General features: G+C 40.7%; 2 protein-coding genes across 2 annotated transcripts; both read left to right on the top strand.

Annotated features, from left to right (window-relative positions):
- The first annotated feature begins 70,373 nt into the window (after window positions 1–70,373).
- LOC122560646 (uncharacterized) lies at window positions 70,374–137,935 on the top strand. Its single transcript, XM_043711514.2, has 6 exons — window positions 70,374–70,824; window positions 129,102–129,155; window positions 133,914–133,977; window positions 134,201–134,300; window positions 135,232–135,291; window positions 136,488–137,935. Exons 1-5 carry the CDS (start codon window positions 70,444–70,446, stop codon window positions 135,272–135,274), a joined length of 642 nt encoding a protein of 213 aa, XP_043567449.1. The 5' UTR covers window positions 70,374–70,443; the 3' UTR covers window positions 135,275–135,291; window positions 136,488–137,935.
- On the top strand, window positions 101,902–123,052 carry LOC148146605 (uncharacterized). Its single transcript, XM_087998051.1, has 2 exons — window positions 101,902–103,114; window positions 122,784–123,052. Exons 1-2 carry the CDS (start codon window positions 101,902–101,904, stop codon window positions 123,050–123,052), a joined length of 1,482 nt encoding a protein of 493 aa, XP_087854177.1.
- Window positions 137,936–144,179: the final 6,244 nt, after the last annotated feature.

Genomic DNA, 144,179 nt, shown 5'->3' with positions numbered 1-144,179 from the left:
AATCTTTTCTGTAGCATTATAAAAATCCTACATTTCTTTAACAGTTAGGACTTCGACCTAGAGGGTCCATTGTATACTATTTGCAAAAAGTGTTTATTTGGTTTTGTTTGTATTTCTGTCCATTAGTTTATTTTATGATGATAATACATACCAAGCTATGAATTTCATCTAAAACAAAGCCATCTCAAAAATAGCTCATAAAGGATTTACTATGCTATTGCACTTTGCATATTCATTCTGTGAAGGTTGGCCTGTATATACACTGAGTTTGCTGCTAAGAGTGTTTATCACTCTATAACATCACCCTGAACTCCAGAACTGAATTCTGCATATTAAAAACATCAATCTGTAAAATAACAGTGTCCTGTTAGAATAACAGAAGTAAAAACTGCAGAGAATTACACGTTGATATGTTTTAGAGCTTTAGAAAGGTATACTTCAGTTGGAGATTGGAATATCTGAGGGATTGATATTGATGAGAGATATAAGGTACTGAAAGTATGGACTTTAATGGAAGATTATGTATCAGAAGGTCAAACTCTGATGAGCATTCGTATACTGTAATGCAGGAGCTAAAATAACTATATATGTTCATGCAATTTTCGAGAAGTACAGCTGGTTCACATTTTTGTGGCTTATTACAGGTTTTGTCTGCTCCTGAGTTAAATATATTGCCTCATTTATAACTGTCATACCACTTTTCTTTGCTACTGTCCCACAGAGGGTAATTTTTGATAGTTTCATAATTGCTACAATTCATAGGTATGGCGTCTTTGTGTTTTATTTCAAGGGATTGTCAGACTGATGTCTTTAGAGCTGGAATTGAGTTCAAAAGTCATTTAGAAAATTTAGATGAATAACAATGGATGCACCCAATCCCTACCTGCCAGCAGCTGATGCAGTGAAAGTTGCTGAGCTGCTCCCCATCATACCTAGCTGGATGGATGGAAAAAGCAGCTAACTCTGTACCTAATAGCTTCAATAAGCCTAAGGCAGATCCGGGATGAGGGGGGGCAATGTGATATCATATCTGTTCCTTGTGATATGGGGCAATAAGACAGAACTGGGTGGCTAGAGAATGATCTGGCCACCTAAATGTTTTGTTTACATAGCATACTATGCCTTCAACTCCACCAATGTGGGGAGAGACCATAAAATTGACCCCACTATTTCTTACTCAGTGTATGTTGCTTAGTGTCCTTGTAATGCAAAATGCCTAATGCAGCTTTTATTCATCTGTCTATCTTAATGTTTTCTCTGTTGCTCCAAGGAACATCTTCTCTTGAAATATAATTCACAGTTTTTGCTAAATGGTCCACTTGCAACTGCCTGCTTTCCTTCCTTGCCGTGCATCAATCTCACAGCAGTAAAATCCTACAGCCATTTTGGTCTGAATCAATAATTCTAAATGTGTTTACAGTCTGCCCTGTAGCACTTGGATTGAAAATGACTCTGAATAGATCCATTAGGAACCTTTTAGATTCTTTTAATCACTTTGGAATCATGGAACAGTAATGGAAAAAAGCAAACAATTGGGTTACAGATTCCATTACACTGGAATAATGAGCTAATCAGTGTCTCTGGCTTCTGATGTCTATCTGTAGCAATTACATCAGTATCCCATTAAGCCTGGATCTCATGCTGTGATTTGAAGGTGTGTAGGCAGCCAGAAACAGCTTGGATACTGAAAATATGTATCTTTTTGTGTGAGAAACTAGAATTACAGAACATCGTTTGAAAATATGGTGTCTTCCATTAAGATGAAGATGAGGAAGATTTTTTTTGGAACTTTCCTCCCCAAATAACATTATAGGTGGGGTCATGAAATACCTTTAAGGCAGATGTAGATACATTCATTACAAACAAGACAGCCAAAGCTTATCCAGAGTAGGTGGAAATGTAGTGTTGAGGCCACAATCAGATACCCATGGTTGTACTGAATAGTGGAGCAGACTAGGAAAGCTTGATGGCCTCACGCTGTTCCTAATTTGTACATTTGGTATCTGAATACTTATGGACAAGTTTTATTTCCTTCTCAAACCATTATACTTTATTCTCATTTATCAATTCCCAATTCTAATATACTCCCCTGCAGATCTCTAAAGTTTGGAACTCAATTATCTTTCAGTTTTCACTCCCTCCAGATTAAAAATCAGAGATGGCTTTCTAGTCATCGCTGCCATCAATGCCATCAAGTCTCTGCATGGAATCTTGTACACCATGTTTGTCCTGCACAAGATGGATATTGGGTCTTTTGTTCTGGTGAGTTGTTGTCTGAGCATGGCTGTCAGTTTATGTGCTGTCATAAATCCGAGTGGTCGGAGGAGTTTGGCTGTCAGTTCTGAGACGTGTTTTATATAACATAGGGTGGTAAGTGTGTTGGGTCTTGGAATTTCCTTGTTGCGTTGTTTGTCCGCCAGGCATCTGCAGATGAAGTCTGTTCTTGGCAAAGACTTGGTAGAGGTGTTCTTCTTTTCTTTGCAGTTCAGAAGTGCCACAGTGCGTTGAAACCCTTTTGAACAGGGTCCTAATGCAGTTTCTCTTTTGTGCATTTGGGTGGTTGCTGTTGTGATTCAGGATCTGGTCCATGTGAGTGGCTTTTCTGTACACTTTTGTTGTGCATTCTCAGTTTTGTGTTCTTTCTACCATCATATCCAGGAAAGGGAGTTGGTCGTTAATTTCCTCCTCTCTCATAAATTTGATCTCTGTGAGCATGGTGTTGATAATCTGGTCTATACTCTCGATCTCTGTTCTTTTAATTATTACAAAGTGTTGTCCCATATCTGATCCAAAGTCCAACTCATCAGAACAAAAGACCCAGTATCCATTATATGCAGGACAAACATGTTCAGATTCCATACAAAACACTATACAGAGGAAACAACCCCGTCCAACACCGTCCACCCATTTGCCCCGACCCCGCCCTCCTCACAAACTCGTCCACCACAGCACCCTTCCACCCCCTCCCCATCCAACACCATCCCTCCCCGGTCTGCCCCCTAACCCTGTTCCCCTGTCCGCCCCAAACCCCATCCAACATCACCCTCCTGCCTGCTTCCGTCCAACACCACCGCCCGCCCCAACCCCATCCAGTACCGCCACCCCGCCCGCCCCCAACCCCATCCAACACCACCCTCCTGCTTGCTCCCCAACCCTGTCCAATACCACTGCCCCCTCGCCTGCTCCCGAACCCCGTGCAACACCACCTCCCCCGCCCGCCCCAACCCCATCCAATACCGCCCCTCCCACCTGATCCCCAACCCCATCCAACACCACTGCCCCCTTGCCCGCTCCCGAACACCACCCCCCGCCTGCTCCTCAACCCCTTCCAACACCACCTCCCCCCCCACCCCCATCCAATATCGCTCCCCCGCCTGCTCCTCAACCCCATCCAACACCACTGCCCCCTTGCCCGCTCCCAAACAACACCACCCCCCACCTGCTCCTCAAAGCCTTCCAACACCACCTTCCCCCCACCTACCCTCAACCCCATCCAATATCGCTTCCCCCTCCTGCTCCTCAACCCCATCCAACACCACTGCCCCCTCGCCCGCTCCCAAACAACACCACCCCCCTGCCTGCTCCTCAACCCCTTCCAACACCACCTCCCCCCGCCCATCCAATATCGCTCCCTCGCCTGCGCCTCAATGCCTTCCAACACCACCCCCCCGCCTACCCCCAACCCCATCCAATATTGCTCCCTCGCCTGCTCCTCAACTCCTTCCAACACCACTGCCCCCTCACCCACTCCTGAACCCCGTCCAACACCACTGCCCCTTTGCCCGCTCCTGAACCCTGAACAACACCGCCTCCCCACCAACCCCTTCTAACACCACCTCCTCGCCCGCCCACTCCCTAAACCCGAACAACATTGACCTCCCCTTCCCCCCCCGCCCGCCCCAGGAAAAGTGTGTGGGTGGGTGGGAGTCAATCATTTGGAAATAGTGTCTGGGCACCCATCAGACCAGGACTGTTCTCGGCAGCATTTCAGTACGCTGAGTTCACTTTTAATCACAGTAAACAAAAAACGCGATCAGTGTTGGAAACACATCTTGATGCAATGTTTCTATTGGGACCTCGAGATCTCCTTCAGATAATCTGATATTCGGATAATTGTTATTTGGATAATCGAGGTTCCTCTGTAGAGGACAAACAGGCAGACAATTAGCGATCCGCATTCATGAATATCAACTAGCTACTAATCACCATGACTAGCTATCTGTAATATCTATACACACAGATGACAAGGACCACAAATTCAACTAGAACAACACAACAATAATAGGTCAAGCCAAACGGAGGATAGCCAGAGAATTCCTAGAAGCACGGCACTCATCCACAGACTCCATCAATAAACACATTGACCTAGACACAATATACCAACCACTGCAATGAACAAATGGAACTGGCAACCAGAAGCAGCTGGAACAAACCACATAAATCCCAACTGACACAGTCCAGCAGTGCTTCACAGGAGGCTCCACAGCACTGAAAATATCACCATGAAATGGACGAAACATCTGCAATCCAAATTCCCAGCTTGCCGAACATACCCATAACTGCAACTGACACCTGAACTACAAATATTTACACAAACCTTGTTCTTACCACCTCCTTGGAGGTAGATGAATGTACAGTGGTGACAGCAGCTGTCAGATTCAGCTGTAGATCTGTTTGAGAAAACAGAATGATCAGGCTCACCCAATCCTCCATACATTCGGTGTAACTCAAACAGAATGTCTGCTAACTGATGTTTCACCTGATGTTTCTTAATCTTTTTCTGATTGAATATTGGCTTCACCATCCTCAAATGAACAGGCGCTATCATATTGTGCCAGCTCTAGCACCTACACATCCAATGGAGTCTGGAAAATTTATCACCAGTTTTTACTCTCTGCCTGGCATTTTGCACTCTTTTCTGCTGCAGCATCTGCAGAGAATGATAGTGGGCATACTAGAACAAACACAATATATATTTACTTTGTATATGGCATCAGCATCTGTGGTCATGTATGTAGCATTGGGCCAGTCTGGACTGCTCTGTGCTGCACAGTAGTGTCAGGTTTGATTTCACTAGCAAAGCTGAAGCCAGTCCTTTCCAAGGAGATTCTGTAGACAGTGAAATGGTTCGGTCTCTCTTACTCCACACCATCACATTTGTCCATCTTGTTTAGATTAGATTAGATTACTTACAGTGTGGAAACAGGCCCTTCGGCCCAACGAATCTACACCGACCCTCCGAAGAGCAACCCACCCAGACCCATTCCCCTACATTTACCCCTTCCCCTAACACTATGGGCACTTTAGCATGGCCAATTCACCTAACCTGCACATCTTTGGACTGTGGGAGGAAAACAGAGCACCCGGAGGAAACCCACGCAGACATGGGGAGAATGTGCAAACTCCACACAGACAGTTGCCGGAGGTGGGAATTGATCCTGGGTCTTTGGCACTGTGAGGCAGCAGTGCTAACCACTTCTGGCCAATTAGAAAGGCTATTGAGCTGCTTGCAGCACTTGTCCCCAGACCACTTCAAAGATGTCCACATCTTCCTACACGTCCATCCAAGCTTGCTTGTGAATTCAGAAGGTCTCCACCTTCTGTCCCTGGGAAAGAAGATCTCCTACCTTGACGAGGTAGCCTGAGGAGAAAATGAAGGGATATTTGAATTCTGGCTTCCACCATATCCACAACTGGATTCAACTGCATCTTGACTGGCTGGAAACATGGCAGTTTCTGACAGGACGTTTATTGGGGTATCCTTGATATGTGTAAGAAGATCTCACGCAGAAGGTCTCAGGAATTTGGCTGGGTATTAGTGGGTGGGTTGGGGGGGGGGGGAAGGTCTCAAACTGAGACCATTGCTTTTCTGTCTAAGAGGCTATGTATCACACTGCATGTTTCTTGCTGGCCACAGCTTGCTTCAGGGTTTGATTGCTGGTAGATCTTTAAACAGGCCATCAACACCTCCTATTGTATAAAAGTGGCTGCTGATTCAACTTCCACTTCTAGAAGTAGGGTTGTCGTCAACTCTGCCTACTGTCAATTGTTACAATTTTGTTTTAAGAAACTGTCCTGAATAATCAAGAGATTTATCCTTCAGGCTACCTTTGACAATTTGAATTATCCAATTTATATGAGGATTAAAATTGACTAGGTTAAATACAGTTGCTTTCTTACAATCCCCCATTGTTTCTTGATTTATACTCTGCCCCATAGCTTAGTTACTGTTAGAGGGCATATAAGCCCAAGTAACAACTTATTTCCCTTGATATTTTTCATTTCCACCCAAACTGAGAACACTCAACAGACCTTTAAAAAATGGAAGGTAGGGCTTTGAGTTATTCCAGCCCATTTCCAAAAGATCCCATTTTTGCTGGTAGGGCAATTTGAACTCATTACTGAATGTAACCTACATTTCTTATTGTAGGAAAGGCTAAGTAGTGTGAGAGTTACTAAATGGTTTATATCATTAGCACTGCTAAAGGCCAAATATGATCCATAGAATTATGAAGCTGTTAAATTAGCTAAATCCCATTTAAAATATTAAAGACAAGGCTGTACCAGTCATGGTTAAAAATTCTGTTCTATCAATGACAAAGCAGTGTATTGACATTACCCTCAGGTAACATCATTATGTCTCTATTATTGTAACGTTTAGCTGCTTACGGTGGGCGGCATGGTGGCACAGTAGTTAGCACTGCTGCCTCACAGTGCTAGAGACCCAGGTTCAATTCCTGCCTTAGGCAACTGAATGTGTGGAGTGTGCACATTCTCTCCGTGTCTGCGTGGGTCTCCTCCAGGTGCTCCGGTTTCCTCCGACAGTCCAAAAATGTGCAGGTTAGGTGAATTGGCCATGCTAAATTGCCCGTAGAGTTAGATGTAGGGGTCTGGGTGGGTTGCGGGTTGGTGTGGACTTGTTGGGCCGAAGGGCCTGTTTCCACACTGTAAGTAATCTAATCTAATCAGACGATTATTGTTTTAATAACCTATTGGAGCGACCAGCTGTTTGTGATGTAGGACATGAATCCAATCTGTTTTAATATGGGATTAAGCTCTTAAGGAGATGTTTTGAATAGGCTTTTTGTGAAATGTTGTTTCTTTCACTACAGTAAAGGCTATAATAAATATTTCGGCATTTAATTCCATATCAACTTGGTTCCTGAGGTCTACTTATGATGGATACTGAGTAAGTTGGTATGTAGGATGTATGGCAAAAGGGTGATGGGTAGACTGGCAGAAATTTGCATTGCAGCAATAAGGAGCCACAGGGTGGAGATGGAACATTAGTTGGTTTGAAAAATATGAGCAGGCTTCAAAGTGAGTGGAAACTTTGAAGGACGTGAGGGCTACTGGGCATAAGTGGAAGCATAGGTTAGCATGGATGATGGGGCTTGGTGGGGCATTAATTGGCAGTGATGTGACACTGGGTGAGGGGGTCATGGGATGTGAAGGCTCGAGAGCCTAAAATCTTACAAGACAACTGGGATGAAGTCTGTAAGAACTGATGTGGGCCATGTTGACAACCCACCTCAGCACACATCAGTGTATGTCACCACTTCTGTTCTATGTCACCACTTCTCTTCTATGTCCAAGCGTGGCAGGCTCAACTGTATCCCACACTCAACCATCCCCACAAATGAGAGTTCTACTATGCAGGGGAATTACTGTTGAGATGGATGTGGAAAGCTGGGAGATTTCACAACTCATGTTACCCATCTCAGAAAAGATGGGATTTTCCAAGCCAGATTATTTTGCATAATATGATATGATCCAATCACATTCTTTTTACCAAAAGTACCCAACTCCCTCTCCTTTCTTACAACATTTTGTAACGTTAAATATCCTTTAATTTCAGTTGCTAATCACTGTCACCATGCCTCTGCATTGGCCAACATGTCAATTCATCGATCTTGTTTCACATGCTGGGTTCTCACTAATTCCAGGTCAAACAAAGTTCGGCTCCAAATATTCTTGCGACTCATAGAAACAGAAAATAGGAGCAGAAAGCCATTCAGCCATTGGAAACTGCTCTGCCATTCATTATGATCATGGTGGGTCAGACAACTCAATAGCCTGCTCCAGCTTTTCTCCATATCCTTTTATCCCTTTAGCCCCAAGTGCTTATTTAACTCCTTTCTGAAATCATATTATATTTTGGCCTTGACTACTTTCTGTGGTAGCAAATTCAACAGGCTCATCACTCCCTGGCAGAAGGAATTTCTCCTCATCTAAGTCCTAAATGGTTGACTCCATATCCTTGGACGGTGACGATGGTTCAGCTTCCCCAACAGCAGCAGAAATTTCCTTCCTGTAAACTTTACTAGGTTTCTGAGCTCTCCCCTCATTCTTCTGAATTCCAGCAAAAATAATCCAAACTGATTGAAGCTCTCCTCATACATCTGTCTTGCCATCCCAAGAATCAGTCTGATAAACATTTGCTGCACTCCCTCTATTGCAAGATTCTGAATAATTCCAGAAAGGCATCCCCACTCCTGAACTCAAATCCTCTTGCTATAAAGCCCAACATACCACTTGGTTTTCTGACTACCTGCTTTACCTGCATGCTTACCTTCAGCAATTGGTGTACGAGGACATCTAGACGTCACTACTCATTCCCCTCTCTCAATTTAGAGTCATAGAGATGTACAGCATGGAAACAGACCCTTTGGTCCAACCCATCTCTGCCGACCAGATATCCCAAACCAATCTAGTCCCACCTGCCAGCACCTGGCCCATATCCCTCCAAACCCATCATATACCCATCCATTAAATGTTGCAATCGTACCAGCCTCCACCACTTCCTCTGGCAGCTCATTCCATACACATACCACCCTCTGTGGGAAAAAGTTGCCCCTTAGGTCCCTTTTATATCTTTCCCCTCTCACTCTAGACCTCTGTCATCTAGATCTGGACTCCCCCATCCCAGGGAAAAGACTATGCCGATTTACCTTATCCATGCCCCTCATAATTTTGTAAATCTCTATAAGGTCACCCCCCAGCCTCTAACACTCCAGAGAAATCAGCCCCAGCCTGTTCAGCCACTCCCCATAGCTCAAGTCCTCCAACCCTGGCAACATTCTTGTAAGTCTTTTCTGAACGCTTTCAAGTTTCACAACATCTTTCCGATAGGAAGGAGACCAGATATATTCCAAAAGTGGCCTAACCAACGTCCTGTACAGCCGCAATGTGACCTCCCAACTCCTGTACTCAATACTCTGACCAGTAAAAGAAAGCATATTAAACGCTTTCTTCACTATCCTAACTACCTGCGACTCCACTTTCAAGGAGCTATGAACCTGCACTCCAAGGTCTCTTTGTTCAGCAACACTCTCTAGGACCTTACCATTAAGTGTATAAGTCCTGCTAAAATTTGCTTTCCCAAAATGCAGCACCTCGCATTTATCTGAATTAAATTCTATCTGCCACTTCTCAGCCCATTGGCCCATCTGGTTGTAATCTGAGGTAACCTTCTTCACTGTCCACTACACCTCCAACTTTGGTGTCATCTGCAAACTTACTAACTGTACCTCTTATGCTTGCATCAAATCATTTATGTAAATGATAAAAAATAGAGCTCCCAGCACCGATCCTTGTGGCACTCCACTGGTCACAGGCCTCCAGTCTGAAAAACAACCCTCCACCACCACCCTCTGTCTTCTACCTTTGAGCCTGTTCTGTATCCAGATGGCTAGTTCTCCCTGTATTCCATGAGATCTATCCTTGCCAACCAGTCTCCCATGGGGAAACTTGTCGAACGCCTTACTGAAGTCCAAGTAGAGCACGTCCACTGCTCTGCCCTCATCAATCCCTTTTGTTACTCGTTGAAAAAACACAATCAAGTTTGTGAGACATGATTTCTCACGCACAAAGCCATGTTGACTATCCCTAATCAGTCCTTGCCTTTCCAAATACATGTACATCCTTAATCTCAGGATTCCCTCCAACAACTTGCCCACCACCGACATCAGGCTCACTGGTCTATAGTACCCTGGCTTGTCCTTACCACCCTCCTTCAACAGTGGCACCATGTTAGCCAACCTCCAGTCTTCCGGCATCTCACCTGTGACTATCGATAATACAAATATCTCTCTAGCTTCCCACAGAGGTCTAGGGTACACCTGATCAGGTTCTGGGGATTTATCCACCTTTATGCATTTCAAGACATCTAGCACTTCCTCCTCTGTAATATGGACAATCTGCAAGGTGTCACCATCTATTTCACTACTTTCTATATCTTCCATGTCCTTTTCCACAGTAAATACTGATGCAAAATACTTGTTCAGTATCTCTCCCATCACCTGCGGCTCCACACAAAGGCCGCCTTGCTGATCTTTGAGGGGCCCTATTCTCTCCCTAGTTATCCTTTTGTCCTTAATGTATTTGTAAAAACCCTTTGGATTCTGCTTAACTCTATTTGCCAAAGCTATTTCCTGATTTCCCTCTTAAGTATACTCCTACTGCCTTTATACTCTTCTAAGGATTCACTCGATATCCTGTCTATACCTTACATATCATTCCTTCTTTTTCTTAACCAATATCTCAATTTCTCTAATCATTCAGCATTCCCTACACCTACCAGCTTTTCCTTTCACCCTAACAGGAATATACTTTCTCTGGATTCTTGTTATCTCATTTCTGAAGGCTTCACATTTTCCAGCCGTCCTTTACCTGGGAGCATTTGCCTCCAATCAGCTTTTGAAAGTTTTTGCCTAATACCGTCAAAATTGTACTTTCTCTAATTTAGAACTTCAACTTTTAGACCTGGTCTATCCTTTTCCATCACTATTTTAAGTCTAATAGAATTATGGTCGCTGGCCCCAAAGTGTTCCCCCACTGACACCTCAGTCACCTGCCCTGCCTTATTTCCCAAGAACAGAAATAAGTCAAGTTTTACACCTTCTCTCGTAGGTACATCCACATACTGAATCAGAAAATTGTCTTGTACGCACTTAAGAAATTCCTCTCCATCTAAACCCTGAACACTATGGCAGTCCCAGTCTATGTTCGGAAAGTTAAAATCCCCTATCATAACCACCCTATTATTGCTGCAGATAGCTGAGAGCTCCTTACAAATTTGTTTCTTAACTTCCCTCTGGCTATTAGGGGTCTATAATACAATCCCAATAAGGTTATCATCCCTTTCTTATTTCTCAGTTCCACCCAAATTATTTCCCTGGATGTATTTCTGGGAATATCCTCCCTCAGCACAGCTGTATTGCTATCCCTTATTAAATACGCCACTTCCTCTCCTCTCTTGCCTCCCTTTCTATTCTTCCTATAGCATTTCTATCCTGGAACATTAAGCTGCCAGTCCTGCCCATCCTTGAGCCATGTTTCTGTAATTGCTATGATATCCCAGTCCCATGTTCTTAACCATGCCCTGAGTTCATCAGCCTTCCCTGTTGGCCCCTTTGCATTGAAATAAATGCAGTTTAGTTTATTCATCCTACCTTGTCACTGCCTGCCCTGACTGTATGAGTCGCTTCCGTTCTCAACTGTACCAGTCTCTGATTGATCTCTTTCCTCACTATCTCCCTGGGTCCCACCCCCCAAACTTACTAGTTTAAATCCTCCCAAGCAGCTCTAGCAAATCTCCCTGAGAGTATATTAGTCCCCTTCCACTTTAAGTGCAAACTGTCCTTCTTGTGTAGGTCACTTCTACCCCAAAAGACATTCCAATGGTCCAAAAGTGTGAATCCTTCTCCCATACACCAGCTCCTCAGCCATGCATTCATCTGCTCTATCCTCCTATTTCTGCCCTCACTAACTAGCTCGTAGCACCGGGAATAATCCAGATATCACTACTCCCGAGGACCTCCGTTTAAAATTCCTGCCTAACCCTCTGTAATCTCCCATCAGAATCTCAACCTTTTCCCTTCCAGTGTCGTTGGTTCCAATGTGGACAATGACATCTTGCTGGCCCCTCTCTCCCTTGAGAACATTCTGCACCCTCTCTGAGACATTCTCGATCCTGGCACCAGGGAAGCAACACACCATTCTGCTTTTTTGCTGTTGATCACAGAAACATCTGTCTGTACCTCGGACTAAAGAGTCCCCTCAGACAATTGATTTCTTGGAACCTGACGTACCCCTCATTGCATTAGAGCCAGTCTCAATACCAGAAACTTGGCTGTTCGTGCTATGTTCCCTTGAGAATCCATCACCCCCTACATTTTCCAAAACAGCATACTTGTTTGAAATGGATATAGCCCCAGAAGGATCATGCACTAGCTACCTACCTCTCTTACCTTTCGTGGAGTTAACCCATCTATGTGACTGTATCTGAGACTTCCCCCCCCCCTTCCTATAACTGCCATCCATCACAACTGTTGCTGTTGCAAATTCCTCATTGCCTCTAACTGTCTCTCCAATCGATCTATTCGATCTGATAAGGTTCACAACCAATAACATTTATTGCAGATGTAATCTGCAGTAACCCTTAGACTCTCTTTAAACTCCAACATCTGACAAGAAGTGCATATCACTCTACTAAAGGCCATTTTTGCTTCTTCACAATCTACAGACCCAGAAAATAACACCGTCTTACTCCTCTACGAAACACTGCCCAAGGCTAAATTAATAGTTATGACTTATATTTTAAGTTTAAACAAGAGATATATCTCAATGAAACATATAATCAAGAAAGAATCCACTCTACTCACTACTGCAGACTTTCTGTAGGTCCCACTTAAAAACAATAAATTTATCTGCTTCTGTGCTATGAACTTCGCCCAAACAGTTCCTCCAATATCAGTTGTGAATTTCACTGTTTGTTAATTTTCCCAGATGCACTCCGATGACCAGCGATACATAAATTCAAATAGCGCAGGCAGTAACTGTGCAGATTCACTGCTGTGTCAGTTTTTTCTCTCTCTCTCTCCTGCATTGACCTCACCATGTGCTTGGGCAAAAGTGAGGACTGCAGATGCTGGAAACCAGAGTAGAGATCAAAGTGGTACTGGAAAAGCACAGCAGGTCAGGCAGCATCCGAGGAGCAGGAAAATCAACGTTTCGGGCAAAAGCCCTTCATCAGGAATGGAGGCAGGGAGCCTCCAGGGTGGAGAGATAAATGGCGGGGGGGGGGGGGGGGGAGCTGGAGAGAAGGTAGCAAAGGTGAATGGGGGTGGGGATGGAGGTGATAGGTCAGAGAGGAGGGTGGGGGAATCTTCCGCCTCGGAACACTTCAACCCCAGGGCATCAATGTTCACCAGTTTCCTCATTTCCTCTCCCCCCACCTTACCCCAGTTCCAACCTTTCAGCTCAGCACTGTCCTATCTGCCAATCTCTGTTCCCACCTATCCGCTCCACCCTCCTCTCTGACCTATCACCTCCATCCCCACCCCCATTCACCCATTGTACTCTTTGCTACCTTCTCCCAAGCCCCACCACCACCCCGCCATTTATCTCTCCACGCTGGAGGCTCCCTACTTCCATTCCTGAAGAAGGGCTTATGCCCGAAACGTCGATTCTCCTGTTCCCTGGATGCTGCCTGACCTGCTGCGCTTTTCCAGCAACACATTTTCAGCTCCATTCCTCCATTTTGCCTGAAATGTCGATTTTCCTGCTCCTCAGATGCTGCTTGACCTGCTGTGCTTTTTCACCACCACTCTGATCTCTACTTACCATGCGCTTCCTTTGTCTGTTCTTCTCCCTTTTAAAACTGCTGTTGTTTTGACTTTTTTTTCCCCAAAGTTCCAAAACAATGCAACCGCATATAAACATATAAACTGCTGCTCCTGGAATTCGAGGAAATCACCTCCAACACCTAAAATACCTCAATAAAGAAGCAGCTGTTACAGCCAGAGATTCTTCCTGTCCTCCATCTTGGATTATCCAGAATGCCTTATAGCGCTTGAAATAATAATATGTTCCTGTTTTTGCTACCAAATTGGATAACCTCATATTTATTGACATTATACTGACACTCACTCAGCTTGTCCAAAACACACTGATCATATTTAGGCAATTCTACAGTGATTTTTTTACCTTTGTGGTTCTGCTTCATAATTTTGTCCTTAGCTGCTAAGGGAAACGACACAACACTTAGATCATTCCTCGCTCACTCCAAATTCCTCTCATTCCCCCTGGAGATGTTCTTAACCCTGACACTGGACAGGTAATCCAGCCTTTTGGGCTCATTCTTTTGGCTACACAGGGCAACATCTATTCTCATAACTATGCTGTCTCCTACACTATTATAACACTCCATTTTACTCTCCAAATGAGAATGGCCTTTGGACTATTGTGATGTGACCAATTTATTCATCCTCCCCACAATCCTGTTCTAGATTGAAAGAAGTTTGTGGGTTAGTGGAAGGGCTGATACTCCTTTAGTTTATTTTCCGAATTTCATACGTTTCTCATCCATAGTTATACCCCCTCCAACCTTGATCATGCTGGAAATCTGAACCAAAAGCCTGTATCATACCGGACCTTCAACTATCACTAATTTGTATCACACTGCATTTTTAAGTGATACCACACCAATGTATCACATTATCTATTTTCCAGTCAATTTCCTAAACGTATCTACTCTCATCACATACAATTACAAAAAGGAAATAGCTTGTTTGGTCCAACCAGCTATCTTGGTGCATTTCCTCCTCACAATCACTAACTGTAATCCAATGAGTTAACCCCCTGTTTCAATAATCCAGACAGAGGTAAAATGGGATGTGCTGTTTGTTAGGCAGCTTCTTGAGTTTTTGTTTTGCTAAATGATGAGGGTTTGGCATTTGCCATTCAGATGTGTCAAGATTTCCTCTTGAAAAGTTGGCTTGATTTTAAAAAATGCTATCATTGTTGATGACAAGTAAATGAGAGACATAGGGAGGGAAGGACCATAATTGTTTGTCATGTTCACTTTAAAGCATCACCCCAAGGCTGTTGCATTGTGACTGACAACTCAAGTGAACCGTTATGCACTTGAAAAACATCAAGCACATCCCTTACACCAGCTGTGCAGCGCACAGAGGAGCACATGCTGGAGAGCACAGTGCTGTCACATGACACTAACTGGACTATTTTCCAAACCAACTCACATACAATCCTTCAACAGACAGCAGATTGGGAAGTCACTGCCATCACATTCACAATGATATTTCCAGCATTTGGAGGCAAATCATATCAGTTGGACTTTATACCAACTAACCATAGTTCATATCAACTTGGCTCAGGGTTAGCATTGTTGATTGTTGGTCAGCATATTATGATTTCAAGTTCCATTACAGAACATGAGTTAATCTACACAGATTCATTTATAGTGGGTACATGCCATGTGATTACAGTGGCAAAATTCCAATAAGATCCTAAACCAGGTCTCTGTTAATATACACAGGGGATGTAAAAGATCCTGCCACACCATTTAAAGGAGAGTAATTAAGTCTAACTGTGTCCAGGCCAACATTCATCCCTTAACCAACACTACTTATAAACACATTAACAGGTCATTAATTTATGCCCCATGTGTGGACTCTACAGTGCGTGAATTGACTGCTGTTTTTGTGAAAATACCAACAACTGCATAGACTATGAAGCTCTGCAGTTATGTGGACTGTGCTATTGAACCCAAGCTCCTTTTTTGTAAAAATAAAGCCATTCATGTAATCAACTCAACAACAAATTGACAAGCAATACCCAACAGGGACAGTTCAACAATAAAGCTAAGGGCAGGGTAGGGAAAGAGGAAGGAGTTCAATCAAAATGGTATTGGAGGGGGAGAAAATGCACTCCTAGCCCATGATTGAATGCAAGTTCTTTCATTCTCCTTGAATACCAAAAAATGTGGTCCTTGGATCTGTATTTCACTAGGACTGAACCTGTGAAAACAAATACTATATTTTATTATATAGTGACCTGTATTTGACTCTCTATTTCTTTTATATATATACACACGTTCAAGGCACATGGATGTTACTGCATAATGCAGCTATGTGAGGTTGGATCTCAGATGAGAATCAAGATGACACCAATATCACCAATAACAGCAACTTTCTAAAGAAAAATTACTAAGGAAACACATGGAATAAAAAGCTAACATGTTTCCTGTACCTCCTGGTTTGAATATGTCTTTTAAAAAATGGCTGCAGAGATAGTGAATGCATTGTGTGTAATCTTCCAAAATTCCCTAGATTCTGGAAAGGTGCTTGCAAAACAGAAAACTGCAAATTTAACAACTCTATTCAAGGAAGGTAACAGGTAACTATAGTTTCCTGTTTTCTAACATCTGTCATTGACAAAATGCTGGAGTCCATTATTATGGAACATTGTATTGAACATTTAGAAAGTCCGTATCCAATCAGGCAGAGTCAAAGTAGTTCAGGGTAAGGAATATAGCGTTTGATAAAGTTGTTAAAGTTCTTTGAGGATGGAACAAGCAGGATAAATAAAGGACAACCAGTACATTCAGTGTATTACAATTTCTCAAAGGCATTCAAGAAGATGCAACAGAAAAGGTAACAGCAACTCAGGATGTAAGGAAATATGTATTATTTTAGAAAGGAAGTTGGCTAACTAACAAGAAACAGACAGAATAAATTTCAACTTCGCAACCTGTAGTCAGAAGAGTACCACGGGTCAGTGCTGGGCCCTCAATTATTGCTTCTAACTGTATTGTAGCCAAACTTGATATTACTACAAAAATATGTAGGAAAGCAAACTATGACGTGGTTACAAATCGCAAAGAGATACGCACGGGCTACATTACTGCATTGAGTATTTTAAGGGAAAATATGAGACAGCTTATTTTGATAGGAAGAACACTAAAGTACAATAATATTTAAATGGAGAGAGCCTGCAGAAAGCTGAAGTACAGAAATGCTCTCATACGCTAATCACAAAAAGGTAGCATATAGGGTCACAATAAAGGAAAGCAAATGGTATGCCGTCCTTTGTCTTCTTGACTTTCCTCTTAGCTGAATGGACTAATTTTTTTTTTCTTTCCACGCCTTCATTTATATCCATTTTACATCTGTATTGCTTTTTTACCACCACTGTCTTTTGCTCTGGGCATCCATACAACCCCATTCTACTCATTCCTTCTCCGCCTCCGTCAAGGGCATAAAAACACTCATTTTCAGCTCCTTCCACTTCTGAAGACGTCATACCAGACTTGGAATGTTAACTTAATTTCTCTCCCTAGATGCTGCCAGAACTTGAGTTTCTCCAGCACTTCCTGTGTTTATTTCAGACTTTCAACATTCACATTATTTTGCTTTTATTTTTGAAAGGAGGGTTTTTTCCCATTGGGACTAGTTCAGAGAAGTTTCATTATACTGATTCCTGGAATGAAGGAACTGTTTTATAAGGAAAGCAGGTTGTGCCTATACTCATTGAAATTTAGAAGAATGAAAGGCTACCTTTCTGAAATATATAAGATTCTGATGGGGATTGACAGGATATACATTTGCCCTAAGGGGTGTCGAGAAATAGGGTCTTGTTTAAAAAGGAGGGAATATTCCACAGAAGACTAGGATGAGAAGGAAGCTCTTCTCTTAGACGGCCGTTAGTCTTTAAAAGATTCCAGAGACCAGTGGAAGTTGGGTTACTGAATATATTCAACAAGAAGTTAGACAGATTTTTAAATCAAGGAAGTCAAGTATATACGGTACAGCCAGGAAAGTAGAGTTGAGACCACAGTAAATCATCCACAGTCTTATTGAATTGATGGCAGGGTTGAGGGGTATTATTTATGATGGTTTTATGGCCAGGAGTTTGTAGCTACGAGTGAGTGGGCAGCTGCAGAGTTTTCAGGAGTTTTTGAACTTTTGATTCAGACACCATGTGCCAGCTCTGTTCCTGTACTTAATTTGTAGCAAAGGATGCACTATTTTGAGACTGACAGAAACTCTTTCAATCTGACACTTGGTGTGACTTTGGACTGGGACTTAATTATCAAACTGTCAGCCAGACTGCGCGAGGGTGAAATGGAAATAAAGTCTGTTCTTCCTGCTTGTTTCACATCAATTGGAAAGCGTATATGTCAAGATCTAAAACAGAAAAGCCAATTCATAATGACAGGCTATATAAAACCTTAATAAAACCTCAAATGGTTTTGCGTTAAATTAGGATTCACACAATAGAAAAGCTATTGTGTTTTCTCAAGGATACACTGCAAGTTGACTGGAATGACTGATTTGTGGAAATATAAACATTAAAAATCTGGAAAAATTTGGTCCTCTTTTATTAGAATAATATAGGAGTAATTATAGAGTAATTTGATAGAAATATTATGAATGGAACAAAATTGACAGACGAAAACAGTCATTGCTTTAGACAAAAGATCATCGATTTGAGTTTAAAAATATTTGGAAAAGAGGCTAGAGGCATTGTGGTTGTGTTGTTGAAGTAGTAATCCAGAGGTCTGGTCCACTGAACTGTAGACATGAATCCAAATCCCACCATAAGTGGAAAATTTGAAATAAGAAGTTACCATCAGTAATAGTTACCACAAACTATTTGATTATCGTTAAAACAATCTGATTTATTAATGACCTTTAGTAGATATGAATTCTGTCTTCCTTATCAGTCTGGCCAATATAAAAACGTTCCAATTATGTGCAGAAATAGGCTAGTTGGCATTTCAAGCCTGTCCACCATTTAATAAAATCATGGCTGATCGGATTACCCCACAGTCTGTCAAGCCTCCCTCAATCGCTTTTCACTCGTTTGTGCAACTACTTCTACTTTGAAAATATTCGAAGACATTGCTCCCACTGCCTTTAAAGGAAGAGAGTTCTAAAGATTCAAAAGTCTCCAAGAGAAAAAATTTCTATAATCGCTGTATTCAATGGGTGACTCCTTAAATTTAAAATGTCAACTGTGGAAGCCAAAGTTGGCAGTCTGGGGCCCTGTGGGTAGGCAGCTTAGTAAATATGGGTATAATAACTCCGTGATGGGAGTTTGGTGGAAGTGTGGAGAGTGGAGTAATGTAACGTAATTTAATTGTAATTTAATTCAATTTTACTTAATTTAATTTGAGTTAAGTATGTATTAGACAATTGCATCCTGTAGAATTGTAGGTAGTTTATTGCTTATATAAGAATGTTGTATTATCTCTGTTCTTCTGTATCTTTGTATTTTTATAACTTATTTTGTAAGAGTAAACATTTTTCCAATTAAAAATATATATATATTAAAATTTTTAAAATGTCAATACCAACTTTCAGGTTCTCCCTCAAGCAAAAACATTCTGTCCACATCTATCTGTAAAGACCCCTCAGGATCTTAGTTTTTCAATCAAGTTGCCTCTTACTAGAGATGAGGTGAGAGTCTCTGCCCTTTTTAAGATTCATTTATGGGATGTGGGCATTGCTGACTGTGCCATTCTTAGTTTCCTTAGAGGTTGTGGTGAGTTGATTTCTTGAAAAGTACATTTGTTGTATATCCAGGATTTTGACCCATTAACACTGAAAGAATGCCAATATCTTTCCAAGTTAGATGGTTTGAGGCTTGGAGGGAACCATACAACTGATGTACTCCCAAGTCTCTGTTTCCCTTATCCTTCTAGATGGAAAATAGTTGTTAGTGTGTAAGGTGCTGACCAAGAAGCCTTGGTAAATTTCCACAGCGCATCTCATGGATGGTACACACTACTGCTACCGTGCACTTGGGTGGTGGAAGGAGTTAATGTTTGTGGACACGGTGCTATTAGGTGGACTGCTTTGTCCTGGGTGGTGTCAAGCCTGATAAATATTATTACAGGTTTAATCATTCAGGGATCCTTGACTTCAATGCCGCATTTGACCAGAGTGTGGCAACAAGGACTCCTAGAAAACTTGGAGTCAATGGGAATTAGAGAAATATCTTCAGTAGTTGGAGTCATAGCTAACAACAGAGAGTGTGGTTGTTAGAGATCAGTCATCTCACTTCGAGGACATCATTGCTAGAGTTCCTCAAGGTAGTGGTCAAGATCCAGCTACTTCTTCAATCTTAAGGTCTGAAGTCAGGTGATCGGTGATGATTGTGCATGGTTCAGCACCATTTGCAACTTCTAAAATTGTTAGAGTGATTTAAAAGCCAATTTGAGTTTGGGTTCAGCAGTTACAGACTTTATTTTCAATATATGCTGAAGAGAGACTTGGTAGAAGTCCATTAAGCTCTTTTCCTGAAACATAGTGAACGTGGGAATTTATAGTCTTAAGTTTCAAATATCATTATATTTTTACAGCTCACTTGTCATTACATGTCCTTAAACAGGCTCAGCAGATGTCCATTTCATAACGTCTCCTGCCTATTTCTAACCATCCTGAGACTGTTAATTCAAGTTGTGAAGGTTGTTCAGTATTACAAGTTACTTTCTTAACTAAGTTCTTACAGAATTAGTTTCATATCCCATCACACCTACAATATTGGCTATATTTTCCTTCATGCTTAGCAAACAGAAACAGGAGTAGGCCATTCACCCCCTTCTAGCTATTTCCACCATTCATTGAGATCATGGCTGATATGAAGCCCAACTAACAAAACTGCCTTAGCCCATGTCGCTTAATACCTTCATTTAACAATCTTAAATTTAAAACTAACAACTAATTCAGCATCTACTACCATTATTCAAGATTAAATTAAGATATTGCTGAATTGTTACTAAAACAAGGCAAACAAATATGATTAGGATGGTTTATTCATGTGAAGGGTATAAGCTGCAATGTACTGGCTGAAACTAAATGGAAATTACTAGAGCTTATAATTATAGACAAAGCGAAGATCTTGAAGATTTCCAGCTGAGTAGAGAGAGCCAATATAAATCTGTAAATGATAGGTCATGTCTGAAAGATCAGGTTGAATTTTTTAAAGTGGCAAATGAAGAAATTAAGAGGTACATGCTTCTAGATGTGCTTTATATGGACATGCAGAAGGAATTTGATAAAATTCTTCATAAGAAGCTGTTGGCTAAAATTGAAGTTCATGGAATTGACCTGTTCCATAAGTTATGTCATAAAAGTAAAACATAATTCTGGATAAACACCAAAGCTTGTAGATACACTGTGATTTATTGCTACAGAGAGGAAATTCACAAAAAAACCTGAGGCCAGGTGGTAATTTTAATATATTTTCACAGTAATGCAGAGAAAATAAAGCCAACTGCTGCGTGAGATGCAGAGATATGTTGTGGTATATTTTGCTGCTAACTACTGTTATGAAGTTGAAGGCGTGTACTGTACCTTTGAGACTGAAAGCTGAAAAACTGGCAAGTACTGGTCATGTGACCAACTAGCAGGTACAAAGTGTGCTGGTTAATTGAAAGATGTAACAGGTCCGTGATTTGGACAGGTTTAGACAGATCCAGTCTGAAATTTGGACAGATTTGGGGTATGAAAGATCCCAGCAGATTGAAACACTTGCTGATTAGCGACCCAGATATTTAAATAAGACAATTTGTTTAATTTCAGTTGCTTATGGTTGGTCAAATTAAGTGAGAGAAATGGCTCTTAAAATGGCTAAGAGGTTGTGGGATTTGAAGATGATTCCCAAATTTTCTAAGAACATTTAGAAGAAAAGAAAAAGATCTTACTTTTAGAATTAGCAAAGAGATTAGAATCAGGTTTAACCAAGAACAAAAGTAAAGCTAAAATTGTAAGGCAGTTACTCAAACACTTAGGTGTGTCAGAGAAACAGACCAGTGCAGTCGAGTTAGAAAAACTTAAATTACAATTGAGGAAAATGGAGTTAGAAGATAAACAAAGAGAGAGAGAGAGAGAGGAATGAGAGAGAAGGTTCTTAGCTGAGCAAAGAGAGAAGGAAGAGAATAAGAGAAAGAAAGAAGAAAGAGAAAGAGATAGAGAATTTGAAGTTCAGAAGTCGTGACTTGGTCAACAAAGTTGTTAACAAAATGGAGATAAAAAGAGAAGATTGTGATATATTCAAATTTGTTAAAACACTGCCACATTTTGATGAGAAAGATGTCGAAGCCCTGTTTCTTTCATGTGAAAAGTTGGCTAGGCAGATGGAGTGGTCAGGGGACTTGTGTGTAATGCTAGTGGTAGACAGAGCCAGTCAGGTATTTGCCGCTCTGTTAGCTGAGGGGTCAAGAGATTATGAAGATGTCAAGCAGGCTATTTTGAGTACTTATGAATTGGTATCAGAAGCATATAGACAGCAGTTCAGAAACATGAAGAAGGTACCAAGTCAGACTTAAGTTGAGTTCCATATAATTAAACATAGTGATTTTGATAGATGGGTGTGGGCCTTAAAAATAGATAAGACCTATGAGGTTCTAAGATTATTCTGCTGGAGAAGTTCAAAAATTCACTTCCAGAGATGTTAAGAATTGACATGGATTAACAGAAAGTTCAAGAAGTGATAAGATCAGCACAGATGGCAATGAATATTGGTGCACAAAGCAAAGTTTAGCTTCCGGCAAGAATTTCATCCTGTGAGGGATAGGAATTGGGAGAAGGGGAGATCCTACACTATGTATCAAAAAATAGAGAACACTGGTAATTGTTTACCACAGGTTAAAAAAGAAGCTCAAGTGGGTGGAAAGGAAGTGAAAGGTCTCAGGTGTTTCAAGTGTGGTAAGGATTTTGGGTAATCCAAGAAGAAGGACAGAAAAAAATTCTGACTGTAACAGCTGCTCCTTTTTTGAGGTACTTTAGGTGCTGGAGGCGATTTCCTCGAATTCCAGGAGTAGAAATTACAGTTTCATATGCTGTTGCATTGTTTTGGAACTTTGGAAAAAAAAGTCAAAACAACAGCAGTTTTAAAAGGGAGAAGAACAGACAAAGGAAGGGCATGATGAGGTCATTGTAGATGAAGGAGAAAGAGAGAGTGAGGGAGAGAGAGAGAACCTGCACAGTTACTGCCTTTGCTGTTTGAATTCGTGTATTGCTGGACTTCAGAGTGTGTTGGGGAAAATTAAAAACAGTGAAATTCACAACTGATCTTGGAGGAACTGTTGGCCGAAGTTCACAGCAGATAAGTTAATCGTTGTTTTAAGTGTGGCCTACAGAGAATCTGCAGTAGTGAGTAGAGTGGGTTCTTTCTTGATTATATGTTTTTGGACAGGTCTCTTGATTAAACTTAAAATATAAGTCATAACTATTCATTTAACCTGGGGCAGTGTTTGTAGAGGAATAAGACAGTGTTATGTTCTGGGTCTGTAGATTGTGAAGGAGCAAAAATGGCCTTTAATAGAGTGATATGTACTTCTTGTCAGATGTGGGAGTTCAGAGAGAGTTTAAGGGTTACTGCAGATTATGTCTGCAATAAATGCTGTTGGATGCGAATCTTATCAGATCGAATGGTCTGGTTGGATAGACACTTAGAAGCAATGAGGAATTTGCAATAGCAACAGTGTGTGATGGATGGCAGTTATAGGAAGGGGGGAAAGTGTCAGATACAGTCACATAGATGGGTTAACTCGAGGAAAGGTAAGAGAGGTAGGTAGTTAGTGCAGGAGTCTTTTCTGATATACCCATTTCAAACAAGTATGCTGTTTTGGAAAATGTAGGGGGTGATGGATTCTCAGGGGAATGTAGCACGAACAGTTAAGTCTCTGGTATTGAGACTGGCTCTAATGCAACGAGGGGTATGTCAGGTTCCAAGAGATCAATTGTGTTAGAGGATTCTCTTGTCTGAGGTATAGACAGATGCTTCTGTGGCCAGCAGCAAAAAAGCAGAATGGTATGTTGCTTCCCTGGTGCCAGGATCAAGGATGTCTCAGAGAGGGTGCAGAATGTTCTCAAGGGGGAGAGGGGCCAGCAAGATGTCATTGTCCACATTGGAACCAACGACACTGGAAGGGAAAACGTTGAGATTCTGACGGGTGATTACAGGGAGTTAGGCAGAATTTTTAAAAGGAGGTCCTCGAGAGTAGTAGCATCTGGATTACTCCCGGTGCTACGAGCTAGTGAGGGCAGGAATAGGAGGATAGAGCAGATTGAATGCATGGCTGAGGAGCTGGTGTATGGGAGAAGGATTCACATTATTGGATCATTGGAATCTCTTTTGGGGTAGAAGTGACCTGTACAAGAAGGATGGATTGCACCTAAATTGGAAGGGGACTAATATGCTCACAGGGAAATTTGCTAGAGCTGCTCGGGAGGATTTAAACTAGTAAAGTGGGGGGAGAGGACCCAGGGAGATAGTGAGGAAAGAGATCAATCAGAGACTGGTACAGTTGAGAACAAAAGCGGCTCAAACAGACAGGGCAGGGAGGGACATGGTAGGATGAATAAATTAAACTGCATTTCTTTCAATGGAAGGGGCCTAACAGGGAAGGCAGATGAACTCAGGGCATGGTTAGGAACATGGGACTGGGATATCATAGCAATTACATAAACATGGCTCAGGGATGGGCCGAACTGGCAGTTTAATGTTCCAGGATACAAATGCTACAGGAAAGATAGAAAGGGAGGCAAGAGAGGAGGAGGTTTGGCATTTTTGATAAGGGATAGCATTACAGCTGTGCTGAGGGAGGATATTCCCGGAAATACATCCAGGGAAGTTATTTGGGTGAAACTGAGAAATAAGAAAGGGATGATAATCTTATTGGGATTGTATTATAGACCCCCTAATAGTCAGAGGGAAATTGAGAAACAAATTTGTAAGGAGATCTCAGCTGTCTGTAAGAATAATAAGGTGGTTATGGTAGGGGATTTTAACTTTCCAAACATCGATCGGGTCTGCCATAGTGTTCAGGGTTTAGATGGAGAGGAATTTGTAAAGTGTATACAAGAAAATTTTCTGATTCAGTATGTGGATGTACCTACTAGAGAAGGGGCAAAATTTGACCTACTCTTGGGAAATAAGGCAGGGCAGGTGACTGAGGTGTCAGTGGGAGAGCACTTTGGGGCCAGCGACCATAATTCTATTAGATTTAAAATAATGATGGAAAAGGATAGACAAGATCTAAAAGATGAAGTTCTAAATTGGAGAAAGGCCAATTTTGATGGTATTAGGCAAGAACTTTCGAAAGCTGATTGGGGGCAGATGTTCGCAGGTAAAGGGATGGCTGGAAAATGTGAAGCCTTCAGAAATGAGCAACGAGAATCCAGAGAAAGTATATTCCTGTTAGGGTGAAAGGAAAAGCTGGTAGGTATAGGGAATGCTGGGTGACTGAAGAAATTGAGGGTTTGGTTCAGAAAAAGAAGGAAGCATATGTAAGGTATAGTCAGGATAGATCGAGTGAATCCTCAGAAGAGTATAAAGGAAGTAGGAGTATACTTAAGAGGGGAATCAGGAGGGCAAAAAGGGGACAACAGATAGCTTTGGCAAATAGAATTAAGGAAAGTTCAAAGGGTTTTTACAAATACATTAAGGACAAAAGGATAACTAGGGAGAGAATAGGGCCCCACAAAGATCAGCAAGGTGGCCTTTGTGTGGTACTGCAGAAAATGGGGGAGATACTAAATGAGTATTTTGCATCAGTATTTACTGTGGAAAAGGATATGTAAGATATAGACTGGAGGGAAATAGATGGTGACATCTTGCAAAATGTCCAGGTTACAGAGGAGGAAGTACTGGATGTCTTGAAATGGGTAATGATGGATAAATCCCCAGGACCTGATCAGGTGTACTCTCGAACTCTGTGGGAAGCTAGAGAAGTGATTGCGGGGGACTCTTGCTGAATATATGTATCATCGATAGTCGCGGGTGAGGGGCCGGAAGATTGGAGGTTGGCTAACGTTGTGGCACTGTTTAAGAAGGGTGGTAAGGACAAGCCAGAGAACTATAGACCAGTGAGCCTGACGTTGGTGGTGGGCAAGTTGTTGGAGGGAATCCTGAGGGACAGGATGTACATGTATTTGGAAAGGCAAGGACTGATTAGGGATAGTCAACATGGCTTGGTGCATGGGAAATCATGCCTCATAAACTTGATTGTGTTTTTTTGAAGAGGTAACAAAGGATTGATGAAGGCAGAGTGGTAGACGTGACCTATATGGACTTGAGTAAGGCATTCAACAAGGTTCCTGATGGGAGGCTGATTAGCAAGGTTAGATCTTACGGATTACAGGGAGAACTAGCCATTTGGATACGGAACACGTACAAAGGTAGAAGACAGAGGGTGGTATTGGAGGGTTGTTTTTCAGACTGGAGGACTGTGACCAGTGGAGTGCCACAAGGTTCAGTGCTGGGTCCTCTACTTTTTGTAATTTACATAAATGATTTGGATGCAAGCATAAAAGGTATAGTTAGTAAGTTTGCAGATGACACCAAAATTGGGGGTGTAGTGGACAGCGAAGAGGGTACCTCAGACTACAACAGGAACTTGACCAGATGGGCCAATGGGCTGAGAAGTGGCAGATGGAGTTTAATTCAGATAAATGTGAGGTGCTGCATTTTGGGAAAGCAAATTTTAGCAGGACTTATACACTTAATGGTAAGGTCCTAGGGAGTGTTGCTGAACAAAGAGACCTTGGAGTGCAGGTTCATAGCTCCTTGAAAGTGGAGTCGCAGGGAGATGGGATAGTGAAGAAGGCGTTTGGTATGCTTTCCTTTATTGGTCAAAGTATTGAGTACAGGAGTTGGGACGTCATGTTGCGGCTGTACAGGACATTGGTTAGGCCACTGTTGGAATATTGCGTGCAATTCTAGTCTCTTTCCTATTGGAAAGATGTTGTGAAACTTGAAAGGGCTTAGAAAAGGTTTACAAGGATGTTGCTAGGGTTGCAGGATTTGAGCTATAGGGAGAGGCTGAACAGGCTGGGACTGTTTTCCCTGGAGCGTCGGAAGCTGAGGAGTGACCTTATAGAGGTTTCCAAAATTATGACGGGCATTGATAGGGTAAATAGGCAAAGTCTTTTCCCTGGAGTCGGGGAGTCCAGAACTAGAGGGCATACGTTTAGGGTGAGAGGGGAAAGATATAAAAGAGACCTAAGGGGAACTTTTTCACGCAGAGGGTGGTATGGGTATGGAATGAGCTGCCAGAGCAAGTGGTGAAGGCTGGTACAATTGCAACATTTAAGAGGCATTTGGATGGGTGTATGAATAGAAGGGATAAGGGCTGGGTGCTGGCAGCTGGGACTAGATTGGATTAGGATATCTGGTCGGCATGGACTGGTTGAATCGAAGGGTCTGTTTCGATGCTGTACATCTCTATGACTCTAAGTGGGACACGGAAAGTCATAGTGCTGGTCGTTAAAGAAGGGAACTGTGGGAAAAAGATGTGGTAAAAGGAGTCATGCTAGTGGCAGTAGTGAAAATAGTAAAGGAAACCCCAAAAAAAGTCAAGGAGCTGCAGGTGAGTGCACAGCCTAGTGTTATGACACAGAGTAAACCCCTCTGTTAATTTAAACCTGACACATAAAAGCTCACCTAGCGCCATAACCTGTAAAATTTCAAGAGGCAAAGAACTATCTCGGAGCTCACTATTCAAAGTAAAACTAAACAATTTTATTCTTTAAGTCCAACAGAACATTAAAACAAAAGCTATTTACAACTCCTTTCTCTTAAAGGTATCTTTTGCCTCCCACTCTACAATATTGTGTCCAATTATAAAAACAACCCTGATTAAGATTTACAAAAAAAAACACAGATCTTTGTAGAGAGAGGAGGAGAACCTCTTCAAGGTAGGCATCTTTGGAAGAGGTTTCGCAGTAATGTTAAAAATAACTAGGAGAAAGTGAGGACTGCAGATGCTGGAGATCAGTGTGTTGCTAGGAAAGCTCAGCAGGTCAGGCAGCATCTGAGGAGCAGGAGAATCTACATTTTGGGCCAAAAAAAAACTCATTTTTCAAAACTAGCCAGGTTTGCCAATTGTCCTTTGTAGATTCTAGTCTCTATTTTCCTGGGTCGTCTCTTCCTCTGTCTTCTGCTACACGTTTCTTATGGACAAGTACCTTTCAGAGTTATTCAGCTAGCAGTCTGCACTTGTTTGTACTCTTTGCAGTTCTCCCCCTAATTGTTCAAAATGTCCCCAAAACATCAGATCATTTCATTGGTTTGATGTAATCACAAACAGTAAAATTCAAATTCAATTGGATTTTGATATCTGGGGCATATTTTAAACTGATTGTTTTTGTTCCATGGCAACGCAACTCCAGCTATTTGTTTAAAACAAATGTTACATTTTTAAATTGCTCAGCACAATGTGCTTTCAGTCAGTCCTTGCTCGCTTCCTTTCTCTCTTAAAAGTATAGTACCCACCTACACCTTCATAATGCCACCCCGCCTTAAGAAAACAATGAGCCATCATAATGAAAAAGGCTTCTTTTTTCCTCTATTCCTTAACCACATTACCATGACATACATATGACTTTAATCTAAGTTCGTACTAACTTCTTCTCATATATATATATAACATTGAATAGATACCAATCTCATCGATATTTTATCAGTTAAATCCACGATAACGCATCTGCGATTACATTCTTACAACCCTCAACATGTATGATTGTAAATTTGAAGTCTTTAAAATAAGACTCCAATGAAATAGTTTCATATTCTTGTCTTTAAAGCATTCCAAGAATGTAAAAGGATTGTAATCCGTGTACACTACTGTCTCCAACACATTCGTGCCGTACACATTAAGATGTTGCAAGGCCAGTATCAAACTCAATAGTTCTTTTTCAATCGTGGAGAATTTCCTCTGGTGGATGTTGAGCTTCTTCGAAAAGTAACCAACTGCATTTCAATCCCATCATCTTCCTGTAGCAGTACCACTCCAACTCATGTCACTAGCATCGATGGCAACTTTGAAGGGTTTAAAAAGGTTTGGTGTAGCTAATTTGGTGCAGTAGTTAATACTGCTTTGAAATGGTCAAACGCCTCCTGGCATTGTTCTGTCCACCGAAACTTTATTCTTCTTCAGCAAATCAGTTAATGGTGCCACTACACTGCTGAAGTTTGGAACAAACTTCTGACAAAATCCACTGAGTCCCAACAATCAAAGCATCTCTTTCTTAGAGGTTGGTTGTGGAAATTTCTCAATGGCTTTTGTCTTTGCATTCTGTGGGGTCAACCTTCCATAACCGATATTATGTCCCAAGAACGCTATCTTTGCTTTTGCGAATTCAGTTTTGTTTACGTTTATTACCAGTTTTGCTTCTTGTAATCTTTCAAAGAGCTTTGTCAATTGTACCATGTGATCCTTCCAGGACTTAAAGATCACTATATCGTCCAAATAGACTGCACACTTTGTTAACCCAGCCACAACTCTGTTCATGAGTCTTTGGAATTTGGCAGGTGCATTCTTTGTTCTGAAGGGCGTCACTTTGGATTTATATAGCCCATTTGGATTACAAACCCAGAAATTTATTTTGCCATCTCTGATAAAGGTACTTGCCAGTAACCACGCAGTAAGTCCAACTTGGTATTGTAACTGGCTTGTCCGACTTTCTCTATACAGTCCTCCAATTCAGGTATTGAATAAGAGTCCGATTTTGTAATGGCGTTGACCTTCCAATAATCCATGCAAAATTGTTGCGTCCCGTCTCGTTTGGGAACTAAAGATGATCGGCGAACGTCACTCGCTCTGGCTCAGTTCGATGATATCCTCATTGAGCGTGGCCTCCACCCCTTAGTGGATCTGTCTGGCTTTGAAAGGATTAAGCGGATAGGGGTGCCATTTTATTGGAGCAGCTTTCCCCATGTCTACTTCATACACAATAGAATTAATCCTCCCCATCTGATTCCTACTTATGTACTCATATTACAGTATCAAACCTTTCAACAGTATTCTTTGCTCTTGAGACAGGTAGTTCACTAACCTATCCCACTCCTCAAGGACTTCTTCATTTTTTAACATATTTTGAGGCACATCAAAATCCGCAACATCTGGATTTGATTCCTCATTCTGTCGGGAAGTAACCAACACCTGTTTTTCCAGGTCTTTCTCTCTCATATACATACGATTTCAGCATGTTCACCTATCTACCTGCGACTCTATTTTCAAGGAGTAATGAATTTGCACTCCAAGGTCTCTTTGTTCAGCAACACTCTCTAGGATCTTACCATTAAGTGTATACTTCCTGCTAAGATTTGCTTTCCCAAAATGCAGCATCTCGCATTTATCTAAATTGAACTCCATTTACCATTCCTCAGCCCACTGGCCCATCTGATCAAGATCCCATTGTAATCTGAGGTAACCTTCTTTGCTGTCCACTACACCCCCAATTTTGGGGTCATCTGCAAACTTACTAACAATACCTCCTACGTTCACATCCCAATTATCTATATAAATGACAAAAAGTAGTGGACCCAGCAGCGATCCTTGTGACACTCCACTGGTCACAGGCCTCCAGTCTGAAAAGCATCCCTCCACCACCACCCTCTGTCTTCTACCTTTGAGCCAGTTCTGTATCCAAATGGCTAGTTCTCCCTTATTCCATAAGATCTAACCTTACTTACCAGTCTCCCATCGGGAACCTTGTTGAACGTCTTACTGAAGTCCATATAGATCACGTCTACTACTCTGCCTTCATCAATCCTTTGTTACTTCTTCAAAAAACTCAATTAAGTTTGTGAGATATGATTTCCCATGCACAAAGCCATCTTGACTATCCCTAATCAGTCCTTGCCTTTCCAAATACATGCACATCCTGCCCCCTCAGGATTCCCTCCTACAACTTGCCCACCACACACGTCAGGCTCACCGGTCTATAGTTCCCTGGCTTATCCTTACCTCCTTTAAGTAGTAGTACCACGTTAGTCAACCTCCAGTCTTCTAGCACCTCAGCTGTGACTATTGATGACACAAATATCTCAGTAAAAGGCCCAGCAATCACTTCCCTAGCTTCCCAGAGTTCTGGGTTACACCTGATCAGGTCCTGGGAATTTATCCACCTTTATGCATTTCAAGACATTCAGCACTTCCTCCTCTCTACTCTTCACATTTTTGAAGATGTCACCATCTATTTCCCTCCATTCTATATCTTCCATGTCCTTCTCTTACCACAGTGGAAACACCTGAGGCCTTTCACCTGCTTTCCACCTTCTTGGGCTTCTTTTTTTAAACTTTGGTAGAAACTTACCAGTGTTTTCTACACTTTATTTCATAGTGTAGGATCTCCCCTGCAACCAATTTCTATCCGTCACAGGATGAAATTCTGGCCAGAAGCTCATTTTATGTACCAACATGTATTCATCTGCTAACTCAGCTGCCCTTCTTACTTCCTGAACTTTCTGTTCATCCATGTGAATTCTTAACATCTCTGGAAGTGAGCTTTTGAACTCCTCCAGCAGAATAATCTCTCTTAGAGCCTCATAGGCCTTATCTATCTTTAAGGCCCATGCCCATCTATCAAAATAGATATGTTTAATTATTTCGAACTCAGTCGAGGCTAAGTCTGACCTGGTTCCTTCTTCATGTTTCTGAACTGGTACCAAACTATATGACTCTGGTACCAATTCATCAGCACTTAAAATAGCCTGTTAGACCTCTTCATAATCTCTTGAACCCTCATTTTGACAGAGCGGCAAATACTTGACTGGCTCTGCCTATCAGTTTAGTCTGAAGTAGCATTTCCCATAAATCCTTGGACCATCCCATTTGCCCAGCCAATTTTTCAAATGAAATAAAGAAGGCTTCGACATCTTTCTCATCAAAATGTGATGGAGTTTTGACATATTTTTATATATCACTACCTTCTCTTTTAATCTCTATCCTGCTAACTTGACTTTGCTGACCGTTGCAACTTCTCAAGTTCAAATTCTCTCTTTGCTCAGCACAGAACCTTTTCTGTCTTTCTCTCTCCCTTTGCTCAGCTAAGAACCTTCTCCCTCTCTTTGTTCATCTTCTAACTCCATTTTCCTCAATTGTAATTTACGTTTTTCTAACTCTACTGCACTGGCCTGTTTCTCTGATACACCTAGGTGTTTGAGTAACCCCCTTACAATTTCAGCTTTACTTTTGTCCTTGGTTAAATTCGATTCTAACCTCTTTGCTAATTCTAAAAGTAACGTCTTCTTCTTTCCTTCTAAACATTCTTGGAAAATTTGGGAATCATCTTTAAACCCCAAAACCTCTTTAGCAATTTTAAAAGCCATTTCTCTCACTTTTAATTTCACCAACCACAAGTAATCGAAATTAAACAAATTGTTTCACCTACGTTTTATTTAAAGATCTAGGACACTAACCAGCAAGTGTTTAAATCTACTGGGCTTTTGTCATACCACAAATCTATTCAAATCTTTCCAAATCTCTGACTAGATCTGTTTAAACCTGGCCAAATCATGGACTAGAGCCCCCAAACTGTTATGACACAGGGTAAACCCCTTTGCTAATTTAAACCAGACACAGAAATACTTACCCCGCGCCGTAACCTGTTCAATTTCGAGAGGCAAAGAACTATCCCAGAAGTCACTATTTAAAGTAAAATTTAATAATTTTATTATTTATGTCCAACAGAGAACATTAAAACAACAGCTATTTACAACTCCTTTCTCTTAAACCTATCTTTTACCTCCCACTCTGCAATAGTGGTCTGATGTAAAAAAAAAACACAATTAAGATTTACAAAAAGAAATCATGTTTCAAAACCAGCTAGCTTTGTCAATTCAACTTTGTAGATCCTCCTCTGTAGATTTTCCTGGGTCATCTCTTCTTCAGTCTTCTGCTTCACAACTTTTCTTATGGACAGGTACCTTTCAGAGAGTTATTCAGCTAGCAGTCTGTAATTGTTGGTGCTGTTTGCAGTTCTCCCCCAACTGTTCAAAACGTCTGGTTTTATACTCCAAAACATCGGACCATTTCATTGGTTTGATGTCATCCCAAACAGTAAAATTCAAATTCGATTGGATTTTGGTATCTGGGGCATAAATTTAAACTGATTGGCCGAATTTGAATTTGTTTTTGGCTCATGGCAACACATTTTTTCAATCAAATGTTACACTTAAATTGTTCAGCACACTCTGTGCTTTCAGTCAATCCTTGATACCTTCCTCTCTCAAAGGTACAGTACACACCCACACCTTTGTAACACTAAGCAGGGTCTGGGTCTTGAGTTACTGCCTGATCTCTATAAAGAAGTTGCCTCTATGAGTAAAGTTTACTCAGAAAGAATGGGGGAGAAGGGCAAGAAGGTATGATTTTGACAGATACAAGATCTAACCAGTCTCTAATAGTCAGAGATGAACGTATTTGCACACTTTCTGACCTGTTACCCAAGAGAGTGGTAATTTGTGGATAGATGGACAGACAATTAGCATTCCTCGATGTAAGGTCAGTTTGGAATGCCAACTCAGGACTGGGGAAGTAACAGTGGGAGTGATTGAGAGTGTCAGTTCCAGGAATACAGGTTGTTCTTAGGAATGATTTAGCAAGATCCAAGGTGGGAGTAATACCCCTTGTTGTGAGAAGCCCAAGGAAGACCAGGTAACTGAGGAGTTAAAAGAAACATACCCTGGTATTTTTCCAGACTGTGTCGGAACAGGTTCCATAGAACACAGAACATAGAACAATACAGCACAGAACAGGCCCTTCGGTCCACGATGTTGTGCCGAACATTTGTCCTAGCTTAAGCACCTATCCATGTACCTATCCAATTGCCGCTTAAAAGTCGCCAATGATTCTGACTCTGCCACTCCCACAGGCAGCCCATTCCATGCCCCCACCACTCTCTGGGTAAAGAACCTACCCCTGACATCCCCCCTATACCTTCCACCCTTCACCTTAAATTTATGTCCCCTTGTAACACTCTGTTGTACCCGGGGAAAAAGTTTCTGACTGTCTACTCTATCTATTCCTCTGATCATCTTATAAACCTCCAACCAGTCACCCCTCATCCTTCGCCGTTCCAATGAGAAAAGGCCTAGCACTCTCAACCTATCCTCGTACGACCTATTCTCCATTCCAGGCAACATCCTGGTAAATCTTCTCTGCACCCTCTCCAAAGCTTCCACATCTTTCCTAAAGTGAGGCGACCAGAACTGCACACAGTACTCCAAATGTGGCCTAACCAAGGTCCTGTACAGCTGCAACATCACTTCACGACTCTTGAATTCAATCCCTCTGCTAAAGAACGCTGATACACCATAGGCCTTCTTACAAGCTCTATCCACCTGAGTGACAACTTTCAAAGATCCCTCTGCTCCTCCACCTTACTAAGAACCCTATCGTTAACCCTGTATTCCACATTCTTATTTGTCCTTCCAAAGTGGACAACCTCACACTTGACAGGGTTGAACTCCATCTATCATAAGTCACAGAATGAAGCAAAAATTAAAGTGAAAGATGAAAGAGTTGAGGTTCAGTTAGCAGACGCCCTGTTTGATGTAACTGTGCAGAGAAAACATGAGTGGGCAGAGGGTGAGGCAAAATTCTTTAGTCCTGAAACACTAATACACTTAGAGCAGAAACACGAGACCATTTTAAAAAGATATAATGCTGATGCATACTCAGAAAAGGAGGCAGAGAATATCCTTGAGGGTTATTATCTCAAAGAGAGAATCCCAAGATGAAAATGGAAACTACGGCAGGTTAGTTCACAGGAGAAAATGCACCAGAGTGTGTGTTGCTGGTAGCATACAGATAGGAAGTGTTACGGGTGGCACATGAACTACCAGTAGGATGTCACTTAGGTGTACAGATAACCCAGGCTGAGGTACAAAAGCATTTCTATTGGCCTGGAATGCACAAGGATGTAGTTAAGTTTTGCAATATGTGTCATACATGCTAAACGATAGGTAAGCCACAGGCAGTAATAAAACCAGCACCTTTTGTTGTCAATTCCCGCATTCGAATAACTTTTCATGCAGATTATGATTGATTGTCTAGGTCCCCACCCGAGAACTAAATATGGGAACCAGTGCTTGTTAACCATAATGGATATGTCTACCAAATTTCCAGAGGCAATTCCATTACGGAGTATTAAGGCAAAAAGGTTGGTAGAGTTAATAGTTTTCTTTATTCAGTATGGGCTACCTAGAGAGATTTAATTAGGCCAAGGCTGTTTAAGGAAGTCATGGATAGCTTAGGTATACAGTACTGTAAATCAAGTGTATATCATCCTGAATCCAAAGGAGCTTTGGAAAAGTGGCATCAGATCCTGAAGACCATATTAAAAGCATACTGTCAGCATTACCCAAATGACTGGGATAAAGGTATTCCACTCGGATTGTTTGCCATTAGAGATACCCCAAACAAATCTACTCAATTTAATCCCTTTGAGTTAATATTCGGACATGAAATGAGAGGACCTTTGAAATTAATTAAAGAAAAGTTGGCAGGACTGAAATCAGATCTTACATTTGCTTGATGTATCGGAGGTGAGGGAGAGATTAAATTGGGTAGGTGAGTTGAGTTTGCTAAATAGCATCTGAAGAGGGCACAGCATAGAATGAAGCAGGTAGCAGATAAATACTCTGAAATTTGAACATTTTCCTGTGGAGATGACATATTAGTATAGTTATCAGTGATAGGAGATCCCTTCAAAGCCAGGTTCAGTGGTCCTTATCAAATTGAGAAAAAGTTGAGTCAAGTAAATTATCTGGTAAAGGTGCCGGATGGAAAAAAAACCTATATTGGGTGTGTCATGTGAATATGTTGAAACCTAATTCTCATGTAGAGAAAGAAATGGAGAAACAGGTATTTAGTTGCTGCCCCACAGAGTGAAGAATCAAATTCAGATGTTGTAGAGTTTGATATGCCTCAAAATACGTTGAACAATGAGTAAGTCCTTGAGGAGTGGATAGGTTAGTAAACTATCTGCCTCAAGAGCAAAGAACACAGTTGAAAAGTTTGTTGCAGGAATATGTTGGGGAAAACCAATGCTACTGTGCTTGATGTAGAAGTAGGGAATGCTGTTCTGATAAAACAGAATCCCTCCAAGCTTAATTCTTTCAAAGCCATACAGGTCCAGAAGGAAGTGGATACAATGCTCAACAAAGATATCATCGAACGGAGTCAGAGCGAGTGGATTTCACTGATCATGTTAGTTGCCAAACTTCACGGGACTGAACAATTCTGTGTGGACTATTGCAAGGTCAATGCCAAAACAAAATTGGATGCTTCCCCAATACCAAGATTGGAGAAAGTACGGAGAAAGTTGGACAAGCCAGTTACATCACAAAGTTGGACTTACTGCGTGGTTATTGGCAGGTACCTCCATCAAAGAAAGAGATAGAAATTTCTGTGTTTGGAACCCCAAATGGGCTATATCAATTCAAAGTGATGCCCATGGGAATGAAGAACACACCCGCCACATTCTAAAGACTCATGAACAGAGTTGTGACTGGGTTAACTGTGCAGTCTACCTGGATGACGTGGTGATCCTTGTTGAGTCTTGGAAAGATCACATAGTACAATTGGCAGAGCTCTTTGAAAGATTTAGAGAAGCAAAACTGGTAATAAAGTTAAAGAAAACATAATTCACCAAAGCAGAGATGACATTCTTGGGATATAACATCAGTCATGAAGGAATGCAAAGATGAAGATCATCAAGAAATTTCCACAACCGACCTCGAAGAAAGAGGTGCTTCGATTTTTGGGACTAAGTGGATTCTACCAGAAGTTTGTTCTAAACCTTAGCAGTGTAGTGTCACAGTTAACAGATTCGTTGAAGAACACAAAATGCCAGGAGGCATTTGACAATTTAAAAGCAGCGCTAACCACCCTACCAGTTTTAGATACACCAAATGTTTTGAAACCCTTTGAAGTTGCAATCGATGCTAGCGACAAAGAAGTAGTACTGCTACAGGAAGATAATGATGGAACTGAACTGCAAGTCGGTTACTTTGCAAAGAAACAACACGCACCAAAAAAAAACTCTCCGGTTGAAAAAGAATTATTGAGTTTGGTACTAGCCTTACAACATTTTGTGTCACACACAACGTGTCAGAGACAGTTGTATACATGGATCACAATCCTCTTACATTCTTGGAACGATTTGAAGACAAGAATTTGTAACTATTTTGTTGGAGTCTTATTTTACAGACTTTTAATTTACAAATTGTACATGTTGTGGATTGTAAGAATGTAATATCAGATGCATTATCATGGATTTAATGGATAAAGTATAGATAAGATTGAACAGCCATGTTTGTATGTGTGTGCGTATGCACACGCGCGTGCGCAGAAGTCAATGAACTGAGATTAATGTCCTATGTATTTCATAATAATGCAGTTAAGAAATAGAAAAAAAAATGAAGCCATCTTTTCATTATGTTGGTTCATTTTTCTCTTAAGGGGGAGGTGTCATGAAGTTGAAGGCATTTACTTTACCATTAAGAAAGAGTGAAAGCTGAAAAGCTGGCAAGCACTGGTCATGTGACTGACTAGCAGGCACAAAGTATACTGGACAATTTGAATATGTAACATAGATACATGAGTTGTTTTCATAAACAGTTCGAATTTAACCAGTTTAAAATATGCCTCAAGATACTAAAACCCAATGAAATTTAAATTTTACTGTTTTGACAAAATGAAACCAATGAGACAATCCAATGTTTGGGATATAAAAAAAGCAGGCATTTTGGACAATAAGCCAGAGAATCAGCACCTTTTGCCATTTAAATACTGCTATACAAAAGCACTCTAAAAAGGTACCTTTTTCATATGAAACACCTTTGCAGCGGAAGACTGAAGACGACCCAGGGAGATCTCAAACAGTGGAGGATCGACACCAGAGATGACAGCTGCTGTCTAGTTTTGAGAATTGTTTTGCTGTAAATTTAATAGGGGCTTTATTGGATCAATATATTGTTATAGAGTGGGAGGCAGATAACAACTCTTTAAGACAAAAGGAGGCTTAAGAGGTGTAAATAATTGTTGTTTAATGTTCACTTTTGGAGTTAAAAAATAAAATTGTTTTTTTGTCTTTAAATAGTGAAATTTAGGTTGTTCTCTGTCACTCATACTTTAACAGATTACGGGGCAAGGTGAGTTTTTCTGTGTGACTGGTTTAATTAGCAGAGGGGTTTATTGACATGCCGTAACACAACCAAGCAGGTTGCTAGAACATTTTGATTTGGAAGAGAATGAAACAGAATGAAATGTCTTAAGGATATAAGGAATTGAAAGTAGCCAAGTTGCACCTTACTGTTGTAATTATATCTGGTAAAACTCAGGCTGATGTTTGAAGGACACTGCAAGTTTCAAACTGATTAGATTAGATTAGATTACTTACAGTGTGGAAACAGGCCCTTCGGCCCAAAAAGTCCACACCAACCCGACAAAGCGCAACCCACCCATTCCCCTACATTTACCCCTTTACCTAACACTACGGGCAATTTAGCATGGCCAATTCACCTGACCTGCACATCTTTGGACTGTGGGAGGAACTAGAGCACCTGGAGGAAACCCACGCAGACACGGGGAGAATGTGCAAACTCCACACAGTCAGTCGCCTGAGTCGTGATGTGGTGGGGAGAAATGAATCTCTTTTGATAAGCAGAAAGTGACTGTGAGGACTGTTCCTTTAACATTACATATCAGTCAGGAAAACTTCTGTATAGTACAGGTCAAAATATTCAGTAAGGTGATGGGATAAGAAGATGCATAGAGATCAAAGGATATTTTGTTTAGCCTGCTGCCTAATTGGTCTCCATTTTGGTTTAGATTGTTTTGTTTAATACCATGAACAGTTTTTGTTTCCATTACATCCAAGATACACTAAATAATCAAGGAGCAAAAAAAACTGAATGGTGATTAATGCTACCTGATCTCTGCCAACTCAATGATTGTTCAATTCTTGCACCTAGGATATCCTGAACAATACTCCAGAAAAGCCCTGGAGAGATCCAAAATAACATTTTGATTTTGGTTACTAATAGTATTGCATTGCTATTAGGTCCTCAAAGCAACAGATCTTTTTCTGAGAGGCTGCAGAATCTAATTCTGGAAAGGGTGAAAATAGATAAGTCCCCTGGGCCTGATGGCATTTATCCTAGGATTCTCTGGGAAGCAAGGGAGGAGATTGCAGAGCCATTGGCCTTGATTTTTATGTCCTCGTTGTCTACAGGAGTAGTGCTAGCAAATGTGGTTCCCTTGTTCAAGAAGGGGAGTAGGGATAACCCTAGTAACTATAGGCCGGTGAGTCTCACTTCTGTTGTGGGCAAAGTCTTAGAGAGAATTGTAAGGGATAGGATTTATGAACATCTGGATAAGAATAATGTGATCAAGGATAGTCAGCATGGTTTTGTGAAGGGCAGGTCATGCCTCACAAACCTTATTGAATTCTTTGAGAAGGTGACTAAGGAGGTGGACGAGGGGAAAGCGGTAGATGTGGTGTATATGGATTTTAGTAAGGTGTTTGATAAGGTTCCCCATGGTAGGCTACTTCAAAAAAATACGGAGGTATGGCATTGAGGGTGAGTTGGAGGTTTGGATTAGGAATTGGCTGGCTGGAAGAAGACAGAGGGTAGTAGTTGATGGTAAAGGTTCATCTTGGAGTGCCGTTACTAGCGGTGTTCCGCAAGGATCTGTTTTGGGACTATTGCTGTTTGTCATTTTTATAAATGACCTGGAGGAGGGGCTAGAAGGTTGGGTGAGCAAGTTTGCGGATGATACGAAAGTCGGAGGAGTTGTTGACAGTGAGGAAGGATGTGGCAAGTTACAGCGGGATATAGATAAGCTGCAGAACTGGGCAGAAAGGTGGCAAATGGAGTTCAATGTAGCTAAGTGTGAGGTGATTCACTTTGGTAAGAGTAACAAAAAGATGGGGTACTGGGCTAATGGTCGGATACTTGGTAGTGTGGATGAGCAGAGGGATCTTGGTGTCCATGTACACAGATCTTTGAAAGTTGCCACCCAGGTAAATAGTGCGGTGAAGAAGGCATATGGCGTACTGGCTTTTATTGGTAGAGGAATTGAGTTCCGGAGTCCTGAGATCATGTTGCAGTTGTATAAGACTCTGGTGCGGCCGCATCTGGAGTATTGTGTGCAGTTTTGGTCACCATACTATAGGAAGGATGTGGAGGCACTGGAACGGGTGCAGAGGAGGTTTACCAGGATGTTGCCTGGTATGGTAGGAAGATCGTATGAGGAAAGGCTGAGGCACTTGAGGTTGTTTTCATTGGAGAAAAGAAGGTTTAGGGGTGACTTGATAGAGGTGTACAAGATGATTAGGGGTTTAGATAGGGTTGACCGTGAGAACCTTTTTCCACGTTTGGAGTCAGCTATTACGAGGGGGCATAGCTTTAAATTAAGGGGTGGTAGGTATAGGACAGATGTTAGGGGTAGGTTCTTTACTCAGCGAGTCGTGAATTCATGGAATATACTACCAGTAGCAGTGGTGGACTCTCCCTCTTTATGGGCATTTAAGCGGGCATTGGATAGGCATATGGAGGATAGTGGGCTAGTGTAGGTTAGGTGGGCTTGGATCGGCTCAACATCGAGGGCCAAAAGGCCTGTACTGCGCTGTATTCTTCTATGTTCTAAGTCTACCATGATCTTACATGACAACCTGAACCTCTTGGGACACAGCTTACTGGAAATGAAATGACACTCTGCCTGTCTGTGGACCCAATGATGCAGGTAATGCTTCCAACGAGTTCCACATCTCAGTTGAGACCTACATTTCTATCGAACCAGACATCTCTCAATAAAAAGACGTTGCTGGCTGTGCTGGCCAGTCAGTATTGGTCCTCCTGTATTGGTTCTTAAGGCATCCCATATGTCACCATTCTGATGCCGTAAGAAATCCCTCCAAAGTGTAGAAGATAAACTCCCAACAAAATCAATTTGAACAAACCTTCCCAGTAACAGGCAAGAAAGACACATCTGAGTATTTATTACAGTATTTCCAGGAGTTTAGAACAGTCCCATCAACTGCTTTGATGTTCTTATCTTGCTTTTGTTTACAAGTTTCAAGCAGTCCACTTTTCAGACAACTGTACTGCAGAAAGGAGACCAGCAAAAGGGAACAAAACAAGTGTAGAGCTTGTAGGGAACCCTACCTACAAACAGAAGCTGAGTTTCTTTGACAATTACAAGCAGCAGTGTCTCAGGAGTTTGAGGGTATGGGTCATCTACAGCTTCTTACAAGATTTGCTGCTTGCTGACCTTTGGCTGTCAAAATCATCACAGTCCTCAACTCTTATGTCTAGATTCTTCGAGGGCTCTGCCAAAGACATACTGAAGATCTCTCAGATACCAGCTAACAAATGCATAAGACTGCTGAGTCATTTATCATGGCCCAAAATTATTTATAACTCATGCAACCATATACATGAAAGTGATTTGAAATTTTGCTCCAAATGAACAATTACCTTAACATGGATTTACTGCACTCATAATGGAGATTAATAAGTAGTGGAGGTTCAATGTACTTGAAACAAAAATAGGTTTTGTTAATCCCCAAACAAACTGAACATGTATAGTTACAGAGCAACTTATGTACAAATCTTTATCGTTGCTACTCTGATTCCACATTACTGCTAGTCTTGTAGTCACATTCTGGTCCTTGTTTAATTAACAGACTCAGTAAAAGCAGTAACATAGCATTCCCGATGTGCTAGCATTTTTCTCAATTTTTACCTCATACCCACAAGTACACACAAGTCCACAGAAAAGTTCAAATTCCTCTCTTTAAGTCTGTATAATCAGACTTGGATTCAAGGATCACCGATATACTATGTTAGTACATTAATGGATGATGATGAACAATAATACCAATTTCAGCCTGGTGCGGTTCTGTTGGTGCCTCTCTTTATTGATCTGAAAGCTTTTATTCTATGTAATTAACAGACTCTTGACTTCTGTTGAGGTTCCCAGCACTTAACATGATTTTAATCAGATATAGTGGAGCGTAAACAAAAGTGTTCACCCCATCATGGAGAGCCTTGAATCATATTGGAGACTCCTTAAGGAGATGTATTGAGACCCAGGATTCACAGCAAGATTAATTTATTCCAATTCTCTGCCAGTATGAAAAGCTCAGGATATTGCATTTAAGACTGAATGGCCTTCTCTCTGCTGTATCATTCTTTAATGATGAATGATATTTGCGATATATTCAAATATCAACATTATTTGGAGCACAATCTCTATTTGATGACCTGATGTCTAGTAACTTTCAGGTTCTGCAACTTGAGGTTCAGCTCCTGTCACTTTTGACTTCTACACCTCTGGTTCCTACTACTTATATCACTGAACAACAGTTGAAAACCTTTAACAAGCACATTTAAATAATCTGGACCTTCGTTCCAGATCAGTCAGCAGAATTGAATTCTGTGCTGACAATGACTGATGACTTCAGATGAATTCTTGTGGTTGATGAGAAGTCAAAGTGGATGAAAATGTGTTTTTAACTCATGCAATCAACATATTGTATAGCTAGGAAGAGGTAATAAAAATACAAGAAGCTAAATCAGGATATCAGGGAGTGGAAGAGGAGGTGGGAAGGCAGGGAAAAGGTGGAACATGAGAGAAAGGGAGATGAATGCAGCTAAGAGGAGTGCACTGGGATGAGTTCACATTATTGGGTCACTATGGTGTACAGTATTTTGTTTCATATCAGGCATGGATTCAATGTACTGTATTGATCAACAGGTGTCTGGCAACGCTATTTCTCAGCCAGACAGTCAGATACATGATGAAAGTGATATAGGCAGTAAAGAACCCTAAAAAAAAGTCATGTCAACCAGCCTGGCCCTTATGAGGGTGTGAAAATTATTTTCTGGTCAATGCATTGTAATCATCAATCTCTATCTAATTATCTCAAATTCATTTACACTGGCTGCTTCAATGGTCTTGTCTGATATTGTATTCCAGAACATTACTATTTTTTAGAACACAAACTTCTGCCTGACTAAGTTGTTGATTATAACGTGAATTCAAAGACTAGGGAACTGGTCTTGTTACAAAAGGCTATGACAGGACTTTTCTTCTAAGTGGCAGGGAAAATAAGGGCACTGTCACTAGGAAGATAGCTAGTGCCTTCCTGCAATCTCAGATATTAAATTATGGATGGGAAGGCCCAGGGTCAATGTTCTCAACATGTCATCAATTAAAACTCTAAAGTGGAGAATTTGAGGACTGCAGACTGCAGAAAGTCAGAGTTAATAAAATGTGGAGCTGGAAAAAGCACAGCAGGTCAAGCAGCAGCAGAGAAGGAGGAGAGTCAGTGTTTCAGGCAGGACTCTTCATCAGGTCAATCAACAACCACTTCAGTGCATCATCCTAAATGCTTTCGGCAATTTGGAAAATAACCAACCTACCTGACTGGCAAACCAGAGTAGGTAAGTTGTCAAATTGGAAGGGGGTCTTTTGAACTGCACGAATTTCTGCAAGGTTGAAGGAATAGGGGTACTAGGCGTCGCCTCAGCTTTAGTCACGTGAGATTGCTTCCAAATGCCTTCCCACCTCTACCTTCGACTCCCACCGCGCCCCCAAAACAGCATTTGCTTTCCTGGTAGTGATTTTCAATTTGAAGTCCTGGTGATGCTGTCCTGACAGCAGCCTCTGCCACTGCCATGGCACTGCTGGCTTTTGGAGAGGTCTGCCTCTCATTGGTCAGCAGTCTCAAGCAGGCAAATATTCTCAGGTGAGGTTTGTAATTCAGACAAAATCAGATTGACATTCTATCCAGCAAGCTTTCACACAAATATAGGCTGGAGGTTTCTCTGCATAAAACGTTTTCCTTAGCCAAAAGATGATTTAAGTACAAACACAGAACCAAAAATTGCTGAATTAAGGCCAACTTCTTGTAAAACATTTCAATAAAATCACAGAGAGATCAGTAACTTTTAAAAAGAAATTCAAACTTCCAACTATTTCTGGGTTAGATCAGAAGATTTCGCATTTCAAACAAAACCTTTTAGGATAGAAAATTTCAACAAAGTATTACAATATTTTGCAATACTTTGATTTTTGACCTGAAAGTCTCAGCAGCACACTTTGTTCTTTTACTTCCAATCATGTGTTGTACGGTGTGGTACAAGACTATGAAAGTTCCATCATCTCTCCCAAGCCCAACCAACACGTGTCGGAACTTTAAAGAATTCATTTTGATTTTCTTTAGTGTTCTAGCTTTTATTTGAAGTATGAAATTTCTTGGGGTCCTTCCACTAACAGCTAGGTAGGAAAAACCATCTACTATCCTTCAACATTTATCAATCTACCACAACAGAGACGTGTGTTTCACAGGGGCATGAATGGTTGCTTCATGTTCCAGGGTTTAGAATGTTTAAAAAGAACAGGGAGGGTGGAAAAAGGGGAGGGGGTATAGCATTGCTAATCAGGGAGTGCATCACAACTCCAGAAATGAAGGTTGTTGAGGAAGATTCATCTACTGAGTCAGTATGGGTGGACGTTAGGAACAGCAAGGAAACAGCCACCTCATTGGGGGTTTTCTACCCACCCCCTAATAGCAATAGAGAGATTGAAGGACTCATTGAAAAAAATGCAGATGTAGCAGGGTTGTTGTTTTCGATGATTTCAACTTTCCCAATATCAACTGGAACCTCCTTAGTGCAGATGGTTTGGATGGAGCCATTTTTGTCAGGTTTGTTCAGGAGGGTTTCCTTACTCAGTATGTAGACAGACCGACGAGGGGAGAGGCCATTTTGGATTTGATGCTCAGCAATGAGTCAAGACTGGTGACGGATTTCGTGGTGGGAGAACACTTTGGTGACAGTGATCACAACTGCCTCACATTTACCATCCTTGGAGAGGGAAAGGAGCTGTTTGCCGAAGGAAGATATTTAATTGGGGAAAAGAAAATTATGACGCTATCAGACAGGAGTTGGGAAGTACAGGCTGAGAGCAATTGTTCCACAGAAGGGATACAGCTGACATGTGGAGACTGTTTAAGGAGCAGTTGTTGTGAGTGATGCACAAGTTTGTTCCTCTGAGACAGGTAAAAAGGGGTAAGATTAAGGAACCTTGAATGAAGAGAACAGAGGAGCTTCTCCATCAAAAGGAAGAAGGCAGCTTACGTAAGGTGGAGGAAGCAAGGATCTAGCACAGTTTTAGAGGATTACAGGCTTGCCTGAAAAGACCTCAGGAATGGACTGAGGAGAGTCAGGAGGGGCCACGAAAAAGGCTTGGGAAGAAGGATTAGGGAGAACCCAAAGGCATTTTACTCATACGTGAGGAATAAGAGAACGATCAGGGAGAAGGTAGGGCTGATCAGGGATAGCGTAGGGAACTTGTGCGTGGAGTCTAAGCAGATAGGGGAAGCCCTAAATGAGTTTTTTGCTTCAGTTTTCACTAAGGAAAGGGACCTTGTTGTGAATGATGACTTTGAGGAGCTGGGACACAGGCCTGATCAGATCAGGATTGATGAAGTTGATGTGCCGAAAATTTTGGCAAACATTAAGATTGATAAGTCCCCAGGTCCAGACCAGATTTATCCTAGGCTGCTCCGGGAAATGAGAAATGAGGTTGCTAAGCTGCTGGCGAAGATCTTTGCTTCCTCACTCTCCACGGGAGTCGTACCGGAGGACTGGAAGGAGGCAAATGTTGTTCCTCTTTTCAAGAAGGGTAATAGGGAAATCCCTGGCAATTACAGACCAGTCAGTCTTACGTCTGTTGTCAGCAAAGTTTTGGAAAGAATTCAGAGGGATAGGATTTATGACTATTTGGCAAAGCATAGTGTGATTAAAGGCAGTCAGCATGGCTTTGTAAGGGGCAGGTTGTGCCTCACAAATCTTATTGAGCTCTTTGAGGAAGTGACGAGACAGGTCGACGAAGGTCGAGCTGTGGATATGTTGTATATGGACTTCAGCAAGGCATTTGATAAGGTTCCCCATGGTAGGCTCATTCATAAAGTCAGGAAGTATGGGATACATGGAGATTTAGCTTTCTGAATTCAGAATTGGTTGGCTGACAGAAGGCAGAGAGTGGTTGTAGATGGAAAGTATTCTGCATGGAGATCAGTATTGAGTGGGGTCCCGCAGGGCTCTGTCCTTGGGCCTCTGCTCTTTGTAGATTTTATAAATGACTTGGATGAGGAGGTTGAGGAGTGGGTTGGTAAATTTATAGATGAGTCAAAGGTTGGAGGTGCCGTTGATAGTATCGAGGGCTATTGCAGGCTGCAGCGCGACATAGACAGGATGCAGAGCTGAGCTGAGAAATGGCAAATGGAGTTCAACCTGGATAAATGTGTGGTGATGCATTTTGGAAGGTCAAACTCAAATGTTGAGTATAAGATTAAAGAGAGGATTCTTGGCAGTGCGGAGGAACAGAGGGATCTCGGTGTTCAAATACATAGATCCCTAAAGTTGGCACCCAAGTGGATAGGGTTGTTAAGAAAGCATATGGTGTTTTGGCTTTCATTAACAGGGGTATAGAGTTTAAGAGCCGCGAGGTTTTGCTGCAACTCTACAAGTCCCTGGTGAGACCACACTTGGAATATCGTGTCCAGTTCTGGTCACCCTACTATAGGAAAGATATAGAGGCATTGGAGACGGTGCAAAGAAGGTTTACCAGAATGCTGCCTGGACTGGAGGGCTTGCCTTAGAAGATGTTGACTAAGCTCAGACGTTTCTCTCTGGAGAGAAGGCGGAAGAGAGGTGACCTCATAGAGGTATACAAGATTATGAGAGGAATGGATAGAGTCAATAGCCATAGACTTTTCCCCAGGGCAGGATTGACTGGCATGAGGGGTCATAGTTTTAAGATATTAGGAGAAAGGTATAGAGGGGATATCAGAGGAAGGTTCTTTATGCAGAGAGTTGTGAATTCATGGGATGCTTAAGCTATTGCTGTGCTGTGTATCATAGAGATACACAGCACAGAAACAGACCCTTTGGTCCAACTCGTCCATACCAATCAGGAATCCTATATAAATCTAGTTCCATTTGCCAGCATCTGGCCCATATCCCTCTAAACCTTTCTTATTCATATACTGTTATGACACGGCAGTGAATCCTCCAAATAGAGATGTATCCCTACAAAATTATCCCTACTTTCCGAACATTCCCTTTGTTCTAAGAATTATGTTAATAACTTAAACCTCTTCTTATTGGAACAATAACCACTCCTAAATATGAGGCATAAAATTAAATATTCATAACTTCTTTCTAATCAATTTTCCAATGTGGCCCCACTTTAATACTTAAAAATTAATATGACCCCAGATGCCAGCAGAAAAACAGTTATATTGTGTATATAAGTAAAGTTTCTCTTTAAACATCGATATATATTGATAGAAAATGTAAATATGAAATTCTAACTTTTTAAAAGTAAAAATGTTACTCCATATATTTACATAGGTTCGTGCAAGCTCATCATATTCCCTTGTGGCAGAAGAGTCTGTGAAGCCCATTGCTACAACCACACATACTGTAATGACAATCTCATCCTACTATACAATGTCAGAATCTCTCTGGACTCATACGCACTCACATACACACACACACACACAAACTACCCAGCTGAAAATCATACTGATTGCATTACATTATCAGTACAGAAATGAACCATTTAGCCCTACCAGTCCATTCCACCTCTACCCTACACTGTGCTTCCTCCCATCTTTCCTCATTTAAAGATGCTTATATGCATAATCAAGCATCCGTAACGGGTAAATTTCACATGCTTCCCGCTCTGGGTAAAAGTTTCTACTGAATTCTCTATTTGATTTTGTGGTGACTCTCTTACACTAATAGTTTCCAATTTGCTCTTCTCCACTAGAGGAAGCATTGGGCTGGATTTTTCAGGATGCCAGGATAAAATGTTAAGAGGGGAGCCACCTTGAGGAAGAACAGTGCTATACAATCATGTAAACCACAACTGGTCATTAATAAACTGATGACAGAATTGTGTCCTCAGGCACACAAAGACTTGAGTCATAGAGGTATACAGCACAGAAACAGACCTTTTGGTCCAATCCGTCCATACCAATCAGAAATCATACATAAATCTAGTCCCATTTGCCAGCATCTGTCCCATATCCTTCTAAACTTTTCCGATTCATATACTATTATGACACAGCAGTGAATCCTTCTGTTAATTAAACCAACACCCAGAAAAGCTTACCTCACCTTGTAATCTGTTAAAACATGAGTGACAGAACTCTCAAATTCCACTATTTAACTCTAAAGTAAACTTAAAAAGCAACTATTCACAACCCTAAGATCCTTTCTCTTAATTGCTCACTACCTGCCTCCAACTCCAAACCAATACACTGTTCCAATAAAACACTTTTTAAAAAAATACATCAATTTAATTTCAAAACCATACAGCAGCTGTCATCTTTGGTGTCTTTTTTCTTCCAGCTCAAGATCTCCCTGAGTCATCTTCTTTCTTTTTACTATGAAGATGTTTCATATGAAAAGGTACCTTTGATAGAGAGAGTGTTTCAATGTCTTGGGTCTCTCTCAATGGCAGTTGCTCTGTCTGATTTTCAAAATGCCTGCCTTTTTTATTTCCCCAATATCAGATCATCTCATTGGTTCAATATTGAAAAAACAATAAATTCCAACCCGATTGGATTTTAGTATCCTGGGACATAGTTTAAACTGATTGGCTGAATTTGAATTGTCGTCAAAACGGCACCTAACTCATATCTATTTCACAGCCAAATGCTACATATTTTCAATTTTCCAGTACACTCTGAGACTGCTCTTGTAAGCTCTCAGTGTACAATAGCATTCACTCTCTCTTAAAAGGTACAGTACACAGCTTCAACTTCATAACAACTCATTAAGAAAAAAAAGCTTCATTTTTTTCTTTGTAATTCTTAATTCCATTAATGAAATACATAGATCATTAATCTAAATTCATTAATTTCTGCACACAACATTGGAATCTGCTCAATCTTATCTAAACCTTTTTCCTTTAAATCCACAATAATGCATCTGCTCTCACATTTTTATGATTCACAACATATACAATTTGTAAATTAAAAGACTCCAACAAAATAGTCTCATATTTTTGTCTTTAAATCGTTCCAAGAATGTAAGACAATTGTGGTCCATGTACACAACTGTCTCTGACACATTGTTCATCAAATAAACACTGAAATGTTTTAAGACCAGTGCCAAACTCAATAATTCTTTTTCAATGGTATAGTATTTTCCCTGCTGGTTGTTGACTTTCTTTGAAAAGTAGCCAATTGGCCATTCAATTCCATCATTATCTTCGTGTAGCAGTACAGCTCCAACTCCTTTATGGCTAGCATCAATTGCAACTTTGAAGGCTTCGAGAAAATTTGGTGTAACCATATCCCTCTAAACCTTCCTATTCATATAGGATTATGACACGGCTTCTCGTAATCGTTCAAAGAGCTCTGCCAACTGTATCAAGTGATCTTTTCATGACTCACTAAAGATCACTACATCATCCAGATGAACTGCACAGTTTGTTCATCAGTCTTTGGAATGTGGCTAGTGCGTTCTTCATTCCAAAGGGCATCACTTTGAATTGGTATAGCCCATTTGGGATTATAAACACAGCAATTTATTTTGCTTTCTTTGATAAAGGCACCAGCCAATAACCACGCAATAAGTCCAACTTTGTGATATAACTGGCTTGTTCAACTTTCTCTATACAGACCTCCTATCTTGGTATTGGGGGTGTGTCCAATTTTATTACAGCGTTGACTTCCAATAATGCACACAAAATTGTTGAGTCCTGTCTGGTTTGGCAACTAACACGATCAGCAAACTCCACTGACTCGGTTCGATGATATCCTTGTTGTGCATTGCAACCACTTCTTTCTGGGCCCATGTGGCTTTGAAAGGATTAAATCTGTAAGGGTGTTATTTTATCGGAACAGCATTCCCTACTTGTACTTCATGCACAATAGTAATAGTCCTCCCTATCTCATTCCTGCATATGTCCTCATACTGCTGCATCAAACCTTTGAACTGGGTTCTTTGCTGCTGAGACAGAGACACTAACCTATCCCACTCCTCAGGACTTCCGCATTGTTTAATGTATTTTGAGGCACATTAACCTCCACAATATCTGGATTTGATTCCACAGTTTGCGGGGCAGTAACTAATATCTGTTTCTCCAGTTCTCTGTCTCTACTATTTCACCATATTCACATGACATACCCGACAGTTCTTTTTCCTATCTGGCATCTTTACTAGATAGTTTACCTAACTTAATTTTTTCTCAATTTGGTAGGGACCACTAAACCTGACTTTGAAGGGATCTCCTACCACTGGTACCAATACTAATATGTCATCCCCACGGATGACGAATTTCAGAGTGTTTATCTGCTACCTGCTTCATTCTATGCTGTTCCCTCTTCAGATGCTGTTTAGCTAACTCATCTACCTGGTTTAACTCTCCCTCACCTCAAATACATAATCCAAGTGTGAGATTTCAGACTTTGCTCCTGTCAATTTTTAATTTCAAAGGCCGTCTCACTTCACGTCTGAATATAAATTCAAAGGGAGTAAACTGAGTAGATTTGTTTGGGGCATCTCTCATGGCAAACAATAAAGTGCTGTAGATAAGATATCCATGACTTCCTTAAACAGCCGATAGTAAAATTAGACCCTAGGTCTGGCTGAATCCCTTTGGGTAGTCCATTCCACATGAAGAAAGCTATTAACTATTTTTGCATTAATACTCCGTAAGGGAATTGCCTCCAGAAATCTGGTAGACACATCCATAATGGTAAGCAGGTACTGGTTCCCACTTTTAGTTTCAGGAAGAAGACCTAAACAATCAATCATAACCCACACGAAAGGTTCTTCGAATGCGGAAACTGGCAAACAAAGGTGCTGGTTTTATTACTGGCTCACCTACCATTAGCTTGTATGACATATACAGCCAAATTTAACCACATTCTTGTGCGGTCCAGGCCAAAAGAAATGCTTTTGTACCTCAGCCTGGGTCTTCCTCACACCTAGGTGACCTACTGGTAGCTCATGTGCTACCCATATCACTTCCTGTTTGTATTCGACCAGCAACACAATCTGGTGCACTTCTGCCCATTTCTCCTCTACACTAACCTACCATGGTCTCAATTTTCATCTTAGGATTTTATCCTTAAGATAATAACTGTCAGGAATACATTCTGATTCGTTTTCTGAGTATGCATCTATATATATATCTTTAATTGTCTCGTTTTTCTGTTATAAGTCCATTAGCCTTTCAGGACTAAACACTTCTGCCAGACACTCTGCCTGTTCAAGTTTTTTCAGCACCATTACATCAAACATGGTGTCCGCTAATTGAATCTCAACTCCTTCATCTTTCTTTTTAGTTTTTGCTTCTTGCTATGATTTATGGTAGCGGGATCTTGTAACTACAGTCTGGAAAAAATCCAGGGTATTTTTCTTTTAACTCCTCAGTTCCCTGATCTTCCTTGAGCTTCTCCACAACAAGGGAGTGTCACTCCCACCGTGGACCCTGCTAAATCGTTCCCAAGAACAAACTGTATTCCTGGAGCTGAAACTCTGTCAATCACTCCCACTGTTACTGCCCCAGTTTTGAGTTGGCACTCCATCCTGATCTTACATATGGGAATGCTAAATTTCTGTCCATCCGTTCCACAAATTACCACTCTCTCGGGTAACATGTCAGAAAGAGTGCAAATATGTACACCTCTTACTATTAGAGACTGATTAGATCCCGTATCTCTCAAAATTATAACTTCTTTCCCTTCCCCCTCCTGTTCTTCCTGAGTAAACTTTACCCACAGAGGCAAAGTCTTTTCGAGATCAGGCAGTAACTCAAAAGCCAGCCTCTGCTGATGCTGTGCACTCTCCTGCAGCTCCTCAACTTTTCTTAGAGTTTCCTTTACTACTTTTATGAAGGCCACTAGCGTAGCCTCTTTTCCCATGGTACATGTACCTCACGAGCTCTGCCTACCAGTTTAGTCTCAACTAGCATTACCCAAAGGTTCTCTGACCACTCCATTTGCTTGGCCAATTTTTCAAATGAAATAAAGAAGGCTTTGAGATCTTTCTCATCAAAATGTGGCAATATTGTAATATATTTGTATACATCATTACCTTCTCTGTTCAGCTCCATTCTGTTAACTTGACTTTCCTGACTAATTCGCAACTTCTGACGTTCAAATTCTCTTTCCCTTTCTCTTGTTTCCTTTTCTCTCTTTGCTCAGCCTTCTCTCTCTTTTCCTTTTTGTATTTTCCCTCTTTCTCTTCTCTCTCCACTTTTTTCTCTCTCTTCTCTCATACCTCTTCTTTCCCTTTCTTTATCTTCTAACTCAATTTGCCTCAATTGCAATTTAAGTTTTTCTACTCTACTGCACTTATCTGTTTCTTTGATACACCTAAGTGCTTGACTAACTCCACTACAATTTTAACTTTCCTTTTGTCCCTGGTTAAACCCAATTCTAACCTCTTTGCTAATTCTAAAAGTATGCCCTTCCTCTGTCTTCCTAAATTTTCTTGTCAAATTTGAGAAGCACCTTGAAAACACCAGAGCCTCTTTAGCAATTTTAAGAGCAATTTCGCTCACTTTTAATTTAACCAATCACAAGTAACCTAAATTAAACAAATTGTCTCATCTACATTTTATTTGAATAAACGACAAGAGTTTAAATCTACCGGAATCCTTCATACCCCAAATCCGTTCAAATTTGTCCAAATCTCAGAATAGGTCTGTCTAAACCTGTCCAAATCCGGGACGAGCCCCCAAACAGTTACGACATGGCAGTGAACCCTTCTGTTAATTAAACCAACACCCAGAAAAGCTTACCTCACCTTGTAATCTGGTAAAATGAGTGACAGAAAACTCCCAAATTCCACAATTTAAGAAAATAATATTAATTTATTCTTTAACTCTAAAAGCGAACATTAAACAACTATTCACAACTCTAAGCCCCCCTTTCTCTTAACTGTTTATTACCTGCCTCCAACTCTATAACAATATACTATTCTAATAAGACTTATTAAAATTACATCTTAATCTCAAAACCATACAGTGGCTGTCGTCTACAGTGCTTTTCTTCCTCCGGCTGAAGATCTCCCTGAGTTGTCTTCTTAATTTTTTACTGTGAAGATGTTTCATATGATAAGGTACCTTTGATAGAGAGAGCGTTTCAATGTCTTGGGTCTCTCTCAATGGCAGTTGCTCTGTCTGATTTTCAAAATGCCTGCCTTTTTTATATCCCCAACATAGGATTGTCTCATTGGTTCAATGTTGGCAAAACAATAAATTCAGACTTGATTGGATTTTACTATCCAATTTAAACTGATTGGTTAAATTTGAATTGTTGTCAAAACAACACCTAACTCAGGTATCTATTTCACAACCAAATGTTACATATTTTCACTCTTCCAGTATACTCTGAGGCTGCTCTTGTAGGCTCTCAATGCAGAACAGCATTCACTCTCTCTTAAAAGGTACAGTACACGGCTTCAACTTCATAAGAATAGCCTTGGATGCCTTTTATGTATTGTGATTGTACCAGCCTCCACTACTTCATCGGGCAGCTCATCCGTGCCATCCTCTGTGTGAAGAAGTTACCCCTTAGGTCCCTTTTAAATCTTTCTCCTCTCACCTTAAAGCTATGCTCTCTAGTTTTGGACTGGCCATCCCAAAGAAATGACCTTGCCTATTTACCCTATTCATGCCCCTCATGATTTTATAAACCTCCATAAGATCACTCCTCAACCTTCGACGGTCCAGGGACAACAGCCCAGTCTATTCAGCCTCTCCCTATAGCTCAAACCCTCCAACCCTAGCAACATCCTCATAAATCTTTTTTGATCCCTTTCAAGTTTCTCAACACCCTTCCTATAGGAGAGATGAAAATTGCACACACTACTGCAAAAGTGGCTAAACCAATGTCCTGAACCTCTGCAACATGACCTCACAATTCCTATACTCAATGCACTGACCAATAAAGTTAAGCTTATCAAACACTGCCTTCGCTATCCTATCTACCTACATCTCCACTTTCAAGGAATTATGAACCTGTACCCCAAGGTTTCTTTGTTCAACACTCCCTGGGAGCTTACCATTAAGTGTACAAGTCCTGCTTTGATTTAACTTTCCAAAAATGCAGCACCACACATTTATCTAAATTAAACTCCATGTGCCACTCTTTGGCCCATCTAATCAGGATCCCATTGACTCTGAGGTAATCTTTTTCGCTGTCCACTACATTTCCAATTTTGGTGTCATGTGCTAACCATACATCCAAATCATTTATATAATAACAAAAAGCAGTGGACCCAGCACCTTGTCATGATAGTTACTGCCTGCACTGCCCAATGCCACGCCCTTTATCTGCAGCTCTGCCTACACCCATCCCTAGTCCTGAAGAAGGGTTACACCTGAGACATCGACTTCTTCATCTCCTGATGCTGCCTGGGTTGCTGTGTTCTTCCAGCCTCCTGCCTATCTACTTGAGTTTGTGAAGCCATTCAATACTGAGTCAGGACTTTGTAAGTGTTTGCATGTTTCATCGAAGTCTTTATGACTGGGGGTGATGATCATGACTTTATAATATGCCATATGAGCTGCATGCAATACTTATAAGTATTGTTTTACTGAAATATGACAAATTGAGTGTAACTCAATAATTACATTGGCTTCTTTAAAATAGAAGTCATTTGGTTTTATTCCCAGAGATATACAATTAAAGATTATGGATGTTATACAACATACAATTTTGAATTCTATATCTCTGGGAACAAAAGGAGCTAATGTTACCAGGCTTTCTTGAATAGATGGAAATAATGAGATGATGTTATGGCCGATATGGATAGCATTGGTAGCATTGGTTTTGGCAGTTCAGCAATCAATCTTGAGACTCTTGGTTTTGTAAATTGATTGAAATTCCTTTGGCCTAATTCCTTTTGAACAAGTTGGCAGCACTCAAAATTGAGAGTCCGTCACTGCCCTGTTTTACATGCAGTGCAAAGGTGTTTAAATGGCTGTTCTAAAAGCTGCAGCCCTCACACACTCCAGTCCACACATTACAACATCCAGAAAATTATATAAATAGATTAGTTACAGCGAGTTTTTAACCTTGTTTTTGTATAATACTGGTAAGTAAAACAGGTATGTCTGCAATGAGAGCAGAGTAATAGTAAGCCCCATTTCTTTCTCTTCCTGTTTGAAGCTTCCCTGACACTTTATTGGTGTGACATTCCTAACTTCTGACAGGATTTTGCCAGTCACTGAATTTACAACTGCAACTTCTTTTTTTCTGTAGCTGTTCTTATTTTAAAATAAAAACACACATTTTGGGATTTCAAGTAAAAAAATTCTGATCTGGTTCTGATGTCGTCATAAACCTTACTAATTTATGGCACAATATTTACTGATTCTTGTATTTATACTCCAATATTCCTTTATTCTTCTACTGACTTGGATTTGCATATTACAAATAATAAATGACTTCTTTATTTTCCCTGCTATAATGTACTTTCATAATTATCTATGTTCGACCTTATATGCAAATTATGAATTAGGAGAAGTCGGTCATTCAGCCCTCCTAGCCTGTTCTACCACGCATTAAGTTTATAGCTGTTGATACCCAATACCTCCAATTCCCATGCCTAATAAAAGTAGATACACATGTATGGCCCAAAGATCATGATGCAAAAATTTTTTATTCCATTGGATTCAGGACATTACCAACATAAAAGGAAGACACAGTATTTACATGGAACAAAGCCCATAGTTTACATTGGGTTAAGGAATCTTTTGTCTATCTGTCGCCCCTGCTTGCAATGAGCTTTCCCAAAAGCACTCTATATTCCAGAGATGGGCCAATCAACTGTTCCAACTGCACTCCCTCAGTATTGCCATCTACTGCTGGAGGTCCTAGCATAACTGCTTGTGCTCCTGTGCTAAGGGTTCTCCCTCATCGTTACCACCTGCAGCAGAAGGTTCTGTTATATTAACAAGATTCTATCTATATCTGCCATAAAAATATTAAATAATGCTGCTTCTACAGCCAGAGGTAGAAAGTTGCAAAGTTGCAAAGCCCTGAAAGAAAAAAAAATGTCTCCACACTTCTGTCCTATGAAGTGATCCCTAATATTAAAACTGTTCCCTTGTTCCAGATTCAATCATAACGGGAAATATCCTTTCCACATTCCACTTGTCAAGATCAGGATTTTAAAAACTTCAATCAAATTGCCCCTTGATCTTCTAAACTCCACTGAAACCAAGCCTAGCCCACAGTCCAATCGTTCCACACAAGACACAAGGCTTATTCCAGGTATCAATATAGCGAACCTCTTGTGAACGACATCCAAATTCCTCCGTTATTAACATATCCTGTAAATTTATTGATGTCCTGCTATAATTTATTACATTCCTCCTCAGTATTGACCATCATCAAAATTTGAAGTCATCTGCAAATTTAGAAACAGCAGACTTAATCTTACTTTTTTTTTGGCTAAGTTGCATCAGGTTTTCTGAAGAGTCTGTTGCTCAGAGTTCTTTTGCCACATCTTACCTAACTCGCCACACTTACTGCCTACCCAGTCCATGGTGTTTCTCAAATTTTGTTCCAGTTTTACCTTCCCATGCACTATTCCCCCAACAACTTGCCTCTCAGGAGATATCCCAGAATTTACTGACAGATCTTACATAGGTGTCATCTTTGAAATGTGCAGATCAAGAGAAGCACCATCAGTGCAGAGGTGCTTTGCATGCATGGACAGGGAAAAAAATCAGTATCCCGCAAAGTAACAACTAATGTTTAGAATCATAGCTTTAGGCAGCACGGAAATAGACCCTCTGGTCCAATTTGTCTGCATCAACCAGATATCGAAATCTGATCTAATCCCAACTGCCAGCATGTGGCCCAGATCCCTCTAAACTCTTCCTATTCGTGTACCCACCCAAATGCCTTTTGAATGGTGTAATTCCACCCACCTCCACTACCTCTGGCAGCTAATTTCACACACAAACTGCATGAAAAAGTTGCTCCCCAGGTCCCTTTTACATCTTTGTCCTCTCAACTTAAACCTATGCCCTCTAGTTTTTGACTCCCCCCATCCTAGAAAAAAGACCTTGGTTATTCACACTATCTATACTGCAAATGATTTTACAAACTTCTATAATGCCACCCCTCAGTCTCCAACTCTCCAGGAAAAAAAAATCCCCAGCTGATTCAGCCTCTCCCTATACCTTAAACCATCCAACATGCTCGGGAATTTTTTCTGAACCCTTTCAAATTGAACAACATTTTTCCTATAGCAGGGAAACTAGAATTGAAGGCAATATTCTAAAAGTGGCTTCACCAATGTACCATGACATCCCAACTCCTGTATTCAATGGAATAATCAATGAAAGAAAGTATGCCAAACATCTTGCTCACCTACGTGATGACATGTACATAATATCTGTCAGTAAATTCTGGGATATCTCCTGAGAGGCAAGTTGTTGTGGGAGTAGTGCATGTCTACTGGCAACTCCAATTTCAAGGAACTAAGCACCTGCACCCCTAGGTCTCTTGGTTCAGCAACACTCCCTAGGGCCCTACCATAAACTGTATAAATCCTGCCTGAAGTTGGCTTACCAAAATGCAACACCTCACATTTATCTAAATTAAACTCCATCTAGACTGTCACCCAGGTTAAAACACTTTCAGCTGACTGGAGGAAATCAGAGCACTGTAGGAAGAAGGCCAATATCCTTCTCCAGTCATCAGGCTAAGTTCCACCATTTTCTCTCTGATATCTCACACTTACCTTAGCTCTGATTTGGAGATGCCGGTGTTGGACTGGGGTATACAAAGTTAAAAATCACACAACACCAGGTTATAGCGATGCTCCTTCATCAGGTGATTGTCACCTGATGAAGGAGCATCGCTCCGAAAGCTAGTGTGCTTCCAATTAAACCTGTTGGACTATAACCTGGTGTTGTGTGATTTTTAACTTTTTACCTTAGCTCAGTTAATATACACACCTCCTACCAAGGCTCTATTATTTGCAACATCTTCCTCACTTGCTATATCCATCACAACCCCTATCAACAGCAAAATAAAATCCACTACAAACCCACTGATTCCCACAGTTACCTGAACTATATATCCTCACATCCTGCTTCCTGTAAAGACTTTATTCCATTCTTGCAGCTTCTGTCTCCATCAAATCTGTTCTGATGATGCCAGCTTCTGGAAGCGCGCATCCAAAATGTTCCCCTTCTTTCTCAATCGAGGACTGCTCCCTAATGTGGTTGACAGGGCCCTCAGTCATGTCCGAACCATCTCCTGCACTGCGGCTCTCACCCCTTCTCTTCCCTCCCACAATAGCGATAGGAACCCCCTGGTACTTACAGAATACGGAAAAACTGGGATAGAATGGACACAGAAGATGTTTACACTAGGAGCAACTAGAAGTCAAGGCTCAGCCTCAGAGTGAGGAGGCAACTCTTTACAACTGAGATGAGAAGGAATTTCTTCAGCTAGAGAGTGGTGAATCTGTGGAACTCATTGCTGCAGAGGGCTATGGAGAGTAAGTCATTGAATGTATTTAAGACAAAGATAAAAAGGTTCTTGATTGGCATGGGGACCAAACGTTACAGAGAGAAGACAGGAGAATTGGGTTGAGAAACACATCAGCCATGATCGAATGGCATTGCAGACTCGATGGGCCAAATGGATTGATTCTGCTCACAAGTCTTATGCTCAGAATGAAATCAGACTTGATAGATATATGTTTATTTTCTTCTTTAGTTGCTTAACAGTGGTTATTCGCTAAAATAGATTAGGTGGCAGATTTAACTAGATTTATTCTACAAAAGAACACTAAACCATACAAACCAATTTATCTAAATGTAGAAGACAGTCAGCAAGATCTAAAATATACAAAGTTTCAATTAATTGTCCAACACTAACCATTACAGAGACTCATGTCCACAGGATTTTACATCATATCTCAAGTCTTTAACTTAACTTACTCCTGACAGTTACTTTGCTGTGGTCTGTGGAGACAATTTTCTAAATCTGCCACTGAAGGTATACATTCAGTAACAACACAGTAGGAAGACATTTTGCTCTTGAGGTCCTTATCATTTCCAATTCTGCTGATGATTTTTTCCCACAAGTCTGAGAACCCAAACTTCATCAGTTCTTAAAAACCCACAGATTTCTAACCAAATTCCAATATCTTATACACCTTTCAACACAATCTCAATCAGATTGTGACCAATGTGCTTGTGAAGTGGTCACCAGTACAGTTGGAGACGGTTCAAAGTAAATTGACAGTGATTGGCACCCACCATGTGGAATTGGAAATGAAGGAAAATGTACATTAAGAAAGAGAATGTTGGACAGTACTACAAAAGGAAGTAATATGAATTAGTAGGATAGTTGATGAAGGAGGACTCCGATGTACATACATTAACACCAAGTAAGGTGAATCAGGTTAGTGAGCTGCAAATAGCAATCTGGAAATATTGTTTAATGACAGTAATGAAACATGTCACCTAAAAGTGGTGCAAACAAGCCATTCTGCTAAACGCATGTTTTGTTAACACAAATTTGCAATAATATAATTGATGAACTGGGGACACTGTTTCTAAAGTGAAGTTTTAAAGCGTTTATCGGTTATAACGCAATTCCAGCACCATTAGTTTAAATGGTGCTGCTATTATGCGATTTTCTTAGAACACAGAATTACCGCATTATAACAGAACTGACTGAACTAGGTATTTAATACACAAGGGCACAAAGTGTTCAGAAGAGGTCAAGAGGAGAAAAATATATATGATGGCAGTAATGATTAAAAAAAACTGTGGGGGATCCAAGATGGCGGCGACCCAGCAAGTCTGAGTCTACAGTACTCCTCCCAAGACTTGGGCAAAGTGGGCCACCCACCCCCACCACACTCACCAAATCATTTAAAATAGCTGTTTAATGTAATTAGTTGCTTAGTATTAAATTTAAACAATCTAATCTTTAGTAAAAATGACTAAAGGGAAGCCAGCCCGCAGCTCTCAGCAAGCAGGAACCCCTCCTCCACCCTATCCAGCTGCAGCAGAGGCATCCGCAGCCGCCCCGGGGGATTTACCTACAGTGGCAAGCCTTGTAGAAATTATCTCTAAACTGGATGCGATGATCGGCGCGTTTATTGAAGAATCCCGTAGCCGATGGGACTCACTCTCGGCCGCGCTGCAAAAGCACGACCGAGACATTAAGGAAATCGAGCTCCGAGTCGGAGGGGCGGAGCTAAAGGCCGCGACCTCTGAAACTACAGCACAATCGGCCGTGGATCGGGTCCGGACTCTCGAACAGCGAGTCCGGACTTAGAGAATCACATTGATGACCTCGATAAAAAATATTTGTCTAAAAAATATTTGTTTGCTGGGCCTTCCCAAATGGGAAGAGGAAGGCCAGCTTACAGCGTTTCTCGAGCAGTGGCTACCACAGCTGTTAAATCTGGAGGCTGGATCAGGCCAGGTAAGGGTGGAATGGGCCTACCGGGTCGCAATACACAGGCCCGGCTCGAACCAGCGCCCCCACCCGGTCCTGTTCCGGCTGCAGAGCTATAAGGAAAGGCAGATACTCCTAGAAGCCTCTAGAAATCTTGGAAAAGATTCCCAAGCCATGATCTGTAAAGGATCCAAGATCATGTTATTGCAGGACTTTTCCCCAGCTCTGGTCCGAAAGAGGAAGGCATTCGACGAGGCGAAGAAGTGTTTAAGTGACTTAAATATTCAGTACTCCTTACGCTACCCAGCGACGCTACGCATTAACCATGAAGGATCTGTGTATAACTTCGGATCGCCGGAAAAGGCTAAGGAATTTTTGGACTCTCTTAGATAAATTGTAAGAGATAATGGATGTTGGTTTATCTTCCCCCCACTCCGGTTTATATCCCCCCCTTTTTTCTTACCTTACTGTTTAATATTATCTTGGGGGGTGGGGAGAGGGATTTATTTATTTGTTCTCTATTTAACGATTTTCTCCCCCCCTTGGGTTTTTTTATTATTCTATGTATGTATGTGTGTATGTATATATATGTATATATATATATATATGTATGTATGTATGTATATATATATATATATATATATATAAGCCGGAGGGTTTAGTTAATGTTGGTGGGGGGAGGTGGTTACCTTATTCATTTTACCTCTGTCTCTAGGAGCAGGGTTGTTTTCCCTTGTTATTTTGTATTATTATATTTAATTATTATTTGTTGAGGTTGTAATTTTATAGTTATATATGTTTATACATGGTATTAACATTACCAAATATATCCAGCTGTTGGTGTGGGTGGAGGGGGGGGTGGGGTTAGGGTGCTCACTGTTAACTCTAGCTTTGTATTATATCTGAATTCTCCTCATCCTATTGAGGAGCGCCTGGGTCAAGGGTGGGGCATTGGTTGGGAGAGGATACGATGGACCTTTGGAAAGGAAGCGACACCCCCTGGAAGCAAGGGGGAAAATCTCCATTTAAATACGTTTTATATTTTTTTTATTATTTAGAAATAGTTTTTTATTGTATTGTTGTGAGTGTATTAGAGAGCCTTTATTTTTGTGAATTTTATATGCTCTATGCTTGGGATGTTCTGGATAGGGTTTCCCCTCCCGAGGGGTCTCGGATTTGTCCGGACGATTATGGTTGATCAGCTTTGGTTAAGTGGTGCACCTGGAATGTCAAGGGGAGTAATTTGCCAGTCAAAAGGGAGAAAATATTATCAAATCTCAAGAAAGAAAGAGTTGATCTAGCTCTCCTACAGGAGACACACCTGTTGGATAAAGAACACTTGAAATTACGACAGGGTGGATTTGATCAGGCCTTTTTTTCTTCTTTTAGCTCAAAATGTAGGGGAGTTGTTATTCTTACTCGGAAGAATTTACCATTCAAAATCCTAAATCAGATAAAAGAATCTGGACGATATATTCTGATTAAAGCCCTTATAAATGGAGAGGAACATGGGATTTTAAATTTGTACTGCCCCCTGGTACACCCCTTTAAATTTATAACGGAAGCCTTTTCAAAATTGATGGCTCTTGGTGCCCATCATACAATTATAGGGGGAGACTTTAATTGTATTATGGATCCGGAAATAGATAGGATTCCCAAGAGTACTGCAGGGGTATCTCCCAAATCTAGACAATTGGTGGATCTGAACAAAGAATTAGGATTAGTAGATGTATGGAGATGTCTTCATCCACAGGGCAGAGATTTTTCTTTTTACTCCAATCCACATAAATGTCATACCAGAATTGATATGTTTTTTGCCCCCTCGATTTTTTTAAATTCCATATCATCCTGTAAAATAAGTAGTATAGCAATTTCCGACCACGCTGCTGTACATATGGAAATCAAGGCGAGGAACAACGGGACATCGCCTCGGCATTGGCGTATGGATCCCTTCCTAATGAAAGACAGTAAATTTGTAAAGTACTTCTCTCAAGAATTTAAAACTTTTTTAGAAATTAATTCAGGTACGGCTAGCAACCCATCAATGATGTGGTTGACTATCAATGCTTACACGTGAGGTTTGATCATCTCCTACTCAGCGACCCAGAAAAAATTAAAGGGAGACCAACAGCGCCTGCTCGAAGCTCGCTTAAAAGCAGCTGAAACAGCATACACTGATAGACCTTCTATTATTAAATTGCAAAGGATTGCGGCCCTTAAGACAGCTCTAAACACTACGCTTACCCAAACGGCTAAGAGGGAAATATTATTTGCAAAACAAAGGTTATATGAATTTGGCGACAAACCAGGTAGATACTTAGCATTTCTTGCAAAGAAAAAAAAGGCCCCTCAAACTACCACGTCTATCAAGGAAAGTACGGGTATTTTGACTCATGATCATGAAAGGATTAATGCAATCTTTAGAAATTTTTATTCTGATTTATATAAATCGCAGGATTGTGAAGACAGGACGATGATGATGCAATCATTTTTTAAAAATTTGACCTTTCCGGGCCTAACTCCGGAACAGGTATCCATCTTAAATGCTCCCCTAACAGTCCAAGAAATACTTGACGCAATCAGGCAACTTCAGAGTGGTAAGGCACCTGGCCCAGATGGTTTTCAAGCTGAATTCTATAAAGAATTTACAGAAATATTGGCTGGTCCACTTATGGACATGTATAACTATGCATATAGTCAGGGCTGTCTCCTGCCTTCGTTGAAAGAGGCAAATATCTCTCTTGTCCTTAAAAAAGGAATGGATTCAGAAGATTGTGCATCATACAGACCAATATCCTTGCTAAATGTAGATTTAAAATCCTTTCTAAAACGTTAGCATTGAGACTAGAAAGTGTACTGCCACATATCATAAAGGAGGATCAGACGGGGTTTATTAAGGGCCGTAGAATATCCAATAATATTAGAAGGGTTTTGAATATGATTCAAGCCTGTCATCAGGGAAAGATACCAGGAGTAGTAGTTTCATTAGACGCGGAAAAGGCATTCGATAGGGCTGAATGGTCATATTTGTTTTACACATTGGAAAGGTTTGGTGTTGGAAAGGTGTTTACCAAATGGGTCTCAACATTGTATAGTGATCCCAAAGCAGTTGTGGTTACCAATGGATTAGGTTCGGATAGCTTCAGTGTGGGTAGGGGCTGCCGTCAGGGATGTCCTCTCTCGCCATTGTTATTTACGCTAATAATTGAACCATTAGCAGAAGCTATACGGGCTGATCCTAATATAACGGCCCCGAGGATTGGTACAGGTAAACATAAAATTACCCTTTATGCAGATGATGTTCTTCTATTCCTCAGTAATCCTCTGATGTCCGTACCTCGCTGAATCCAAGTTATTAATACATTTAGCGCATTCTCAGGCTATAAAATTAATTTCTCAAAATCGGAGGCTATGCCAATGGGTGGCTTTGCTATGACACCCCACTTAGTGGACGGATCTCTTTTTCCGTTTCGTTGGTCCCTGGAGGGCTTCTTATATTTAGGCATTTTTATTACCCCAGTATTTTGTCAGTTATACAAGGCTAACTTTGTGCATTTACTGGAAAGGATAAGGCAGGACCTCCAATTTCCTATACCTTATGAGAATGCTTCCGGTGATGCTGCCGAGGCTGGCACTACGTAAATTATATGGTTGGTTGGGTTCCTTTATCTGGAATCATAGACAGCCCCTCATTAAGCTGAAGAAGCTACAGTTGCCACAGGTAAGGGGAGCATTGGACTTCCCAGATTTTAGGAAATATCAGTTAAGTTCCCTATTAAGTTACATAGCTGATTGGGTCTTGTCTGATCCGCAATCAATCTGGTTGGACATCGATGCTTCTCAAGTAAAATGCCCACTTATTAACCTTTTATTTTCGGACAAGAGGAAAATCATTATGGATCACTGTAAAAACTCTATAATACTAAACACAATTAAAGCTTGGAATATAATGCGGCAAAATGAGGGCAACTCACATAAAACATCCCCCTATGCGCCGATAGTGGGAGCATGGGGATTCCAACCGGGGTTTACAGATGCCACTTTTAAACTCTGGAGATCCAGGGGTATCTCATGTTTAGGGGACCTATTTAAAGATGGGGTCCTGATGTCTTTTGAACAGCTGCGTCAGAAATTCGGATTACCTAATGGAGACCCCTATCGATACTTCCAAATTCAAGATTATATACAGAAGAAGTCTACGTTATTAGATAGTCTTTATAAATCAGATAGAGAATGTAGAGTACTACGACCAATGGGGGTATCCTCCATCTGTACTATTTATCATTTACTACATGATGAAGTATCGGGAGATATGGATAATCTGCTTAAAACATGGGGTCAGGAATTGGGACCAAAAATCTCTATAGAAACGTGATTGACATTTGGGAAAACGCTAGAAGAATCACCATCTGTAACAGAACTCAGGCTATCCAGCTGAAGATACTTCATAGGGCCCATATAGCACAGGATCGATTGGCAAAATTTAAGGCAGGAGCATCTCCAATGTGTCCCAAATGTAAAATAGAGGTGGGCACTCTTGTACATTGCCTATGAACCTGTCATAAGATCCGTAGACACTGGACTAAAGTAGCAAGTACCCTGACAGAAATTTTAGGAACAGAAATTAAAGTGGACCCTGTATCTCTCCTTTTGGACTTTTCGAACTTTCCCTCCCTGGATATGCACGGGAAGAGACTATTTTCTGTGCAAGGAAAAATATTTTGGTAAACTGGGTGGCTGAGGGCCCCCCTGGAGTTTCAAATTGGCACAGATTAATTATGGAATGTATTCCCCTTGACTTCCTTACAAATATGGTGCACCGAAAGACCGAATTATTTTATAAAATATGGCAGCCCTTCTTGAATTATATGAATACAGATATTTCGGCTATCCTAACAAGGGCTTTTATTTAATTGAGATTACGAACCTGGCTGGTCCAAGGCCTCTTGGGAGAGGAATCCCGCACGAATACGGGTTTGTTACATTTGATGTTAACACATTCCAAGCATGTATCTCACTACCCAATTTCTATGTTATCCGTTGTTTTTTTGTTCTCTTTCTCTTATTTGAATAATGTAAGAGACTTCAATATACACTCTGGTTAGTTGTAGGTTAGATTAGGAGTTAGTTGAGTTTTGTTTTTTTCTTTCTCGGTATTTTTCTTTTGTTATATTTTGGTTATTATATACTTAAGATTTAATTGTATATCAATGTTTGTACTTGAGAGTTTTGTTTATTTTTGTAAACTTGTAAAAATGTTAAATTTCTAATAAAAATATCTATTATAAAAAAAGAAGAAACCGTAGTATCAGAAAGAGGATCTTCCACTTGGAAACTCTGCAGCGTTCTGGACTTAAGAAAGAGTTCAACAATTTAGGGATAGAGGCCATGTCTTTATTCCTGGGGACTAAGCAGAGAAATGGAACACTGGAGTACTGATAGGGGAGCTGGCACAGATCCCAAAAGCGAAATGGCCTCCTATTATCGAATGTATGCCTCCAGTGGCAGCCTTGAAGCAAAAGAGTTCATGCAGTTGTGACCGTCAAAGCCACAGATATTATGAGGACGACAATGGAGTAAGGCTGCAATTCGCTTTTTTGTAGGATGGGTAATGCTGGTAATAGAATAGCAATTGAAAAAAAAGTAACAATAAGTATTTCCAGCCTCCTGAAAATTCTGCGTAAAATGGGTCTGGATACATCAACAGCTTGGTGTTTATTATTGACCGGGAACTGATCTGAATCAGCCATATAAATACTGTGTCTAAATGAGGGCCTGGGAGAAAGTGAGGACTGCAGATGCTGGAGATCAGTCAAAAAGTGTGGTGATGGAAAAACACAGCTGGTCAGGCAGAATCCAAGGAACAGCGGAGTCAATATTTTGAGTGTAAGCTTTTCATCAGGAATGTTGGCATGGGGGGGTAGGGTTTGCAAGGGGGCTGAGAGGTAAATGGTCGGGGGTGGGGCTGGGGGAAGGTAGCTGGTAATGCGATAGGTAGATAAAGGTGGGGGGATTGGCGATAGGTTGGAAGGAAGATGGGTAGGACAGTTCAAGAGGGCTTGAACCCTGAGTGGGGGTGGGAGGTTGGATCTGAAATAAGGTGGGGTGAGGGGAGATGAGGAAACTGGTGAATTTGACATTGATCCCATGCAGTTGGAGGGTCCCAAGTTGGAAGATGAGGCGTTCTTCCTCCAGGCGTCTGGTGGCTAGAATTTGGCTCTGGAAGAGGCCCAGGACTTACATGTTCTTGGCGGGGTGGAAAGGGGAATTCAAGTGTTCGGCCACAGGGCGGTGGGTTGTTTAGTGGGTATGTCCCAGAGATGTTCCCTGAAATGTTCTGCAAGTTGATGTCCTGTCTCCCCAATGTAGAACAGACCACATCAAGAGCGACAGACACAGTAGATGATGTCAAAAGAGAAAATGCTGGAAAATCTCAGCAGGTCTGAAAGGAGAGAAAAGAGCTGACGTTTCTAGTCTAACTGACCCTTTGTCAAAGCTAGATGATGTGTGTGGAGGTGCAAAAGAATCTCTGTCAGATGTGGAAGGATTCTTTGGGGCTCTGGGCACTTTCCTGGAAAAGTGTGGCTCTGATAACACTCAAGAAGCTCAACATTATCTGGAACAGAGCAGCCTCTTTGATTAGGACACCACGTGCAATCTTAAGCATTCATTACCTCCATCCAAAGCCCCAAAAGATCCTTCCACATCCAAATTCTAGCCACTCGATGCCTGGAGGAAGAACGTCTCATCTTCCGCTTTGGGACCCTTCAACTGCAAGGGATCAATGTCGATTTCACCAGTTTCCTCATCTCCCCTCTCTCACCTTATTTCAGATCCAACCCCCCCAACTCGGCACTGCCCTCTTGAACTGTCCATCTTCCTTCCCACCTATCTGCTCCACCCTCCATTCTGACCTATCACGATCACCCCCCACCTTAATCTACCTATCACATTCCCAGCTACCTTCCCTCCCTCCCTCCATGCCCCCCCCCCCCCCCCCCCCCCACACACACGTTCCTGATGAAGAGCTTATGCTCGAAACATTGACTATCCTGCTCCTCGGATGCTGCCTGACCGGCTGTGTTTTTCCAGCACCACACTTTTTGACTCTAAATGAAGGCAGGGCCATCTAAGACTATGATTCACTCGGAGATTGGTGGAACTTTGGAATTGTTGACCCGAAGCACTGTGGAGGTTCAATCATGGAGTATGTCAAGGAAGAAATTAAATGAAATAATTTCTGGGAAATAATGAAATCAATGGGCATGCAGATAATGGGGAAAAGTCGCAGAGAGGTTAATCATCGACCATGATGCTTGCATGGTGGAGCGGACACAACAGGGTGAATAACCTTTTCCTGCTCCTACTTTCTATGTTCCTAGGAGTGGGACAGAAGCTGGGAATTCTGTGACAAATAACTCACTCCTGACTCTCAAATCGCACCCACCTCAATAAGACACAAATCAGGAATGTGATGGAATACTCACTATTTTCCTGGAAAAATGTGGCTCTGACAACACTTAAGAAGCTCGACATTATCTGAAACAGAGCAGCCTCTTGGATTAGGACCCCATCTGCATTCTTAAACATTCATTACCTACACATCAATACACACTGGGAGAAGGTTATAGCATTTATAATATGCACTGCAGCAATTCAGCATTGCTCCTTCTGAACCCAGCCTCTACCACCAAGAAAAACAGGGCAGCATTTTCATAAGAACACCACCAACTGCAAGTTTGACTCAAAGTTATAAGATATCCTGACTTGGAACTTTAACGCCAATCCTTGCCTGTCTGCATCAAAATTCTGGAACTCTTTTTTCTAACAATACTATGTGTGCACCTGCAATAGATAGACTACTGTAGTTCAAGGTAGCTCACCATCACTTTGTTAAGAGCAATAAGGATTGGTAACAAATGCTAGCCTTTCCAACAGCACTCATAATCAATGAAAGAATATATAAAAAACAGAGTAGCTGGGATGAGCCAAATGGTCATCTTAATCTCATGCAAGTTCTTATTGCAGACACTGGACAACTGTGGATTAGTTTATGGAAATTTGGCTAACTAATTTAACTAGTTTTTCAACAAGGTAGCGTAAACAGATATGCTTAAAAGCAAAATAGTTCAGATGCTGCAAACCTGAAAAAAGAAATGCTGGAGAAACTAGCATGTCTGGTTGAATCTGTGGAGAGTGACATTATCGTCTCGATACGTTAATTGTTTTTCTCTTTACAAATGCAGCCGTTTTTCATTTTATAACAATGGAATCTAATGAGTGTAAGTAGTACGTTCGATGTGCTGTATGTAAATAGACTTTCAAACGACATTTTATACAGTGTAAGGGATACACTGAGTAGATTTAGAAAGGATGTTTACCCTGGCTGTGGGATCTATGACCAGAAGACACAGTCTGAGATTATTGCTGCAAGAAGTGATGTTCACTAACCTGGAAAGGCAAAAGTGCTCACACCCCCTTGCCTATTTACTACTGGTATATAGGTATCATTAGTCATGATTCTATCCATCAACTCATGACCGGCTTGTACGGCATGGGTTTCAAATGTGTGTCTCCTTATATGGTATGCATGCATTTATTGAGGTCATTTCCTTGGCACTGGGACAGGTCAAATCTCATGCCTTTACAGGTTAGTGCAGGCACAGATAGAAACCTGGTTAGCCAGTTGTTGATTTCCTCAGACAATGTCATATTGCCCTATAGTTCAGAACATTGGTGTTACTCAGGACTTGCAGCCTTGGCTTCATCTTTTGAGAAAACATTCCTTTCTTATGTATCATCAGAAGGTAAATGCAGCCAAATTATGGAAACTACTATTCTTGAACTATTTTTCTAATAATATTCTGTTACATTCCAAATTTAACTCCTGACTAATCATTGTAATGAGAAATTATCAACAACTCCCATAAAAGATCCAGATCAATAACCTTGAATATCCTTGAACATGGGTATCAGGTGATCCTGCCAGGTGTTGTTGTTGTTAAAACTCATATATAAAGACTAATTGTTGTTAGATACTTTAACTTTTGGGATAGGTGGGCTTATCAAAAAGATTTCTTGTGCCTTGATTGGTGGTAATATTGATGACATCAATGGCGGAATTATAGAGATATTGGAGCAGCAGTTGTTAGCCCCTCGAGTTGCTCCATCATTCTAGACCATGGCTTATCATCTACCTCAATACCATATTTATGTGCTATTCTTATATTCCTTGATGCCATCAGTAACTAGAAATATATAATGCCTGTCTTGAGATTACTTAATGACTGAATTTCCACAGCCTTCTGGGGAAGAATGTGCCAACGGTTCACTACCCTGAATCTTAAATGGCTTGCCTTTTAATCTCAGACTGTGTCTTCTGGTCATAGATCCCACAGCCAGGGTAAACATCCTTTCTAAATCTACTCAGTGTATCCCTTACACTGTATAAAATGTCGTTTGAAAGTCTATTTACATACAGTACATCGAACGTACTACTTACACTCATTAGATTCCATTGTTATAAAATGAAAAACGGCTGCATTTGTAAAGAGAAAAACAATTAACGTATCGAGACGATAATGTCACTCTCCACAGATTCAACCAGACATGCTAGTTTCTCCAGCATTTCTTTTTTCAGGTTTGCAGCATCTGAACTATTTTGCTTTTAAGCATATCTGTTTACGCTACCTCGTTGAAAAACTAGTTAAATTAGTTAGCCAAATTTCCATAAACTAATCCACAGTTGTCCAGTGTCTGCTAATTTTCTCTCCGATGATCGGGTCTGAAAGGTTTCCAACTTCGAGAGTAAATTGGTTGGTCTAAGGACACGTCGACGACGAATATACCAATGATCGGGGACAGTGATACTAAATCTATTAAGAAAAATGTACAATATCTATATGATATTTCCATTATTACCTGACATAACGATCAAATTAGCACGAATTTCTGGCGGGAAAGCAAGAATCAGAACAAAACAGCGCCTGCGCAATATTTGAACTAGCAGCTGCCCAGCAGCTCGCGACACCTTCGGTTACATGAGTGGATGGAGTCATTAAGATGTGCAATCCCATTGGTTAATAAAGCTTTAACTGACGTGTCTTTACCGCAATTCAGTTGGTTGCATCCTTCGAGTTAGCAGCTGTACTATTGGTGGAGAGCAGCTTTGGTATGTGATTGGTCAGGGGGCGGAATAGACGTTACTTCTTTCGTGTCTGATTGGATACAAACCAGAGGGGCGAAACTAACGAGAGACAAACGCGTGTGTCATCCCGCGCTGCCTTGGTGGTGGGAGGTTGAAGTGCGAAGGCTTAATGAGTGAATCCGGTGGTCACTCAGGGCAGACATGGATGAAGTGTGGATGGTATCTTTGTTTCTGACTTTTGTCGCCTTCGTGGTCGCCCTCCTGTCGTTGAGGAAGTCCGATGATACCTCCGCGAGCTCGGCTAAAGGCAGTGAGCAGAAGAGCCCCGAACCCATCCCCTCTTCGTCACAGCCGGCTGCCCGTTACATGGAGCTCACGCTGGAAGACATCGAGAAGTCGCTCGAACGACTTGGAGCGGTGCTGGGCATAGAGTCGCTAGGGGACAAGGAACCGGCTTCTGATTCCGACACTCAGCCTTCGCTGACTGACCCCAAAGAGCAGCCGTACCGGCGTGGGGGAAGAATATTCCGGGAATGGGCAGAACATGATAGCGCTGAAGCCTGGAGTCGCCCCGAGAGACAGGTGCTGAGTCTGGGACAGGAGAAGATTTCGGGGGGAGGGAGTTTCCATAAGTTGGTATTCCCAGTGCTTACTCCTTAGGAATGGGGATGGAATTCTCTGTGCCGCCTTTCTGTGGGGGCGTGTTATTTTTTCCGATTTGGGATGAAATTGCCTACAGTATCTTATTCCGTTCAGTTTGTAATGCAATTACTTGTTTGTTCGGCACTTTGGAATTAGAGAATCTTTCGGATTTTTCATAAAATTTGTAAACTTTTGGTTTACATCGACAAGTTGGGTCATTTCTGATCTCCGGAGTTATTATTTGTCCTATTATTTGCAGCGTTTATTGCTTTGAGTTTAAAAATAGAATTTGAGATCAGTGTGCAGTGGTAATGGAACACCAGTGCTAGTATTTCATATAAAACACATGAATGGTGCGTAAAATGTGTTCTCCATTACAATGTGATCCAAGTTGGCCTTCTGGTTTTTTTGGAAATTGTTGAGCTGTGGGGAACTGGTCATTGGGGAGTGATGTTGTCAAGATTATTTACTTAGTTAACCGGTTGCGCATCCATTGTAATTGGATATTAAACTTTTTGTTTCTGCATTTATAGAATAATTGATATTAACTGAACGTGAACATATATAATGATCCTAGCGTATTTATTGCCCATGCTGTGTTGAATCATCTAGGGTGCATGCCCAGTTTCAGATGAAAGTAAATGCGAATCAAAATAAACTAAAGATTTGTGAAAAATAATGGGAGAAAATCAAAAATTTCTCTACAGTTCCTCAATCCTTTTGTTTAGCCAATAAAATATCTAGTCAGTTATGAAAGTATTTTGTTAATTTATATCTCCTGTGTTTCCACTCTGCCCTTTTCTATTAAGCCACACTTGACATTTAAAAAAAATCACTGACTCACGCAGTAATCATATCCTATAAGCAATCACTGCAGAATACTTCAGGCCATGCAAAGACATCCAGGCTGGTTGTTCTATTTGAAGCGCTTTCAAGGGAGTGTTAAGGAGGACGAAGTTTGGAAGATCATAGCTATGTGGATGCTTTGTGTTTTAATTCGTGTCTTCTCTGAGGCTTTAATATTCCAACTCTCCTATTTGTATGGAAGTAGGATAAGTCCTGCTTAATGTCAGTGATGTTGCTGGTTTGCAGAATCTATGCAACGATAGAATCATCTTGGTACAATATGTAATAATTCAACATGAATTCAGAAAAACTAAGTCATTCTTAACTATCTTAAAGGATAGATGAGACTTTTCTGGTAAATGTAATATCCAGGTACTTGGGTTTCAAATGGGTCTATGATGTACCACCATGGAATCACAAGAAAGCCAGGACTAAAAAGCTGAAAATAGAATAATTGGGTTCGCAAGGTAGTGGTAGTCACAAGTAGTCCGTAGTTTACATCGATGACTTGGATTTTGAATTACTGTATACACTTGTATCAAATTTCTTATACTATGTTTTAATCTTAAAATAAAGGAATCGACTATTACATGGATGCTACTTTTGAGACGCTGAAATTCATGCCCATCAAAATTCGTACGAGATCATTAGAAGCCCACTTAATGTCCAAAAAAAAGACACAATGAATCACAGTAATTACCGGTTAAAGAGAATAGAAAATAAAATGAATTAGTAATTATTTCATCTGCCTTTTCATTTTCTTATTATTCTCTCTTTTATTAAAAAAAAACTTACCTTGGAGCAGCAATGACACTATCTGTGCAGCCGGGAGCTATATTGGAATCCAGGCATGAACCAGGAAGGCCAGTAGACTGGAATCCCGCTCTGGAGTGGGACGGGCAGCAAAACGGACCTGGACAGCCAGCAAACTGGAATCCTGGACCGGAGCTGGACGGCCATATTTTATAAAATAATTCGGTCTTTCGGTGCACCATATTTGTAAGGAGGTCAAGGGGAATACATTCCATAATTAGTCTGTGCCAATTTGAAAGTCCAGGGGGGCCCTCAGCAACCCAGTTCACCAAAATATTTTTTCTTGCACAGAAAGAGAGAATAGAAAATAGTCTCTTCCCGTACATGTCCAGGGAGGGAAAGTTCGAAAAGCCCAAAAGGAGAGATGCAGGGTCCACTTTAATTTCCGTTCCTAAAATTTCTGTCAGAGTACTTGCTACTTTAGTCCAATATCTACGGATCTTATGACAGGTGCATAGGCAATGTACAAGAGTGCCCACCTCTATTTTACATTTGGGACACATTGGAGATGCTCCTGCCTTAAATTTTGCCAGTTGAACCGGTGCTATATGGGCCCTATGAAGTATCTTCAGCTGGATAGCCTGGGTTCTGTTACAGATAGTAATTCTTCTAGCGTTTTCCCAAATATCATTCCATGTTTCTATAGAGATTTCTAGTCCCAAATCCTGATCCCATGTTTTAAGCAGATTATCCATATCTCCCGATACTTCATCATGTAGTAAATAATAAATAGTACTGACGGAAGATGCCTCCACTGGTCGTAGGACACTACATTCTCTATCTGATTTATAAAGACTATCTAATAACGTAGTCTTCTTCTGTATATAATCTCGAATTTGGAAGTATCGAAAGACGTCTCCATTAGGTAATCCGAATTTCTGACGCAGCTGTTCAAAAGACATCAGGACCCCATCCTTAAATAGGTCCCTTAGACATGAGATACTCCTGGATCTCCAGAGTTTAAAAGTGGCATCTGTAAACCCCGGTTGGAATCCCCATGCTCCCACTATCGGTGCATAGGGGGATGTTTTATGTGGGTTGCCCTCATTTTGTCGCATTATATTCCAAGCCTTAATTGTGTTTAGTATTATAGGGTTTTTACAGTGATCTGTAATGATTTTCCTCTTGTCTGAAAATAAAAGGTTAATAAGTGGGTATTTTACTTGAGAGGCCTCGATGTCCAACCAGATTGATTGCGGATCAGACAAGACCCAATCAGCTGTGTAACTTAATAGGGAACTTAACTGATATTTCCTAAAATCTGGGAAGTCCAATCCTCCCCTTACCTGTGGTAACTGTAGCTTCTTCAGCTTAATGAGGGGCCGTCTATGATTCCAGATAAAGGAACCCAGCCAGCCATATAATTTACGTCGAGCCGTCCTCGGCAGCATCACCGGAAGCATTCTCATAGGATATAGGAGACGGGGCAAGACATTCATTTTGATTAGTGCTATTCTACCCAACCAGGAAATTGGAAGGTCTCCCCATCGCTGGAGGTCCTGCCTTATCCTTTCCAGTAAATGCACAAAATTAGCCTTATACAACTGACCAAATACTGGAGTAATAAAAATGCCTAAATATAAGAAGCCCTCCAGGGACCAACGAAACAGAAAAAGGGATTCGTCCACTAAGTGGGGTGTCATAGCAAGGCCACCCATTGGCATAGCCTCCGATTTTGAAAAATTAATTTTATAGCCTGAGAATGCGCTAAATGTATTAATAACTTGGATTAGGTGAGGTACGGACATCAGAGGATTACTGAGGAATAGAAGAACATCATCTGCATAAAGGGTAATTTTATGTTTACCTGTACCAATCCTCGGGGCCGTTATATTAGGATCAGCCCGTATAGCTTCTGCTAGTGGTTCAGTTATTAGCGTAAATAACAATGGCGAGAGGGGACGGCAGCCCCTACCCACACTGAAGCTATCCAAACCTAATCCATTGGTAACCACAACTGCTTTGGGATCACTATACAATGTTGAGACCCATTTGGTAAACACCTGTCCAACGCCAAACCTTTCCAGTGTGTAAAACAAATATGACCATTCAAACCTATCAAATGCCTTTTCCGCGTCTAATGAAACTACTACTCCTGGTATCTTTCCCTGATGACAGGCCTGAATCATATTCAAAACCCTTCTAATATTATTGGATGATCTACGGCCCTTAATAAACCCTGTCTGATCCTCCTTTATAATATGTGGCAGTACCCTTTCTAGTCTCAATGCTAACGTTTTAGAAAGGATTTTAAAATCTACATTTAGCAAGGATATTGGTCTATATGATGTACAATCTTCTGGATCATTTCTTTTTTTAAGGATAAGAGAAATATTTGCCTCTTTCAGCGAAGGCGGGAGACAGCCCTGACTATATGCATAGTTATACATGTCCATAAGTGGACCAGCCAATATTTCTGTAAATTCTTTATAGAATTCATCTTGTAAACCATTTGGGCCAGGTGCCTTAGCACTCTGAAGTTGCCTAATTGCATCAAGTATTTCTTTTTCTGTTAGAGGAGCATTTAGGACCGATACCTGTTCCGGAGTTCGGCCTGGTAGGTCAAATTTTTTAAAAATGACTGCATCTTCCTCGTCCTATCTTCACAATCCTGCGATTTATATAAATCAGAATAAAATTCCCTAAAGATCGCATTAATCTTTTTATGATCATGAGTCAAAATACCCGTACTTTCCTTGATAGACGTAATAGTCTGAGGGGCCTTTTTTTTCTTTGCAAGAAATGCTAAGTATCTACCTGGTTTGTCTCCATATTCACATAACCTTTGTTTTGCAAATAATATTTCCCTCTTAGCCGTTTGAGTAAGCATAGTGTTTAGAGCTGTCCTAAGAGCCGTAATCCTTTGCAATTTAATAATAGAAGGTCTATCAGTGTATGCTGTTTCAGGTGCTTTTAAGCGAGCTTCAAGCAAACGCTGTTGTTCTCCCCTCAATTTCTTCTGGGTCGCTGAGTAGGAGATGATCAAACCTCGCGTGTAAGCTTTGATGGTCTCCCACATCATTGATGGGTTGCTAGCTGTACCTGAATTAATTTCTAAAAAAGTTTTAAATTCTTGAGAGAAGTACTTTACAAATTTACTGTCTTTCATTAGGAAGAGATCCATACGCCAATGCCGAGGGGATGTCCCGTTGTTCCTCGTCTTAGTTTCCATATATACAGCAGCGTGGTCGGAAATTGCTATACTACCTATTTTACAGGATGATATGGAATTTAAAAAAATTGAGGGGGCAAAAAACATATCAATTCTGGTATGACATTTATGTGGATTGGAGTAGAAAGAAAAATCTCTGCCCTGTGGATGAAGATATCTCCATACATCTACTAATCCTAATTCTTTGTTCAGATCTATCAATTGTCTAGATCTGGGAGATACTCCTGCAGTACTCTTGGGAATCCTATCTATTTCCGGATCCATAATACAATTAAAGTCTCCCCCTATAATTGTATGATGGGCACCAAAAGCCATCAATTTTGAAAAGGCTTCCGTTATAAATTTAAAGGGGTGTGCCGGGGGGGCAGTACAAATTTAAAATCCCATATTCCTCTCCATTTATGAGGGCTTTAATCAAAATATATCGTCCAGATTCGTCTTATCTGCTTTAGGATTTTGAAAGGGAAATTCTTCCGAACAAGAATAACAACTCCCCTGCTTTTTGAGCTAAAAGAAGAAAAAAAAGGCCTGATCAAATCCACCCTGTCGTAGTTTCAAGTGTTCTTTATCCAACAGGTGTGTCTCCTGTAGGAGAGCTATATCAACTCTTTCTTTCTGGAGATTTGATAATATTTTCTTCCTTTTGAGTGGCGAATTACTCCCCTTGACATTCCAGGTGCACTACTTAACCGACTGATCAACCATAATCATCTGGGCAAATCCGAGACCCCTCGGGAGGGGAAACCCTATCCAGAACATCCCGAGCATAGAGCATATAAAATTTACAAAAATAAAGGCTCTCTAATACACTCACAACAATACAATAAAAAACTATTTCTAAATTAAAAAAATATAAAACGTATCTAAGTGGAGATTTTCCCCCTTGTTCCCAGGGGGTGTCACTTCCTCTCCAAAAGTCCATCATATCCTCTCCCAACCAATGCCCCACCCTTGACCCAGGCGCTCCTCAATAAAATGAGGAGAATTCAGATATAATACAAAGCTAGAGTTAATAGTGAGCACCCTACCCTCACCCATACCAACACCTGGATATATTTGGTAATGTTAATACCATACATAAACATATTACTATAAAATTACAACCTCAACAAATAATAATTAAATATACTAATACAAAATAACAAGGGAAAAACAACCCCGCTCCTAAAGACAGAGGTAAAATGAATAAGGTAACCACCTTCCCCCACCAACATTAACCAAACCCCCCAGCTTGTGTGTGTATATATATATATATATATATACATACATACATATATAATATATATATATATACACACATATACGTACATTCCACATATATACATAAAATAATAAAAGAAAACAACCCCGGGGTGGGGGGGGGAATCAAATCCCTCTCCTCACCCCCCCATGATAATATTAAACAGTAAGGTAAGAGATAAAAAAGGGGGGTATAAACCAAAGCGGGGGGAAAGGCAAACCAACATCCATTATGTCTTACAGTTTATCTAAGAGAGTCCAAGAATTCCTTAGCCTTTTCTGGCGATCCAAAGTTATACACGGATCCTTCATGGTTAAAGCGTAGCGTCGCTGGGTAGCGTAAGGAGTACTGAATATTTAAGTCCCTTAAACGCTTCTTCACCTCGTCGAATGCCTTCCTCTTTCGGACCAGAGCTGGGGAAAAGTCCTGGAATAACATGATCTTGGATCCTTTATAGATCATAGCTTGGGGTTTTTTTCCAAGATTTCTAGAGGCTTCTAGGAGTATCTGCCTCTCCTTATAGCTCCGGGCAGGGGCGCTGGTTCAAGCCGGGCCCGCGTATTGCGACCCGGTAGGCCCATTCCACCCTTACCTGGCCTGATCCAGCTTCCAGATTTAAAAGCTGTGGCAGCCACTGCTCGAGAAACGCTGTAAGCTGGCCTTCCTCTTCCCGTTCGGGAAGGCCCAGCAAACGAATATTTTTTCGACGACCTCGATTATCGAGGTCGTCAATGTGATTCTCTAAGGTCCGGACTCGCTGTTCAAGAGTCCGGACCTGATCCATGGCCGATTGAGCTGTAGTTTCGGAGGTTGCGGTCTTTAACTCCGCCCCTCCGACTCTGCGCTCGATTTCCTGGATGTCTCGGTCGTGCTTCTGCAGCGCGGCCGAGAGTGAGTCCCATCGACTTCGGGATTCTTCGATGAAAGCGTCGATCTTCGCGTCCAGTTTGGAGATCATGTCTACAAGGCTTGTCACCGTAGGTAAGTCCCCCGGGGCGGCTGTGGACGCCTTAGCTGCAGCTGGAGAGGGTGGGGGAGGGATTCCTGCTTGTTGAGAGCTGCGGGCTCCCTTCCCTTTAGTCATTTTTACTAAAGATTAGATTGTTTAAATTTAATATTAAACAACTAATTAAATTAAACAGCTATTATAAATGATTTGGTGAGTGTGGTGGGGGTGGGTGACCCACTTTACCCAAGTCTTGGGAGGAGCACTGTAGACTCAGACTTGCTTGGACGCAGCCACCTTGGATCTCCCAAACCCTTGATCTTGATGTCACTCTTAGTCTTGCTGTCATTCTCTCTCTGTTATTACCTTCTAATGCCCCCAGTATCCAATGCTGGGGATTTATTTTCAGCCGTTCCTCCTCTTATTACTCCTGTTCCCACTCTGAACATGTACTGAAGTCCTGGCATTTCTGTTGCTACCAGCGCTGACCAGCTTCTGCAGCTCATTGAAACCTAGTCAATTCAAAAACAAATTAGTAATTTTTTTTGTTTGTATTATATTTTATGTTTAAAATGTATATTAAAAGTTATTTCACTTAAATATAGACACTTAATGTATAGCATTTCTGCATTTGGTGTTCCAATTTTTTTTGCTGAGAAAGATGCTAAACTAACTTTCTACAGAGTATTACTATTATAGATTCATTTCTTTTTTTGCATTATTTCATTTTAAGAATGCACAGTTCCGCACACATTTTTTTAACGCTCTGCATGGTTTCTCCAAGTAAGAATGTCCAAAGCAACTCAAATCAACATTGATTCTTTGAGAACCTGAAATTAATTTTGGTCTTTTCACAAAACTAGAGGTAATTATGAATAAATTTAACAAGAAATTAAAAAAAACTTGATGGTTAGAACTGGGAATTTAATACCACAAGAACTGGTTGAGGCAAATAGGTGACAAGAATAGAAACATAATTGTGGATTTTAGACATCAGAACAGATTACTTGATCTGATTTGTGATGTATATTCTGTCATTTAATATAATTAGTTTGAAGTCTTTGCATAGCCAAATTCTTGCAGACTAGTGCACTTGAGGATGGCCTGCATCACGCTGAAGGTGAACTTGCAGGACATCAGGCTTATTTTTTCTTAAATTACCTCTCTGTTAAATATCTTTCAGAAGTTGCTCATGCTTAACTTGCATATTGTATATACTTTAAAGAATACAACAATCTCTGCTGCACCTCCACATTCTGCTTCAGCCAAAAGGTTCATATTCATTTTTTCACGTGACAACTATTGTGTCTTTCTGTGTTCCTTTTTTTGTCCCCAGCTATCACTCATGATTGTGACCATTTCGTAGTTAAAAGAACCCCCAATTAAACCCACCTGTTATCTAATAAGAGAAAGAAAGGCTAAGAGTCAAGCTACTCCAGGTTTTGCATTTACACTGGTTTTGATGTAGTTGCAGATCTAGTCTTCTGGAAATTTCAAATGTTGTCTGTAAAACCTGCTAACCTTTCTGTTGCATCATGTTGCATCATTATCAATCCACCTTTTAATCATTGATGTAAACTGCATTTGCTGTGCCATATACAGTCATAATAAGCTGTTGCACATGCTCTTGCAGCTCCTACACTTTTTATTCTGTTGAAACCAACTTTGTATCATTCGTTCACTACTTCCTAATTTGCTTTGCATTTTGTTTTTGGCTTCAACCTTTATATGGTTTATTCCTTGTGTTGGTCCTTAGGTCTTGTGATGGGTGAGAAAAATGCTCTTGTGGGCTATTAGTAAGAATGGAAGTATAAAAATAGTAATGTCATTCAAAGCCTGTTTTTTTCTGGGAAGGTACACTTTCAATGATTAACAATTTCTATGAATATAGAGCTTTTAACACTATAACACTTCCAAGGCAGCTCATAGGAGTGCAACCAAATAGAAATTGTTATCAAGCCAATCATTGTGCAGTAATTTCTGAAGTCTTCTTCCAAAACTAGTTTTTTTTTCAAAAGTATGCATGAAAGAGTGAGTTGCATGGAGAATTTCGGAGTCTTGATTTGGCATAAGCTAAGTTCAAGGTCAGTTTTAACAAGGCTAAATTTATAACTGCAGTTGGCTAGGAGTTTTAAAAGACTGTAAACTAGTCATGGAGTTTTGATGCACTACAAGTTATAACATCAGAGTCGACCATTTTGCAATTGCTGTTATCTAATAATATATGCATATCAGTTCAATGGAAAAGCATTTGTCCCTTGTTCATTCATTTGTGAATATTTTGCTCTAAGTTATTCATAATTTCCAATCATAGCATTTTTCACTTTGGTGCAAGAATGTTTCATTGTCAATTTATTTTACACCACTTTGCAAGGTTTCTCTAGGTTCTATGGGTAGAAGCTGCACACTAGTGTGCTTTGTATAGAACTTGGAGCTGGAAATGCAATAACTTGAAATCTTTGCATCCACCTTTTTATTAAATGTGATCAAATTTTCACCTTTTGTACATTAATGCTTATTTTTACAATTTTGATTAATGTATTCTCGAAATAAATTCTATGAATTCATACTTCCAGTGTGGAGACTTACTGTCAGGATTGCAAATTGGCAATTTGAGCATAGTAGAGAATGGATCCAATTGGACTGTCAATCCAAAATGCAAATTATAAAATGTGGAATTAGAAGATTCCAGTGTTGTGTTGAATGTCTGTTTACTGCCTGTTCTGGGTAAGTGAAACATAATTTGCAAAGCTTGATGCACATATGATAGCATTTGATTAGAATGATAACATTTTTGGTACTGTTGTATCTGTTTTGTCACTACATCAAATTAGCTGTTTCCATTTCTCTGCTATCCAAACTGTTTTTATTTTTCCTCAAGTTGATTGTTTTTATGAAGTTTAACGCTGTACTCTACTAACTCATCCACTGGAAATAATCTAATCTTTGTTCAAAAGGTTCTGCAGATGGTTTCACTGGATAGTCACCTCCAGTTTTACATTTTTCCCACCAAATGTAAAGAGTTAACCTGTTTCATGGGAACAAGAGGAGGTCATTCAGCCCTCAACTATTCCACTATTCACTGATTATGTATGATGTGTGACCTCACTCCATATACCTGTCATTGTCCCATAAAACTTCCCCTTAAGTTAAGAAAAATCTATTAATCTCATACTTAAAACTAACAATTGACTAAGCATCCACTGCAGTATGCAGTTTATATCATGTTATGCATCTAAAAATATTTCCTAATGTCAATCTGTAATTGTGCCCCTAGTCCTAATCTCCTCAATTGGGGCAATCAGTCTACCATTTGTTCTTTTTAATGTCTTGAAAACGTTAATCAAATTGTCTCAATATTTAACCCTTTATATTCCAGGAAGTACAACTGTGGTGTGGGTAATTTTTCCTTGGAGTTAGCAGGGTTGAAAATACATACAGGCAAATCTTCCCACTCTGTCATCTTTGGCCTGCATAAAGGAAAATACGGGGCAAAAAAATTGAGGTTTCTCTGTGTAGTATTGCTTTGTTTCAAGTGATGTGTTTAGTGGTTGCCATGGATTGCAGATATTACAATTTGCTGTTGGAAATTACCCAATATAGTCACAAATAAAATTATAAGCAAAAGTATGTTAACTCTCGTCAGATCCACGTTTGCAATCTGCAGTGAATACATATTTTTTAAATACATGCACATTACCATTGGTTTCCTCTGGTATTTGTTTCTAGAATGATGTTCGTTCTCTAGGGAGTATCATTCCCATGATGGGTGCTGTAACTTGTGGTAACTGTAGTGATTGTTGATCTGGTTGTTCACATTCACCACATACAGTAGAGGTAACAAATACTGATTATAGACCATGTGAGTACCATGTGAGTTGACTTCTGTTGAGAGTATTGAACATTTGCATCTGATTACCTCTCCAGTACTCAGCGTTGGCAATGAATTGGAAGTTTTATATCTTGCTTTTGTCAATCACAATTTTTCAGCTTTTCTTTGCAGTTGGAAACATAGCTTGCATGTGGTTTTGCATTAGTCTTTGAATTGAACAACTTTCTATGCCTTCAGTGGGTGTATTTTGGCACTCAAGGATTGCCTTGTACAAGTTTGTGCTGGATTTGTTTGATTTTTTTTAAGAGCCTTGTGGCAGTTTTTACCTTTGTTACTGCTTCAGCCTTTCCATTTAGCTGGGGATCTTGTGGTAGCGATGTATGGTGTTGACTTCCCTAATCCTTTTATGAAACAGGCAAACTCATTGGCAGTTGTTAATGTCATGTGGTCAAATTTAATAGTAGTCAAGTGACAAGATAATCCATTCCTACAAGAATGAGGAGGTCTGTCTCAAACTTTATCCATAGTCTGCCTGCAATGTCGGCTATCCTTTAGTTACCTGAGGCTTGGTAATCATTACAAGCACAGCTATGATTGGTGTGGTCCTTAACCTCATTATTTGATTTTGGCCAGGAGAGCACTTCTCTTATCTTCTGCAGACACAGCTCAATTTTTATATCGCTTGCCTCGGTCCACTTTCAGCATCTCGCCTCATCTTGCAGATAATGACTCTTTATTTTCTTAGTCCGAGATAACATCATGTACAAACTTCATCTCTGTATACTCAATTCTCTCTCAAAGCAGCAGATGCGACCTTGATACTTTCAGGCCATCCTTTCATCATTACTATTTGGAACATTTGATGAGTTGCAATTTGAATCTGAAAAACAAAGTCTCTGCTTGGTTGACTGCCAGAGAACATTGAGCTGTTTGAATCTGGATGATTTCACACTGTGGGATCCTCCAAATTTGATTTGATTTATTGTTGTCACGTGTACCTAAGTACAGTGAAAAGCTTTGTTTTGCAAGCAATACAGACAAACCAAAGCAAACAAGAAGATACAGATCATAAGGTACTTAGACAGAGCAAGGCATACAAAGCACAGGAAGTACACAAAGCAAAATCAACATCAGGTTTGAAATTAGAGAGGTCCATTCAGCAGTCTAATAACAACAGGGAAGAAACTGTTCTTGAACCTCTTATGTCTGTTCAATCTTCTACATCTACCTGACAGAAGAGGTTGAAAAAGAGTATTACGGGGTGGGAGGGGTCTTTGATGTTGGCAGATTTTGCAGCAATGAGAAGTAAATTGAGTCCATGAATGGGAATTTGGCTTCCATGATGGTCTGAGAAGTGTACACAGTTTTCTGTAGATTCTTGTGGTCCTCGGCAGAGCAGGTGCCGTGCCAAGCCGTGGAAGGCAATGGCCTTAGTGGTATTATTGCCAGATTTTTAATCCAGAGACCCAAGTAATGTTCTGGGGACCTGGGTTTGAATCCCACCACAAAGATGGTGTGATTTGAACCCAATAAAATCTGGAATTAAGAATCTAATGATGACTGTGAATCCATTGTCAATTGTTGAAAAAAAAACATCTGGTTCACTAATGTCCTTTAGGGAAGGAAACGCCACCCTTACCCGGTCTGGCTTACAGACTTCAGACCCACAGCAATGTGGTTGACTCTTAACTGCTCTCTAAGCAATTAGGGATGGGCAATAAATGCTGGCCTGGTCAGTGCTGCCCTCATCCCATTAATTAATTTTTTTAAAAAGCTGTTATGCACCCAGATAGAATGCTTTCTATGGTGCATCTGTCAAAGTTAGTGAGGGTTCTAATGGACATGCCAAATTTCCTAAGCTGCCTGAGGAAGAAGTGTTGTTGTGCCTTCTTGACCATTGCATGACCAGGATAGATTGTTGCTTATCGTTACTCCTAGGAACTTAACACTCTCGACTCTCCATCTCAGCTCCATTGATGTTGATAGGGGCATTGACTTCAGAAAGAAAGAAATGATCAGTTCTTTTGCTTTGCTGACATTGAGAAAGAAATTGTTATCCATGAACCACAACACCAAGCACTATATCTCCTTCCTGTATTCTGACTATCTTTATTAATGGGGAGTGCTGCTGTCAATAGCATGTCAGTATTGTACGTCTGTTTCCCTTGTTTGTACATTATGGCCAGATATTTGTGGGTGGCACGGTGGCACAGTGGTTAGCACTGCTGCCTCACAGCGCCAGAGACCCGGGTTCAATTCCCGCCTCAGGCAACTGACTGTGTGGAGTTTGCACATTCTCCCCGTGTCTGCGTGGTTTCCTCCGGGTGCTCCGGTTTCCTCCCACAATCCAAAGATGTGCAGGTCAGGTGAATTGGCCATGCTAAATTGCCCGTAGTGTTAGGTAAGGGGTAAATGTAGGGGTATGGGTGGTTTGCACTTCAGCGGGGCGGTGTGGACTTGTTGGGCCGAAGGGCCTGTTTCCACACTGTAAAGTAATCTAATCTAATCTAATCTAATATCTAAAATAGTAATATTATTTGCATACACTTTGGAACAAATATAGCAGTTTGAGGAAGATGCTTTAAAGTGACCCGTGTTACTGTCATTTTGTCTTTCTCTTAAACATGGCTTGATTTTAAAGTTGTCAAGCTTTTTTTTTCAGTATGTGCATTACATTGTTCAGTTTGTTTTAAACATCCTTGATGCAATTGCAGCTATTTATCCTTGCTGCATTAGAGTTTCTCAAATCCCTATCTCACTGGCTTCAATACAGCACTGTGCCTACATCAGCACTGACATTGTCATCACTTGTTTAAATTTTGATAAATGGTTCATAAATCTGATACATTACTGCACTGCTTCCACATCTAGTCATTGCTGCATCTCTGCTACAGTTCTGGCTTTACCAGGATCTGGGTGAAATCCTGTTGCTCATAGTACATGACTTGTGCACTGTAATTTGGACATCTTAAATTTGCACTTAAGCAGTTGCTCCAGATTCTGATTGTGTTGAGTTCTTATATTGTCTGCACATCCATAGACTACCAGATCATCCATAATAGCTTTCAATCCAAGAAGGTCACTGATCATCATGTTTTGTCTACATTGATACACTTCTGGACTATATGTCTACTCTTCTGGAAATGGCATATGCAACTATCTGTATCTTTGGAATGGTGTCAAAAATATAGTTAGAAAATTGCTTTCATCCAGCTTCACTTGCCAGTAACCATCTTTTGCATCAAGGATAATAAATATCTTTGCACTGGCAAGTTGTGGCACAATTTCTTCAAAGGTTTGCACAAGGTAGTTAGATCTAAAGCAAAGCTTTATAGAGATCTTTTGGATTTAAGCATATTCTGTTTCCCGTCCTCCCCCATGCCCCCCCCCCCCCGCGCCACCACCACTGATAGTCCAATCTGTACAATTTGCAACATTATTAATTACTTCCTCCTTTGCTAGCTCTCTTATATTGTCTTTCAGCCTGAAGTTGAGAGCAAATGGAACTCTCCTCAGCAGATGCTAAGTTTGTCTCATACTTTTATCGACTTTGTTCACCAGAAAGACATCCAAGATCTCAATACGTCTTTGTTATCTTTTAGAATTTGTCAGTATTCAGTGGCCTAGAATCCTGTGAAATGTCGCAGATCTCTTCTGACACCTATCTGGTCACCAATTCAAGCTTTAAATTTGCTTCAGCTGAAATTAGTGAATTTTACTTAGTCTACTCTCTGGAACTTCACATCTTCATTCTATCCATTGTTTGAGCTCCTGGCTTTGTATGTCCTCTTATGGTGAGTATCATTCCATCATACAACCTTAACATATGACCTTCAAGAGCTTCATTTTTTGGATTACATCTTGAGCAACTTTGCACAGATTTGTGAAATTCATGATGTTACATACAGCACCAGTACCTATCTGACACTTCATGCTCACTTCTGCAGTCATCACTTTTAAGTCACAAACATTTATCACCTTTAAATGTAACAATGTCAATCTGTTGTTTGGTGTAAAGTGATTCCTGTGAATCATTGGCTGATTTCTCTTCAGCCATTTCTAAGATTGTTTCACTTCTTTAGACCTAAAACTTATTTACAAAATGATTCTGTTTCTTGCAGTTAGAGTTGGACAAGCTTCCTTTTGTTATGTGATGACCTCCACAATATTTAAATCCTGCCCAGTGACCTTGATCTTTGCAGGCTTCTCTGCAAATATTTCTTTCCAATCTGTTGTATTAATTCAACCTGGAATGTGTCTTATAATGTAAAGCCTAATTTTTCTCCAGTTATATTGTATTAGCTATTCTTCTCTGTCAACAGATGTGCTCTCAAGGCAGGGTGCCTTTATGCCTAAAACAGTAGTGACTCTGAGACCATCATTTAAGTTGTCCAAAATTCAGCTGGATTTGGCAGGGTGTCAACTACTCAAAATGGTCTCTCACCTTTGAGCTGTGATGTTGAACAGCTAACATTTATCTTGTTCAAAGTGCATCTTTAAAGCCAGAAAAGGATCCCCTCTCTGGCTTTTCTGCCTTTCCATAATGTCTGGGCTGCAATATTCTTTCTTCAGCATTAATTGCAGAACAATTGCTTAGGTTCTTAAAAATTCATTCTTTTGCCAGTTTATAGTTTTACCACTGAAGGTACAAAAAATTCCAATTCTGACTGGTTTTGTCTTTAATTTCCACAACAACAGGGACTCCATCAGTAATCAGAGTTACAGATTTTTTTTTTTCCACATGCCTTTTCAGCTGCATTATGTTTCAAGTGGAATACAGGCAGTCTTTGAGTTGTGAGTGGATTCTGTCCTTCAGACCATTAGCAAATTGATTGGTATGCAAGTCAAAACAAATACAGGACAATATAAAATAGCTGTTTATAAGTACAGCAAAGGGTCATAGGTCGGATTTTTAAAGTTACATCCTTGTATGGGATCATGTTTGTAAGTCAGACATTTGTAAATTAAGTACCCCCATGTGCTTAATGGCTGCCACAGGCTGTCTGCAGAAATAGTAAGATATTAATAGAGTTGGTTTGCTCTGCTCACCCACAAGAAATTGAATGCCCCAGGGGCAGGGTGGGCTGTCTCTGTTCTACAAGTTGAATGTAAGTGAGTTTACATTTCCGTCCCTTGCAATCAAAGCCATTTACATGGCAATCTCCTATTATTCAGAGTGAATTTACATTTGCATCATCATCCTATTCAAAATCAATAAGAACATTGCAGTTAGAAGTTTGACAACTCCCTGTAGTTAACACAAAAGATTCACAACAGATTTGGACATTAAGGGATGATTTACACTATATTTCTGGAAATGATGTCACTCATTGTGTCTTGAGGGACATGTAACTCTGCGGAAGTGACTGGGAGTTGTCTTGTGGGCATTACTGACTGTGATGTAAAGATTTTGTATAATAAAAGGGCTGTTCCTTTGTTCAGGAAGACCTCTCGACATGTTTCGCAAGCATGGCAAAGAGTATTAACTGTTTATCCACAGTTTGTACTGTGTTTGCTTAATAAAGTTTGGTTATTCAGAAGTTGGCATATTGCAGTTGCATCAAGTGTGTAAGAATCCCAGAAAAAAGAATCTAACAGTAGAGGTCACAATATTATTACAGACCTGTCAAAACACATGGGGCACAATTGCATTCCTCTAAACACCTTGCATTAGGGTGCATCTATTATCTGGGACCAGTCGATTGCAGTTGTTGAGAGGTGAAAATAATGCAGAAGTATGAAAAGGAGGAGCAGCAAATTTGGGCAAGATGGAATCTATGAGCAGCTGTTCCTCCAATCACAGATTCTGTCTCCCACATGCAGTCTGCTCCCTTGAATCCAAAACAGTCATTATTTTCTAATTTTTATATTTCCTTCAAAACCCCCTTATCCAACCTGACTTTCAGGTTTCATTGTACTGATGGAACAACAAAACCAACCAATAAAAGCAAGAAGTTATATCCTTTCAAATGGCTTTCTATTTTTATATTATACTTTTGGGCAATTAATTTTGGGAGTAAGGTTCAAAGTAAAGAGATGTGGGATAGAGGAAGGGCAAGTATAGTGGATGAAATGCAAATTTTTCTGTTCCCTTTAGATTTTTCGTTTTTGTTCCTGCTATAGAAGTGTACTTGCATATGACTGCTTTCATCTATCATTTTGTTTGGTGGAAAATTGGGAAGTAGCTGATATAGAGAGAATGAGTGTCTGAGTGATGGAGAAGAACCTTTTTTGAATTTTGAATATCCTTTTTTAATGGAGGCGTTTGCAAACAGATTGCTTTCGAACTAAAGTCTTTAGATCTAAATAGCCCTCAAATCAAAATGTATCTCCAAAAAAGCTGAGAAATTACCTTGAACCCTGCTGTTAAGTCATCAATCATTATGGTAAATTTACACTGCATTCCTTCTAAAGCCTTCTAAACATTGGTCAAAATATTGTCTAACCAGAGCTTTGTACCGCTGCAGTTAAACATTGGCATTCCATTCACTTTTTTTTAACATAAATTTAAAATGCATGTTGGGTTTGTTTTTAAAAAAAGATTCTGTGCCAAGCCCTGAAGTCTACTTCAAGCTTTTCACCATTTAGAAAGTTCTTGTTCTCTCTTCTCTTATTAGGTCTCAAGTTGATAACCTCACTTACCTATATTGAAATCTATTTGCCAAAATGTTGCCTGTTTATGCTCTCAGTATATGTGGATATGTGATTTTCCTTCCCACCTAGCAATAATAAATTGTTGAGGCCCAAACATTAGACCCCTGTGGGATGCCATTGGCTATATCCTGCTAATAGTTTCCATTATCAAAATGGTTTCCTGATCCTGCTGATGAATAAGAAATCTGAGTAGGACAAGACTTTGGAGCCCCTTAAGCCTGATCCATCTTCAATATGATTCTGGCTGATCATCAATCACTTTTCCCACCTGCCACTAGTATCCTTTAATCCCCTGTAAAGGTCAATAATCATTTATTTTAGTGTTAAATATTTAATGTGTGGAGCAGTCACAATGTTCTGAGAATGTTCACCACAGGAAATAACATCACCAACCCAAAGAAACCCAAACATATAGGAAGTTTCAGCATTGCTTTGCATAAAGTCCACTGAAGATGTTACCTAGTAAGGTAATGAAACGTCTGGAAATGAACCTTTCAGCTCAGCGAGCAAAACTACATCCAAAACCTCAACCTGAGCTACAAATCTTCTTAAAACTCGCTAATTGCAAAGATTCCCAAACCTTTGCCTCAGTCTTAAACAATTAGCCCTACATTCGGATACTTTGTCCAGTGTCTTTTCATGCACATCATCCACTGCAAATATATCATTTCTTAAGTAGAGTAAATAAGGGTCGTGTGAGGGAGCCGTGGTTTAATAAGGAATTGGAATCCCTTGTTAAAGGGAAGAGGGCGGCCTATGTAAAGATGAGGCGTGAAGGTTCAATTGGGGCGATTGAGAGTTATAAGGTAGCCAGTAAGGACCTGAAGAGAGAGCTAAGAGCAGCAAGGAGGGGACATGAAAGGTCCTTAGTTGGTAGGATTAGGGAAAACCCTAAGGCTTTCTATAGGTATGTCAGGAATAAAAGAATGACTAGGGTAGGAATAGGTCCAGTCAAGGATAGTAGTGGGAAGTCGCGTGTGGAGGCTGAAGAGATTGGGGAGACACTGAATGAATACTTTTCGTCAGTATTCAATCAGGAACAGGACATTGTTGTCAATGTGAGTACTGAGTCACAATTAAGTAGAATGGATAGCTTTGAGGTATGTAGAGAAGAGGTGTTGGAAATTCTGGAAAGGGTGAAAATAGATAAGTCCCCTGGGCCTGATGGCATTTATCCTAGGATTCTCTGGGAAGCAAGGGAGGAGATTGCAGAGCCATGGGCCTTGATTTTTATGTTCTCGTTGTCTACAGGAGTAGTGCTAGTAAATGTGGTTCCCTTGTTCAAGAAGGGGAGTAGGGATAACCCTAGTAACTATAGGCCGGTGAGTCTCACTTCTGTTGTGGGCAAAATCTTAGAGAGAATTGTAAGAGATAGGATTTATGAACATCTAGATAGGAATAATGTGATCAAGGATAGTCAGCATGGTTTTGTGAAGGGCAGGTCATGCCTCACAAACCTTATTGAATTCTTTGAGAAGGTGACTAAGGAGGTGGATGAGGGGAAAGCGGTAGATGTGGTGTATATGGATTTTAGTAAGGCATTTGATGAGGTTCCCCATGGTAGACTACTGCAAAAAATATGGAGGTATGGCATTGAGGGTGAGTTGGAGGTTTGGATTAGGAGTTGGCTGGCTGGAAGAAGACAGAGGGTAGTAGTTGATGGCAAAGGTTCATCTTGGAGTGCTGTCACTAGCGGTGTTCCGCAAGGATCTGTTTTGGGACCATTGCTGTTTGTCATTTTTATAAATGACCTGGAGGAAGGGTTAGAAGGTTGGGTGAGCAAGTTTGCGGATGATACGAAAGTCGGAGGAGTTGTAGACAGTGAGGAAGGATATGGCAGATTACAATGGGATATAGATAAGCTGCAGAACTGGGCAGAAAGGTGGCAAATGGAGTTCAATGTAGCTAAGTGTGAGGTGATTCACTTTGGTAAGAGTAATAAAAAGATGGGGTACTGGGCTAATGGTCGGATACTTGGTAGTGTGGATGAGCAGAGGGATCTTGGTGTCCATGTACACAGATCTTTGAAAGTTGCCACCCAGGTAAATAGTGCGGTGAAGAAGGCATATGGCGTACTGGCTTTTATTGGTAGAGGAATTGAGTTCCGGAGTATTGAGGTCATGTTGCAGTTGTATAAGACCCTGGTGCGGCCGCATCTGGAGTATTGTGTGCAGTTTTGGTCGCCATATTATAGGAAGAATGTGGAGGCACTGGAACGGGTGCAGAGGAGGTTTACCAGGATGTTGCCTGGTATGGTAGGAAGATCGTATGAGGAAAGGCTGAGGCACTTAGGGTTGTTTTCATTGGAGAAAAGAAGGCTTAGGGGTGACTTGATAGAGGTGTACAAGATGATTAGGGATTTAGATAGGGTCAACAGTGAGAATCTTTTTCCACGTATGGAGTCAGCTATTACAAGGGGGCATAGCTTTAAATTAAGGGGTGGTAGGTATAGGACAGATGTTAGGGGTAGGTTCTTTACTCAGCGAGTCATGAGTTCATGGAATGCCCTGCCAGTAGCAGTGGTGGACTCTCCCTCATTATGGGCATTTAAGCGGGCATTGGATAGGCATATGGAGGATAGTGGGCTAGTGTAGGTTAGGTGGGCTTGGATCGGCGCAACATCGAGGGCCAAAGGGCCTGTACTGCGCTGTATTCTTCTATGTTCTATGTACAGGACCATATCTAAATTACTATCAAAATCCTGCACAATTGTAAAAAAAAAAATTCCTTATTCTTGTATTCCTTTCCCTTTTGTTATTATTTACTGTGCCTAGATGCTAATTGTATGCTCTTTGTTTAGAATGAGTTGGGTTTAAGACAATGACTTGTAAGAATTTCACACTATTTTAGGAGCTATTTAGCTTTTCTGTTCTTAGAACGAAAGTGAATATCTGCTCAGTTCCTCACACTTCTCACTTGCCAAGTTGTTTCCCACTTGGGAAACCTGTATGTCTCTTTAGTCTCTTTGTGTCTTCCTCAAAACTTAATTCCCATTTCGTTTACATGCTATTACAAACGTGGATACATTATTCTCAGTGTCTTTGTCTAAGTCATTACTACAAACCTATAAATAGCTGAGTTCCCAGCCATGATCCTTCTGGCACTCCTCTTTTTGCAGTTTACTGAGACCTATGCTTCCTGTTAACCAATCATATAAACAAGCAAACATTACCACAATTCCATGAGCCAAAAGTACATTTTGAATACTTATTTAATGAAAGATTCCAGCATTTTCCCAACAACTAATGTAGGACAAACCTGTTTGTAAATTCTTGGTTTCCAGAGACAAAAACAGAAATTGTTGGAAAAGCTCAGCAGGTCAAGCAGCATCTGTAGAGAGAAATCAAAAGTAACATTTTGGGTCAGGTGATCCTTACTCAATGTTCTTTGGTGTCCTCTCTTTTTTAAATAGCAGAGAATCATAAATTTCCTGGCCAAATGGAATCATTCTTGTATCAAGAACCTTTTGGAAGATTGTAGTTTAAATATTTGTTATGTTCACATTATTTATTTTCCTTTTCTTCCCCCAAATTCTGTTGTAACAACGTTCCATAGGCTAATATAGCTGGATTAAGCAGAAAACAGAACATGGGCAATTTATTCAAGTTTGTATCTCCACCAGTGTACGTGCTGGTTAGAATAAACAACACTGCTAATCCCACGACACTTCAATATGACTTTGTATTTTAGATTTAAAGTCAGATACAGTATTATGTATAAGTATTGTATAGAGTATTAAATAGAACCAATGTTAAGGCATGGTTCTTTTTTACTAAATTTCCCCCTCCACCCCATTTTTCTGTAGCTCATTTTGGTTATACCCAACGTAGTGGCAGAGTTCACTGCTTCTTTTGGCTCTTGCTGTTTGTGGAAATGAAAACAAGAGGAATCTGGTGTTATCGGTATTTTTAATATCCCTTTAGAATATCTGAATGGAATTTGTTATTGTGATCATTATGGAATTTGTTTTGTCTTTAATCATGTTGATTTTGTATGGACATTTTTTGTCTTCCCAGGTCATTTGTGCAATGTCTTTTAGCAATTCAAATGAATGTAAAACATTAGGGATTTTCTGCTGCTCATGGTATGCTATCATGCTGGGTTATTCATTTTGTTTATGCTGACGATGTTATATGCTATATGCTACAGAATATTGAATTGTTTAGGAAAACATTTTTTAGAGTGGTTGTGAGGGTTTGTGTCAATATAGTCATATTTAAAGATACTGTGAATGTTGCTTGATTTTAAAAATGTAGCTTAATCTGATTACAGGACAGGGTCGCAGTTAAGTCTCTGCCATTGTCGAAACCTGAGCTGGCAAATCAGCTGTTTGCTACTGAAGACTGGGAATTTGAAGATGAGGAGGAAATTTGTACACTCCAATGTGAGGGAGCAGGCAAGCAGTATTACCAGCTCTACTGGGATGAAGAAAGTTTACCTGACAGGTCCAGCCAGTCATATGTAGAAAGAACAGATTTAAGTAGAAAGAAATTAAATCATGACCGAGTAAGTAATATAGTCACTGGAACAAACAACTTTTTGAGACATGTATTAGAACAGCAAACAAGAAATGAATGACATTCAATTTTACAGTCAGTAAGTTTTAAGTCTGTTCAGACTGGAATTGCATGCAAAAGGTTGACTCACCATCTTTTGCAAGTAGTCCTTGGTAATCTTATGGGAGAGAAACTGGTTTAGATCACCAGGAATCCAGTCTAGAGCAGCTGAGCTTATTTCATAAACATTTTGGTTGTGTTTTTGAAGAGTGGATAACTTTTTTTAAAACACACCAGAAATGTTACATCAGTGGAATTTGTAATGAGAAGGAAGTTAACATTTCTGCATCCAATGAATGCCATAGATTGTACACTTGAAGAATGGCATCATCCTTGACATATTTATGTAACAAAAGGTGGAAAGCAGTATTGAGGCAGATGATTTATGACCCTCAAAATATCTGAGTTTAGCATGCTCCAGCAAATGGCTAATTTCTATTTTTCACTGTACTAATGCAAGAAGTGTTGTTCCAATAAATGACACACAGCAGAACTTTGTTTACTTCTGTCTGTTTCAGCAAGTTATCCTGAATTGATTTATAACAGATATGAAGTATCCTGTATCTTTATCAAGCTTATACTATGTGAGCCTCACTTGTTGCATTCATTTGAAGTTTTATTTCAAGCACTGAGTTTCATTAGTCTTGAAGTTCAGGCTATGCTATTATATAATCCTAATTTTCTGACCTGGCACTCCTTGAAAGTAATGCATACCAGAAATGGAACTACAACAAACTGTTCCTACATACTATAGGTTTTAAAAACCACTTCATCCATCAGTTTTCATTTGGCAAGGTCAGTATTAAATACTGATCCCTAATTGCCTCTGAGAAGCTGCTGAGCCTCTCTACCTTGAGTCTTTGTAAATTGTGTGGCACTAGTAGTGTTTCACAGTTGTGACCCAGTGATGTTAAAAGGGCAGTAATACATTTGAAAATCAAGTCAGTGTGTGGATTGGAGGGGAACTTCCACCTGGCACTGTGTTCCCACTTCCATCTAAATGATAGAAATTATGGGTTTAGATAATACTATCAATAAAGCCTTTCTGTGTTGCTATAATGCATCTCATGAATGCTGGATTGAATAAATGTTTAATGTGGTTGCTGGATGTCATGCAGATTACACTCACTTGAATGGTGGTGATTGCCAGAATGTTGAAGAAGTTGTTAATTCAGTGATGTAGAAATACATTTGCAGTTTGGTTATTGTGTTTGCCAATTACTGAACATATTAATAAGAGCCAGCCAGGATACTTCAAACAAAAGAACATCAAAGTTTTATTACAGACAAAAGAAAAAAATCATTTGCAAAGATCTTATTGCAAATCGCAAAAGAAAGGATTAACCCTCATTCCCAGTGATATGCTTTGTAGACACTCAATCCCAGGTTAAGTATCACTCTTGTCTTCAGTCTTTAACTTCTTACTCAACTGATGAAATTTCAAGAATTTTTGGTGAATTTCTGCCCAACCACCAGGCACGGTGGCTCAGTGGTTAGATCTGCTGACTCACAGCACCAGGGTCCCAGGTTCAATCCCAGCCTCTGGCGTCTGTCTGTGTAGAGTTTGCACATTCTCCCCGTGTCTGTGTGGGTTTCCTTCCACAGTCCAAAGATGTGCAGGCCAGGTGAATTGGCCATGCTAAATTGCTCATGTGTTAGGTGCATTAGTCAGAGGGAAGTGGGTTACTCTTCGAAGGGTTGGTGTGGAATGGTTGGGCCGAAAAGCCTGTTTCCACACTGTAGGAAATCTAATCTAATTATTTTTTTGTTACTGTCTCTATCTGAGACGCAGACTCTGGCTAACTCACTGACTTTTCTCACTGAATTCTTATTGGGGGGATGTCCTGGAACTTTAGTATTTAGTATGGATCCTTTTTTTCTGGGTCATGAAAAAAAAACTCAATTTAGTAAACATCAGAATTTATCTCGCAAGGTAGCTTATTTAACCATTTAGCAGCTGATGTGATTTTTTTTTGGAAATGATATTTTGACCCATTGATTAGAGTTTCTGACCCTTAAAGAAAAAAATGTAATCTTCAGAGCTGAAAAGCAAAAACCCATCTACCTTACTTTAGAACCAAGTTCTCTAATAGTAATAACATCTTCACAGATTCCATGGCTTCCATTGTTCACCTTGTGATTAGGGCAATTTGTATATGAATGTTGATGGAACTCTTATAAGAAAGACAGCTGCCTACCATGTGGTTTGGAATGTGGTAAAAGGAAGGTGCTGGTGTGCGGGTTACTTGTCTATATTTTTACAGAATCCATGTAACGTCTGTAATACCCAAGTGGCAATGTAGGGTTAAATTGAAATTTGTACAGAACATGACTGTTTAAGTTTTATTAAATGTTATTTTATTTAACTAAAGGAGAGTTTTATTAACTGTATTTATAGCTTTAAAACTTAGCTTAATAACTAAATCATATATTGAGGTTTGAGTGGCATTCAGTTGAGGTATAGGGAGTTGTGGAGGTAGGAGAAGTTAGAAGACACTGACAAACTAAATATATGGCTCTGGCAGCTGAAATTCAATATGACGAAATGTGAGGTCACCCTCTTTGAAATTGTTCAAGACAATTGGAATATGCTTCATGTTGAAAAGCCAAATCTGTGAAGGAGCAAAAAAAGATTTATGTCCCTGCAAAACTTAATTGATGCAGAGCTACAAAAGTCAAAGGCTGAAGGAATTTGGCTTTAGTTTGAGAACAAATACTTCAATTTTAAAACCAGACATCATTTGGAATGCTGTATTTAGTTTTGGTAATTCAGGAATGAGATTGGGAAACACCTTTTTCATATAAAGGGTAACAGAAGTGTGGAACTCTGGGTCCTCCCAAACCCAGGATTTGGTACTAATTTAAATATTTAAAACTACAATCAATAGATATTTGTACCAAATGTAACTCTATAATCTGAGTGCCTGGGGTCTGCTGGATCATAGAAATTGCCAGACCACAGGAAGTGACCTGTTGGGGTCAGTGCAAGAACTTTTTAAAATTTGTTTTAAAAAGCACTGTTCAACATAAATTGAAATGGAAAGCAGATATCTTAATGCATATGAATGATCTCTTTACCTCCGAGAACAGGATTTGAGCTATAGGGAGAGGCTGAACAGGCTGGGGCTATTTTCCCTGGAGCGTCGGAGGCTGAGGGATGACCTTATAGAGGTTTACAAAATTATGAGGGGCATGGATCGGGTAAATAGACAAAGTCTTTTCCCTGGGATTGGGGAGTCCAGAACTAGAGGGCATAGGTTTAAGGTGAGAGGGGAAAGATATAAAAGAGACCTAAGGGACAACTTTTTCACGCAGAGGGTGGTACATGTATGGAATGAGCTGCCAGAGGATTTGGTGGAGGCTGGTACAATTCAACATTTAAGAGAGGTTTGGATGGGTATATGAATAAGAAGGATATGGGCCGGGTACTGGCAGGTGGGACGAGTTTGGGTTGGGATATCTGGTCGGCGTGGATAGGTTGGACCGAAGGGTCTGTTTCCATGCTGTACATCTCTATGACTCTATAACAATTCCAACTGCTTTGTTGCATTGCTGTTAATGATCCTTTATGCTTTGAGTGCAGATTAGAGGAAGTATTGTAAGTGCCAGAGCAGAGTATGCCAGATTAGGAAATACAGCTTATATTAGCTATTGGCAATGTGGAGCAAAAGATGGGTATGTAGATTTGAGATATATATCAGCCATGACCTAATTGAATGGTGAACCTTCAGGGGCAAACTAGTTAATTTCTATTTTACTTATATACTTGTATGGAAAAATGAATTTTTTTTTAAAAACCCAAAAAACTATGAACCCAACCAAACAGTGGAGACCAGGTACCCGTGGGAAATTCCACGTTTCCCTACATAAAGGATCAACCATTCATTCAGATTGCTCAGCACACTCAAGTGTCTTTGCAGCGAAAAATTTCACCAACAGTAGCTGTCGAAGATGTATAAGGGTCTCTTGTGGTGCAGTATTATGTTACTACCTCTGAACCAGGAGGCATGGGTTCAAGTCATACCTGCTGCAGGGATGTGTAGTAGTATCTTTGAGCAGGGTGATTAGAAAATATCTATAAGGAAAGATGTCAATGACTATTAATCTGGCAGGATGGTATTCCGTATTCGACAAATGATTAGAATCTCAACAATATCCCTCATTAGTTGAGTCTGGTTTACTCTCCAGAAATATCACAAGTTTTTTTTTTCTGTATTTACAAAGTCTTTTCATCATCTTCCAAAAGCGTGTGACCAACAAGTGATTTCTCTAGTGTGAAGCTGCTGAAAACAAAGGGAGAACATTGATGATAGAAAACAGAGAAAATGTACATCATAGGAGTTCCTTTGGCTCATGTTAATTGACAGACAATCAATTAACCCACCTTCCTGCATTAGGTCCATAGCTCTGCAAGTCTCAATTCTTCACATAGACATCAAGTATTTCTCATATGTGATGAGAGTTTCTACCTTTATCCCTCTTTAAGGCCATGGTTTCCAAGTTCTTATCACTTTTCAAACATAGACAGGGACAGCTATAATGTAAGGGGCTTGGACAGAGAGGAATTTATTAAGTGTGTACAAGAAAATGTTCTTATTCAGTATGTGGGTGAACCTACTAGAGAAGGAGCAAAATCTGACCTTCTCTTGAAAATAAAGCAGGGTAAGTGACTAACGTGTCATGGAGGAGCATTTTGGGGTCAGTGATTATAACTATTTTCAAACACATGTAAGTATGGAAAAGCTCAGACCTGATCTAAAAGTTCTAAATTGGAGTAGGCTAATTTTGACAATAAAAGACAAGAGCTTTCAAGTTGCTTGGGAGAGGCTATTCACAGGCAAAGGAACAGTTGGAAAGTGGAAAACGTTTCAAAAATAAGATAATGAGTGTCCAGAGGCAGTATGCCCTTGTTAGTCTGAAGGGCAAACCTGGTGGGTGTAGGAAATGCTAGGTGACTAGAGAAATTAAGGCCCTGGTCAAGAAAAGGGAGGAGGCATATGGCAGGAATCGACAGCTGGGATCAAGTGAATCCCTCTGAGTATAAGGGCAATAGAAGTATACTCGAGGGAAATCAGGAGGGCGTAAAGGGGACATAGAAAGCTCTGGCAAATATCATTAAGGAGAATCCAAAGATATTTTACAAATACATTAGGGGCAAAAGAGCAACTAGGGAGAGAATAGGGCCCCTTTAAAGATCAACAAGGCAACCTATGTGTGGAACTACAGGAGGTGGCTGAGGTACTAAATGAGTATTTCACACCAGTGTTTACTGTGAAGAAGGATATGGAAATAGAGAACTTAGAGAAGTAAACAATGGTATCTTGAAAAGTCAAGAGTTAAAGTGTGGCGCTGGAAAAGCACAGATCAGGTAGCATCCGAGAAGCAGGAGAGTTGATGTTTCAGGCATAACAAAGGAATGTAGGGGTTTGGGAAGGGTGCTGAGACATAAATACAAGGGTGGGGGGGAAGTAGTTGGGAAGGCAGTAGGTGGATGCAGTTGGGAGTGGTGATTGTGAAAGGCCGATGGGGATGGTGGAGCAGATATGTGGGAAGGAAGATGGGTTGGTGAAGAGGGCGGTACAGAGTTGGTGGGTTGGATCTGGGATGAGGTAAAAGGAGGGGAGATTTGAAAACTAGTGAAGTTGACATGCCATGTGGTTGAAGGGTGCCAAGGTAGAAGATGAGGCATTCTTTCTCCATTCATTGGGTGGCTTGGATTTGGCGGTAGAAGAGGTCCAGGACTTGCATGTCCTTGGCGGAGTGGAAGGGGAAGTTGAAGTGGTCGGCTGTATATTAGAGAGCAGAAGGCACTGGATGTCTTAAAACGCATAAAGGTGGATAGATCCCTGGGACCTGATCAGGTTATCCTAGAACTTGGTGAAAAGTGATTGAAAGTGGAAGTGATTGCTGGGTCCCTTGCTGAGATATTTGAATCATCGTAGCCATGGTTGATTTGCCAGAAGACTAGGGAATGCTAATGTGGTGCCATTATTTAAGAAAGGTGGTAGAGAAAAGCCAAGGAACTATAGACCAGTGAATCAGACATCAGTGGTGGGTACATTGTTGGAGAGGGCTCTCTGGGACAGGATCCATATGTATTTGGAAAAGCAAGGACTGATTAGGAATAGTCAACATGGCTTTGTGCATGGGAAATCATGTCTCGATCTTGATTGAATTTTTTGAAGCAGTGACTAAGAAGATTGAAGGCAGAACAGTGGGGATTTTCTATATTGACTTCAGCAAGGTGTTTGACAAGGTTCTGCACAGACCAATTAGCAAGGTAAATCACCTGGAACTCAGCGAGAGCTGACCACTTGGATGCAAAATTGGCTCAAAGCTGGAAGACTGAGGTCGGAGGTGGAGGGTTGTTTTTCAGATTAGAGGCCTGTGAGCAATGGTGTGCTACAAGGATCAATGCTGGTTCCGCTGCTTTTTATCATTGACGTAAATGATTTAGATGTGAATACAGGAAGAATGGAGTGACACCAAAATTGGCGATGTTGTGGACAGTGAAGAAGGTTACTTCCGGGTATAATGGGACCATGATTAGATCAGCCGAGAAGCGGAAGATAGAGTTTAAGTTAGATAAATGTGAGGTGTTGCATTTTGGTACGGCAAATCAAGGCGAGACTTCTACACTGAATGGTAAGGTCCTGGAGAGTGTTACCAAATAAAGAGACCTTGGAGTGCATGTTCATAGTTCCTTGAAGGTAGAGTCACAGGTAGACTGGGAAGTAACTAAAGTGTTTGGTATACTTGCCTTCATTGATCAGTATAGGAGTTGGGGGATGTCATGTTGTGGCTGTTTAGGACATTGGTTAGGCCACTTGGAATACTGTGTTCTGTCTAATTTCCCTGCTATAGGGAAGTTGTTGTGAAACTTGAAAAAATGCAGAAAATATTTTCAGGGATATTGCTGGGGGATTAGAAGGTTTGGAGCCAAGAGGGAGAGGTTGAATAGCCTGGGGCTAATTTCCCTGGAGCACGGAGGCTGAGGGGTGACTTTTACAGAGGTTTCTATAATCATGAGAGGCATAGATAGGAAGAATAGTCAAGGTCTTTTTCCCAGAGTAGAGGAGTCCAAAACTAGAGGGCATAAGTTTAAGGTGAGAGGGGAAAGGTATAAAAGGGATTTAAACGGGCAATATTTTCACGTAGAGGGTGCTGCATCTAAGGAATGAACTGCCAAAGGAAGTGGTGGACAAGTAGGAGGCTGCAAGAACACAGCAAGCCAGGCAGCATCAGGAGGTGAAAAAGTCAGCATTTCGGATGTAACCCTTCTTCAGGATTGGGGATGGGTGTAAGAGAAGCTGCAGATAAAGTGGTGGATGGGGTCTGGGGGAGGGATAGGTGAACATTGGTAGATGGTGCAACTTGGTTGATAGCTGGAAGGAAGGGTTGATCAGGAATAAAGGGGTGGAGAGGGCCTGGGAGGAGTCGCGAGATGGAAAGGGAGGTTATTTGAAATTGGAGAACTTGACGTTGAGTCCTCAGGTCTGTACATCGGGGACAACAAACATACTTGGCACATTTTGTCAAGTGTTTCTGCTGGGCCCACAGGGGCCGACCTGACCTCCCAGTTACCGCCCATTTTAATTTCCCTTCCCACTCCTTTTTCAACATGACCATTCTTGGCCATCTCCATTGCCACAACAAATCAGACCTCAAATTGGAGGAACAACACCTCATCTTTGCCTGGGCAGCCTACAGTCCTGAGGACTCAACATTGAGTTCTCCAATTTCAAATACCTTCCCTTCCCAACCCCTCCTCTTCCTTTCCATTCCTCTGATTGACCCTTCCTTCCAGATATCAAATGGATTCATTCCTCCCATCGACCAACCAGGTACCATCTACCTATGTTCACCTATCCCTATCTTAGCACTCTGCCCCCACCCCCAGTTCTGAAGAAGGGTTACATCTGAAATGTTGACTTCTCCACCTTCTGATGTTGCCTGGTTTGCTGTGTTTTTTCAGCCTCCTGCTTGATCTACCTTGGATTCCAACATGTTTTTCTCTAACCCAAAGGAAGTCATAGAGGCTAGTACAATTACAACATTTAAAAGGCATCCAGATGGGAATATGAATAGGAAAGGTTTAGAGGGATATGGGTCAAATGCTGGCAAAATTAGATTAATCTAGTTATCCTAATTAATTTAGGATATCTGGTCAGCATGGGCAAGGTGGACCAAAGAATCTGTTTCCGTGCTGTACAACTGTGAGTTTATTGCTTGGCTGGAATAAAATGATTCCCTCACTAACCCCCTACCCACCTCACCACATTAGTCCTGCTACAGTCACTTCAAATCTATACCCCTTGTTTTTGACCTCATTTAAAGCAAATAGATTGTCCATAATCAGATCTATCATGATTTTATACACCTAAGTTAAATCACCCAGTTTTGTTTTTTTTTGTTTCAAGATAAAAAGCCACATTCTGTTCAATGTTTGCTCATAGCTACAATTCTCCAGTCCCCTTGCACCTCTCCAGTCAATCACATTTTTTGCTATATTGACCAGGACTGCATGCAGTAGTCAAGCTGTGGTCTAACTAGTATTGTATACAGTTCTAGCATATCATGCCTATTGTTGAAGTCTAAATATCAGCTAATAAGGAAAGGCATGACATATACTTCATGAACCATTTTATCAACTTTGTCCTCCTATCTTTTAAGAATCTGTATAGATGACCTTCCAAGGTTCCTGTGTCCTCCATATCACTCAGTCACCTCCTATTTCTTTGTATTCCCTTGTCTTGTTGCAATTCCCAAATGTGCTATGTACCTTATAGGAATGCTTTATATCTAGAGGTATGGAGGGAAAAGTTTAATTTAAGGAACAAACCTTATGATGTTTAAGAATTTAGCTGTTTTCAGGACAGACATGATGGCTGGCTTTTAAACTTTAGTAGAAAATAATACTTAAACAAATTTGACTCATTTTTACAGCAGACATACAGCATGGATACCAGAATGGGAGACGGAATGTGTTCAGCACTACTGCAGTCAGACAGCAATTCCCTGTACTTGGAGAATTCTGATAAACTGTCTACGAGTGACCAGTTAGGTACAAACCTGGTCAGATTTCAGATAAGTGAGTCAATGGACAATGATAGTTTGGAGGCCTGCATTGTAGAGGAAGTTGATTCTCCTACACCTCAGATGCTTAATGAACTGACACTGTCACTTCAGACAGCCAATGGAGACAAATGTAGTGAGACTGACACAGAACTAAATTTGAATTTGTGCACAGAAAAGAGCCACATTGGTGAAAACCAGATTCGCTCCTGGGCTAACCCAGAGACAGATGGAGATGGAAGATTGGGTTTTGAAGAATTCAGTTTATTGCATTTTAAGTTTCAGACCCAACACAAACTCAGTGATCCAGAAAATTCAAGCATGGATAGCTGCAAACCACCATCCCCAAGACTTGATAAACAGTCAGTTCCTTTGTCTCTCAGCCATTATATGGAAAGAGATGATGTGTCCAGTACGGATGATGTGAGTTCATCACCTACCAATAGCAGAGAAAGTAGGTTTACATCATATGACGAAAGTTCAAGCAGTGATGGCAGTCTCTTTTCTTTTTTGAATGACTCCAACTTGAGTGAAGCCAATTCTAAAAATGCAGACAGTAGAGACTCTAGGAACTTGATGCATATTGCAAAAATGAGAACAGATTTGATGAATAAACTCACAGAAACTGATAAAGCACTGTGTCTGCTTCCAGCCAGTGAGCCCTTAGTAGCTAATATAGATACCAGCCGTGAAGTAGTTGTAAAAGATGTATTCCCAAATTCATTTCCTGAGGCTTTCAAAAGTAATCATACTCCAAGTTGTAGAAAGTCTGAAATCAGTTCCTGTACACACAATTCAGAGAGGCAGTTACCAGTTGGTTTGTGCACATTGCAGTCAGCGGCATTTTACAGCAAAGAGCCTAAAACTACACACAAGGTACTTAATGTAGAAAATGCTGGCTATCAGATGAATACAGACAACAGTGGAGAACCTGTAAAATGGAGACTGGAGAAACAATGTGAATGGAAACAGATGAAAAGTGATGTTAATTGCATTCATAACATGTCTCATTTTGACAGTCCTCACAAGTGGCAGGACGATTTATGGGATACAAGATCACTTCAGCCAGAATTTGAGCAGGTAAATTTTATTATAGGTATTTTAGTGTATGCAATAAAACAATCCTAACTGTTTGAGTGCAAATAGATTGAGTAGAAATTTCTCGCTAAGTTTTTGTAACATTTGGTTAATATTCCAAAAGCAACTATTGTGTTTGTTACTTATGACAGCATAAACAGAAACTGATATGAATGAGAAGCTTTTTTGATTATCACCAATATTGATAGTAGACTTTTTTCAACCAGTTGAAAGAAAAAAAACACAAGATGGATTTGGATCCTTTCAAACTTCCTAATTTCACACTTCTACTATACTATTTTCTATGGTGGCATCAAACCGTTTTATAAATAAGGTCCATGTCCTAACCTTAGTCGTCTTCTCTAATATCTTGCTATAATCATTGATTTCAACATGTATCTTTCTGAGGTTAAGTAAGTTGGTCAATGAGGCCGAAAAAAGAATTATTTCAGTCGAGGTTTAATTTTCTGACTAAACCTTGACTGAAATTATTCTTTTTTCGGCCCCATAAACTTATGGGAGTCCTCACCCGGAGAAGATTTGCAGATAAAAGAGATGATTTTCCAGTCAGTTTTTTAAAAATTGCAGTTAGACTTGGAATTATGATACTCTGTAGGGGAGGTTTTCTGCTGCCAACCAAAGTCGTCTGCAGGACTTTTAGTGTTAACTTACTATTGTTGGTATTTTTGGTGTAGAATGGTAACTATACACATGGTACTTTGAAACATTCCAGTTACTTATTAATTTATTTTTATTTACTATCATTAGAACTATTTGCTCATGGAATGTGTGCATCATTGGCAAGGCCAGCATTCATTGATCATTCTTAATTGCCCTTGAAGGTATTGGTGAAATATTCCTACCTGCTGGGGTTCTTCATTTATACATTCATGGGATGTTGACGGTCAATTTGCTGTGCCAACATTTATTACTCCTGATTCCTTTGAAGAAGGTAGTGGTGTTAAGCTGCCTTATGTGAACATCTGCAGCTCTTGGGGTGTAATCACACACACACACACACTGCTAATGGAAAAAGAATTCCAGGACTTTGACCCAGTGACAGTGAAGAAATGGCGATGTAATGCCAAATTAGGATGGTGCATGATTTGGAGGGGAAATTTAAGGTGATGGTTTTCTCATGTTGCTGCTGTCCTTCTCCTTCTAGGTGTTAAAGGTCACAGATTTGGAAGATGCCTTATTAATGTCTTATACAGGTCCATTATATTGCTCTTCTATTCAGTCCCTCAACCATTTAGAGGTAATTATTCCATGTGCCTTCTAATTCACCTGCTCTATTGCTTTCAGGGAACTGCTGATATGCACATCAAGATGCCGTCTGATCCTGTGTATGTCCTACAGCACTATTATTCATTCTGCGCTCTTTGTCTTGTTAGTTCTCCCAAAATACATTTGCTCACACTTTTTTAGGATTAAATTCCATTGTCAGTGTGTCTATATCATCCTAATCTAAGATTTCTTCCTTGCTATTTGTCACACCACCACTTTGTGACATCTGTAATCCAATTGATGAATCCTCTTAACTTTAGTATCCAGATCATTAATGTACATGGTAAACAGCAAGGGACAAAGCACCGAACCTTCTGGTATGCCCCTAGATACAGACTTCCAGTCAAACTTCGTCCTTCACCTTCAGCCGCTAAGCGAATTTTGGATCTAACTTGGCAAATTGTCCAGGATCTCACCAGAGACCTTGTCAAAAGCCTTAAAGTCGATGTAGACTACATTCATTGCACTACTTTCAACTATGCAACTAGTCACCTTCTGCCAGACATGGTCTCCTCCTTGACAAAGGCTGACAATCCGCGATTAATTATTGCTTCTTCAAGTAACAATTAATTCTGTCCCTCAGAAATGTTTTCCAATAGTTTCCCACCACAGATGTGAGACTCATTGGCCTGTAGTTCCTGGTTTTCCCCTGCCACCCTTCATGATTAGTTGTACCAAGTTAGTTGTCCTCTGGCATCCTGAAGAAGGGCCTGTGCCCGAAACGTCGAATCTCCTGTTCCCTGGATGCTGCCTGACCTGCTGTGCTGTTCCAGCAATAAAGTTTCAACTTTGATCTCCAGCATCTGCAGACCTCACTTTGTCCTCTGGCATCTCTCCTTTGTCCAGAGTGGACTTGAAAATTAATGTTGGGGCTCCAGCAATCTTTTCCCTTACCTCCTGCATCTCATCTGAACCTTTGGAATTTATTTACTTTTTGACTGCTAATACCTCCTCCTTGAACTTAATTTGCTTAAATATCTCACAATCCACTTCCCTGATCTCTCTACCTCGTTCTTCCCTATCGTGAATACGGATGTAAAATACTCATTTAAAACCCTACCTGTCTTCTAGTTCCAACCACAGTTTGCCACTTTGTTCCCTCATGGGTCCTACTCAGTTTCCTCTCAAATATCCTCTGGCCCTCTCACATACTTTATACAATGTCTTTGGATTTGTCTTATTTACCCACCAGTTTTCTTTTCTGCCCCCTCTTCACTTCCTTAATTTCTTTAAGTAACCCTCTACACTTTCTAAATGGCTCAAATGTTTCTGGTGTTCTGAACCCTTAGTAATTGCCGTAAGACACTCTCTGCTTTGAATTTCCTATAAATAGCTGCTTCCAATCCACTTTGGCCAAATGTTGTCTAATCAAATTAAAATTGGTCTGAGACCAATTCAAAGCATTTATTTCTAATCCAGATTTGTCCTTTTTACATGGCTATCTCCGATCTTACTGAGTAAGGTCACTGTCACTGAAATGATCTCCCAGTGACACTTGCCTGACTTTGTTTCCTAAAATTAGATCCAGCACTGACCCATCTCCTGTAAGATTTTCTACGTGCTGGCTCAAAGTGAAGGAAAAGTTCCCATCGTGCCAGGGGGCCACAGGACTACTTTCTCATTAAAGAGCAATGACTAGTGGTGCATTTAACTTAAGGGTCTCCACTCCTCAGGCAAGGTTGAAAAGTGACTTGAGAATTGAACTTGAGCTATTGGTGTCACTGCATCATAAATCAGCATTCAACCAACTGAACTCATGCCAAATGAATAGCTGGTTTGCAATGCAAAGTGACACCATCAGCACATGTTCAATTCCTGCAACAGCTGAGGTTACAATGAAGGTACCTCCTTCTCAACCTTGCCCTTGTGATTCTCCAGTTAAACTCTGCACCAATCATCTCTTTGAGAGTGGTCCTAAGGTACTCTGGCTTGGTTGCTGGTTAAAAAAATCTCTCCTCGGATACATTTTAAGAATTCCATCTCTTTAACCCTTTCACACTTTATCTATCCCAGTTAATATTGAGGAAGGTGAAATCCCCTTCTATTACGAGTTATTTTTACACTCCTAAAATTTGCATACAGGTCGTAGAGATATACAGCATGGAAACAGACCCTTCAGTCCAACTCGTCCACGCCAATCAGTTATCCTAACCTATTCTAGTCCCATTTGCCAGCACTTGGCCCATATCTCTCTAAAACTTTCCTATTCATATACCCATCCAGATGCCTTTTAAATGCTGTAATTGTACCAGCCTCCACAACTTCCTCTGGCAGATCATTCCATACGCACTACCCTCTGTGTGAAAAAGTTGCCCCGTCTCTTTTATATCTTCCTCTGTCACCCTAAACCTCTAGTTCTGGACTCTCCCACCTCACAGAAAAGACCTTTTCTATTTACCCTCTATTTACCCTATCTATGCCCCTCATGATCCTCGAAACCTCTGACGCTCCAGGGAAAACAGCCCCAGCCTATTCAGCCTCTCCCTATTGGTCAAATCTTCCAACCCTGGCAACATCCTTGTAAATATTTTCTGAACCCTTTCAAGGTCTGGCCTTCTATATATTTCTGACTTTTGGGAGGTCTAAAATACACTCTCAACAAGTGATTGCTTTTTTTAAAAAAAGCAATGTGGCCTCCATTGAGGAGCAGTCTAAGATGTCATCCCTCCTTATTAGAGACAGTGATTCATTGATCACTATTGCAACACCACCTCCACCTGCCTATCTCATCTAAAGATTCTATATTCTACAATATTGAGCAGCTAGTCATGCCCCTGCCTCAACCATATCTCCATAACAGCTTTGATCATATCTCATGTGTGAATAAGCACCCGCCAATTATCTGCCTTATTTGAAAGACTCCTTGCTTTAAAATAAATGCCATCCAACTTTGCTGAGCTCTCTTAACATGTCTACATATGTTCTGCCAGCCACATTGACTTTTCTTCTGCATTTGTGAATCCCCACCCATTGTACCTCCTCAACTAAATTAGTTTAAAACCCACTAGCAGCACCTTCACTCAATCTTGCAGATTATTCCACTGCCATCAAACCAGAATGTCACCAACCAGGTCCGAACAATTAATAAGCTGTTTGTGTTGTTGGAGCTGCACTCAATCCGGAGAAATGGAGAGTAATCCATCACACATCTGACTTGTTCCTTGGAGATGGTGGGCAGGTTTTGGGGAGACACAAAGTATTCACGATAGAATTCTTAGCCTCTGACCTCTGTTGCCACAAGAGGTACAGTTAGTAAGTTTGCAGATGACACCAAAATTGAAGGTGTAGTGGACAGCGAAGAGGGTTACCTCAGATTACAACAGGATCTTGACCAGGTGGGCCAATGGGCTGAGAAGTGGCAGATGGAGTTTAATTCAGATAAATGCGAGGTGCTGTATTTTGGGAAAGCAAATCTTACCATTAAGTGTATAAGTCCTGTTAAGGTCCTAGGGAGTGTTGCTGAACAGAGAGACCTTGGAATGCAGGTTCATAGCTCCTTGAAAGTGGAGTCGCAGGTAGATAGGATAGTGAAGAAGGCGTCTGGTATGCTTTCCTTTATTGATCAGAGTATTGAGTACAGGAGTTGGGAGGTCATGACAGCTGTACAAGACATTGGTTAGGCCACTGTTGGAATATTGCATGCAATTCTGGTCTCCTTCCTTTCGGAAAGATATTGTGAAACTTGAAAGGGTCCAGAAAAGATTTACAAGGATATTGCCAGGGTTGGAGGATTTGAGCTACAGGAAGCTGAGGGGTGACCTTATAGAGGTTTTCAAAATTGAAGGGCATTGATAGGATAAATAGACAAAGTCTTTTCCCTGGGATCGGAGAGTCCAGAACAAGAGGGCATAGGTTTAGGATGAGGGGGAAAGATATAAAAGAGACCTAAGGGGCAACTTTTTCACGCAGAGGGTGGTACATGAATGGAATGAGCTGCCAGAGGATGTGGTGAAGGCTGGTACAATTGCAACATTTAGGAGGCATTTGGGTGGGTATATGAATAGGAAGGGTTTGGAGGGATATAGGCCGGGTGCTGGCAGGTGGGACGAGATTGGGTTGGGATATCTGGTCAGCATGGACAGGTTGGACCGGAGGGTCTGTTTCCATGCTGTACATCTCTATGACTCTAATATTTTTATGGCTAGTCCAGTTAAGTTTCCGGTCATTGGTACAACCATAATATTGATAATGGGTAATGCTATTGAATGTCCGGGAGTGATGGTTAGATTTTCTCATATTAGGGATTGTGGCAGGGCAGGTGACTGAGGTGTCAGTGGGGGAGCACTTTGGGGCCAGCAACCAGAATTCTGAGTTTTAAAATAGTGATGGAAAAGGATAGACTGGATCTAAAAGTTGAAGTTATATGCTGTTTGGAAGGGAATTCCAGATTTTTGACCTGGAAATAATTGAGAATAGTTTCAGTTTAGGTTGGTGTGCCTGACTTTGAAATCCTAGGTGCAAAAGGTCCTCCGTTTGGAAGCAGTGGGGTCTAATATACTGGCAGGGAGATTTGCTAGAGCTGCTCGGGATGACTTAAACTAGTAAGTGGTGGGAGGGAATAGTGAGGAAAGAGATCAGGCTGAGACAGTACAGTTGGGGAAAAGGAGTGAGTCAAACAGTCAGCGCAGGCAGGAACAACGCAGAGAACAGGGTAGGACTGATCAGTTAAACTGCATTTGCTTCAATGCAAAAGGCCTCACGGAACAACAAACAAAGAAAATTACGGCATAGGGACAGGCCCTTTAGTCCTGTAAGCCTGCGTTGGTCCAGATCGTCTATCTAAACCTGTTGCCTATTTTCGAAGGACCTGTGGCCCTTTGCTGCCTGCCCATTCATGTATCTTAAATGAAAAGGCAGATGAACTCAGGGCATGGTTAGGAACATGGGACTGGAATATCATAGCAATTACAGAAACATGGCTCAGGGATGGGCAGGACTGGCAGTTTAATGTTCCAGAATACAAATGCTATAAGGAGGATAGGAAGGGGGGGCAAGAGAGGAGGGGGAGCGGCATTTTGATAAGGGATAGCAATACTGTTGTACTTAAGGAGGCTATTCCTGGGAAAAAATTCAGGGAAGTTATTTGGGTTGAACTGAGAAATAAGAAAGGGCTAATCATGTTATTCGGATTGTATTATAGACCCTTCAATAGTCATGGGGAAATTGAGAAACAAATATGTAAGGAGATTTCCGTTATCGGTAAGAATAATAGGATGGTTATGGTAGGGGATTTTAACTTTCCAAGACTGGGACTGCCATAGTGTTAAGGGTTTAGATGGAGAGGAATTTGTTAAATGTGTACAAGAAAAGTTGCTGATTCAGTATGTGGATGTACCTACTAGAGAAGATGCAAAACTTGACCTACTCTTGGGAAATAAGGCAGGGCAGGTGACTGAGGTGTCAGTGGCGGAGCACTTTGGAGCCAGTGACCTAATTCCATTAGATTTAGAATAGTGATGGAAAAGGATAGCCCAGATCTAAGAGTTGAAGTTCTAAATTGGAGAAAATCCAATTTTGATGGTATTAGGCAAGAACTTTTAAAAGCTAATTGCGGGCAGATGTTCACAGGTAAAGGGACGGCTGGAAAATAGGAAGCCTTCAAAACTGAGATAACAAGAGTCTTGAGACAATATATTCCTGTTTGGGTGAAAGGAAAGACTGTAGGTGTAGGGAAAGCTGGATGACTAGAGAAATTGAAGCCTTGGTTAAGAAAAAGAAGGAAGAATATATCATGTATAGACAGGATGGATCGAGTGAACCCTTAGATGATAAAGCCAGTAGGAGTATACTTAAGAGGGAAATCAGGAGGGCAAAAAGGGAACATGAGATAGCTTTGGTAAATAGGATTAAGAAGAATTCGAAGGGATTTTATAAATGCATTAAGGACAAAAGGATAACTAGAGATAGACTAGTGCCCTTCAAAGATCAGCAAGGCGGCCTTTGTGTGGAGCCGCAGAAGATGAGGGAGATACTAAATGAGTATTTTGCATCAGTGTTTATTGTGGAGAAGGACATGGAAGATAGAGAAAGTGGGGGAATAGATGGTGACACCTTGAAAAATGTCCACATGAATGTCTTGAAATGGGTAAAGGTGGATAAATTCCCAGGACCTGATCAAGTATACCCTAGATCTCTGTGGGAAGCTAGAGAAGTGATTGCTGGGCCTCTTGCTGAAATATTTGTATCATCAATAGTCACAGGTGAGGTGCCGGAAGACTGGAGGTTGGCTAACGTGGTGCCACTGTTTAAGAAAGGTAGTGAGGACAAGCCAGAGAACTATAGGCTGGTGAGCCTGACGTCAGTGGTGGGCAAATTGTTGGACGGAATCCTGAGGGACAGGATATACATGTATTTGGAAAGGCAAGAACTGATTAGGGATAGTCAACATGGCTTTGTGTGTGAGAAATCATGTCTCACAAACTTGATTGAGTTTTTTGAGGAAATAACAAAGAGGATTGATGAGGGCAGAGCAGTAGATATGATCTATGTGGACCTCAGTAAGGCATTCGACAAGGTTCCTTATGGGAGACTGAATAACAAGGTTAGATCTCATTAGCCATTTGGATACAGAACTCGCTCAAAGGTAGAAGACAGAGGGTGGTAGTGGAGGGTTGTTTTTCAGACTGGAGGCCTGTGACCAGTGGAGTGCCACAAGGATTGGTGCTGGATCCAGTAATTTTTGTCATTTACAGAAATGGTTTGGATGCGAGCATAAGAGGTACAGTTTGTAAGTTTGCAGATGACACCAAAATTGGAGGTATAGTGGACAGCGAAGAGGTTTAGCTAAGATTACAACAGGATCTTGACCAGATGGGCCAATGGGCTGGGAAGTGGCAAATGGAGATTAATTCAGACAAATGCGAGGTGCTGCATTTTGGGAAAGCAAATCTTAGCAGGACTTATACACTTAATGGTAAGGTCCTAGGGTGTTTTGCTGAACAAAGAGAGCTGGAGTGCAGGTTCATAGCTCCTTGAAAGTGGAGTCGGAGGTAGATAGGGTAGTGAAGAAGGCGTTTGGTATACTTTGCTTTATTAGTCAGAGTATTGAGTACAGGAGTTGGGAGGTTATGTTGCAGCTGTACAGGACATTGGTTAGGCCACTGTTGGAATATTACGTGCAATTCTGGTCTCCTTCCTATCAGAAGGATGTTGTGAAACTTGAAAGGGTCCAGAAAAGATTTACAAGGATGTTGTCAGGTCTGGAGGATTGGAGCTATAGTGAGAGGCCGAACAGGCTGGGGCTGTTTTCCCTGGAGCGTTGGAGGCTGAGGGGTGACCTTAGAGGTTTACAAAATTATGAGGGGCTTGGATAGTATAAATAGGCAAAGTCTTTTCCCTGGGGTGTGGGTGTCCAGAACGAGAAGGCATAGGTTTAGGGTACAAGGGGAAAGATTTTAAAGAGACCTACGGGGCAACGTTTTCACACAGAGGGTGGTACATGTATGGAATGAGCTGCCAGAGGAAGTGATGGAAGCTGGTGCAATTGCAACATTTAAAAGGCATTTGGATGGGTATATGAATAGAAAGGGTTTGGAGGGATATGGACCGGGTGCTGGCAGGTGTGACTAGATTGGGTTGGGATATCTGGTCAGCATGGACGAGTTGGACTGAAGGCTGTACATCTCTGTGACTCTATGACCTGATCAGGTGTACCCTAGGAATGTGATTGCTGGACCCCTTGCTGAGATAATTGTATCATCATTAGACACAGGTGAGGTGCTGGAGACTGGAGGTTGGCTGAAGTGGTGCTACTGTTTAAGAAAGGTGGTGAGGACAAGCCAGGAAACTATAGACCGGTGAGCCTGACATTGATGGAGGGCCAATTGTTGGAGAGAGTCCTGAGGGACAGGATTTCCATGTATTTTGAAATGCAAGGACTGATTATGGATAGTTAGCATGGCTTTGTTTGTGGAAAATCATGTCTCATGAACTTGATTGAGTTTTTTGAACAAATAACAAAGAGGATTGATGAGAGCAGAGTGGTAGACATGATCAATATGGACTTCAGTAAGGTGTTCGGCAAGATTACTCATCGGATACTGGTTAGCAAGGTTAGATCTCATGGAATACAGGGAGAACTAGCCATTTGGATATAGAACTGGCTCAAAGGTGGAAGACAGAGAGTGGTGGTGGATTGCTTCTCAGACTGGAGGCCTGTTACCAGTGGTGTTCCACAAGGATCGATGCTGGGTCCTCTGCTTTTCGTCATTTACATAAATGGTTTGGATGTGAACATAGGAGGTGTAGTTAGTAAGTTTGCAAATGACACTAAAATTGGAGGTGTAGTGGACAGCAAAGGAGGTTACCTCAAAGTACAATGGGATCTTGATCAGATGAGCCAATGGGCTGAGGTGACAGATGGTGTTAATTTAGATAAATGCAAGGTGCTGCAGTTTGGAAAAACAAATCATAGCAGGACTTAGACACTTAATAGTAAGGTCCTAGAGAATATTGCTGAACAAGCAAGCTTTGGAGTGCAGTTCCTTGAGAATAGACTTGCAAGTAGATAGGATAGTGAAGGCGGCAGATGGTCTGCTTTCCTTTATTGGTCAGAGCATTGAGTATAGGAGTTGGGAGGTCATGTTGTGGCTGTAAAGGACATTGTTTCGACCACTTTTGAAATATTGCATGCAATTCTGGTCTCCTTCCAATTGGAAGGGTGTTGTAAAACTTGAAAGGGTATAAAAAGATTTTCAAGGATGTTGCCAGGGTTGGAGGATTTGAGCTAGAGGAGTGGCTGAATAGGCTAGGGTTGTTCTCCCTGGAGGCTGAGGGGTGACCTTATAGAGGTTTATACGGTCATGAGGGGCATGGATAGGATAAATAGACAAGGTATTTTCCTTGGTGTGGGAGAGTCCAGAACTAGAGGGCATAGGCTTAGGGTGAGAGGGGAAAGATATAAAAGGGACCTAAGGGGCAGTGGTTTCTCATAGAGGGTGGTGCGTGTATGGAATGAGCTGCCAGAGGAAGTGGTGGAGACTGGTACAATTGCAACATTTAAGAGGCATTTGAATGGGTAAATGAATAGGAAATGTTAGAGGTATATGGGCGAAGTGCTGGCAAATGGACTAGATTAGGTAAGGATATCTGGTTGGCATGGACAAATAGGACCAAAGGGTCTGTTCCTGTGCTGTACATTCCTGAGTGAAAAATTGAATTAAAGGAGCTTTAATATGTAACGGGAGTGCATCTTATTGATCCTACACTTCCAGGGCAAACAGCTTGTGAAAAATTGGGAAGGGAGCAAAAGAAACCGTCAAATATTAAAAAAAAAGTGTCACCCCTGTGTATTTGGAGGAGTAATGAGTGTGGAAGAAACAAACCTGTGAGGGACACCTCCAACCACAGATTCGGTGTCTCATGCCTAGCATGACACCTCCTGAAATCACAGACTCCCTCCCACCAGATCGTGTTTTGTTTTCCTCAAGACAAAAATCATGCTTAAAGCAGCAGCGAGAGGAAAGAAACCTGTGATTAGACGCTGAGGAGGACGAGAAGGAACAGTTATCCCATCCAGTTTGCAGCTAACATGCAGGAGACTTTTGGCTACACAATTAAATACTTCAACTTGCCTACATCCTTCGAGACCAAGAGGCTGAGGAGAAGTGCCTTACAAGGGAACACACTTTCAGCGGAGTTTCACCACAGCGATATCAAAATTCAAGGTTCTATTTGGAGAGCTAGAGATATGATTTACAATCTTCTGATTAGGATTTTAAAAAATTTAAAGTCAGGACACAGAGGGTGACAGAGACCACAGTGTAATGTGGAATGCAGTTGTCATAAATAGCTGTTTCAAATAAGGCTGGAGAAATGCACTGTCTCTCTGTAGTCCCACCACTCCACTGGTCACAACACACATTGGTAATTGGGTAAATAATTTAAAAGTGGCCAATTTTCAGTCTTCTCTGTTAGGTTCACAAAAAAATCCATTAATCTGTTTCTTAATAAAATTATTAGTTTATAAAATAAGGCTCAGTAAAGATGCAGTTAATACAGTTTGAAATATGATATTATGAATATTTACCACTCTAAATAACTTCACACGTGTACGTGTACACTATGTAGAGGGAAAGAAAATCTCTGCACTGATTGGTTTTAGAAAATATGTATTTTAGACAGTAATTGTTAAATCTGGAAGGGTGAGAAGATAAAGTATGAAATATTCAAGATGGCATCCACAGATGGATGTGACCAAACACGCGGCAATTCTGAACTGACAGTGCTTGTCCAGGTGTACAGTTGGCTTTTAAGGAAGACTTAATGTGCAGAGATCCCAGTGAGTTCCATGATATCCACTCAGTACTGAGTTATTCTGGGAATGGCACATGGTAAAATGGAGTGGGAAATCAGAAATGAGAGCTCCCCCCCCCCCCCCCCCAATGGTGTGGGGTAGGTAAATAATGAGGCATGTTTGGATATGATTTGGCATGAAAACTTGCTAGGCCTTTCAACAACCTCTGAAAGACTCAGCATAACTCCAACTTAGCCAAACTAAAGTATGAATCAACCAATATGTCTTAAATCTGGATCATGTAATTAGTGGCTAATGTGTAGACTGTCCTTGTCAGAAGTCAAAGAAATAGTCCATAGTTGTAATGCTTGTATATTAAGGGATGTGAGTATTGTATTGCTTCCACAGGCTATTTAAGAATACTTTTTTTTTGATACTGGACTTTAGCAGGACAACTGTACTTCAGGTACTCGTGTAACATCACCTGCATTTGATGTGTCATTGTCATTTTTTTAAAAACTGATAGTAGAGCGAATATTGTCATTTGTCCTACTTCCAAGATTTTGAGTGAGTGAACAGACTTCATATGTTACGTAGCTGTAACTGCTGCCATTCCTCAAAATTGTATTTTGTCACGAAAAGCAAGTGTTGTTGGATTCAGTACTTTAGTGTTTGCTTGTGAATTCAAGTTCCATTATAGATATGAGTATGTAATCTAAGTTGATCCTTCACTGTAGTACTGCATTGTTGGGAGCACTATGTTGTTAATAAGTGGTCATCTTAAGACCCCATCTACCTGCACATGTGAATATAAATGGTCTGTTCAACTCCTGTTTATTTAAGGAATAAAGATAAAACTATGGAAAAAAGTATGTGCTTTATCTTGTGTTGCATTGTTGCTTGTACTTTAAGTTGCTCCATTATTTTTCTACAATGGTGGAGTATACTCTAGAATAAGTGTTTAATGATGTGAGTTTCGATGTGCCTCATTTTCTGTGACTCATTTGTCCAGTTGTCAGATTGGGGCAAGCAAGGTTACCTACTCATATGTGATAGTTGGTTAGGCACATTTAAGGCTCAAACTGAATCCAGTTTCTTCAAGTGTGAGCTTTGCCAGCAAGGCCAGCATTTATTGCCCATCCAAAATCGCCCTTGAGCAGGTAGTGGGGAACTACCTACAAATGCTAAGTCATTTCAAAGTTTGGAGTAAAGCACAAAGTGGATCTGGATAAGGATGACAGTTTTCCTCCCAGTCGGTAAGAGAACCAGATTGGGTTTTCATGATTATCATTACTGAGACCATATCATTCCAGATTAATCAATTAATTGAATTCAAATTCCCCAGCTGTCAAAATATATAGGAGCAAAAGTAGGCCATTCAGCTCATTGTATCTGCTCTGCAATTCAATGAAATCGTGCCTGATCTGATAATTCTCAATTCCATTTCCTGCCTTTATCCAAAACCCTTGATTCCCTTTACTGATTAAGTGTATTCAAAGCTGAAATAGACAGATTGTTAATGACCCAACATCAAAAGGCCTCTGCAGGAAGAAATGCTACAGACTCCAAAGAAATTCACCCTTTGTGGGCGGCACGGTGGCACAGTGGTTAGCACTGCTGCCTCACAGCGCCAGAGACCCGGGTTCAGTTCCCGCCTCAGGCGACTGACTGTGTGGAGTTTGCACATTCTCCCCGTGTCTGCGTGGGTTTCCTCCGGGTGCTCCGGTTTCCTCCCACAGTTCCAAAGATGTGCAGGTCAGGTGAATTGGCCATGCTAAATTGTCCGTAGTGTTAGGTAAGGGGTAAATGTAGGGGTATGGGTGGTTTGCGCTTCGGCGGGTCGGTGTGGACTTGTTGGGCCGAAGGGCCTGTTTCCACACTGTAAAGTAATCTAATCTAAATGTGCCAACCTTTATTCTTGGATTATGCCCTCTGATCCTAGATACTCCCACCGAGGGGAAAACAACCTTCCTGCACCTACACTGTCAGTGTCCCAAAAATCTTTCCATAAGTTTGCCTCTCATTTTTCTAAATTCCAAGGTGACAGACTCCACCTTTTCAAACTCATCTGATAAGACAGTCCTTCCATATCTGGTATCAGCCGAGTGAACCTTCTCTGGACTTACTTCAATACCAACATATCTCCAGACCAACAGCCCAAAACCATTCACCGCTTTCTGCAATCTCCTCTATTTTGGAAAAAAAAACTCCTTTATTCTTCTTGTTAAAGTGCAAAACCCCATTTCCTAATATTGTATTCCATCTGCCAAGTTCATGTCACTCACTTAACCTATCTGTATCCCTCTACAGTCTTTGTCATCCTCACCACTTGCCTTGACACCTATTTTTGTAATCAACAAACGTAGCTATAGTACATTTAGTTTTGTTAACCAAGTCATTAATATATATTGTAAATAATTATGACCCCAGCACAGATCCCTGTGCTTCTCTACTAAAATGCCCCTCTTATTCCAACTCTATCTTCTAGCAGTTAACCAATCCTCTAGCTATGCTAATATTGCTATCTCTGACACCATGAGCTCCTATCTTATTGAGTAGCTCAATGTATGGTACCTATCAAACACCTTTTGAAAATCCAAATATTAGATTCACTCCTTCCCTTTTATCGATCCTACTTATTACCTCCTTTGAAAAATTTACTGGAAAATTTTAATCACAAATTCTTTATGAAATGCTGAATCTGCTTGATATATATTTCTCAACACTCTGCTATGATATCCTTTATAATAGACTCTAACATTTTCTCAGTAACAGATATTTAGCTTGGTGGCCTGTAGTTACCCTTTTTTTTGTTTCCTGACCTTCTTAAATAAATCAGTTCTCTGACACTTGCAGAATCTAAAGATTCTTGTGAGACTACCACTCGTGCATCCATTATCTCTGTAGCTACTTTCTTTCATATCCTGATATTCTATCAGGTCCATGGAACCTATTGGTCTTTAGCACTATAAATTTTCTTTGCACTTCTTATGATAGTTATTGTGTTTATTTCTTCTCTTTTTCTTTGAATATTTAGTAACTTTGGAATGTTATTCCTGTCTTACACTGGAAAAACTGGTACAAAGTATTTATTTAACTATTTATTATTCAACCTTATTTAAGCTTAGCATAGTTGTTTCTCACCTAGGTGTTGTGTGTTCTGGCAGCTGGCTGTATTTTAAATTTTACTTTAAAATTAAAAAAACACTTTCTATCTTAAAGTGAGCATAAACTCTTTTGACTTCGCAACACCTCCCTCAAGAAATAAATGAACCATCATAATGAAAAGGCGGCTTTATTTTTTTAAAATTCTTAGATTAATGGCCTATGTATTTCATAGTAATGGTAGTAAGTTATACCTCTCATTAATTCTGTACACATATATATCATTGGAATCGATACAGTCCAATTTTATCTACACATTTTTAAATCTGCAATAACACATCTGCAATCACATTTTTACGATCTGAAACATGTACAATTTGTAACTTACAAGTATAACATAAGACTCCAATGAAATAGTCTCATATTTTAGTCTTTAAATCTTTCCAAAAATATGAGAGAGCTGTGGTCTGTGCACACAACCATCTCTGAAATATTGTTCATCACATAAGCATTCAAATGTTGTAAGACTAATACCAAACTCAATAACTCTTTTTCAATGGTGGAGTATTTTTTTCTGGTGTATATTCAGTTTCTTTGAAAAGTAGCCAGTTGGCTGTTCAATTTCATCATCATCATCATCATCATTCATCAATACGGCTCCAGCCCCTATACCACTAGCATTGTTAGGGTTTCAAATACTTTGGTGTAGCTAAAACTGGTGTGGAAGTTGATATGACTTGTAAATTCTCAAATACCTCCTGGCATTATTCTGTCCACTGAAATTTGTGTTCTTCCTTAGTAAATCTGTCAGTGGTGCCACCATGCTGCTGAAGTTTGGCACAAATTTCTGGGAGACTCCGCTCAGTCCCAAAAATCGAAGCACCTTTTTGTTCAAGGATGATCGTGGAAAGTCCTTGATTGCCACCTTCTTCACATTCTTCACATAGGCTAATCCTTCCTAAGAGAACTGCCAACTGTACCATGTGATCTTTCCATGAATGGCTAAAGACCACCACGTCAAGATATATGGCACAATTTTTTTAATCTGGCCACAACTGTTCAGGAGTTTTTGCATTGTGGGTGGTGCATTCTTCATTTAAAAGGGCATCACTTCGAATTGATATAGCCCATTGGGGTTACAAATGCAGAAACTTCTTTTGATTTCTATGATAAAGGTACCTGCCAATAATCATGCAGTAACTCCAACTTTGTGATGTAAGTGGCTGTCCAATTTTCTGTATTTAGTCCTCCAATCTTGGTATTGGATAGGAGTCCAATTTTGTTACCTTCCGCTGATCTTCCGATAGTCCACACAAAATTGTTGAGTCCAGTCAGGTTTGGGAAGTAGCATGATTGGCGAACTGCACTCACTCCGACTCAGTTCAATGATGTCTTCATTGAGCATCACAGCCACTTCCTTCTGGACCTGTGCTGCTTTGAGGATTAAGCCTGTAGGGGTGTTGTTTTATCAGAAAAACATTTCCTACTTCTACCTCATACACAATAGTATTAGTCCTCCCCATTCTATTCCTGCATATATCCTCATGTTGCTGCAACAAACCTTTCAACTCTGTTCTTTGCTGCTGAGACACAGACCTCACTATCTTACTCCATTCTTCAAGGTCTTCCTCATTATTTAAGGTGTTTTGAGGCACATCGAAATCCACACCATCTGGATTTGATTCCTACTCTGGGGCAGTAACTAACACCCGTTTCTCCAGTTCCCTGTCCCTACAGTAAGGTTTCAACATATTCACATGACATACCCAATACAATGTTTTTCTCTCCGGCATCTTTACCAGATGGTTTATCTGACTCAACTTTTTCTCAATTTGATAGGGATCTACTAAACTTGGCTTTGAAGGAATCACTTACCACTGGTAACAATACTAATATGTCATCACCATGGAAAAAAGTCTGAATTTTCGGGTTTATCTGCTTCCTACTTTACTCTGATGCGCCCTCCTCAGGTGCTGTTTAGCCAATTTACTTACCTTTGTTAATCTCTCCCTCGCCTCCAATACGTAATCCAATGTGAGATCTCTGACTTCCATTCTTTCAATTTTTCCTTAATTAGTTTCAAAGGCCCTCTCGCTTCGCGTCCAAATATTAATTCAAAGGGAATAAACTGAGTAGATTCATTTGGGGTATCTCTAATGGCAAACAATATGAATGGAATACCTTTATCCCAATCATTTGAGTAACATGGTCTTCAGTGTCTCATGCCACCTTTCCAAGGTTCCCTGGAATTCAGGATGGTATGCACTTGATTTAAAGTGCTGCATGCCTAAATTGTCCATACTTCCTTAAATAATCTCAGAGTAAAATTAGACTCTTGGTCTGACTGAATCTCCCTGGGTAGCCCATATTGGCTAAATGTTGCTGTATTATGATCTGTTTCCACCTAGGATTTGAACTGCAGATCAATCCAATAATATTACCATTAGTTACCATCCCTTGTTAGATAATCAGATGGTTATAACATAGGTCACTTGGCCCTTAAGCCCATGCTGAGTCTCCACAAAGCCAATTTAATTTGTCCTGTACTCTAGTCCCCTCTCCATAGAATGCATGCAATTTTGTTTTGTTCTCTTTATCTGCATATTTGAATTTTTTTTTTGGATTCCATGACTGAATCTCCTCCACATTTCCAGGTAATGTATTCTAGAACCTAGACATTTGCTGTGTACAAATGTTTTTAATTTTGATGTGCACACCTAGTGAAGGCCAGTGATCCCAGCAAGCCTGCAGGCCCTCCCAATCTTTCTGAATGCACAAGCAGTCATAGTTTATCCTGTCTTGGAATTTCCTCCCACCTCCATGTTGAATGTCTTGCTGTTCCTTCATGTGAAAAGTCTCTAATTTTGCTTCATGTTCAAGAGTCTGCCCACTAGCTCTAATCAGATAGAGAATTTGTTTCTGCATAACTTAAGAGGACATGCTGGTGGAAATTCTAGTGAGTTACTGTTTCATCTTCAGGTATGGAGTTCGGCTCCGAAAAGTTTCTGATTTTAGTATCCCTGTGCAAGAGGGAGAATCAAACCCATTTATTGTAACCTAGTTTTGTAACCTAAATTATAATGTCCTGAAGAAGGGTTATACCCGAAATGTTGACTTCTCCAGCTCCTGATACTGCCTAGCCTTCTGGATTTTAGTAGACAAACAGGACTTAAGGCAGTTGCATTACATTCCAAATATTTTTAAGCAACTGTCAATCATTAATAGAAAAGACATCTTCACAGGAATAGGCCATACAGCAACTAAAGACTACTCTCCAATTCAATAAGATCACAGCTGACCGTGGCCTAACTCCATATGCCTATCTTGGGTCCATACCCTTTGATACCCTTGCTTAATAAAAGATTATCTGTCTTTTATTTAAATTTACCAATTAAATTAGCAATGACTGCCATTTAAGGAAGAATGTTCCAGACCAACACTACCCTTTGCATGTAGTAGTCCTTTCTAACTTCTCTCCTGAATGACCTGGTCCTAATTCTGAGACCATTCCTGCTGTTTCTAGAATCTTCAAACAGGAGAAATAAGTTTATCTTTATCTATCCTGTCTTCCCTGTTTAAAACCTGAATACTTTGATTATATCATCCCTTATCTGTCTAACTGTTAGAGAATAAAGGCCTAATTTGTCTAATCTCTCGTAACTTCACCCCTTAAGTCTATGATCGATGAGATGTCTGACTCGGAAATATGTTTTGGAGATGCCGGTGTTGGACTGGGGTGTACAAAGTTAAAAATCACACAACACCAGGTTATAGTCCAACAGGTTTAATTGGAAACACACTAGCTTTCGGAGTGATGCTCCTTCATCAGGTGATAGTGGAGGGCTCGATCGTAACACAGAATTTATAGCAAAAACTACATGCATTCATGTAGAATTCTGAGCTCAAAAACTGCATGAATTTATGTAAAACTCTGTTATCTCACTTTTTAGATTAGAATCAATCTAAACATCATGGCATAGACAGAGAACACAGGGGGCCTACACCTTCAACATATTGTCTAGCTATCACCATTGTTAACAGCTAACCCGAGAATGCAACTTTTAAAAAAAGGTTTTGTGATTTACACATGAAAGAAGTGAAACTATCACTGTATTCTAACAGATGAAAGGCTTAACAGACTATCAATTTTTCAATGTATAATTTTAGTTACGTCACACTGTAAATTTTTGCTATAAATTCTGTGTTACGATCGAGCCCTCCACTATCACCTGATGAAGGAGTGTCGCTCCGAAAGCTAGTGTGCTTCCAATTAAACCTGTTGGACTATAACCTGGTGTTGTGTGATTTTTAACTCAGAAATATGTGTTTGTTCTGTTCATTTCTGCTTCCATGCAATAACTCCTATATTAAGTTTCAAATATTTTCAGGTTTCTTTACAGTCATAAAACAATTGTGGTACAGTTTAAAACAATTGTGGTACAGTTTCACATTTAAATAGTACAATAAACAAATAAAGAAAAAACTGCATTTAAATCTGTACAACAGAAAATTACAATCCATCCTTTATAGAAAGTGGGATAGGAGAGAATTCATTGAATCTGACCATAATCATAGTTTGAGGCCAGTGTTAGTTTTAATTCCTTTGGCCACAGCTCAGGAACAGTTCTTTTGAGTTCTGATCCAGAAGGTTGAGAGTTGAAGCACAAGTTCAAGCTGTTACTTCAGTTCTGAGAGACTGCTTCATTGTAAGAGGTGTCGTCTTTGAAATGATTGATTAAACCAATGTCCCATCTGCTCTCATGTGGATGTGACAAATCTCACATCAAAACTTTTCCAGACGGTATCCAAGATGATGGCAATCTAGAAAGATTGCGTTACAGAGCTCCGCACCTCATCACAAGTAGGACAAAGTCCTAACCCGCCCTACCCAGATCACCGCGATATCCTGGGACTCTAGAAAGGTCATGGAGTCACAGGAAACTGTTAAAGAAAAACTTACCTTGATTTTCACTGTCCAGGGATGCCGAAGAAGGGAGCAGGTACGTGTGACGCTGGGCCCGTGGCCCAGCCTGCAGCATCCTCAGGCTCTATTTCCTACCAGGTCCTGGTAAAGGAAGTCTCGAAATTTCACAAGATGTTGGGAAGCAGATAGAGGAGAAGCTGGCCCTGATCTCTATCATGCTGCAGAAGCATGAACAACTGCTGGGAGACCTTGAGAAAAGGACAGATGAAGTAGAACGCAGAGTCACAGTGGTGGAAGCTGATACTGGTTCCTCCAAGGACAGGATCCAGGCCCTAGAGACACAGATCCATAATTTGCTTGACCAGGTTGATGACCTTGAGAACAAGGGCAGGACAAAAAATATTTAGATCATTGGTTTGCCAGAGAGTAAGGTAGGTGAGTGACCAGTGGAATTTGTTGAGGGCTGGTTGCCGAAATTCCTTAACCTGCAGGCTGAAATGGGTAGCTTGAAGATTGAGGGGGCTCACCAGGTTATGGTGCGGAGGTCAGGTCTGGACCAAAGTCCTCATTGTATCTTGCTGCTGTCTCATCACAGAGTTGTGGAAGATAAAGACAGAGTCGTGGAAGCTTCCAGAATCCAGAGGAAGGATCTGAAGGCCCAATTTTACAAGGGCTCTAAGATTATGTTCTTCCAGGACTCCTCAGTGGCAGTGAACTGAAAAGAAAATCCTATGATAGTATCAAGAAAAGACTGAGAGAGCTCGGGATCCAGTACTCTGAGGTATCCAGCGATGCTTCGCCTCACCTTAAATGAATCTGTATATCTATTTGACATGTCGGAGAAAGCAAAAGACTTTGTGGATGAATTAACTTAATCTGAACAATTTAGTATGTACAAATACTAGTGTTCTTTGGGTATGTCTCTACTTTTCTTGAAAAGAAGAGCAAGTCCAGTCAGGGCTTTCCTATTTTTTGTTGGTTATAATCTGGTCTAAACTATGCTCTGGGGTGGCTGGGACATTTACTTCCAATTTCTAAGTTAAGTTATACCAAAGGATGGATGGGATACTTAATTCTTTTTCCAAATTTCTTTGTTTACATTGTTATCCATGGTGTATTTTCTTCCTTTGCTGCTTGTGTTTAAGCTGCGGCTCTAGCTAGGAGGAGGAAAAATGGTTGGAATGGCTAGGTGCCTACTTACGGGTAGTTTATGCCCAGTTCAGGTATTTAAGAGCTCTGGATGCAGTATTGGCAGTGGGATGGGAAGTGGAGTTTTGGGATGTGTAGATGCCCTTTTGGGAAGGGGTGAGTTCCCCTATTCAGCACCACTAGTGCTTTATATATTGGGGTTTTTTTTTGGTTTTTGTTGTAAATAGTCTTTGATAGCTTTGTAGGCTTGTTAATTGTAGTGGATTTAGTTTATGTAGTTTCTTTGTTTGATGGATCTTGCAACACTAAGGCTCGGTGATTTGTAATTCGAGTTCCTCCTCTCTGGAAGCTAAATGTTACTGCAGAAGGTTATGTCTAATGACTTGGTTAACTGGTGTACCTGGAACATCAAGAGGAGTCACTCACCAATTAAGAGGAAAAAGGTACTTTTGAGTCTTAGGAAGGAAAAGATGGATATTGCTTTTATTACAGGAGACCCACTTGGATGATAGGGAGCAGAACGGCTTTGATCGGATTTACTTTTCATCTTTTAATACCAGAGGTAGGGGTGTGGTTATATTAGTTAGGAGGAATCTCCCATTTAAGTTATTAGTGTGTGAAAGACACACATAGGAGGTTTGTAATCCTCAAAGCCCTGATAATGGGGAAGAATATGGTGTTTAAAATGTTTACCGCTTTCCAGTCCATCCCCTCAAGTTTCTGGTGGATGCGTTCTCTAAATTGATCAGTCTCTAGCCTCAGCATATTACCATTGGGGGAGATTTTAATTGTCTTATGGATCCCACGGTAGACAGGTTGCCCAAAGGCCCCTCAACACCCTCTGTACAAACTAAACAAATAATGGATCTACGTGTGGAGTTAGGGTTGGTGGATGTCTGAAGATTTCTCCACCCTACAGGCAGGGATTTTACATTTTTTTCCAATCCACACAGATGTCACACCAGGATTGTTTTTTTTTCTGATCCTGTGGCAACCATGGACTTGGTGGCATTTTGTACAATTGGTAATATTACCATCTCTGATCACGCTCCAGTGCACCTGTTGTTTAAGATTAAGGATGCTATAGTGGGCCCGAGGCACTGGTGAATAGATCCCTTTATTCTTAAGGATAATAAGTTTGTGGAGTACTTCACAAAGGAATTTAGGGCATTCCTAATTCGGGCTCGGCTAGTAGCCCGTCCATATTTTGGGAAACCGCCAAAGCCTATGCCAGGGGGTTAGTTATCTCCTACTCTACCAATAGGAGGCGGCAGAAAGGCGAGCAGCAACGTCTCTTTGAAGCATGGTTAAAGGCAGCCGCGAAGGCTTACTTTGACAGGCTCTCATTGTCCAAGTTACAGAGGATTACGGTGCCATGGTCTGCATTGAATTCTGTGCTCACGCAGACAGCAAAGAAGGTGCTTAAAAAACACAGGTTGTATGAGCATGGTGACAAACTGGGCAAGTACCTAGCGTATCTAGCCAGGAAATAAAATGTCCCCCAAGCCATTACGTCAATTAGGGAAGATGCTGGGAACCTAACATGATTCTAAAACGATCAATGTGGCATTTCAGAGATTTTACTCTGAATTATACCAATCTGAGGGTTGTGAGGAAGGGCGGGCCAAGATGGAGTCCTTTATCGAGGATCTGGAGATTCCAGGTGTGACCCCCCGAAAAAGAGTCTTTTCTCAATGCTCCGTTATCAGAACAAGAGGTGCAGGAAGCTGTGAAGCAGCTTAAGAGTGGACAGGTGTCTGGTCCTGCTGGACTTCCTAACGAATTTTATAACAAATTAATAAACATAGTGTCAGGCCCAATGCCCAACATGTTCAACGACTTGTACAGTCATAATCGTCTCCCGCCATCTCTAAGAAAGGCCAATATTTTGCTTATTCTTAATAAAGGGAAGGTCCCAGAGGACTGTGCTTCTTACAGTCCCATTTTACTCTTAAATGTTTACTTTAAAATCCTCTCTAAGACTCTTGCGTTCAGGCTAGAAACTGCTTTTCTATTGTTAAAGAGGACCAGATGGGCTTCATAAAGGACCGCAGATCCTCCAATATTGTTTGGAGGCTGCTTAATGTAATTCAAGCCTGTCAACAATAGTCAATACAGGGATTGGTGATTTCTCTAGATGCAGAGAAGGCATTTGACCAAGTTGAGTGGCCGTATCTTTTTTATTCTCTAGAGCAATTTGGCTTGGGCAAAGCCTTTATAAGATGGATAAAGGTTCTCTACAGTGACCCTCTCGCTATGGTCGTCACCAATGGGGTACAATCAAGCAATTTTAGTATTTTTAGGGGCAGTCGACAGGGCTGTCCCCTTTCGCCATTGCTTTTTACATTGGTTATTGAATTGTTGGCAGAGGCCATTTGTAGGGATCCCAAAATATCGGCTCCAGAAGTGGGGTCAAAATTACACAAGATTTCGGTGTACGTGGACGACGTCCTCATTTTTTTTTGTCAAATCCAGCAGTTTTAGTGCCTCGTCTGATATAATGCATCAACTCATTTGGGTGGTTCAGTTCTTTTATTTGGCATCACAAGCGGCCCCTTATTAAATTAGCTAAACTGCAAATGGGGGGGAGTGGATCTCCTGGATGTTAAAAACTATCAACTGAACTCGCTTTTATCTTACAGGAGTGATTGGGCCTGTGGGGACCCTCTTTCAATATGGTTAGATATCAAAACCTCTCAGGCAAAGTGCCCCTTACTGGCTGTTTTCGGACAAAATGAGGACAATTAAAGAATATTGCCATAACCCAATAGTTATCAATACTGTTACAGCATGGAGGGCAATTCGGCAGAGGGAAGGCAATATTGGCAAAACATTTTTCTTATACCTATTGTGAGTATGCCGGGTTTTCAACCGGGTATGATGGATTCAGGATTCAAACATTGGGCAGCTAGGAGTGTGTCTTGCATGGGTGATTGTTTTGAGGGAAACACAATGATGTCTTTTAATCAGTTAGCACGGAAATATGAGCTATCTAGCAAGGACCTCTTTCATTTTTTTAAAGTTTGGGATTTTATTCAAAATAAGGCTACAATTTTGACTGATCCCCATAAATCCGACATCGAGAATCGGGTGCTCGGTGCTAAGAGTACACTTTCTGTCAGCACTTTACATCATCAACTGGGGGATGGCCCCTTAGATGAGTTCAATAGGCTTTGCAGAGTGTGGGAGATAGAGCTAGACATTGAGGTTTCCTCAGAGGCATGGGAGGATATTTGGGAAAACGCAAGAAAGATAACAATTTGCAATAGGACCTATGCTTTACAGTTGAAGATTCTCCACAGGGTCCACTTGGCTCTGGATCATTTGTCAAAATTTAAACCAGGAGTATCTCCAACATGTCCCAAATGTAAAGTTAGTACAGGCACTCTTACCCATCGTCTCTGGTCCTGTGGCAGACTTCAAACATAATGGAGTGCTATGGCAGGTGCAATGAAGAGGATTTTGGGAAAAGGACCCAATCTCTCTTCTTCTTGTCCTGCCCAGTTTATTCCCTGTAGATGCGCATAAAAAAAAACTTATCAACATCCTCACTTTATATGCAAGAAAGAATATCTTGTTAGGTTGGGTGTCTGAAAATCCTCTGGACCTGTCAGGTTGGTGTAAGATTGTTCTGGAGCACATCCCCTTGGATTTTCTTATAGGTATGTTACACCACAAAGCAGGGAATTTCTCTAAGACATGGCGGCCCTTTTTGGACTACCTGGACACAAATTTGTCTGCCACACTAATAAGAGTTTTTAAAAAGCCACGATTGTGCTTTACGAGTCCAATATCCGGAGGGGGGATCCTGTGAATGTATGAATATGTGAAAATGAATGCTCTCAATAGTCGAGAGTTAGTGTTTTGTTTTGCTGAGCTGTATTATTATTATTATTTATTAGTTTGTTAGTTATTATTTATTTAGTTATCTAGTTGGTTGGGTTTTTAAATATTTTTATATATTTATACATTTGCACATGAGGGTGGTTTGTGATTTTTAAAAAACTTTTCTGTTCTTTCTTTGTACCATTTTGAATTGTATTGTATTTATAATATTTTTAAAAATCTATTTTTCAATAAAAATATATTTTAAGAAAAAGCTCAGCCATATTTATATCTCAACCTTCACAACTTAATAGGTTATCAAGTTATTCATCTCATTGCTGTTTGTAGGACGTTTCTGTGGACAAATTGGCTGCTGTCTTTCCCTACATTGCAATATGATTATATGAAAATGTAGTGCATTATCTGTAAAATTTCTTTCTGTCTACACTTTCCAGCAGCAATTAATTTCCTGCCTGAGAAATGGTTTTAATAATTTTTTGAATTTGTTTGCTCCATTTAGGAATTTTGTTATATCTTTGAGCTTTCAATATCCTTGGAAATTCTCAATTCCACACTGCTGTTGTCCATTATTTCAGACAGATGCATACTAGGCATTTATCACCTGATCAGTGGTTAAATCTGAGGTTGCTGTTTCAGCTTGATCCTAATGCCCGGTATTAAGATTTGCAGAATACAATAGGAATGTATTTGTGGTCCTGTCTCTGTTCACTGTATCCACTCAGGACTGAGGAATTCAGTTCAGTTACTGTAAGAGAGTGTTGGCCACCAGAATGCCTGAGCTTGACTTTGGTACAGTGAATCTTTGGGGCTCAATGGAGTTTTAGTTTTGCTTTCTTTACAATTCAGCTTCCTTTGCATTTTGGTCACAAATCATGGGCTTTTTATGGTCGCAGTTCCTTTTTTGTAAAACTTCTTCATGTTAAAATTCAAATGTATTAAACATTACAATATAAATGTGTGGTAATACTGTGGTAATGTTCGGACATTTTACTGAAGAATGTGACAGATCATCTTGTAAAAACAGAAAAATGAAGAAGCCTGTAATGACTATAAATACTGCAGGAAATTTGATCTCTTCAGATATTTGACCTTTGATTGACCACATGATCTTTCTACCTAAGCTGTGTAAAGTAATCTCTCATGGCTTTTCAGTTAATTTTTTTCACTATTATTTCTGTAGCACTTTATCAGCTTTTTATCTCCATTAAGAACACAGGCTCATTCAGTTTCTAGGCCATACTTGTTGGATCCTGATCAGTGAGCAGTTTCATTTTTTACCCCAATACTCAACAAGCCCTCTCTTCAATAATGGCACTGGTAGAAATACAGAACTGGTTATATAAGAAGAATTATTTTTAATTTTGAGAAAAATAATCATTTTTACACTTCTATGAACTAAAATAAAACAAAAAATGGAAGGTTTACTGTCTCATTAAATTTCATTTTTTGTTCTTTACCCAGGACAAGATCAAACCTTCAGAGCAGGTAGATCCTCGGAGACATGGTGCAGGAGAAGTAAGAACTTTTTTCATCACAAGAACTTGCTACATATTTCAATTTTCTTTTTAATTTTGAGATTGCTTTCTTGGGTTTGGAATTTAGGAGCTCCAGCAAGTTAATTGGCGTAGACATTTTTATGGAATTCTTCATATGCCTGTGAAATAAATGAGGATGCTGTAGCAACCTGGATTAACAACAAGTGCCCCAAGGCAAATTGTCTACTGGATGTACTATTCCAGCCTGGATCCATCCATTCTTTCTTTTTTCATTTACTTGCTCATGTTTCATGAATAGTGTAACAAGAAGTCTGTGGCCTGGAACAAAACAGCAGGACTTGCAGTTCAGAAACTTTTGCATTAGATTAGATTAGATTAGATTACTTACAGTGTGGAAACAGGCCCTTCGGCCCAATAAGTCCACACCGACCCGCCGAAGCGCAACCTACCCAGACCCATTCCCCTACATTTGCCCCTGCCCCTAACACTACGGGCAATTTAGCATGGCCAATTCACCTGACCTGCACATTTTTGGACTGTGGGAGGAAACCGGACCACCCGGAGGAAACCCACACAGACACGGGGAGAATGTGCAAACTCCACACAGTCAGTCGCCTGAGGCGGGAATTGAACCCGGGTCTCTGGCACTGTGAGGCAACAGTGCTAACCACTGTGCCACCGTGCCTCCCATTCAAATGCATTTGACAAGAATTTTGCATCTACAGGAGTTGCTCTTGCAATTGAGGACACCTTAAGAACCTTCTCATTAATCCCCTCTCCTCCTGGACTTCTTTACTTAGAGTCATAGAGATGTACAGTACAGAAACAGACCCTTCGGTCCAACCCGTCCATGCCGACCTGGATTATCCAAACCCAATCTAGTCCCACCTACCAGCACTCAGCCCACATCCCTCCAAACCCTTCCTATTCATATATCTATCCGGATGCCTTTTAAATGTTGCAATCATACTAGCCTCCACCACTTCCTCTGGCAGCTCATTCCATACATGTACCCTAATGTTAAATATCAATCTAATAAAACTACTGAGATATGGAAATTGAAATGAAACAGAGGAGTTTTAAGACAAATGTCATCTTCACAATAAAGAAGCAATCCAAATGCAAAATGTACTGAAGCAGACTAAAAATTATATTAAAGGACAAAGACAATATGAGAATAGGTTCACAGTAATATAAAAGAAAACTTAGTCATTTAAACCATAATAACTAGTAAAAGGGTGGAGCTAATTTGGAGTAAAAAAGGAAATCTTGTAGAGTCAGGGAGTCTAAAATAGTACTTTGTATCTTTCTTCACTAGATAAAAGGATTCAGTCAATATTAGAATGAAGAAGGAGACATATTAGGTAATGTAGAATAGGTGAAAGTGAGGTCTGCAGATGCTGGAGATCAGAGCTGAAAATGTGTTGCTGGAAAAGAGCAGCAGGTCAGGCAGCATCCAGGGAACAGGAGAATCGACGTTTCGGGCATAAGCCCTTCTTCAGGAATGAGGAAAGTTTGTCCAGCAGGCTAAGATAAAAGGTAGGGAGGAGGGACTTGGGGGAGGGGTGTCGGAAATGTGATAGGTGGAAATGATGGCGGATGATGCGCTGTACATGGAGATTGGTGGGGTGGTAGGTGAGGACCAGTGGGGTTTTGTCCTGGTGGCGGTTGGAGGGGCGGGGCTCAAGGGCAGAGGAGCGGGAAGTGGAAGAGATGCGGTGGAGGGCATCATTGGCCACGTCGGGGGGGGAAATTGCGGTCCTTGCCTACCACCCCACCAATCTCCATGTACAGCGCATCATCCGCCGTCATTTCCGCCACCTCCAAACGGACCCCACCACCAAGGATATATTTCCCTCCCCTCCCCTATCAGCATTCCGTAAAGACCACTCCCTCCGTGACTCCCTCGTCAGATCCACACACCCCCACCAACCCAACCTCCACTCCCGGCACCTTCCCCTGCAACCGCAGGAGGTGCAAGACTTGCGCCCACACCTCCCCCCTCACCTCCCTCCAAGGCCCCAAAGGAAACTTCCATATCCACCACAGATTCACCTGCACCTCCACACACATCATCTATTGCATCCTCTGCACCCGATGTGGCCTCCTCTATATTGGGGAGACAGGCTGCCTACTTGCGGAGCATTTCAGAGAACACCTCTGGGACATCCGGACCAACCAACCCAACCACCCTGTGGCTCAACACTTCAACTCCCCCTCCCACTCCACCAAGGATATGCAGGTCTTTGGACTCCTCCATCGCCAGACCACAACAAAACGACGGTTGGAGGAAGAGCGCCTCATCTTCCGCCTAGGAACCCTCCAACCACAAGAGATGAACTCAGATTTCACCAGTTTCCTCATTTCCCCTCCCCCCACCTTGTCTCAGTCAAATCCATCGAACTCAGCACCGCCTTCCTAACCTGCAATCTTCTTCCTGACCTCTCCACCCCCACCCCAGTCTGACCTATCACCCTCACCTTGACCTCTTTCCACCTAAGTCCCTCCTCCCTACCTTTTATCTTAGCCTGCTGGACAAACTTTCCTCATTCCTGAAGAAGGGCTTATGCCTGAAACGTCGATTCTCCTGTTCCCTGGATGCTGCCTGACCTGCTGCGGTTTTCCAGCAACACATTTTCAGCAATGTAGAATAGGTATAAAGGTGACATTTAAAAGATTGATGGTAGTCAAAGCAGAAAAAGACCCTTGTAGAAATGGGATGAATCCTAAGTTGTTGAGAAAAGTAAGAGTGAAATTTGTCGTAATTCTGATGACAATCTTGATATGAAAATAGCAATAGACTTTAGAAGAACCAGGACAGGCTGCTGGAATTAATGATCATACATAATAGATGAAATTTAATGCAGAGAGGGTGTAAAGTGATGCATTATGGTAGGAAGAGCAAGGAGAGGCAGTATAAGCTAAATAGTACAATTTTAAAATAGGTACAGGGATAGAGAGATCTCTGGGTGTATGTGCATATATCTTTGAAAGTGAGCAGAGCAAGTTAAGAAGCTACGTTTTGTTTCAAAAAAAGGATCTATTGGTCTTTAATTAGTGACATTTTTAAACATTATTCATTCTTGAGACAAGAGTGTCACCAGCGAGGCCAGCATTTATTGCTCATCCCTGATTGCCCAGAGGGCAGTTAAGAGTTAACCACATTGCTGTGGGTCAGGAGTCACATGTAGGCCAGACCAGGTAAGGACAACAGCTTTCTTCCCTAAAGGTCATTAGTGAACCAGATGGGTTTAACCTAACAATCAGCAATGGATTTGTGGTCATCTATAGATTCTTAATTCCAGATTTTTATTGAATTCAAATTCCACCATCACCCATGATGGCTTTCATACCTGGGTCCCCAAACATTACCTGGGTCTCTGGATTAAGCCATTGTCTCCCTAGGGACTTATGCTATGTAAAAACAAGCAAGCTATGTTAAACTTCTCAGTCCCTGCTAGAGACTTTGCCGAATTCTGAGCACTACACTTCAGAAAGAATGTCAAGGTCTTGGACAGGGTGTAAAAAAATTTACAAGAATGGTAATAGGAATGAGGAACTTGCCTTATAAGACTGGAGAAACTAATGTTCTTCATGGGCCAAGATGGTTAAGAAAAGATTTGAGAGTGGTGTTAAAAATCATGAATGGTTTTAGTAGATTAAATGAGGAGAAACTGTTTCTAATGTCCAAGCAGTCAGCAAACAGAAAACTGAATAAAAGCATTTGACAAAACAATGAAAGAATACTCAGGATTATTTTCCAACAGAGCATGCGGTTATGCTGTAGAATATATGACTACTAGAAGTGAATTCAGCAGCATCCTTTTAACAGGAAATTGAATAAATTCATGAGGCTGAAAGTTTTGCAACGATGTGGGGAAAAAGCCAGGAAAGATTAATTGGACACCACCTTCAAAGATTTGGCAAACACAATGTGGATCAAATAGCTGTCTCCTGTTTCAACTGCTTAGATTTCATCGTCGGTAACAAAATAGATTGGTAGATTGCTGAAGTGTTCACATGCATTTAACCAATAGGGATCACAATATAATGTGGTCTACAGTTGTGTAAAAAAAAAGGAAAATTTGGTGACTTTTAGCAAAAAATTGAAATAAAGCTGAATTCAGGAAGATGAGTGGTTGATTTGAAAGTAGTAGGTACATAGGACTACAGTTCAGCAATAGGGTGTTTCATAAAAAGTGGGAATACATAAAAAAAGCACTTCAAGTTTTAGAGTGGTACAATAAATAGAGGTAAGAAACAAAGTTAAATAGAAGGAGGTTGTTTACATCCTTTGGACATACTTGAAATAAGAGATTGCAAATAAGTAAAGAATGATAGTTACAAGAAATACACAAAACAATTTAAGTCCATGCCCATAGTGGTATGCATTACTAAAAAGAAATAAAGAATTATATTTTGAGTTGAATTTAGGCTGAAGTATTTGTATGTACTGGAATATGATTGAGCTTTCAACAAGATATATTTGAAGGATAATAGTATTAATGTCAATTGAAATGGAATTTTGCCTGAAGGATTAAGTAACTGATCATAGACTTGTTCCAGGTAGGTGACTCAGACCATTGCAAGTGTGTGCGCTCAGGGATATTAAAGGCCAACTTGAACTAGGTCTTGAAGCATCATTTCACTTGGCCAAGTAATTGAGTTGAGGGAGAGAGAGAGCACAAAAATCTCCTTTGTGTGAACAAAGATGGACCTGCATAGTTAATCAAATAGCAATTTCACATTGCAAACACAGTCTTTTTGTTTTTTGTAGGGGAAAGAAATTCTGGAGCATCCACCTGCAGCTACAGCAACACAAAATATAATGGAACAGATTGGTGAGTCAGAGTAAATACCACTAATTAGAGCTTCCAATATATTATAATGTATTGATAATGAATAGCTTAAAAATACATGGAACTCTTAGATTGAACTCTTGTTAAGCAATTTACTTTGGTGTGTGAGCTTAAGTTGTGTCATATATATCGGAATATGTGATTATGTGACAGATCGAATACAGTTGTCAATTTTTTAAAAATATTTTTTAAAATGTCTTATCAGAACAAGCTGTCCAGGAGACTTTAGATCATAACAGGGAGCGCTCAGAATTTGTTCGAGTCAGACGGGCCCCACCTGCTCCACGATTTGAAACTCTGCCTAGGTAAAGAACTACAGCCCACATTCACAGGCATTTTACTCTCTTTTTGTGCTACAGATTTGGGCGCGTTGTAATTTGATTTTTTTTTTTCTGTTTGTTGTCAGTAAAACTCTGTTACTTGGTACTCTGCACATCATAACTGCTGACCAGTAATTTTCCATGGAAATAGGAGCAGAAGTAGGCTTTTTGGTCCATCAAAACTGCTCTGCCATTCAGAGATTTTAGCTGATTATTTACCTCGAGCATTTTCCACCATTATCCCCAAATCCCTTGGTGAAATTATTATCCAGAAACCTTCATTTCTGTCTTGAATACATTCAATTATTGAGACTTGACAGCCCTCTGGGATTTAAAATCCCAAAGATTCTCCATTCCGAGTGAAGAAATTCCTTCTGTTTTAAATAGCCAATCTCTTATTTTGAGACAATCTCCTGGTTTTAGACTCACCAGGCAGTGGAAGTATGCTACCCACATCTACCCTATCATGTCCCTGAAAGTGTCTTTTCATCCGATTGAACACCACTTGTGAAATCATTTTTATAAACAACATGTTTTATTTCATTGTGCAATATATATAAAAGCATTTTCATACCCCTGAAGGTTCCTTTCAGAAGGTAAATCCAAATCTGTCATCTCTAGATTTGTTAATTGTCTTCCTAAGGCAGCTGGTTGTCCTGGAGTCTTCAACAGTAGAATCTGTTTCTTCCAACTATCAGAATATCCAGAAGATTGGAATGTTTTGGTTTCCTTTTTCCTTCTATCTTATACATGTGAAAATTGATTTCTAATGCAAACAGAAAGATAATAATTAAATGTTTAGTGTCTTAAATGAAGAATTGAAGATTAAAACACAGGAAGATTATAGATATGCTTCTGCATTTTAGGATTTTGTTGAAGCATTGTAAATCCAGTTTGTGTGTTCTATTTATTACAGGGATGATATGCTGCAGAACAAAACCCTAGATTACTCTGAATAGATTTGGCTGTGTGTGAGGTAAGCACTAATACAAAAGTCATTCAAAGACAACATTTTCAGCTTGACTTTCTCCATTACTGAGAATCTAGCAATATTTCTGGAATCCCTAAGGTATGGAAGCAGGCCATTTGACCCATCAGATCCACACCGACCCTCTGAAGAGCATCCCACCAATACCAATCCCCCTACTCTATCCCTGTACCTGTGCATTTCCCATGGTTAATCCACCTAACCTGCACATCTTTGGACTATGGGAGGAAATCCATGCAGACATAAGAATGTGCAAACTCCATGTAGTTGCCTAAGAATGGAATCAAGCCCAAGTCCCTGGCACTGAGAGTTAACCACTGAGCCACTGTGCCACACTCTACTCACCTGTGTTTCTCCTTCCACCCCCCCCCGGCCCCAAAAGTATCCAGAGGGAATTCAGAGATTGTCTCTTAGCCAGTAATCAGAAGGCTGAATTGGCTAAATTTACTCACAGCTGAAAATGTGTTGCTGGAAAAGCGCAGCAGGTCAGGCAGCATCAAGGAACAGGAGAATCGACGTTTCGGGCATAAGCTGAAGAAGGGCTTATGCCCGAAACGTCGATTCTCCTGTTCCTTGGATGCTGCCTGACCTGCTGTGCTTTTCCAGCAACACATTTTCAGCTCTGATCTCCAGCATCTGCAGCCCTCACTTTCTCATCGTAAATTTACTCATATAAAAGTATAGTGCATTTCTTAACACAGTCAAGTAATTGGCCTCTGTCCATAGAATTCCCTTTCTGTTTTCAAAAGTGTCAAAGTGATATTTTGCAGTGTTAAAGGTGAAGCGTTTACTGTATCTGATTTCATTTTCTATGTTATCCCTCAGTCAAATTAGAGTGGAGTGGGACTCGAATCCAAAAACTTCCAACTCGGATGACAGTGTTAACACTAAAACATGGCTGACACATAGCTGAAATAATTTGATCTATAGTGACTACAGCCATACCTATGAGCTGTAGATATGTATGAGATAACACTAGAGATGAAAGTGCCTTTTCTAATTGGCCATGGAGAGGGAGGGAATTGTAACTATGGTTAATAATGATAAATATACATGTATTTGAATCTGACAACCTTATGGTTGGATCTGAATACAAGGATCTATCTGTGCTTGTGACCAAGTGGTGTATGATAAAGGAGGTCAGTCACAATAAAACTAATCACCAGTCTGCTTTGTCCCTTTAGGTGGCTTCCACACATGTTGCTTCAACTTCTTGAGTGACCGTCAATCTCTTGAGGGTTCTGAATGGGCAGGAGTTATTGTTTCGCTTAATTCTTCCAAACTTCATAGCTGCTGGATTTGGGTCACCTTTCTATTTTAATTGAAAATATTAAAATTGAAAACAAAAACATGAACTTTTAAATTATTTGATAGGATAATTCATATTTTATTTGATGCATCTTTGAACAGTCTGGACTTTCAGCAAGACTGTGACTGCATACCTTGTAAAGATTATCTACAAGTCTCACACCAAGATCTCTCTTTTGGGAGCACCTATTGTAGAATTTTGATTCATTTCAATTTGAAAAGTGAAATATTAAGGAATTTATGCTTATAAGTATTGCTTAGTTTGCAATATAGTACTTAGTAACACCATAGATGAAGTACGTGCTGTATATGGTTTCTTTTTCTAAGCTATCCCTCAGTCTTTATATGACAGGCTGCAAAAAAAAATTGGAATCCCCACAGATTAGCATGACCTTTGACCCATGTAGCGTGATTTTGTTTTAAACTTCTAGTGCCTGATAAACTATTCAAATTGTGCTGACATCTGAATAGAGTAAATAGAGTAAATGTATGGAGGTTAAAGATTAGCATCAGTGGAATCCCTTTCCCATGTTGCAGCAAATTTCTGCAAATACCCAGTATAGTGCCATGCAGCAAGTTCCAATGTGCTTCAGCTATTTCGAATACTGAATTTTACTTTCAACAATTTTAAAATGTATAGTTAGCAACAGATTTGATGATGATGGCAAAGCATTTTAGCAGGCACTGCACAGCTGATAACTATCTTATTACAGCACTGTTTTTTCCATGTTACCTCAATTACCCTGTAATTCTCCTCGTCAGTGCTCACTGCTGCAAGCCTGAACTTGTTCCTTTCTCATTGTCTTTTTACACTACCAATGATATGATACTGGAAAATCAAATGCTCAAGTCAGGTCTTAAAAGAGTTTGTTTGGACAACTGCTGTTTGCATTATTGGAAAGTGAATGGTTCCAACAAACTAGTCACCCATTCCAATTGCCTTGGGTCACACAATTAGGTCTGCTCTTCACCCCACTGCATTGATTCAGTAATGCACAGTACTCATATCTGTTAGGAGTGTACTACCTATATCACAAGCAGATCATAAATCAGTGGAGAAGCTGAGACTGGGAGAATTTTCTAACAACACACTCATTAAAAATACTTAGCCAAAGTATTTCCACTAAAATGTTTTGTCTATATTGAAGAAGATTGTAGACCTAACCCACTTGAATAGCTAATATCCAGTGCTCAGCCTCATCACCTTCAGATCCTACAACACTCTAGCCGTTTTGATCAGAAACCAGCAGGGGTCAGTTGTGATGTTGGAGCAACTGATAAAGGAAAAATGTAAAAAGATAATAAATTCATACCTTGAAATAAATGCTCCTAGTGTGATTTTTTTTTCTTTTATCCTGTGGAAGTAAGGAATTAATAACTGGATGATCAGGATTACATAAGTAATAGCAAAATTATTCTCTCTACCTTGATGAGTCAGCCTCCAAAATGCTGTTCATGTGGTGGCTGAGTGAACTTCCTAGCTTTTGTTGCTCTATGCTGCATTAGCTAATCTCATTTTTAACATATATGGAGGAAATTCACGTAGAAGCTGTTTTTTGGTTGCCTTTAAAACACTGTCCCAGAGTTCTTGCATCTTTTATCTTTTGCATAGTCTGTTCACTGAGTCCTTACTAAATTGTCATATCTGAAAATGTGTTGCTGGAAAAGCGCAGCAAGTCAGGCAGCATCCAAGGAACAGGAGAATCGACATTTCGGGCATAAGCCCCAATTGTCATATGACAGAGTAAGTGGCAAAGCAGATCAGTTTTCTAGGTTAACACTAACATATCCAGGAACACACAAGATCAGTTGAGGATTCCCAACATACATCTGGAGGACATCGAAGGCAAACTTGCAGGTAGGAAGTAAACCTTTAAAGTTTTGTTGTACGCCATTCAACTGAGCTTGTGTCATTCATCATTAAAAAGGTACCAGCTGGAGGACTAACAATACACTGCTGTGCTGAGTTACAGCTGTATCATCCAGTTCAACTCCTGGGCACCTTGATCTTTGTCAGCCTCTTCATCAGATCCTTCCCTTCTAGAGGTTCACACCTCAAACTGTACAGCTACCTGTAAGCCAGATAGTTGTTAACAGGCAGGACACTTTTGGTCTATGAAATAATGACCAGTTATTGATCACAATCAGCTACTTCTTGCCATCTAAATCTCCATTTCTAATTGTCCATTGGCCTGTAAGTAGACTCATTTACACACCTACACTACTGGCAATAAAACTGAGTTCATAGCACTTACAATAAGAGTCATATGCTTTTTAGAAAGTGTTTTTCTTCTCCTTTCCCTACCCTACCTCAAAACCCTATTGTAAAGGAGGAAAACAAAAAAAAACTAATTTCCTTGCAGAGATTCACTTTGTTTTTAAAAAAGAACACTAGGCTAGTAGTTGTTAGACCTTGAAGACAAAAAGGATAAAATATGGAATGGTAAAATTTCTGGCATCTGTGGATAAATCACTAGCCACATTAAGTTGATTTTTGGATAGGTGCGGACGTAATTGTTCATGGAAAAAGAGATAAACACCCTCAGGCTTATCACTACAGCAACTTGACCTGTGTTCCAGGTTTCACACTGGGTGACCAACAAGAGATTTCTCCCTCCTGAAACAGGAGAGCGGAGCAGGTAAACCTTCCTTTAGCAGGCTACACACACCACTCCAGCTGCATCCAGAACACAGTTTAAACAAGCTAGCTTTCTGGCACTCAAAATCCAGGTGGGTGACCTCCAGCAAACAAGTCTAGAAATTTGCTGAAACCATGTTGTTTCAAAGAAAGGGTTTAAAGAAACAAAGTTCTAATGTCCAATTGACCTTTAGAGAAAATAAATGTAGTTTCCTCATTGCTTGAAATAAATTCATTGTTCTGCAATCATTCAAATTAAGCTTCAGAAAATTAAAATTCAGCCTTCACAACAGCATCAGTTTAGCTAACATGCCAATCCCAAATAATGTGTCTGGAAATTAACAGCAATTATGCATTTAAAACTAATTTTGATCTAGGAGTGCCATTAAGGATTGAGAAATGGTAAGCATAAACTAACTTAAACACAGTTGAAAATGTATTTATTACATCTTAGGAAACCTTAAAACAAATTTCTTTTTTTTAACAAGGTTCCATTCCAGGACTGTTAGGAGCCACACAGCTTGTTAAAGGACTGCTGTATTGATTCAATAAGGAGTGAACATACCTGATTTGCAGTTTGACAAAGATATAAAACTTGATGTTTACATATTGGCCAGTAGTCACTTTGGAAATGATGCTGCAACAGTGTAAGGCGAGCATAATGCTATGGAGAAAACTGCCTCAAAAACATAGGAAAAAAATCCATGAATTAATACTCCAATTGTAATTCACCAAAGCTTTCAACAGAACTGTTTTGCAAGCTCCACGACCAGAGAGCAGCAGACGAATGGGAACACCACCACCTGCAACTTCCTTTCCAGCCTCCCACAATGCTGTTTTAAAAGATGTCCCTTCAAGAACCAGCATTTCAAGAAAGCACTCCACCACCACCTTCTCAAGGGCAATTAGGGATGAGCAATAAAGGCTGGCCTAGCCAGTGACACCCACATCCCATGAATACCTTTTAAAGTATTGCAATATGTTACAGCCTACTTGGACAATAGTATGAAAAGCATTATCAGAAAGTTTGTTATTGATATTAAACTGGAACTACTGTAAGTAAAAAAAAAATAAAACATAGTGCAAAAAGTAGATGCATAATGTCAGAATGATGTACCTGATGAAGTTTACATATTTTGTGCCTCTGGTTAGCTTTGTGAACTATAACTGGCATCATGAGGGGTGTACTTTATCATGGTAAGAAATTAGGGATGCTGCAACACAGGAACAGACCAGTCACTGGTGCTCTGCCCAGTGGCCCTTTAATCTAACCCCACTTTCCTTTTTGATCCCAAACTCTTGTTACTAATTCTCAATCTTAGAAACCTCTTCCCTTTTAAAATATTTTCTGGACTCTGCTTCCACACAATTTGAGATGGAATTCTACAACCCCAACCAGACTGTTTTTGAGCCTCAAGTTTTTTTTGAAAGATATTTAAAATTTGTGCCTTTTAATTATTGTCTCACTGAACAATGGGGAGAGTCTTAAATTATTTCTCAATCCTGAAACCTCAGTTATTCATCTGGATGTAGGTTTGCTCGCTGAGCTGGAAGGTTCATTTCCTGACATTTCGTCACCCTACTAGGTAACATCATCAGTGGGTCTCTGGGCAAAGCACTGTTGATAATTCCTGCTTTCTATTAAATGTTTGGGTTTCTTTGGGTTCGTGATGCCATTTCCTGTGGTGTCATCATTTCTTGTGTTGACACCATTTCCTGTTCTTTATTCTGAGGGAGTGGTAGATGGGGTCTAACTCGATGAGTCTGTTGATAGAGTTCCAGAATGCCATGCTTCTAGGAATTCTCGTGCGTGTCTCTGTTTGGTTTGTCTTAGAATGGATATGTTGTCCCAGTCGAAGCTGGGTGGAAAATGAGGACCAGGGAGGTTTTGTCCTTGTTGCGGTGGAGTTTGAGGGTGGAGGTGTGGGACATGGATGAAATGCGTTGGAGGGCATCTTCAACCACGTGAGAAGGGAAATTACAGTCTTTAAAGAAGGAGGCCATCTAATGTGTTCTGTGGTAGAACTGATCCTCCTGGAAGCAGATATGGGGGAGGTGGAGGAATTGGGAATATGGGATAGCATTTTTGCAGGAGGTACGGGGGAAGAGGCGTAATCCAGGTAGCTGGGAGTCGGTGGGTTTCCACCCTACCAATCTCTGCATAAACTGCATCATCCGCCGACATTTCTGCCACCTATAAATGGACCCCACCACCAGGGATATATTTCCCTTCCCACCCCTATCCACTTTCTGCAAAGACCGTTCCCTCGTGACTACTTGGTCAGGTCCACGCCCCCCAACAACCCACCCTCCCCTCCTGGCACCTTCCCCTGCCACTGCAGGAATTGCAAAACCTGCGCTCACAACCACACCACCCCACCCCATCCAAGGTCCCAAAGGAGCCTTCCACATCCATCAAAGTTTCACCTGCACATCCATCAATATCATTTATTGTATGCGTTGCTCCCGATGCAGTCTCCTCTACATTGGGGAGACTGGACGCCTCCTCACAGAGCACTTTAGGGAACATCTCCGGGACACCCGCGCCAATCAACTCGTGGCCAAACATTTCAACTCTGCCAAGGACATGCAGGTCCTGAGTCTCCTCCACCACCACTCCCCCACCACCCGGCGCCTGGACGAAGAACGCCTCATTTTCTGCCTCGGAACACTTCAACCCCAGGGCATCAATGTGGACTTCACCAGTTTCCTCATTTCCCCTCCACCCACCTTACCGCAGTTCCAACCTGCCAGCTCAGCACCATCCTCATGACCTGTCCTACCTGCCAATTTTCCTTTCCATCTATCTGCTCCACCCTCCTCTCTGACTGATCACCTTCATCCTCACCTCCATCCACCTATTGTACTCTTAGCTACCTTCTCCCCAGCCCCACTCCCCCCTCCCATTTATCTCTCCATCCCGGAGGCTCCCTGCCTCACCCTGATGAAGGGCTTTTGCCCGATATGTCGATTTTCCTGCTTCTCGGATGCTGCCTGACCTGCTGTGCTTTTCCAGCACCATTCTAATCTTGACACTCATCTCTGAAGGCAAGCTAGTGCATGTGCACCACCTATTTTCCATTACTTTGCTCTGATAATGAAATAATTTGCAAGTAAAGCATCATCTTTCTGAATTCTCTATTCTGTAACTCTCAACACAATCAAGAGTGTTTGAAGCACTAACTTAAATAATTGATACATCTGCCCAATAGGACATTCTACCCCATGACTACACATTTTACATTTTAAAAGCTTTAAATATATTTCCTTACCAGACAGGTGAGGTTTCTTTGTCAAACACATAGGGCAGTGTATTTTCCCCAACTTGACTCTACACACCAAATCCAACTTACCTTCTCCACCCCACTCCCCACCTAACCTCCCCTCCATGTCCACCTCTTCTGTCATTTTCCTCCCCATCTCTCCACTTTCAGTCCACAATCTATTCTTCCCCAACCCTATTTCCACTCTCACTTTTGCATCCCTCTTTCCCTCTCTCCTCAGCCCACAACCCCCTTCTTCCTATAGTAAAAGTATAAATTTATGACCTTACCTTGGCCTAATGCAAAGTGGCACATCTCAGTTAGCAGAAATGCAGCTAAAAACAAAATGCTACATGTCATGCCACGCTGACCTCATACACGGACTGCAATTAAATAAAATAGAATACCTTGCTTGCTTGATCACTACACATAACTAAACTAAAAACTAGTTAATCAAATCTATCATAGCACTTCTGATCTTTCATCCTCAGATAATAATTAGATTAGAATTAGATCTCCTACAGTGTGGATACAGGCCCTTTGGCCCAACAAGTCCACACTGACCCTCCGAAGAGTGACCAATTTCCCTCTGACCGATGAACCTAATACTATGGACAATTTAACATGGCCAATTCACCTGACCTGCGCATCATTGGACTGTGGGAGGAAACCAGAGCACCCGGAGGAAGCCCACACAGACACAAGGAGAATGTGCAAACTCCATACAGTCACCCAAGGCTGGAATCGAACCTGGGACCCTGATGCTGTGAGGCAGCAGTGCTAACCACTGAACCACCATGCTGCCCCCACTGAGCCATTGTGCCACCTAAGCTGAAAGTGAGGCAGTTTAATTTGTACTAGGGGCATTTTGTAAACGTTTGGGATCCTCAAATTACAATTGGTGTGCTGATTGGATTTCTGATGATTCATAGACTCTAGGAATCTGCTGGAAATCTACCGCTTTTCCTAAACTATCCTAATAGCCCCTATGGAAATTTGGTATCAAAACTATTTGACTTCGTTCCCACTAATTTTGCATTTGTCCATTACAATATTGATAGGAATAACCTTGGTCAATCAAGCACCATTTAACATCGGTGATACAGCCACAAAATAGAGAATAACTCTTAACAACTCAAAAGTGGACATCCATGAGATGATGTCAGCAGCAACAAAATTGTATTTTATCTCATGATTAGCATATTCATTATTCTACCATAATCAATAAGCTAGGGGACAATTCCAGCTCAATGAGAAACGTAACAAACCAGGCTAGGAGCAGAATCAGTTGAGGATTCTGGGTCTGTACTTGGACTCCAGATGAATATGGGAGGGATCTCATTGAAATTTACAAAATACTGAGAGGCCTGGATATAGTCAATGTGAAGAAGATGCTTCCACGAGTAGGAGAGATGGAACTGAAGGCATAGCCTCAGAGTGAAGGGATGACTCTTTAGAAATGAGATGAGGAATCTCAGCTGGGGCTGGTGAATCTGCAGAACCCGTTGCCACAAAAGGTTCAGGAGGGCAAGTCATTGAATATATTTCAGACAGACAGACAGTTCTTGATTAGTAAGGGGATCAAAAGGTTACGGGGAGAAGGCAGGAGAATAGGGTTGAGAAACATATCAGTCATGGTCAAATGGCAGCCGACTTGATGGGCTGAA

Source organism: Chiloscyllium plagiosum, unplaced genomic scaffold, assembly GCF_037043375.1.
Source record: "Chiloscyllium plagiosum isolate Xiang-an unplaced genomic scaffold, Cpla_swu_hap1 HiC_scaffold_20, whole genome shotgun sequence".
NCBI classification, from domain to species: Eukaryota; Metazoa; Chordata; class Chondrichthyes; order Orectolobiformes; family Hemiscylliidae; genus Chiloscyllium; species Chiloscyllium plagiosum.
Note: the sequence above shows the minus strand (reverse complement) of the source record. Positions and strands in the feature narration are given on the sequence as shown.

What these genes read in the sequence shown, in the direction of transcription:
- LOC122560646 (XM_043711514.2), top strand. Translation starts at nt 70,444, where the DNA reads ATGGATGAAGTGTGGATGGTATCTTTGTTTCTGACTTTTGTCGCCTTC. An exon ending in GGAGTCGCCCCGAGAGACAG is followed by an intron (nt 70,825 to 129,101) that starts GTGCTGAGTCTG and finishes TTCTTTACCCAG; the next exon opens with GACAAGATCAAACCTTCAGA. An exon ending in GGAGACATGGTGCAGGAGAA is followed by an intron (nt 129,156 to 133,913) that starts GTAAGAACTTTT and finishes TGTTTTTTGTAG; the next exon opens with GGGAAAGAAATTCTGGAGCA.
- LOC148146605 (XM_087998051.1), top strand. Translation starts at nt 101,902, where the DNA reads ATGGATACCAGAATGGGAGACGGAATGTGTTCAGCACTACTGCAGTCA. An exon ending in GCAGGTAAATTTTATTATAG is followed by an intron (nt 103,115 to 122,783) that starts GTATTTTAGTGT and finishes ATTTCCTACCAG; the next exon opens with GTCCTGGTAAAGGAAGTCTC.